Here is a 144,179-nt window from a genome sequence, read left to right on the forward strand (position 1 = left end):
AGAGAGAGAGAGAGGGGGGGGGGGAGAGAAAGAGAGAGAAAGAGAGAGAGAGAGAGAGAGAGAGAGAGAGAGAGAGATGGGGGGAGAGAGAGAGAGAGAGGGGGGGGGGGGAGAGAAAGAGAGAGAAAGAGAGAGAGAGAGAGAGAGAGAGAGAGAGAAAGAGCGAGAGAGAGCACCGGTGACAGGGTTTGTCATTATTGGCATCTGGTGGCCATCTACCTAATTCACCAAGGCAAGACTTGAAGGCTATAGATGAAGGCTAGACTTGAAGGCTAAAGCTTTTTCAAAAAGAGAAAGGATAGAGGCAACGAGGCGCAGGCAAGGCTAGAGGAGGTGGACGAGGAGTTATCTCATGTTGCTGATCATTTGGGCAAGAACAGAAGAGAATGAAGAACCATTTAGACTCAACCTTAATATCAGTTTTAAATCAATCTCCAGACAGCCGATTTATAGGCCTATCTAAACCTCTGTTTACCAAACAAAGGCTGGTGCTGTTTTTTGCTGTTCAAACAGTGTGATGCTGTACAAACGATGGGTTAATGTTCACGTGAGTCAGACCTGCGATGGGCCCTGCATGCCATGGGCTGTCTTTAGGCTTACTGTTTCAGTCTCAAACTGCGTGAAAGTGGTGCATTTAGCTGCCATAATGTATTTATTTTTCCCAGGTAGGATGTTCCCAGACCCCCCTTACAGGTCTGGGCTAAGCCCTGAATATTTTCAACTCCTGGCAACCAATTAACCTTATGTGTGCTTGTTTGTATGTGTGTAGGTGCATATCTGTGTGTATGTGTATGAAACAAGCAATGACACCAGCATTGCGTGTGTACATGCGTGCGTGTGTGTGTGTGTGTGTGTGTGTGTGTGTGTGTGTGTGAGAGAAACAGTATGTGAGAACAGATGTGTTTGACTCAGAGTGCATCTCTGTATGTATAATGTGTGTGTGTGAGTATGAAGCACCGTGTTTGACCACGTGTCCATGCATCTGTGTGTGTGCTTGTGTGCAAACAGCAGTAGTGTTATGCAAGGTGTGAGCTGTTTGGTTGGAGCAGAGTGGCTCTGAGATACAGGCAGGTGGCATGAGCTGAGGTGAGGAGTGAGAGGTGAGGTGAGGGTCACAGGGCAAAGGATGCCGCACAGCTGGATCGCCAAGGATACGGATGCTGCCACCTGGCTCCTAAGGATACGGATGCGGATTCCCCTCCATCTCTGAGCTTCCCCTCCATCTTGTGTGCACTCCACAGGATATTTCAGGTCCTGCTGAGGGGCTTAATTAAGGTAATATTGAGGATATTAAGGGTAATATATGTTTATTGCAAAATAGGTAAGTGGATATCAGTTTTACAAGCAAAATGAGGCAGAGCCAAATGACCTTGACTGGCACGAAGCCAACCCAGTGCAGTGAAGCAAAACTAAGATGGACTGATGCACCAAGATGGAGTAGAAACTAACACTTTTAAACAAAAGAGTTTAAATCAACAAGAGTTACAAACCAGATTGGTTTTGTATTGTCATCACCTATAACGCCTTTTCATATTCCAAGGTTATCAAAATTTGAATCTTTGCTAAATTCACTACTCCCATTCTTCACAATCTTATTTTTAAAAAGTGATCCAGCTTTACAGCTTAGAGAGCGTCTGTCATTGCTTTCATCCCCCCCAAAGTAATAGAGAACCCGGGAGCTTTTAAAGCTAATTCTCTCGGAATTTGGCAGCTAAGAATCTCTTTTTACTTCAGATGGAATTATTTTGCCTTCAGAAAGAGCCTGATTCAAGAGTGAAATAGAGATGGAGAAGGGAAGAAAGGGAACGAGAGGGGGGGGGGGGGGGGGGGGAATGGAGCAATTATGTAATAAGTGTTTTTGGGGTAAGAACAGTGGATTATAGAACATATTTGCACAGCATGAGGGGTAATCTACAGTTTTGTGTGAGAGTGGAAATAGCGTCTTTTGTCTTAATCTGGACATTGAACTGATCAGAGTTCTTGTCCACATTATAATGTCACAAAACAGGCATAACAAAACAGGCATAACCCCCCCCCCCCCCCAGGCTCTCAATATGAGACCGTGAGATTGGCAATTATACTGCAACAAGGCTTTGGGGACCTATGTTCTGTGTAAAACACTGCAATAATGTAAAATATAAGGTCTCATTCCTCCATATAACATAATGGGGTCCACATGCCTGCCAAACATTTCCGCAATTATGTTTCCTAATATACTAAAACCACTTCAGCAATCTGAACAATGTGTGCCTTCATATGCAGCTGAGTTAAGTGTGAGGACCGTATGTACAGCGAACATGGCCAGGGCGGTGAGAAGAGCGTGACTTATGGCCACTTTCAGCTTAAAACTGATGAGTCAGCGCCCTCACCATCATCCGCGCCATCTGTCTCCCAAAACATGGCCATCGCAGAGCAAAAGCACCTAAAAACGCGCTCTGTGTTTCTCACTCTCTCGGACACTTGGTTTTTGGCTCAGATCACATAATTACATAACCTAGTGATTAACCTGGGCAGCTAGTGGGAACGACAGGTGTGCTCTTCTGTCCTTCGCCTGACCATATGCCATCAATATTAATCTGAGGAATCTGATTTAAAAAGTAGCTACAAAAACAAAAGCTACTTAAAAAAATCTGGATGACGTGCCTTTGACAATAAACACAAGGTGATTAGCACATTAGCAAGTACGGTTACATAATGTAGTGGTGGTCACCTGTTACGGTCATTAACGGATTGTAGCTGGGCTGGAGTTCTTGACAGAGAGATGTAGAGGCCCACTGCTACACATATAATGTATGCATGGCCAGCAAGAGGTCAGCAGGCCAGTTAAGGATCACCTATATCTTTTGATTCAATAACAATTATACACTTGTTTTACTCTTCAAGTGGCTTTCCCAGTTCTTTGATGACCTTCACAAGACTGTGTACATCTCTTGACTTCCAGTAGCACACTTGAGGTTTGATCATGGTGATGCCTGATCGTTTGCTTTGGTCTACTCTCATGTTCCTCATCAAGCTGTTGGAACACCAGCCACTTCAGGGTTACCAACCATCCATTGATGTAGTGCGAGAAAAATGCACCAGACCATCTGGTTCAGACAGGTCCTTAAGTCAGAGGCAGGAAGCAAACTGGCTTCCTTTGGGCCAGGGCCGGCTTCAGGGTCCAGTGGCTGAGGGGGCATTTGAGATTTTCAAGGGGGGCTACATTTTCTACTGTTAGATTGGTCTGAGTTACCGTGATGCAGGCATGGACAGACAGAATACAGGAGAACCGGGTCAAAGGTAACACTTTTTAATTTGTAATTTACAAAGAGACAGAATGCCAATACGTCCGCTACCACAGGTCCATTTACAGGATAAACCCAAAGAGATCATACAAGACAGAATGCCAATATGTCCGCTACCACAGGTCCATTTACAGAATAAACCCAAATATAATGTAGGCCATAGGCCTAAATGTGCCTAGGCTATAGCCTACCTAGGTTGATGGAAGAATGATAATGTCCTCAAATCAGTTGGACTGTTACTGGGATGTCATCCTGGGCTGGACAGCTGGGTACGTAGGCTGGGCAACTACATTCAACATCAATAGAATCCAAAATAAATTATTCTAATTTGATGCAATCAAAAACTTTCAAACTGTCTTGTTTAGCAACCATAGACATGAAACTAAAGAAAGACGTGAAACTAAAGAAAGAATACAATTTAGCGGGGGTTAAAAATAACCGTTATAGCTTTTAGACAGAAAAGACCACAGAAATGCATTGTTTATTGTTGCCAGCTAGACACCATATGCTTTGCATACCATGTAGCAAACAACCCTATTTCTTTCATGGCCTATACTACACGTCAAAGCCTGCAACAAAACAAGATTATTAAAGCAATGGCTCTAAGAGAAGAGATGCATCCTATATATCGTTGATTTGTCCAACATCAGCAAAACATGGGTTGGCCAAACACAACTTCTCCAGTGCAGTGAACATCTCCCCTCATGTCAAACAAACACAGAGAAGTCTCTGGCTGATGATTCCAATGGACTACACCCTCATCGTAGACATAGAACACATTCTCACTGGTGCTCCCAGCAGGACGTACAGGAAAATTACAACTAACAATACATTTGTCAACGTTTATGTCCTTTATTATATTAAATTGGAATCAATCAGCTTTCAGCTCATTTGTGAAGCTACATTGGCAGTCCTTACTGATTCCATTTGTCCAAGCTTGTTTTGAAGGGGGAGGGCATATTGTGGCCTACATCTGGTAGGGCCTAGGCCTAGCGCACAAATCGGTGCAGAAAGTGGAAGAGATTGGGGAAAGGAGTTCCATCAGAGAAACAAAAAACAATGATGATTAAGAGTTTGAAAATATTAAATAAAAAATGGTGAGAGCAGAGTAACAGCCTAGAAAATGTGTGCTGTGTCAAAATCAGCCATAGGCTTATATTTATTTACTTATTTCACCACTATGTTCCTCGACCTCTTTCTCATCCTCAAATTCCTTCTTAAGGATACCCAAAAGCACTTTTGCTCTGGCAGCATACGACTCACTGTAGTAAACTTGCAATAGCAAAGAGCAGCTTATGTTAGATGTCTTGAGCAGGCCTAAAATGATGACAGGTCATGCAACAAACAAATCTGAATACGGTGTAATATTATAATTTTTTAATCATTAGCATTATTTGTGTGTGTGTGTGTGTGTGTGTGTGTGTGTGTTTGTCATAGGCCAACTCGGAGATGGTTTATACTTAAGTTAGATGTGCAGATGTTGAAGTTTATTTGCCTTTAAGTCAGTTAGCATGTAGGTCCTATGAAGTTAAAAAGGCAGCAGTGACGGCACCTGATGTCACCAAATTAGGTAATATTTCAGCACTGTTTACATGGACAGCATCCGTGTACTCTTCAGTTTAACTTTACATACTTGAAATGTATTAAAATAAACGGTTTCCTGTCATCCAGTGTATATGTTTTGTTTCCTCTGTATCACAGGACCTACCACTGATTTTTAAAGTAACATTCACAATACGTTTAGTTGCAGAACTAGCAGACTGCAAAGATGGTAGTGACCCATTTGTTCTGACCGATGTTTTAACAGTCATAGTCCATCATGACAGCCACACCAATCATTCTAAAAATACGCAGAGACACAGGTGTCTTCATGCATAAGCACACACAAAAACCACATTTAGTCTCACATTACTTGTATTCCTATTATGAGGAAGAAAGGCTGCTTTTGGTGCTGAAGCTCTTTTCTCAGGGCCTGCAGTAGCTGTCTTATAAACTGCAGCAGCGTCAGTGTAAGATAGACTAACTGCAAGACTGGGTCACACAGGGACAGCTGAATCATAAATGAAAATCCTTTTTACATTTCGAACGGCACTCCTTGTGAAGACTTCAGTGGTCCCACTCACTATCAGGGCAAATGCAATTGCCATTCGGCTCACAAAGGACAGTATGAAGATTACTGCAGGAGCAAGTTAAGGACAGACTAATTTTACACAAAGCTTCGAACAAATGAGTTTTTTTTTTCCTTTCTAGGCTTAACCACCCTGGCGTCAGGCTTGCTGTATGTGGGCATGGATTTACACATCAGACTTTAATCCATCCATTCTTCATTCTTTTCTGGGACCCAGTGAGCCATCTATAGATGGATAAAAACACCTGATGTTGACAAATGGCAGAAACTGAAAGTGCCACGTAAAGTGTGGTATGCACACGCCCCATTAGCTGGGTGTGTTTGTGTGTGTGTGTGTGTGTGTGTGTGTGTGTGTGTGTGTGTGTGTGTGCATGATACGGGTGTTTGGTTCCACCTGTCCAGTGACTTGAGAACAGGTGGCCTGCTCAATGTGAACTCGTTGAATTCGGTCCATGAAAAAGGAGGAGGCTGCCTGCACAGTGGGTGATGGTAACTGTGTGAGTGTGTGTGTGTGAGAGTGTGTGTGTCTGAGTCTGCGTATCCGTGCGTGGGTGTCTATGTGTGTGCGTGCTTGAACACCCACTCAACCAAGCAACCGCATTCAAAATCAAAACAAAAGAGGGCAGAAAAATCAAGCAGAAAAATCGTAAATCCACGTTTGGTCCACATTTGGTCCACAACAGAGTGTGCCCTTTTGTCTGGCCTCTCATGACTAGTGCCACTCGATGATTACCATGACCTTAAGCAGGGCCTGATGAGCCCACTCCCCCCTGTTTTCTCCAAGTGCACTACATCAACCACCATCTCCAACAAGCAAAGCATAACTGGCGCGATCAAAGGTGGTATTTGCACATCAGTGAGAGGGAGAGAATGAATAGAGGGAATGAATGCTACACCCTCAACATTCTCTCTCTTTTTATATTATATTCTCCCTTCCCCTCTCTCTCTCTCTCTCTCTCTCTCTCTCTGTCTGTCCTTCACCATCTTGTAAATAAGGGGGCTAGAAGATGAAAGGTAATGATCGGAGCGTCTGCTATTCCTGTAGCATTAAGTGTCGCTCTCTCTGAGGGACGTGCGTCATGAGTGTGTTTGTCTGATCGAGAGGAAAATGGCCTCCGCTGCCAATGTTCGGAGGAAGCAAGCAGCACATCCTTCGAGTCCAATTACCGACGAGCATGTTTATTTCTACCCTACGAGCAAATGGAATAAGCAACACCGCTGGGGTACCATGGTAACTCTAGCACTCTACAGTGCCAGCGGATACCGAGACAAGGCTCGAATAACAGCTGTATTTCGGGCACATAAAGAAGTATCAGCTTATCGATCCATCGATCGAGTACACGACGCATCTGGGCTTTTTAATGCATCGACCAGAATGGCATACAGCTCTAACATTCAGTTGTTTTCAAAGGATACTCTTCCATGCAAACATTGCAATGAGATTGTTTACTTTCATCTGCAAGCTTTAATAAGACTGCACAGAATTGCACAAAATATGCATAGTACTTGCATTGCTAATACCAATTGAGCTTACTGTCCATAAACCAACTACCCATCTCCTGACAGACATTAAACAGCTGATGAGGGGGGGTTATTTAGGAGGAAATGACAAAAGTGAAGTGTCATCTGGATCCTGTCTCCAACCATGGTTTTCGGTTCATGAACTTAATCCAAAGCTCTGGGGTGAAAGGGAAGCGAACAGATGTCAAAGCACAGTGATGAAATCCGGCTCCTGTAGATGGACTCCGGCAAATGCTAAGCCTTTTCAAAACCTAATCTTGAAAGCGATATCTCTAGAGGGTTATGGTTGAGAGTGGAGCTGACTAATACACGTTGGCCTCTGTGCGTTTGAGTTCATTTGAGATGAAGTAGAATTAAATGCATAATGTTCGTTCGAGTTCATTCAAGATTCAGAAGAATTTAATATATACATTTAATGAATGTACATTTATATCATGTCATCAATTTTGTTTCCATATATCATGTGTTCCCTGTGTCTTGATTCAAACTGACAGAAGCACTTAACGATGTACCATGTAGTGATCTAAATCAGCATGATCAAAGCAGCCAGCTTCAGCTGCAACCACACCCAAATCCACCAGAACGGAGAAACCTTATCAGTGCATGTCTTCAACATAGGAGCTCCACTACAAGTCAAGATGTCACCTAATAGTTTCAGCTTAATTATGACATAATGAGCAGCTCCATAACCATGTGGCCCAGGATGTACGGCTCGGTGCATTGCGTAAGGTGGCTTTAAAACACACTCTGTGTCAACAGGCGGGTGCCCTTTGTGTCTCCTCCATCTGTTTGTGTCACATGACCAGGGCCCACCTGTTCTCTCTCCCAGGCGCGATATCCTTATTATCGCATCGGGCAGAAAAACCAGTGCAGATACAGGCCTGTTTTTTACCCCACATTCCTGTCCCTTATCTGCTGCTTATTGCGGCTGTGTACCAGCACGAACCCTTTTGCTAATCATGATTAAAACACACCGAAAATAACAAGCACTGCCGTCCAGGGGGGTGTCGAAAGTGGGGAGACGAACAGCTGAAGGCAGTGACTGGAATATCTGCTGTTGGCTAATCTGCTGCCTGTGTAGGGATCGAAAAGAGAAATGACAACGCGTTTGAAGGAAGTGATGCAATGTATAGAAAGAACTTAGTTCACTTTATTTAAAAAAAAAAAAAGAATTTGTTTTACTTGTGACCTTGTTGTGCACAAGGCATTCTAAACTTGACTTGATGCAACAGGAAGTTAATGACTTACTAAGCCATGTGTAATATGATAAGGTAACTATTATTACTCAAATACATGAAAATAAAAGGCATGATAAGATGTTAGCTACTACTGTCTAACTTCCTGTGAATGACGGAAAGATCTGTGGCTCAACTGCATGATTATGTACAGAGAAAAAAAGGGAGAGAGAGAGAAAGAGAGAGAGGGAGAGAGAGAGAGAGAGAGAGAGAGAGAGAGAGACAGCAAGGTAAACATGTATGGTGAGAAGAGCAATGTCTGGCTGACAGTTTCAGGGACCTCCCCCACCAGCCTAGCACTTCACTTAATGTTGGTGTCTCTCAAGACACAAGATACATCACTGGGCAGATTTAATCTGCTTGCACTGTGTGTCTGCTGCTGCTGCTGCTGCTGCTGGTGCTGCTGCTGCTGCTGGTGGTGCTGCTGTTGCTGCTGTTGCTCCTGCTGGTGTTGTTGTGATGTAGTTGTGTCTCATCGTTCTGTCAGACAGTTACTAGCATACACACAATCACTCCCACTACACATCAATTAGCAGTCTCCACAGTGACTTGTTTTTAAAAACCAAGTTGCTCATGATCTCCATGAAAAAAGAAGTCATATCCAGTGGATTCAAACTCTTGACAAGGACAGAGCCCCAAGGCATACATACCAGACTCATTTTTTTTTTTTTACATATTGCTACTGGAAGAGAAAAACACACACAGACAGACAATCAGAAAGACAGCAGACAGCACATATGTGAGACACCTGCTGGACCTCAGCTGCTAGTGTCACGCTCAGGCATTTGTTTTTCCCTGACTACAGTTAGATGCTCTTTTTAATGCGCTAAAGCCTGTCGCTGGTATGAGGGCTAACCTTACACCGCCCGTTATTTCAGCGATGAAATTCTTGGTGAACTGTGCCAGAAGCTAAAAGCTAAATGGAGATATGAAATGGCTTACATAATGGCCACTGCCAAACAGATGTGCATATAGTTGGCGTACGCTGTAACAAAAAAAAAAAACTGTTGGCCCCCATTTTGGATTTGCCAAAAAGGTGTTGTGTCAAGCTGGGGTCTATTTTAATCTGTCCAGAAAGTTCTTATCAGATCCAGTTTTTCCACCCACTCGAGCACACGCTGATAATGTGTTTGCTCAGGCAGGGGCTGTTCTTCTAGTGAGTGGGGGTTTCTTTAACCAAACAGAGAGTCCCACGGCAAAGCGACACAGTGAACAACGAGGCTCCACAGCGCCTGAAATATTTATGCCCGGTCTTATGTAAGGAGCAGATATACAGCTCAGGCATTTGAGAGACAGCAGGTGTACACGATTGCAATTCTCTGTACCGGCAACACAAAGGTCAGCTGGATTGTCACACGGACCCTGAAGGGGAATTCAGAATGGAGGCAACATCGGTTCCCCAAATAGCTGAGCATTTATTGTGTCTGTAATGTTGTTCTTGTAAAAAAATGTCCTAATCTGATGACAAACTCCTGACGTTATATCAGTATTCAGGACAGTCTGTTACACAGAACCTCCAGTGGAAATGAACTGCATATGCTGTCATTCCTGAGGCATTCAAACAAGCCATTTCACTGTGTTCTGTGAGAGCTGTTGAGGCGAAGACAACTGTCAGATTGTCTATCACTCTATCAGTCTGTCTGTCAGTTACTGCTACTTCCCTTAGGCTTCATCTCAAACTACCTGCAGCCAGGTACCTCAGCTGCAGTGCACACACTTTCTCTCTCTCATACACACACACACACACACACACACACACACACACACACGCTCCCCGGCCCAGCCAAATAGACCAATCAGCTTCTTTCGCCTATTGCCTCCCTCGAGCGCTGACGCCTTCTCAGAGAAGTGCTGAGCCAACAGCCGTGCCAAGCGGCAGCAGCAGCAGGAGTCCTCTGTCAGGAGCCACATGCCCCATCTCAGTGAGTTACAGCCGCCACTTAAAAAGATACTGCCTCCGGCTCCGCTACCCTCCTCCGAGCCCCTACGAGCCCAACCTACACCTCCTCTCCACCTCCACCCACCCAATCTACTCCTCAACCTCCCCCTACCTCCCTGACGTTCCAAGCCTCTTACACGAGAACGGAGCTGACAGATTAGGTGTTGTCACCCGGGCCGTCCAAGTCACGTACTGGCTAAGAGCAGGCAAGGGTGGTTTCGGAGGGAGGAATGGGGGGGGGGGGGGGGGGGGGGACGTGGGGGGATGCAGGGCAGGGTTTCCTGTGGCATCCCGAATTGGCACTGCAGGCACTGTCAGGCGGGGGGACCCTAAAGGTCAAAGGTGATGCCCGTGGAAAGCAATCCCAACCGAGAGTGGGGTAGGGGAATTGGAGATGGTGGAGGTAGTGTGTTGAACAGCTGTGCATTATAAACAAGAGGAGTCAACACACTCCGGGTCACCCCCCTCCCCTCTCTGCCGATTGCCCCCATCTGTCAGACACTCCCTCCATGGGCAGCCCACGTAAACACAACCATGTTAACCCCAGAGAGGAACCTAGCCTCAGCAAATGACTCACAGCAAATCTTGCATTGACAGAATTTCTACCATTACGCCATGATACATTTCAGCGAGAAAATTAACCACGAGTCTTTAGGAACCTCATTTAGCCCCCAACAGGCCAGTCTGACGTAAGTGCTACAGGCGGACTAAAAACGGAACATTCAGCATCCTCATAGAAATACACTGCAGCGGTTTTTTTCAATGTCCAATGAGTTGCTAATCCTAAACAGATAAATAAATGTAGCTACAGTGAAGGGCATGGTGCGGGTTTTTTCATGTGCAATTCTGAGTCATCCTGTCATTTTTTTTAATAAACAGAGCTGCCTCAGTGCGTCAGTGCCTTGGTAATTTTTCCATATATGGAGCCAGCTGTCTCTATGCCTGTCAGATCACAATAAATGAGAAACACATATTTCTCAAACAGCATGCACGGAAGTCAAGATTTTGACTTAAGGTGTTAACAGTTTAGATGATGTTTAGTTTGGCCTACTTCATGGAAATTGTTGTTCTCAGACACTTAAGGTGTTAACAGTTTAAATTACGTTCACTTCATCCTACTTCATATAAATTGTTGATTGATTGATTGATTGATTATTGTCAGAGCATATCATGGCATATAGCTTTTATTGTACAAAATAGACGACTTTATTCACACCATGTTTCTCTTTATATACCATACTGACAAAACAAACCACAGATATAGATATAGAGAAACCTCTGGATTGCCTGTACACTGCGAGAGGTCTGAGGCCCACTGAATCACATGTACCAGTCTTTGGACAGCCCTCCAGTGGAAGGCTCCCGTCGATGCGCCAGATCAATGCAAACACGTTTATGTCTCACTCATGTGCTGAGTCCAGTGCCGTCCCACAGCCCTGCAGAGGCTGGAGGGGAGTTGGGGTGTGTGTGTGGGGGTGGGGGGGGTGTGGTGGGTGAAGGCGTGCTAGGAGCTCTTGAAGCCTCAGAGCAGATGGTGGGCATTGGACATCAATGAAACGACCCGACGCGGAAGTGTTACCGGAGGCAAACGTGAGTGACGGACTTCGACGATCTCCACGAGCCGGACCTCCTGGAGGAAGCTATTAGTCTATGCTGATCTGTTGTCTTCAGGGGTTCTCTACACACATATACAGACACACATACACACACACACTGACACATCTACCATACACAGACCTATACCACTGAGTGAAGGCTGCCTTCACACATGAGCCAGGTTTCACACAGAATTAACTCCACCACTTCAGCTGTTCATTAGATTAACATGTACTTATTGCATATGATTGGTGAACTATGATCCTTCAAACCACAATAATATTAGCCCATATAGAAGGAAGAAGGCACTTCAATGAAGAGCAAAGCAGCTCTAGAAGTACCTGGCAAGGTAGGTAAACAATGATAAGATCCAAAAACTAGTTGAGGCAAGTATGTGGGGGAAAATAGGGCATTTCCATGGAAACTTATTTTAATTTTCACATACATTTTTTTCCAACTGATAACTTGAGAAGAAAATGCTGAGAGACTTTATATTTAATCAACCAAAATACTGTTGAATCTGGTTTAGTGCGTTCTGTTGTGAGTTGTGACTATGAGCAAATCCAATAATGTCATTATGTCACACACCATTTCTCAATCTGAAGGACGTAGTGAACGGATTGGTCCAACGCTATGTTCAGTGCGCTTTACACACACAGTGGATTAAAAGTCCGAAGTAGTAGGAATATTCTATTTTTAGCCAGGCACATTCCCTGATTGTGGCTTTCTCCTTGAGGTTTCCTTTCTTGGAACATTCTGCCTTCTGTTCATTCACCAGGGAGATGTAGGCCAGTCTTAGCCCAGCTGCTAATCACATAACCTTGTAAGATGTTCCAAGCTATGGACAGCGAGAACAACTGACCCCAATCCCCCTTCACTGTGCTCCTGGGTCAGTATCCCTCAGCAGGGCTAAAGCTATAATTAGCGTTAGCGCCTGCGAACGCAAAGTGTAAACGCAGCGGTACACTTTGGCACACAACAAATCCATCTCACCTGAATCCAGACATAGCATTCCAGCTTTCCGTGTAGCCTAGCATTCACCATCTGCACAACTCAGAACAAACCCAGCTCATCGAATCTATAGTCACAGCCTGTCAAGAGACGGACAGCTACCCTAGTTGGTGGGAGCAATATTTCAAAGGGATGTCTTTAACAGTAACACACAGGCACATCCTCTATTGTATAGTACACAAGGATGTTAACACCTGTCAGTTGAGGAAGCGTCTCTTCATCTCTTCCTCTCCTTCTCTCTCTCTCCTTCTCTCTCTCTCTCTCTCTCTCTCTTCATATAGTTGTAGACAAAGCTCATTAGCAAGTGTCTGTGTGTATTCCAGGCCTCTTGGAACAGCTCTGCAGTTAATCTGAGGCAGAGTTTCGCCATGTCCCTCTTTCTCTCTCTCTCTCTCTCTCATAAAAGTTTAACTAGCTTGCTGGCATCAGGCCTCTGTGCTGGCTTGCCTATTGTGGCACGTGTCGTCAGTCAGGTGTCAGGTCTGCACAGAAGCTGTTGCCACCCAGCCGCAAAGGTCAGTGGGATACTGGAGGACAGAAAGTGCCGTTCTCGCCGGGGTCAATCTGTTTTGAGATGGTCTGGCTGGTCAATTGATGACGGGAGTATGATCTCTGCTCTCTGACTGACTCAGATGTACTGGAACATAATCAGCTAAATCCAGTTAAATACCAGGAAAAGACAAGACAGATGCATGCTCTCAGATAGAGAGCCAGGCTTTACCCAAATCCATTAAAGAGGAACTTGCTTACATGTTCTGGGGGACAATCTCTGCCTCATCCTAAAACCTCATTATTACCATGGTAATGACAAAAAGACAGAGAGGACAGACGAGAGGTCAGCCCGGGGTCAGCCCCAGAGCACAGAACAATGGCCGTCCGATGCTAAAGCCCCAGCATAGTGGCGACGGGTCGTAAAACAGCAAGCCGGCGCAGTAACAGACGCACAAAACATCTGCCATCTCCTCTCAAAAGGTAATTATAGTGTGTTCTTAACAACAAAGAGGCAAAGAGTAACTGGTCTGAAATTTGTACCCCAATTTTGTTGCCAGGGGAACGGGGGAACGCAGGGGGAGGTAGAGTTGTCATTTAATCATACATTAATTGTGACAACCAGACAATGCAGAGATCCCAAATGTAAATCAAATCTATGTGGAGGATTATCAGGACTAAAAATGTGTAATGTTGCTAATCTTAAATCTTAATCCTCTGTGATCAACACTGAAGAAAAGAAAACAAGGTCCACAACAACTCACAGGAATGGTGGTCATGCAGACCTGCAGGAGTTTCATGACCATTGGTGTAATGTAAAGGCTTTTAAAAGCATACAATCTGATATCCATTACCATATAAGTCCATGTTACTCACAAGCATGTCATACGCTTTACCGACAGCGGTTTGTTTTGATACGCGCAGCTGTGCGCAAGAGTAGTGGTTCCTCACTGTAAGCATTGGCTATTTTACCACCCAAGAATGTGGCGCTCGTGACCTTCCACAGACTAGGAAAAACTTTTTTTTTCTCCGGGCAGACAGATCTGGGCCAAGGGGGAAACCTGAGCCGGGGCACATCGCATTACCACACACACACACCAGCGACACATGGAGGTCAGCGGCCCTGAGAACACACCGGAGCCGAACGCCAGAGCGCCTGGACGAGATGTAAGCACAAACAATTCATCTCGCCTCCATGGCGGTCACGTGATGGCATGTGAAGAGGGAGGGTCGAAGAGCCATGATGAATGCTGACATGTGATGGTGATGTGTCTAATGTTGTGACATTAGCGGTTTCCGCTATCTCTTCACATCTTCATTTTACTGGAACACCTGAGGGTAACTATGATAACATGCTGTAGGTTTTGGAAAAGTATAGGTTTATCGTTCATTATGTATGTATTTCTCAGACTATCTTCTTGGTATGAGGTGTGAGGTATGTCATGTTTTATGTTTATTTTGTATGTCTGTGTCTACACATATGGACCCACTGCTGACAGATAAACAGCAGTGTAGTGTCTTCAGAATCTATTATTTGCAATACTGTTAGTCATCCTACGTGTTTTAATATATGAAATTCCACCAGGTTTCTACACTTCAAAAGTTATCTTTTCAAGTTTACAGAGAGCAAGCCATGGACCTGAATGAAAGCAAGAATGTGATCATTACACAGCCATGTTTCTTTCTTTCATTGACAAATCTATCTTTGGACCTTCTAGGGAGGTTGTACATTAACCGCAGTGAGCTAAGCTGCTTAAGTTTGTTCTAAGCACATACTTTAAGTTTGTTTGAGTGCACATACTGTTTTCTGAAAAGAGGAGGATTGTGACGTTAATGTTTTTGCCAATGTTCATGTGTACTCAGCAAGACCAAAGCGACTGGGCAAATCTCAGTGCACACTGGACAGTTTATTTAAGATGGTGCTGAGGGCTGCAGAAGTTTTGAAGCTGAAAGTATTTGTTATTTCCTAACATTCAATTCTATTTGATATTTCCTAACGTTTAATTCTATTTGTTATTTCCTAACGTTCAATTCTATTTGTTATTTCCTAACGTTCAATTCTATTTATTATTTCCTAACGTTTAATTCTATTTGTTATTTCCTAACATTCAATTCTATTTGTTATTTCCTAACATTCAATCCAACAGACCCTCATGACAGAAAGACAAGCTGAAGAAAATTTGATGTTGCTAACCTTAGCTTGCATCATGCCAGGGCGGAAATAGTCCATTTTCATTAATGCATACTTGTCAGTTTGGTATTCAATTTCAAGATCCAAGCAAAACCACAGTGCTTTGGCAAACCAAGTGAGTTTGAACAAGCAACAGTTTCCCGTGAAACTGAGAGGCTGCTGTGTGGACGAAATGTACTGAGGCAACTTAAAAGGCGGCTTACAGGGAAGATTTCTATCTTTCCATCCATCGCGTTACCAGCAGTGCCAACATTTTGGCCCCTGCTCCTTAGTCAGCAGTGTCTTTCAGGACAGAAAAAAAAAACAGAAAAAGAAAATGAATCGGGGTAATGAAGCGTGTGATGAGAATGATTGATGACTTCCATACAGGTGTTCAACAGTCTGCGTACAATGCCTGTAAATGCTCAAGAGCAATACCTGATTCCAGCTAAAACAGTCCCTGCAAAAGGAACGACTCCAGCACAACATGGATATGGATTTTTCATGAGCTGGAAGTTGGATTGATGAATTATCCACATCTGGAGTATGTGAGCTTTTAGTCATTTTTACTGCAGAGGATAATGGATCACACAACCCATCTTGGCCCAAATGGTGACTGAACACAAGATGGGGATTTGTTTGAAATACCGGTGACACTTGCAGGTCAGGTCATATCATATTCACCAGTATTTCTGTCAACATGTTCACCAGACAAAAGTGAAGGCTTCTGTACAGCATGTGGTTTTAAACTGGTGCCATGTTTGTGTGAATGTACGTATTTTGAGAGTCATTCTGAGGCCTGTGATGACCTGCTGTCCTTCCTCCATCTGGCTACATTGGGCAAATGCTTCTGTGGTTTTGTGTGTGTGTGTGTCTGTGTGTGTGTGTGTGTGTGTGTGTGAGTTGTACTTGTGTACATGTGTGTGTGCTGTGTGAGCGCGAGAGAGAGACAGACAGACAGAAAGAGAGAGAGATAAAAGGAAGATGAGGGTGAGTAATAAACCCCATCAGGAAGGTGGTAATTGTGCAGCACAGCCCTGACTCTGGGTGTCCTGGGCGATGGCAGGCCCTGTATTTACACCCTCACTCCATTCCCATCACCTCACTGCTCTCTGCAGGCCGTCGCCCCGCCTGACTGCATGACCGTGTCTGACCAGCTCTCCTCATCTCTCACCCTCCGCCCCCGTACAAACACAACAGTACAGCACTGCTTCTCCCTGCTCTGACTTTGATTTCTCTCTCTCTCTCTCTCTCTCTCTCTCTCTCTCTCTCTCTCTCTCTCTCTCTCTCTCTCTCGCCCACTGGCATACAGCCAAATGCAATGGCACAGCATCTCTCGAGCATCACACTCACACATGGCTAAAAGCAAACGCATTGCCATTGGCTTTCGTTCTCTTTCTCCTCGCCCGGTCTTTCTGTCTGTGTTTCATGCACAGTGCATTAGCATCTTTCCAAACACATAGCTACAGGCGCTCCTCCTCAAATAATCTGTCTCTCTCTCTTTCTCTCTCTCTATCTCTCTCTCTCACACACACACACACACACTGTAAATGCTGTGGAGAGCAGAGAACTTTCTCCTGTTTTGAACCCCAGCATAGTGCCATGCAGCTGCCTGTGAGCGAGCGAGGTGACTCTGGGGAGGCTCCATCCTTGTGAGTCCACAGCTGCTGAGAGGAGGCTCTCTTCTGATGTAACCACCCATCGCCCGCCCGCCCGCCCACTCAGAATAGCAGATGGGAGCCCTGCTTAATGTATGGCATGTATTAACCACACAGCAGTGGAGACAAGGCGTCCGCATGGCATTAGCCATTCACAGACTTTAGCCATAGCAGCTGTTTTTAAACTGTAAAGTAGACTTCTGTGAGTGAATGGGTGTGCTAGAATATTATATATTATACAGTTAGCTCTGTTTCTGTATTCTGCAGTCAAGGGCACTCACGTTACAGGATGTTTAGGATCTCTCTCTGTTCCAGCGTAGCTTGCTAGGCGCAGGAACTGATTCAGTCTTTGGTTAGCTAAATCAGATTTGGTCACCTTTCCCGGGTCCTGTAAAAGACTTAAATCAAAAAGATCCTCCAGACCGACTCGGAATCTGACTCCTGCCCTGACTTGCACCCGGTCAAGGTCAGATTTCCTCCACTGACAGCTTTCATCTAGGTCCTCTGAAGCAGCAGTGGAAGCAATAGTTGCCAATAGACATATCAGGAACAAGTGTTTGTTTACCCATTAGCAAATACATGTATTATGTACAATCAAATACAATATCAATCAATCAGAAGTTAAGTTTCACCTCCTGTTTCCACTATGAGGCGCTATTGCTATACAGTTTGTCCCCCCCCCATTTTCTCCATTCACTTCAGTGTAGTTGCTGTACTTTCTGAAATGAATGAGTCAGGCCACTCTGGCCAGAGATGACGTGATTCCTTTGGCTTTGGTCACACAATTGGTCGCTAATGGCTAATCGCTAATGGCTAATCGCTAATGGCTGAATATGAGATTTCTCCCTCCTCCCAGCCCTGCGGCTTCCTCAGGCCTGTGCTGCTCTCTGGGGACACTAACAGGGGGCAGGGGCATGTGAGGACCCCTCTCTAGGGGGCAGGGGCATGTGAGGACCCCTCTCTAGGGGGAAGAGGCTGTCCTGTGCAGGGCTGTCAGGGGTATATACACCCCCCTCTGGGCTTCCTCCCCTCCATCTCCCCCAGAAGAAATCTCTCCTCTCCTCAGAAAACCCTATCAAAACAACAGACTGGACAGAGAGTGATTGAGAGAGACCTCACTGGGCTGATAGGCACCCTCACGCTGACTGTAGTTCAGAGCCACATGTGTTTTCGGCGTCTGAATGTAGAACGGATGCGGGCCGGGTCTGGCATGGACTCTAGCCCGTTCGTCTGGGGAATCAGCGAGTGACTGTACCAGGCAGCCGTGCCGAGGCTAAGCCAGGTTATCAGGAGCCGGGAGCTTGCCAGCAGACATCACACATCACACAGCTGTTAGTTTATGAACGGGGGGGAGAGGAGGAGGCCATGACATGGGGACATTTTGTTCCCTTCCTAGAGGGGTGAGTTGAGTTGAGGGAGGGAGGGAGGGAAGGGGGGATGGATTGGGTTGTGGCTGGGGGAGTTTGAAAGGGGCTGATGGAAAAAGCGACGTGACATACTGTAGGGGCAGGTCGACAGAGACAGCGGAGAGGCCCCCGGAGTTTGACCCCGTGGACATTTCTGACCGATGAAGTGAGCGACCCCGACAGAGATCGTGACCCCCTCCTCCCTCCCCCACCCCCTCTACATGTGACACACAACTTGACGTCAATCACTTCCAATGAGAAGAGGTTGAGATCCCCCATCCCCGCGCCTTCTCTTATTGGTCAGACAAATGACTGCCAGAGAATGAACTGAATAGAGCCTCACCCCGCCACAGCCGTCAGATACAGATATAACCATCCGCCTGCAGCAACAGTAAGGAGTGATGTCACTGGCGCAGAGCCAAAATGGCGGCTGTAGTACATCCCAACATATCAGTCGCCTCATATCACAGGACAGGTGATGCGCTTTTTTTTGTTACTTGCCTGCTAACTCTCCATGAACGTGTCCTATTTATCTACTCCAGCTGCTTTCTCCCCCCCCCCAAACTAGCAGACTGTGCCAAGGAAACAAAGCTCCTGAGGACCTGATGGCCACAGTTAAAAGGGCAAATGGAGAAAGAGAGAGGGGGGGAGAAAAAAAAAAGAGAGACGGAAAGAGAAATGAGCTCTGAGCTTGATGCTGTCTGACAACTGCTTCCAGCGCAACACAGTAGGACTGAACATCTGAGGGACTCACTCACAGCCATGTTGCCGTGTCATATTTATATCCTGTGATTGCTTTTGAAATGGAGAAGGGGGGGGGGGGGGCAGGGGTGTTGCGATTCGAAATCAGTCACACTCCAGTCAAAGATGAAGATTTGAAGATAGCGAGGTCAGCAGGTTCTGTATGTGTGTACAGAGCGCAGATCATCAATCACAGACTTAAAATGTATAGGAATTTCTCGCCTTTCTGTTGTCTTTCTGACGCTCGCAGTATGCAAGCCCGAGGCGAACTCTGAGACTGATAAGATATGAAAACAGATTGTTTTTTTTAAAGGAACAGGAAACGAAAGTGACAGATGAAGACTTCTGCGAGAGAGATGAAAAACAGAGAAAAGTTGCCCTCGTGAGGTACTGCTATGACCTAGGGCTATTTAAGGTTTTTATCTATCTCGCTGTGAAATTATTAACTTGCAGCCTTTTTGTGTGCTCGTTTTAGACCAAGTGACAGAGGTCTCTTTTACATCTGACATTTTATACATCTCATATCCGAAGCTCCAAATAAACAAAGACAGTCAATTACACACTATGGCGTACACAAGGAGATATTTAATTGTTTAAAGAATGAATGTCTGCAAGCAACAGTGGCAGATACATTAAAGAAGACTTTAAATGCGGCCTTAATAGGATACAAAACCCTTCATCTCGGTAAGGAATCTCAAACAGTGGCACTTCTGATGTCAAGCTGATATCTCACGAAGTCAGTGCAAGTTAGAATGATTTCAGGGCACGCACAACTGATGAATAGTCCCAGAGGACTCAAGGTGCAGTGAAATGACTGCGATTGGAGTTTTACGCGAGACGTCTATTGTAGGCCAATCTTGACACAGCACTTTGAATTTCACTTTGAAATCATTCCCCCTCCCCCACCCAACAAATAGAGAGGTGCACTGCTGGCCCCTACAGCCCTGAGTGTCCTGAGCTCCAGGCACTTCAGTCTGTGCCACACCACCACACACACACACACACACGCACTTCAGTCTGTGCCACACACACACGCACTTCAGTCTGTGCCACACCACCACACACACACACGAACACACACACACACACACACACATGCGCACACAGGCACTTCAAGGCCTGCAGAGCTAAGCTAGCTGTATTACATAACAGCTGGGCATCAGAGAGCTGTTTGATGTGTATGTGTGTATGTGTGTGTGTGTGTGTGTGAGAGAGAGTATGACATAGGCTGGATGCCCATTCGGGATGCTGTGACGTGTTGAACAACCTGCCCAGGCTACAGGTTCTAGTCACCCCGGTTGACTTTGATTCTGTATGATCTGACAGTGGGATACGAGTGCCCATTTCTGCACACACTGCCTTTTTCAATCACACAAACACAGTAGCTGTGTACTGTCTGTGGTCACAAAGCTCTATGTATTTATCACCATCGGCTGTAGCTCTCTGTCCAAATCCAAGCATGGGTACAGTAAATGCTATTTCCTTTCTTGACCTTTGACAGAGATTAAAGTCTGCTGTTTCAAAGGACTGGACTATTTTCTTTTCTCAACAAACTCCTTCAGTGGGATGAAAGATGAATAGTCTCCTCTAGAGGGCAAACCGACTGGCTGTTCCCACAGTTAATTATTGTCCTGAGAGAGAGAGAGAGAGGTACATGGTTTATCTTGTTTTTTTTTGTAATCTATTTTTTGAACCCATTTGGCTGATTTATGAAGCCCCTGCAACCAGCTGTCACTTTCCTTTTGCGAGTTCTTATCTTTTCACCAAGCTGTTGCAGAACAGATGTATTCTTATGCGATACCTCATTTTATACCCCAGTGAAACTGCTCCAAAAAGACTGACATAAGTGCTTCAAAAATAGAACGTTATTGGAAATGTATACTCGTAGGCTACTTGGAAATGGAATAAAGAATTCTTCAGAGAGCACAATAAGTCTGACAGCTGTTCGTTTAAAGCTATTTAAGGCACTTAAGTTCTCCATATAAATCGATAAACAAAGCAGGTAAAGCCAATTTATTATCAGTTGTTAGTGCCGCAAGTAGCCTACGTTAGACGTTGACTTGTTTGGGTTATAAAGTTTAACTATCCTGATTCACCCACAGAAAGTGACAGAAGTGAGGAAAGGGGACACACTAACTCAGACAAGGGACTTCCAAGCCTCTGCTCATCATTTCAGAAGTCAATTCTTCCCCCTTTAAGTTAGACCGCGATGGCTTGTCTTCACAGAAAAATATATGGGGAACCCAGATAGCACCTGATTTTGGACCAGATGCGGCCCTCTGCGAACTGCTTCTGAGTTTGCTGCTGTCCATCAGTAGGTTTTCGGCAGTCTGTGAGATAAACCCACAGACAGCAACATGACCTAATCGTTTGCATGGTTCACACAGTGAGGAAGAGAACTTCATCTGATTGGAACAATGGGATAGAATCTCTCCACAAGCAGCCACGGCCCAATCAGAGAAGGGGGAGGACTTCTTTGTGTCCTTCTATGAATGTCATCACAAAGACAAGGGTGTATAGTGTGGCACAATGCTGCCCCCTAGTGATGACAAGGCAAAATCATTCACCTTTATAAAGAACAGTACATTCTGTACTAAACACAGCACAGGCTGACTCACTGATCAACTTTAGTATTACATCATATGAAAAACTGTTGAAAGTATTGAGTGACCCATTTCAAGAATATAGTCATATTCAAGGCACCGTGTTAAATCAACAGAAGACATCTGAACAAAGACATTTTACAAGCAAAACACACGTCCAAAATAAAGGGAATTAACTGACGTTATAGAAAAACAAGTGATTTCTTTCATAGATGGCACTTTTTAATCTAGCTCTCCATGAGGTAACATTGGTTCTCCAATTTCTGTCCTGTTCAGATTCTTCCAAGTATAAAGTACAGTCGACTGATCTAAGGCTACAAGCTCTGAGACTGAAATGCGGAGGAAGACAAGGAACGAAGAAGGGGAGTGTCGTACTAAATTTGCAGGAACCACTCCACAACTGCTATCTAATCTAATATAATCTTTTCCATTGCAGACTTGGCGGTCAGTATTTCCCGATTTTGAGATAGTCCCCGAGGTCTGTCTTTTAAAATGGAAACAAAATTTGGTACATACTGAACAAAATAGGCTACTGCCCCCCGCCCCCCAAAAAACTGTGTGCCCATATTGCAAGAGAGAGACATGTTGAAACTCTATCAGCATTTATGGGTACAACATGAAAACACAAGCATAAAGTTGCACAGGCCTTCTTCAGGAGGAAAATAGAGAGAAAGATGGTTATTTTAACACTTTTTTCATGTTCTAGGGGATCTGCATAACCTGCCATTGAATCTCAATCCTATCTTGCAAGTTGGGCTTCTGCTAGTCAATTTCAACACCATTTTGATCTCCACTCAACAGAGACTTGCAGACACACATTCCAATTAGGGCAGTTCTAGACTGCAATACAAAATTCATAAGATGGCACTGCCAGTGCAAGACTGATGCAAAACCTGGACACACAGAACCCCTCACTGCCGCTTGCTGAAGTGTTCACTTTGTTCTTCTGCATGTCCCTGTCCTATTTCTCATAACTGTAAACTAACCTTTCAGTTTAGTCCTCTGAAACTGGCCAGTTTATTGTGTCAAAACATGGGGGGGTGTCTTTTGAAACTAGGGGGTGGGGGTAAGCAATACCATCCAACTTATCAGTATCGGGGTACTGGAATAAGTAAGAATAAGTGATTAAGGATGCTGACAACTCCCCAAAAACATGAGTTTAATAGATTGTTAAAAAATGTAAGGCTAGGACACTGAGGGGGTAAACATAAACAGGTACATCCAGGACAACCGTCGTCATGGCAACACCATTGTGTGTATGTGGGTGTGTGGGATGGGGGCTCTACAGTGTTGACCTACATCCCACTGCACAGACTCTCACCTCTGAAGGAGCATAACGAACTGTGGGGGATCTATGTAACAGCAACCCCCCGTCCCTCAATCCACCCACCCTCCAATGGTGGCAAGGGTACACTCGTCTATCATGTGCGCTCACACTCACACTCACATACACACCTATCCCCCCCCACCTTTTATAAAATAGTGCATAGCTCAGGAAGATACACATCCAAAGACATTTGTTGAGCGTGGGATGCTTGAGAGGACTCTTATCCAAATGTCACTTGAACTGTAACAATCATTGTCCAGAAAAACAAACAAAACAGAAAAACAATCAAATCAAGCCATCTACATTTCATATACATATTTATAGTATTTATATATTCATATAATTTCATAACTCATAATAGTTTTTTTAATGTACAAAGTTACATTCTGAACTGCAAAGGCTCATTCATAGAAATAAATACTGAAATGGCTAAATCTTTCTCGATATGAAGTTTTCTTTGCCTCTCCTGGAGAAGAAGAAAAAAATTGCAAACCCACTGAACACAGAGCTTCAACCTGAACGGTTTTCGACCCAAACGCTCAAGACATCCGACGGCATGATCCTCCTGCGCGTGGCGCTTCCAGCGTGCGATGACACACGCAGTACGAAACGGGACATGTACAAAAGGTGTCATAAAAATAGGCATAAAAGTTGTAATTTCTTTCATTGCTTAAGTGACCAAAACAAAACAAAACAACATAAAACCCTACCTTGCACCCTACACTCGCCTGACGAGCAGACATTCTTGATTGACTTACGGTACAAACATCTGAATATTAAGTATTCATATATAACCCCTCTAGAGTCAAACACGACTCTAGACCATATTGACCACTTCAAAAAGGCAGCGTCATGTCGATTACTAGCAAAGCTTTGTTTTCTATCTTTTTTTCCTTTGGTAACATTTTTCTGTATAAATATAAATACTCTGCCACACCATTTCAATTGTTCTGAATAGAGTAGCTGTGCTAAAAAAACGAAAGGCTGTGCTTATTACTCTTTTTTTAAGTGTCTGTCGACAACACCTAGCTCCGGAAAGAAGGAAGACCTATAGTCAGCGCCAAAGCCAGTCTAGGAAAGATTAGCGCCATAGCTAAAGCTGCTCAAAGCCGCCATGGAGCTTCCTCGCCTCGTTCCTAACCTACGTCTGTTTGTAAGGTGTTCCTTGAGAAAGGTGCTTGCACGCACTGATGTCCAAATAACAGAACTAAGACAAAACAACTGTCTCCAGATATGGATAAACAAAGCAGAAAAAATAAAATAAAATATAATATGAAGTTTGGATAAGCAAAACAGCAACCACAGTAGATTCAAGATCCGGACAATGACAGCCAGTATTAAACCGTGTGGACAATTAACAGTCATCCGATTCAGAAATTACTCAAACTGAAGGAGAAAAAGTCTGTTAAATTAAAACATTGATTCTTTTTTTCTTCCTTCCTCTGTTCCACGTCATGCCAAAGGACCGTAGAGAAAGTGCAGGTTGATTCAGCAAGGATGCAAAACAGTGACCCATGCAGGGACCTGAGAGGATCAGGGAGTCTTGTTGGGTGACCACATGGGTGATGGTCATCTGCAAACATTCAGACAGTTCCCCAGCACAAAAATGACAGAGGGACTGTTACAGTAAGTGTGTGTGAGTTTCAGCAACAGCAACGGCAAATGCGGTGTAACTAAAAATATGAACACCAAGAGATTTGGTGAGGGAAAAAAAAAGAAAAGAAAAATTAATTGAATTAAAACGAATTAAAAGAAAATATCTAAAATGAAAGGCTAAAAGAGCATGAGAGAGAATGAAAAAAAAAAAAAACATGCATGTTGATATAAGGGTGGACTGTTGCTACGAGATGCACACACACTTCTCTGTGGTTGTGCGAGTGTCAGGTACAGTATATGTGTGTGAGGGAGGAGGAGCAGGAGGTGAGGGGGGGGTCAGTTAGTCCTCCGCAGCCATGACCTGCCAGACAATGAGGTGGCTCCGCTCAGCTTTGGCCAAGTGGGGCTGCAGCTTTAGTGCGGGCTCCACCTCCTCAGACTCCCCGGCTTCATCACCTTGAGAGAGTGGGGGAGGGAGAGAGAAAGAAAGAAAGAAAGAAAGAAAGAAAGAATGAGACAGAGGCAGCATCCTGAGTGTGTGTGTCTCCGCTCACCCATTCTGAGTGTGTGTGTGTGTGTGTGTGTGTGTGAGTGTGTGTGTGTGTGTGTGTCCACTCACCCATTCTGAAGTCGATGTAGCCCTCTCCTCCGCTCATGACCAGGACGGACTTGCCCAGCTCCTGATTCGCAACTTCTGACGAGGGCTTATCCCCGCCCCCCTCCCCACCTGCTGCTGCGGAGGGAATCACCTGACCTGTGACGGACACACAGAAACATCAGTCAGAAATGAGCAGCGCTCCAGGTGCTACATTGCAACCGCAAGCCCACTCTTCCTCCCCGCATATAATGATGGTAAGACAGTCGTCAGACAAAATACTACCACCCTATGAATTTTATCAAAGATACATTTCTCAGGACTTGACTAATGCAGCTCAGCACTCAAGTATATGAACAGGGACAAATGGTTTGTATTTGGCTCAGCACCCCAGTACAGGGACTTGTAATAAAGATTATAAAAAAAGCATCACTATCCAACATCTTCTTCAGTGTTTAGTATGTTCTGTGAATGGATGGGAACACACACACACACACACACACACACACACACACACACACACACACACACACACACACACACACACACACACACACACACACACACACACACACACACACACACAAAGTGACTCGCACTCTTATAGCTCTGCAGCTCTCCCCACAGCCCTCCTGAGTTACCAAAGGCATTCAGCCCTTTGGCGACTGATACAGTGAGATCTCTGTGCCGTGGGGCCTGGGCTCGGTGGTTACCTGGCACGGCGCAGAAGAACTTCACGGCATCCCGGTGGCCATGGAAACAGAGCTGGGCATGAGCCATGGAGCAGTAGGGGACGAAGGTCGCGGCCGTCACTTTGTCGCTGTTCTCATCGCCATAGACACGGATGACGCTGCCGGGCTGCTTCCCTGTTCCCGAGGAGAGTTTGTTGGCTGTTTTTAGGGGAAGAGAGAGAGAGGGGGGGTTCACAAGGGTTCCATTATATTGCGCTCCGTATGGGAAATACAAGCATTCCAGCATCCTTAAACCAAAATGCTTGAGAGTAATACAAATACACCTATGTATATTGTGATAATTCATATAAAATTGAGTTTAATGAATTCATCTCCACCGTTCTCATGACAAAGTTTGGCAATGCAAAAGTTAAACTGTATACACTATTGAACTTCTTTACAAATGCAGCTGCAGCAAAGCTCTGAACGTTATGGTATATTATCAGTAAGTTCAGTTCTGCATGGGATGGAGACTTACTCTCTGTCAGGGGGATGGAGATGATGACTCCGTTCCCCGTGCCGACCCACAGGCGTTTACAGGACACCATCAGCGCCGTGATCCGCACAAAGGAGAAGCCCAGCTTCCCAGTGCCTGTGGAACCCAATGTGGAAACAAACACACACAAACACACACGTCACAAACTTTTCAGCCACACCTACAGCTGTGAACGAGTAAAAGGTTAACTGGTCTTGCCCAACATGCCCTTGACTTTGAGAGAGTGAGTGGGCGAGAGAGAGTGAGAGGGAAAAGGGGAGAGAAATGGTGTGTGTGTGTGTGTGTGTGTGTGTACGTGCGTGTGTGTGTGTGTGTGTGTGTGTGTGTGTGTGTGTGTGTGTGTGTGTGTGTGTGTGTGTGTGCGGGTATGCACACGTTCACTCACCCAGCATCTTGCTGACGTAGGGCTCGATGTCCACGTCCTGCAGGTGCTGGTAGGTGTGGGCGTGGTAGAGGCGCAGCGTGGAGTCCAGCCGGATGGACACCCAGATGCCGTCACCCTCCCAGGCCAGCTCCCGCACCTGGCTCTCCTTCCGGGGGTGGGCATCGAACGATTTCTGTGAACGACCACTGCTGAGTTACATCATGCTGCAAAGTCAGGTCAAGCTGCGACTGACGTGTGTATATTTGCCAAATACTAACAGTCACTTGTTGCCAGACACTTCTCCTGACTGAGATAAAAAAATCTAGAAAGTGAACATTGAGCAAAATGCAAAATGCTGAAATGTCATCTTGCACATTGTCCTAACAACATCCAACGCAACAACTAAATCAGATCAATTCCATTGCTTTCAGTTAGAACATCCTAACTGGCTGCAAGCAACTTTGTGCAGCGTGATGTTTGAGCTCAAAAGTTGTTGAACGTCCTGTTGATGCTCGTGTTGGCATATGGATCTCAACACACAAATTCATGATGGATAGTTTTTTGGTTATAACGTGACGAAACAGACGTCAGTGCGGTCAGCTAGTCGGACAGTCGGATACGGTTAGGACATGGTGTTAGAGTGCGAATGATACTGTGTGATTGGCAGGAAGTCACAGTCAGTATTTGTCCTGTCTGAGGTAGAAATCTAGAGAGGGAACTTTGCTATGCAACAGATGCGTATATCCAGCTTGCCAGAGTCGTAAATCTAGGGCGACTCAAGAGTGGAAAACCAGAGGGAAGACCTGCGTGGTCTGAGGTAACTCATAACTCCTTTCAACAGATGGAGGCACCTCAGGCTAGAGCCCTAAAACCAGGCAATGCAACAACAGGTGTGCGCAGATATGTGTGTGCTATCTGACGTTTTTTTATGCAATAGGAAGCGGTGTCTCGTAAAAACATGTTTTGTTAACTTCACACGGCCAATCTCTACGGAGACTTTTCATAAGCTGGCAGGGGACAGGTAAGGAACCATCTGTTCATACAACACGGTATAGCGCGCTACCTCAAACATGAGAGGTCAAGTAAAGCAACTTACCCTTGCCTAACCCTCTTAGTGAGTGAGTGAGTCTGTGTGTGCGTGTGTGAGACTCTCACCTCGATTCTCATGGCCTTGGGCTGCACCACATAGATCTTGTTGCGGTAGCCGCACCACACCTTGTCGTGGACCACGGTCATGCAGCGGATGGAGTGATGTGGCCGGCCCAGGTCCAGCAGGTGGTAGTTGGTCAGGTCCCACTGCCCGTCTATGGACGAGGGAGACACAAGCAAAAGGCTACTGAGAGGTGGGCCTGGTGACAGTGTGTCTGGTCTTATAACGTTTTTTTTCCCCAGCCATATTGGAGTGACTACTCAGGCCTTGTGTTGTTGTTGTTGTTGTTGTTGTGAGCGTGTTGGCACTAACTACTGAGAGCATGCCTTTAAGGTTGTACGGGAGAAGCGCTTACCTTCCCCTCGGTGGAAGATGGCAAGAGTTCCATCGGCCAAGGCCACCAGGACACGACCTTTAACATGACTAGAGGAGAAAGGTCACACACAATAGACACCCAAAATAAGTGAGAGTAAACAGAGTAAAGATCTTACGATATTATCTGTTTTTACCATTTTAAATGCATTAACCCAACACGGATTACCAGTGTGTGTTTCTATGGGGTTCAAAAATGTTGCGGTGATTATCTTTGGACGTTCACAGAAAACATCGACAGATAAATTCATCTACATGATGATAAATACACTTCACTAAACGCGACCGATAAAAGCTCCGTGGGGAAAACAGAAGGATTCATGTTTCTCTACTCACACGATGCCCAAGACAGAATCTTTCAGCTTGATGGAGTGTAGACACTTCTTCCACTGAGCCACTGCCGAGTGGACATACACACTAGAACAGAACCGACAAAACCACAGTTAGAACCACCACACACAGTTGGAACTCGCTCACACAGCAATTATGGGTCACATCCCCCTGTGACCGATCGACTTTAACTGATCGACTGTGACCGATCGACTTTGACCGATCGACTTTAACTAATTAACTGTAACTGATCAACTGTAACCGACGGCCAGCCACTCACCAGCCGTTCTGGGCCCCTAACCACATGGTGGGCAGGACGCTGCTCATCTTGCTGGCCTCCTCCCTCATCAGGTCTTTCTCATCTGGGGACGAGCTCGTCCCGTCCTTCACCAGGTCATTCTCCCTACGGCCCAGACAGACCAAAGAGGACGCAGACCACTTAGATCAGATATCAAACACCATAAACAGTTAACTCCGACGATCAGATCTTGTGACCACGCTTTGAGATACTTCCTTTCTTTGGAACGACTATGCATCATGCGTTTTGGCGCGCTTCTTGAATTATTACCCACGTTTCTTCACCCTAACTGTTACAGGTTTAGAGTGTGTCTTCACACCCCCTTTCTGTGCTCTACTTCACACACACCTCTGAGTGTAGGAGGATGGCGTCTCCGGTGAAGTCTGCACGCCCAGTGGGTCGGTGAACACGTGTTCCGTGTACATGCCCGGGGTGAGGTCCAGCACGTGGCCGCCCTCTCCTAACGGCAGACCGCTCTCTGTGGCCTCAGTGGCCTCCTCAGGAGACACGATAACTGGAGGAGACAGACGGAGAGAATTAGAGTTATGTTTGTACAACACGATAACTGGTGGAGACGAACGGAGAGAAATAGTATGGAGTTATGTTTGTACTCTAGATCTCTAGGTGGCCTCTTCAGGAGACACTATAACTGGAGGAGACAGACGGAGAGAATTAGTATGGAGTTATGTTTGTACATCTCTACATCTCTGGATTGGTATACATTTTACAAGCATTACTTCTCGCCATCACATGCATACAAATGATTATGTGCTTACAAATGCTTTAAATGTCTTTCTTATGGCTTATCGTGTGTTTGTCTATTAGCATATTCTTTGCTTTGACAAAAAAAAAAAACACTGTTTGGGCGTAATAAAGACTTTTTGAGTTTTAACTCAGAGAAAATTGATGTAGAGAGCACTCAGACTTTCATTCAAAAACTATTTTTAATTCTTCTACGCATTTACTCAATCCAGCCATTTCACCAGCACTTAAAGGCTTGCCAAAAGAAGAAAAAAAAAAAAAAGACTAAAAGAAACTAAAATGTAGCAAGACAGTTTGCCATGTCTCTAATGTCACTTCTAAGCACTGTATGATTCTCATGAGAAACACTTCCTCCCCTTCTAAGAGACTTTGGCAGACGGAGCAGAGAAATGGGACTTGGGCAGGGAGAGACAGAGATGAGTGGGGAAAGTCCCTTAGAGCCACTTAAAAGATGTATCCATTTTTGTATGTAGGGCAACAAACTTGCATGTCTCTAAATACAAGATGTACATCCCTATATGCTCAACGTCCCCATCCATCCTCCTTACAAGCCTTTGATTACATCTCGCTCTGTCTCTCTCGCTCCTGTTCTCTCGCTCTTGCTCTCTCTCGCTCTGTGTGTGTGTGTGTCTGTGTGTGTGTGTGAGAAAGGAGAAGAGACTCAAATTCAGGCATTTTTAAAGACCATAAACAGTGTACTTTCACCTTCACTCTTACCGGTGTCCGTGTCCAGGACAGAGGTGCACACTGTCTGGGGGATGGCCACCGCTCCCTCCCCTGAGCCGCCCACCGCCAGCAGGCCATCCAGCGTGCCCTCCGAGGCCCCGGCGGAGCTGCCGTCACTGCCCGCTGCTGTGGCAGCTCCGGCCTGGCTGGCGCCGTCTCCCTGCTCCCCTTCCTGCTTGGGGATCTGCTCCCCCATAGGGTAGTCGGTCTCTCGCGCCCCTGTGGCCAAACACAGACACAGAAATATATGAAGGGATGACCGATGGCAAACGGGCAACTACAGCAATGTTCTTTAAACAAATGGGTCATCTCCGTGTGGGAACTCATTAGGGCATCATCTGCCACCCATGGATGAATGTTCGGATAGCTGAAAGAACACTAGGAACCAGAGATCACTGGCGACAGTGGTTGAAAAGGAAGTGGTAAAGGGCCTTTGCTTTTAGTTTGAGTTTATAGGGTCGTAATTTCTGGTAGGAAAAAAAAAATAAACTTTAAAAATGAAATTTAGTAAACAAAATAAAAAATGTTTAAAAAAAAAAAAAGTACGAATACAAATGAAAAGCATCTCTTTAGATATAGAACACCTCACAGTTAATTTATTCCACATCCATATGGCAGTGTACACAGCTTACCAAGGTCATCAGGCCAGAAGATAGATCAAGTATCTGCAAGCACTGCAGAGACTTGGGAGCGCACACACACACACACACACACACACACACACACACACACACACACACACACACACACACACACACACACACACACACACACACCATCCTCTTCAGTTTCCTGACCTGGCACGCTGGCGATGCAGATGACGTGTGAGTTGCAGACAAAGAGGTTCTCCAGGATGATGCCGGGCTGGTTGGCGTCGATGACGATGACTTTGGTGGTGCCCTGCGCGCTGGTGCAGATCCACACCAGGCTGGACAGCTCCTCCTGCTGCCGCAGCTCCTTCTCCTGCTCCTGAGGCCGGAAGGCACATGCATTAGGCCGGAAGCATACACACAAACACATATACACGTACAAACACACACATACATACGTACGTACAAACACACACACACACACACACACACACACACACACACGTGTAAAAAGTGTGAAATATGAGAAAAAACTGAAACAGGCATTGTTCACATTGTGCAAACACACCCCCCCCCCCCCCCCCCCAATTACTCGCTCAGTCCTAGATCGATATAGAGAGAAAGAGAACTGACTAGAGTGAGTGTATGCAAGTGTGTGCTTATGTGTGCATCAATGTAAATGTGTGCAACCTTTAGTTCCTGCTCCAGTCTGTCCAGGCTGTTCTGGGACCCTTTACTCGGCAGGGGGCTGAGACAGACGGCGTCTCCTGACACGTCCTTATAGAACACACTCGCCCCCACGATGGAGCCACCGTCTCGCGTCTTCCCAGCGGTCAGGTTCACTCCGGCCGCACACCAGAGCTACTCACACACACACACATAGATACATACAGACACATACACACACACACACATACACACAAATACACATGCGCACATGCAGTTATTTAGTTGCTCCTCAGAGATACATTTCCACTGCAATGGCCGTATAATTTTACATCCACTTTTAGTTCTGACACCTGAAAGCAGTCCCTGAAATGTTACCCAATCTGTTTAAAAATTATTCCGACACTTATATGTCACTGAATGTCACACATAATCTGCACCCAAACAAAGGTGCTTTCACTAATCTAAATCTAATCTAATCTGATCTAATCTAATCAGCGCTACACCCAAGATGGATGGGCTTTCCTGTTAATAATCCAGAGCCATACTTAGAATGAGAGGCCTGTCAGTGGTGCTCACCTTCATGGAGGCGTCTCTCTCGTCCAGCGGCCGCAGGTAGACGGGCACCGGCAGGTTCTTCATCTTGCCCTCCTTCTGCACGCCACCGTTAACCTGAGGAACCAGGAACAGAAGAGTGTGAGTGTGAGTGTGTGTGTGTGTGTGTGTGTGTGTGAGATCGAGCGAGAAAGAAAGATGACAATGGTTTTTGACACAAAACTCATGTATGATGAAAATCATCAAGAACTACTCTGACTAATTAGTGCCAGTAAAACACATTTAAGTTTTCATTTAATGAGGTGTGTTCAGGAACACCTGTAGCCCCCCCCCCCCTCACACCTCCCATGTGGAGATGAAAACCTTCTCATGTCATGTCATTGCATTATTACATTTGCACCCAGTAAGAATAGTATGTTTGGTCTGCTAGTTGTCCTTAACTTCTTCTTTACTATGGCGGTTACCCAGCCCTGAAGACTGATTTCAGATGAAGTGCAGAGCACATCCCTCTTCACAGCAGATCCCTAATCCTTGTATTTCTTCTAATCATCTCCTTTGTTGTTGGAACATTGAAATTTGCCTTGAAATATCTTCCACTTCAAGCGGCTCTACTTCTGCATTCTATGGATCCCGTATATCCCGTGTAAAGAAGTGGATATGGGTCTCTGTAACGATCCCATCACAGAGACGCGAGAGGGTGAGCACCTTGCATTTCTGGGGGAGGCTCCAGCCGTAGGCCTGCACACGGCCGTCCTCCTTCTGCACGTGGGCTTTCACCTGCTGGTACTGAGCCCTCTTCTGCTCACGGCGAGACGCCAGGTTACCCGTCTCCGGCCTGGCACAGAACACACACACACACACACACACACACACACACACACACACACACACACACACACACACACACACACACACACACACACACACACACACACACACACACACACACACACACACACACACACACACACACACACACACACACACACACACACACACACACACACACGGGTTAAGGCAGGGTTCTTGCACCATTTCAAAAGTAAAATGTAATGCTTTTTAAGACTTTTTAAAGACCTCAACAAATATAATTTAAGACCCAAAAATGTCACAATTTCTTTGGAATACTCAATTCAGGGGTGCAAACTCATCAGGGAAGAAAAAGGTGACAACGATGCGAACCCCCTAGGAGAGTCTGGGGCATGCTCCCCGGGGAATATATTTTATATATAAGAACATTTTGCACATTTTAAAGTTCAATGCATCAATCTGGTAGCCTGGATGCCAGACGAACTTAGCCACGCCCACACATTTTTTGGTCGGGAAGTTCGGTCTGGTGTCGCTCCGTTGGGGAGAAATTATCTCCTCACAAAAATCTGTGAGGAGATAGATAGACCAATCAAATTGTCAGGGCGGGCTTTATACGATGATGGACATATGATCAACCCTAACGTAATCAACCACGTCACCAAAGAGCTTTTGGGGTGAATTCGTTTTTCAACAAACATGGCTGCCGTTGGAGAGCTGAAATGTGGAAATTCGAGTCTGTTTTAGAAGACATTGACAGCACATTCATTTTGAAAGAGGAACAGAGAAACGCGATCAAGGCATTTGTCGATCGAAAAGATGTTTTTGCCGTCCTTCCTACGGGATCCGGTAAAAGTTTAATGTATCAGCTGGCCCCATGGTCTACGTTATGGTCATACTACGTTGCTCTGATTGGTTCTAGATATATCCAATTGAGCGAAGAGGCATTTTTTTTCCTGGTTCGGTTGAAACACGCCCCATAATCACAGTCCAACGGAGCGGTATCAGACTCATATTCTGACTAGAATTATGAGTATGTCATCGTCAGGCTATCAATCTGGTGCACTTTGACAACAAAATTATGAGGCTAGATCTATTTAGAACTTTGTGCTGTTGTAAACAATTTTGTGCTCTGGTAACAGTTTAATCATAAACATTCCTGTGTTGAATGTTGCACGGGCACAGGCCAACCCAACCTGCCTCTAGTTGAGCCACAGTAATGGCATCCTCCTCCTAAAATTCTCTCATTCTGAAAACACTGAAGTAGGAGAGTGGCAAGTTTGTTCAGTTGCAGTCAAGCGCCCGGCAGTAGAAAACGGGTCAGTGTTTCAGATTACAGATTACATAGGGACGTGTGGTCAGGGGAGGCAGAGCCTCATAAAAAGTAAAAAACTAAATAAATATTAATGTGTATCTACTGATCTGTGCTTTAAATAAAATGTTTGTATGATTCCGATAATTTTTATAATCAAAATCGCTGAATTTGACCATGTCCTGTTCAAACAGAGGCGACTCGCGAGGTGAGGCAGCAACGAGCTGCGCCTCATCTCAGATTGTGCAATCCCTCACACACTGGGTTGAGCACATGCCTTTTGCTTTCTCATTGTTTGTCATCACTGAAATATTTGTAGACACTGTTATTATATGTCGTTTGTATCCATAGAATAGGTAATGTAATGTATTTCACGTATGTGAAGAAGCTATTTAGTCTTGCTGATCTGTCATAAAACCACAGTGAAAAAGCACATATGGGAGGCAAACCTAACCTCTGCCTCAATGAAGGGGGCGTGCGAGAGCCTGGAAAATGGTCTTCCAATCCAGTGAAGTGATAAATACATAATGGGAGACCAATGCCAGAGCTAAAAGGTTTGCTTCAAACGACAGGACAGAAGATAACTTTAGCAGCTAAACTCCGGACCAAACTCGCCTGACGGCCATGTCTTTTATGTACATTTTTCGGCGTTTTCACGTTAAGATTTGTCAAAAGTTACCGAGAAAAGACACTGTACTATCCGATAACACCGTTGACACCGTCAACATATGAAACGAAACTGGGGAGAGACTTTTTGATCCTCCACCTCATCTGTTTTGTCCACTGTGACATCTTCTTTGTTTTTAAATAAATGGTCATGTTTTCAAAAAACTGGCTTTCGTCGCTTTTCTCCATGATTGAAAACGGATCTGTCGTTGTGACGCATGCGCGCGCGGCTTCGCTGTCGACAGCAGTCGACAGTGTCGCAAAATGACGCATGCGCAATGTGAGGGACTACGATCCCCCAAAGGACTACCATCGTGTAGCGACACTGACTTTAGCACGTTAGCCTACGTTAGATAGCATAACGTTATTGCAGCGTACCAACGTTACACGTTACCGTAAATGCCATCTTAAAAAGAAGAGATACCCAAGTGTGTGTGTGTGTCGAACCTCACATCGACCACCGCGTAATGGCGACACGCAGCCTGACGTCAGCGTCTGTAGCCGACGTACCGTAAACAGCTATTACATTGCGGAGACTCATTTCACACAATACTAAATGAATCAACTATTAGATGTTTTACGAAGCGCCACTGTGCTTTCTCATCGTCATTAAGCGCACCGGCAAAAAAATGAATACCTACAGCAACTTTACGTGAAATTTAAGACAATTTAAGACCTTAATTACCCGAATTTTAATTTAAGACATTTTAAGACTTTTTAAGGACCCGCGGGAACCCTGTAAGGGTCAAACCTGCCTTACATTCCACTCTTCCAGTTGGATGCAGGTGAGCTGTCTTCCACAACACTTGTTTTGTTCACTTACTGTACATACTGATGTGTTATACTACATAGTTGATGTTGATGACAAAGAAGATGTTTTCTTGCATGTGATGTTCAGAGGTCAGGCCGTCGTGGTAAGTCACCAATTAACGGCGCAAGGAATTTAACATCGGCCCTGTGTACTGCTGAAATTACGTCCAATATAGTGCTACTATGTAGGGTTTCACATTGATTACTCCATTACACATACTCTAAGTTGTGGTCTATGCTGGCGCACACAAGGACACTTAGCAGTAAATCAATCTCTGAAGTGACAGTGACATTAAGCAAGGCTTCTTCAGCAGCTTTAAGTCAATGGTGAGAGCCCATTAAACTTTATCCATCTCTACTTTACTCCTTTCACCCTCTCTCTCTACTCCACCATCCTGGTCTTTCACTCCGTGGCTCTGAGGCGATGGTGGTACTCACTCCTCGTTGAGGAAGTCGAAGGCCTTGGACTTGTCGCTGGGCAGCTGGGCCAGGGTGCTGCTCCTCTTCTTCACGGTGGGCACCACGTGTGAGGTCGGAGCGTTGTACTTCAAGTTCACCGGGGCTTCCGGCTTCTTGGCTGCCGCGCCCGAGGACGAACTGAAGAGCCGACTAAAACTAGAAATGAAGAGAGAGCGAGGGGAGGAAAGGGCGAGAGGGAGAGAGAGAGAGAGAAGAGGGATAGAGAGAAAGAGAGACACATACAGACAGACTGCTAGGGATGCGGACACAAGACACAGCAGTAGCAGTAGTAGTTAGAGGTCAAGGGTCAAATGTTAGGGATTGGGCAAGGGGTCAGGGCCCTCCAACACATACTGCACATTCCCCACACACACGCGTAGCACCAACACCCCACCCCACCTCACCTCACCTACACTTGTAGCAGCCCCCTCAGAACTAGAGCCATGCTTTCAGGATCCAGGGTCATTGCAGTATTATGCACTGGGCACGTCACCACTTCATTGTGACGGCATCTTCATCCAAACAATATGCTGCTGGCTGATGTGCCTTTACTGTCTCTTCTATAGTCCCTTTCACTCACTATTCCTAGGATGAACCAAGCCCATTCTTCTGAGCTGACATCTCAGTCTACAGCCTGAATTAAAATCACAACATGCCACTACCATTGTCTTGACTAAGAATAAAGTTTTCCTGAGTATAACCTCTACATCTCTACATCAGTAAAAAGACTAAAACCCTCATATCTTAAGAGGATGATCCCTCATCTTCTCTCAGTTTTCTGAAAAACAAGTTTTTCCCTCGCTCCCCCCCCCCTCCCCACACACCTTCTGCAGACGCACAGGACAACACATGGCAGGAGACAGAGAGGACACAGGAGAATACAGAGCAGGAGAGAAGGTAGCTTTTAAAACAAGGGCATTTCACCTCCATCGACAACAAACCAACCGCCAGCCCAAACCCAATTGAACCAACCAACCACGTCAAATCCATTCCATACCCACGTCAAACCAGGCCTAAACCCATTCCAAACCCACAGCAAAAACCCACAAACACCAAGACCTGAGAATGGCACCACAAGTTTAACATATTGTCCGTGGTGACCAAAATATAAGGAAAACAAAATTAAGAGTAAAGCCTTCCAAATTTGTTGGGGGGGGGGGGTTTAACTACCAGGTATTTGAACGTATTGCATGTAAACCACGAGATATGGGGATAATATTTTAAAATTCAGTCTCTAATATGTTTTAGGCTGGACAAAATATTAAATAAACAAATCAGCTATTCTTCACAGCAAATCCATTTCCAGGTCAAGGTTCATATCAGTCTTGTTTGTTTGGATCATGTAAAGTGCAAGGATCAATGCATTACAAGGCAACCAAAGATTTACCTACATCCTGGAGACAAAAAGTAAAAATCAAAAAAAGTGAAATCAAAAAAAGGGGAAGTAACAGATTCATTGATTAAATGCATCATCTAGGCACATCACTGTCAAATGTGACGCATTGCTATGATTTTGAGTGAAGGCCATTGCAACTTACAACTGCCAGATACTGGACTTCTTCTTCTCGGTCATGTTAGGGTTCTCCCGTGATGCTCTTTTGAGGAGAAAACAAAATGAAAGAGTTGAAAAAGTGAGAGCAGTAAATGTGCATTGTCAGTGGGGTACTACATGCTTATCTCGTGACTATCCCACATATCAGAAGCTGATAAAAAGCTGACATGAAGATGGTCGACCTCCCTTCCCCCCCTCCCCTCGTTCCTCCTCACACCCTCACCTGATCATCTCGGTCCACCGCACGGCCTCCTGCAGCTCCATGAGCCTCTCCTTGTACTGGTTCCTCTCCATGAGCACGCGGGCCATCTCCACCCGCGTGAAGCGCTTCCTCTGAGCCGTGGGCACGTCGCTCTGGGCAGACACACACTTCTTAGACCTTCTTAGACACTTCTTAGAGTCCATGCAAGAGCTGTACAGCCAAAATGCAGCTACGCTGACCATGGATCTATCAACATGACAGCGTGTAGGACTTTATGGGCACCTCACTCTACAAATCCCTATTCTGTTTACCATCAAAGGATGTCATATGGGGATCTTACTGACATAAGTCACAGTCATTTAAGTCTTGACAGGAAATTGTGAGTTCTGAGGTAAAGTTTAAAAGCTGCAGGGTGTCTGCTTGAAACTGAGGCTCAGGTTGATGCAATGCGGCATCTCTTTGCACACATCCAGCTGTGAGTGGTCTGTGACTGGTCTACTGATGCACTCAAGTCTGTTGGAGAATGAAGAAGGCTTACATCATCGTCCTCTTTGGTCTTCCCCTTGGCCTCTTCTACTTCGGCACGCACCCTGGATATATATAGAGAGAGAGAGCGAGAGAGACACTCAAGTCAGTTTGACTTATCACTTCTACATTATTATTTGTAGTAATTGAAGTATATATGTACATTTGTATGTATATATGTATATTTATTATACAGCTCCTCAGAACGTTGCAAAAAGTTCCATTGATTTCAATGGGCCACCCCAACTTTCAGAGGTCTTATTTATGTATGTGTGTGTGTGTGTGTGTGTGTGTGTGTGTGTGTGTGTGTGTGTGTGTGTGTGTGTGTGTGTGTGTGTGTGTGTGTGTGTGTGTGTGCGTGCGTGCGTATCATCAGAAGTCCACCTGACCTCTTCATCTCCTCCTCCAGCTCCTTATTCTTCTCCTCCAGTTTGTCTTTGGCCGTGCGAATCACCTCCAGCTCCCCCTGCAGCACGTCCTTCTCACACGCCAGCTCGTCCACGCGAGCAATCAGGTCGTTCTTCACCACGTTCAGGGCATTTCTGCGCAGAACATGAAATACTCAGAGATGCACTTCCTTAAGGTTTCCTTAACTTACATTATTGTTCATTTTATTACTTGTTTATTTTATAATAATCATATAAAAGCTGAAGACTGCTACCAGACTGCACTTCCCAAAACCCAAAATAACATGATGTCAGTCTGAGGCATCTTGGTGTGTTTGTTGTGTTGGTGTGCATGTCTAATAATTTGCTGTAGATGGCAGCAGAGAGCCACTCCATGGTATGGAGAACAGTACAGTACAGTTTGTTACATTCAAACGAGACATGCTTCATTAGCATGGTTCATTAGCAGGTCTCCAGTCATAATTGGTTTTATGCTTAAGTACGTTAACAAGAAGAGGTTCTATAGAAGAGAAAATGTTCACAAAGACTTGAACACTTCAGAACCATTCTGAAGGAGCAGTAGTGTGATGGAGTTGATGAAGGTTAGGTGGCATATCTTACTTTGTCTCCAGCAGCTGTGTATTCTCCTGGATGAGGTGTTCCACTTCACGACCCATACCTGAACCGAGAGAGAGAGAGATTCCCTGACAGGTTACTTGCATTCATCAGCTCAGTCAGCCACCATTTAATCAGAATCCATAATACCATCACTGGCACACCCGCAAGTTACACATTTAAAAAAAAGTTTCTGGGAAGACACAACAAAGAGAAGACGATTCCAGACGATCACAGGTCACAGGTCAGACAGACTGGACAGAAGACAGAAGAGTCGTACAATAAACAAGCAGAGGAAGACCGCCTTACCCAAGAAATTAAGGTCTGACAATGCTGTGCAAAACCAGGGGGAGGAAGAGAGAAGGATGAGCAAATGAGGTGAGACATGAGATGGTGATGAGCAGTAATGAAAGAGAACATCAAAGTCATGTGCTGTTATAAACTATCAAGGTAAAACAAACAAAAATGACACCTCAGAATACCAAGGACTAAAAGAAACTAAACGAAGGAGTTCCTGTCTCTGATCCTCGGGAAGGAAAGTAACAACGCAGATGAAAGATGAATACATCCTGTGCTCTTTGTTATTGTGAATAAAAGGCATCTAAATCTGTTGCGTGCCTTGTTTGATTAGGCCGAATTGACACAATGTAAACAAACACTGGTTAGTGGCACAGTAACGCTGTAGGTGTGGGATACTGGCCCTTAGAGGAATGTCCAGAACTACAGCAGAAACCCTAGCCTGGCCTACAACATGACTCAGCAAATTCCTGTCCAACAGTCTGCAGTGAGTAAACACCAGCTCATACACCTTAGCTCTTCGGGCTAGGACTCCCTGCATTTACTCTAGGCTCAGCATCAAAAGTGGTTTTCTTCTCTGGTTTGACTTTGGTCTGTTTGAGTTGGGTTTGTAGCCTCTGGGAGGACTAGGGCAGAGCCAATCACTACACTGGAGGAAGACGGGAGAAGTGGAGGAGATGAGAGAGAGCTGGAGGTGGAGCTGCACAGTGTGAGCGTGTAGAGACAGTGGCTTAGCGAGATCATACACACCAGAGTACTCCTCTGCGGGGAGGAGAGAAAGGCATGCAAAGAAAGAGTGGTTAGAATGAGAATGAATGAATGAATGAATGAATGAATGAATGAACGAACGAATGAATAAGGGATGAGTTCCCACACTGAGATGGTTAATAATTAAATTATTACTAAAGTAGGGCCCTATGATATCCATGATGCAGAAAAGGTGGAAGGAATCGTGGAATTCTGTTAGTAAAAGATAAATCACAGTTAAATGTGGAATTGCACAGAATTCTGCGGTTTCAAATAAGTTTGCCACATTGATGGTGAACTGACACATCCCTATGCATTGTGAACTGATCAAGAAATATGACCAGACCGGCCATTAGCGCAGCAGCATCTGAATAGTCTTACAATAACCATAAGCCTTACAATGTACATGTAGGCGATCATAACACAAGTGGCTTTGTAAGGCAATAAAATGGAATTTGGCAAACAATAAAACGGATTTCATTGGGCCCTACTGAAGGGGAATGTTCAATACTACAGGCTCTCTACTTTGGTTTCTTGTGAAGAACCAAATTGAATCAGTATTCTGGTTCTTATCTGAAAATGGATGCTAATGCAAATTGATTTGTAGCAAGGCAGTCGAATGTGCATTTTTCAGGCTGTCAATTTCAGACGGATGAAATTTCACACAAAACCACTGACTCAGCCCTGGTACCCAGAGACGGATGAGGTCTGCAACCCCAGTAGAAAGCCTGAAGCTGAACTCTATCCCCACGTCATAGTAACGAACGTTCACATATAGTCACACAAACACAAACTACACAAACACACATCAGGACGGTCTATAAAATGGGAGACTGGAGACGAAAGGCACACAGTGACAAAAGAAGGATCATAACTTCAACCTAATCCCAAAGACAAACAACCTGAAGACAACCTAAATACAACCTAAAGACAACCTAAAGACACTGGGCTAGGAACTCTCACTCAGCTGGATGCTAATAGTATGACATGCACAAATCCAAGTTGTTGTCGCTCTGTAGCTATGGAAATGTATAGAGAGACTACGTCACCCCAATCGCTCTCTTACCCAGCAGGTCTGCACCCTCGTCTACGTCTCCTATGAGGTCGGTACCGGCTGAGGAGAGCTCCTCGAACAGCGATTCTGTGTTGCGGTCAAACGCCAAGTTCTCAATCCCTTTGGTTGGAGTACTGAAGGAGGAAGAGAGAGACAAAGATGACCAAGATTAGGGCACACAGACAAGCAGAGGAAGCAGGGCAGGGTAAAACACTGAACATCAGCGGTGCTCATCTTCTTATGGTCAAGACCGCTTCTCCGCACACTACACTGGTTCGTTAGCTGAACAAACATTTTGACACAATTGAGACCCTCGAGGGGAACCACACTTTTAAAATGGATGTTGCTGGGTGGAAGAGTTCATACAGATGCAGGGGTTTTTGTTTTGACCTGGCTGGTGTTACCTGGATCCTTTGCAGCCACTCAGGTCCATGTCCAGCTCAGGGGTGGACTCGATTATCGCCTGCACTTCTGACTTCTGCTCAGCATTTTCTTCTGAAAAACAACATCGATGTCAACTAAAATAAAAAAGTAACAAATATGATTACAACTATATCCATGAATATGAATATTATAAAGATCTTAATTAAAACTTAATGCACATCTAAGAATTTTACACAGGCACAGGCTAACCCTAAATAACAGTGACTAGACCCATAATTGCAACACACCTTGAATCATAGTATGTTTTGAAATGTCCAACATTCTGCACCTTTACTTTGGACATCTAAACAGAAGTATCTGCCCTCACCTGATGAGGTTGTGTTGGTGCCCGTGCCTGTGCCAGGGACTGTGCCAGGGACTGTGCCAGGGACTGTGCCCGTTCCCGTTCCTGTGCCCATTCCTGTTCCCGTGCCCGTGCACGTTCCTGTTCCTGTGCCCGTTCCTGTGCCCATTCCTGCTCCCGTGCCCGTGCCCGTGCACGTTCCTGTTCCCGTTCCTGTGCCCATTCCTGTTCCTGTGCCCATTCCTGTTCCTGTGCCTGTTCCTGTGCCCGTGCCCATTCCTGTTCCTGTGCCCGTTCCTGTGCCCGTGCCCTCCTGCACCGTGAAGTTCCTGCTGTTGTCCGGCTTCCTGTCGCTGCCGTCCAGGGTCCGGTTTAGGCCATTTGCTTCCTCTGCCCGGGGCGTGTCTACCGATGCCATGGCGTTGGACATGGGCGTGGCCGACTTGGAGCCTCCCCGGCTTGCGTCCGAGAGCTCATCCTGCAAAGCCATGAAAAAATAGAGTAGAATAGAATAGAATACAATGAGAATAGAATAGAATACAGTGTAAGAAATCTACACCTCAAACGTGGACGCCACGTAAGAATCTCGCTCCAATTCAGATGTCGGAGACAGGAGCTAGGAGGTTAAGGACGCTATACGGAGGAGGCTTGACAGAAACAACTGAGATCAAGTTTGTTAATACTATAAGACGCCCGTCACCCAACCCTTTCACACAAACACATGGTAGCCTCACCACTCTGCTGAGGCACCATAGAGTTGGAACACAGCAGGCAGGTAGAGGTCCGCACTGGAAATCTATTATTAGTTAGGCCTGTGTGTTAGAAAGTTCTGGTGCCATGTCCTATATACACTCGCTGCCAGCCAGTCAAATTGACTAAAGTTTGAATGCAAGGAATGGTTCCTGGAGGTAGCGGTGAGAAGTTTGCTGCAGGAGAGATAAGTCACATCATTTGGCTCACCAGCAAGTGTTAATTCTTGGCTTTGTTGGGTTTCTTGGAAGGGTAACACTGCCAAGTGCAATCCATAGTTAGCCTTCAAAGAAATGGCTTTCACAAAGGCCAATGGCTTCACACTCTCTCTCTCTCTCTCTCTCTCACACTCGCTCTCTCACACTCGCTCTCTCACACACACACACACACACACACACACACACACACACACACACACACACACACACACACACACACACACACACACACACACACACACACACACACACACAAATGTCTGGTTAATACAGGGAAGAAAACCTTTTAACAAAATGCTGAAGTGCACTTCCAAGATAAATGTCACATAAGCAGCTACACCCACACCCCTTCACTTCATTACAACTCCTGAGGTCTTTCTTCCAAGACCGACAGAAACCACTGCTTGTTTACCTCCCTCGTCACCACTCTACTCTAACGCTCAACTGGCAGTTTGTCTTGTCGGTGCAGTGCAGCCAGTCAAATCTCATCAGTTCTCCGTATCCTTGTCACTTTAGAGTGTGCCACTGCAGGCTGACACATTGATCTGCCCTGACAAAGCCAAGGACACCTACACATCAATGCTTTTCCTTAAAATAGGCAAGTGCCTTAGCACTACATTTATATTATAGAATAACATTTCAATTGTCTATAATTCAACATGTTTTCATTTCGAACACATACAGATAAACAGTACAAACCCACTTTCTAAGAACAGGGCAGATGAATACACTATGAAATCAAAGCATCACTAATGCCAGCATAAAACTACCTGATTTTAGTTACTGCAGGTTAGGCTGAAATTAAAATGCAAATGGAGATTCTATCAGAGGCCGTCTACAGATTGAATGTGCACATCATTAATACAGACCCAACTACCCCAGTGAGTGGAATCTCATGCAGCATCAAAACACCACTACAGGAGCTGCAGGCAACCACACAACACGCTGATGACGACTTCGAGTCCGTCCGTTTGTTCACATCGTTAAACATGACCCATTAGAAAGAGAGGTCATCCCAGATCATTCACTTTGCAGAGATGGGCTTTTTTATCCATGCAAGGGCTCGATGTGCATTTCAATGGAGAGCTTACATTAACTTATCAGGAATTCTCTCCAGAATGTAATGATTAAAGTCTGACTTAATTATCCTACACTTCTGCACACATAATGGCTCTTCCCGGATAAGATCATCGCCCATCTCTGTATTGGAGTGGTTGCATGCAGCACAGTTCATGGCCTCTGATCTACACGCACACAGAAATGTAATGAAGATTTGTCGTGAGGTCGGGCAACAGGCAACTACAGGCCACAGGATTGTTTGGGCCGGGCTGCTGTTGCCGCGGGGATCAGTGTTTGTTTTAGGTTATTGTTTATTATTTGGCATTCGCTAGGATGAGGACCGGCTACCTGCGTCTCCTCCAGGGTATTCTCCCATGCTTCCAGCGGTACCTTACCCTCTCCGGGCCTGGGAGGCTCGTCCTCCTCCAGCTGCTCGGAGAGAAGGGGTTACAGTGAAGTGGGCTGTCGTCAATGATCACTACAATCCTGTCTGAAAATAATAATACTAATACAAATTTTTTTTTTTTTTTTTTAAACCCTTTGTTTTTACCCATGACCCTGAGTGCTTGTAGGACACTGTCCCGTGTCTGGGGCACAGCGTGTCATCCGAAAACAAGGGCAGATGGCTCTGGCCCTCAAACACACATTTCTGGTGTACTAAGACTACTCATAACACAGGGGAATAGGCTTGAGGGATCTCCATCTACTGCACTTGCCAAACAATTTGTGCTGGGGTATATTTATATATAGAAGGATATGTTTTAGGCCTATTACTGTAGACTGTAACCATTTTAGGTAAATCAAAAGGTTTGAATATGATGCATATAGACACACAAATAAACTCCATACATTTAAAGAAAAAAATAAATGTTTAGTAATAAAGAAGTTTGGTGTTATATATGAACTGTAATTTGATAGTTTTCTGTGAATCTAGTTATTTGCAGGTGACGGCCTTCTATAAAAAGAAACGGGTCACATTCAATTCAATTAATCATGAGACCAGCAATTAATCCACAGTGAGCTCCGAATGTCAACTTCAAACAAAGCGCCGAGACCTTTTAAACCCTTACCAAAAAATAAACCCATAAACAAGATGAAATATTCAACAGCATTTCACAAGTCATTAACAATGCTATACAGCTCAGCTTCCCATCACTCACTCTCTCACACACACACACACACACACACACACACACTAGGGGTGGGCGGTATAGCAGTATTATAGTTGTCTTTGGTGTTACCGCTTGAATTTTGCGACACCATCGATACCGGGATGGTTTTTAAAAGCATGAAATAAAGCATACAAATCTCCCAGAATTTCGGCTGTGATAGAATTCCACATCAGTTACCGGTAGCCTCTTGAAATCTCTTGCCTGCAATTACCAAATGAGATAACTACGTAGGTAACCAGCAAACTGTGAAATGTTTTAATAATCTGAAGAACAATGTCCGGTTTTGAAATGGAACGGCTGTAATATATTTTTGCCCACTGGTGGAAATCTTGGCACTGTTCAAAGTGTCTCTGGTTTGCCGTTGTAAACAGTGCAAAGCTCAATAAAATGCCAAGCAAACACGGTTAGGTGACAAACCCCTTCACAGTAGCCTAATCTCATTGCTTGTTGCCAGTTGCCCGTCAAAGTCTGAACTAAAGCTAATTTAATGACTTGGCAAAATCATTTTGCTTATTTAATACTATGAGCAAGGTCCTACAGTGCCCTCCACAATTATTGGCACCCTCTTGGTCTTTCACTCAAAATATTCACAAAAATCTTACCTTTTCATTGAAGTAAAATTATTGAAAGATTTCTTCTTTTTTGACATTACATAAAATATTTTTCTCCAAAACATGGGTGCCACAATTGTTGGCACCCCTAGAAAATCTTATAATTAAAATCTAACTGAAGTATATTACCAATCATGTTTTACATTTTTAAGTTCACCTGTTTGATTATGAACTCTTTAGTGGTCAACCGTGACTTCCTGCTTCACAGGGCTATAAATATGAGGTGAGACAGGCCAAATACCCTTAGTCATTCATCAAGATGGGAAAGACAAAAGAACACAGTGTCGAAGTGCGACAAAACGTTGTTGAGCTGCTGAAACCCGGATATAGGGATATAAGAAAATATCTAAATAGTTGTAAATACCCATTTCCACAATCAGGGCAATAGTTAAGAAGTTCAAATCGACAGGAGATGTAAGGAATCAGCCTGGAAGAGGACCTGTCTGTAAATTGACCCCACGCACCGCGAGGAGGATGGTTCGACTGGCAAAAGAATCTCCAAGGATCACAGCTGGAGAATTGCAGAGGTTAGTTGAGTCCTGGGGTCAGAAAGTCTCCAGAACTACCATCAGACGCCACCTACATCACCACAAGTTGTTTTGGAGGGTTGCCAAACTAAAGTGCCTACAGTTTGCCAAATGTAAGTCAGACTTTTATTATGGAGTTATATGGTCAGATGAGACCAAAATAAAGCTTTTTGGCAACAAACATCAAAGGTGGGTTTGGCGTCGACAGAAAGATAGCCATACAGAAAAGCACCAGAATACCCACTGTAAAGTATGATGGCGGATCTTTGATGTTTTCTTCCAAAGGCCCTCGACATCTTGTTAGGATACATGGCATCATGGACTCCATCAAATACCAGCAGATATTAAATGAAAACCTAACAGCCCCCTTTATGGAGCTTAAAATGGGCCATGGTTGGACCTTCCAGCAGGGCAATGATCCGAAGCAAACCTTAAAATCAACACAAAAATGGTTCACCGGCAGCAGAATAAAAGTTTTGCCATGGCCATCACAGTCCCCCGACCTAAACCCCATAGAAAATGGGGGAAGACCTGAAGCCGAATCTGCAAGTTCTTGACCTCAGAATCTGAAGGATCTGGAGAGATACTGTATGTAGGAATGGTCTCAGATCCCGTGCCATGTGTTCACCAACCTCATAACGCATTATAGGAGAAGACTCAGAGCTGTTATCTTGGCAAAGGGAGGCTGCTCAAAACATTTAATTAAGGGGTGCCAATAATTGTGGCACACCTGTTTAGGAGAAAAATATTTATTTAAATGTCAAAAAAAAAAATTTCTTTCAATAATAATTTTTATTAAGGTAAGAATTTTGTGAATATTTTGAGTGAAAGACCAAGAGGCTAAACAGCAAAGACATATTTTTTCATAGCCTGTTTTGGTCACATTCACTAAGGGTGCCAATAATTGTGGAGGGCACTGTAAGTGCAGACATGGCTGGGTCAGAGCAATGCTCCCACGCATAATCGCTTTAGTTCATGGGTGACTTTGCTCGTTGAATAAAATGGAATTAAATTTCGGGCCCTATGTCTTCTAAATCGTCTGTAAATTATGTTTCCAGAAGTAAATGTGCTTGTAGTTAGGGACCTCATCATGATACTGTTTTCTTTTAACTGTTCATTTAGAGAAACTCTCCAAACCATGTTGATAATGTTAAAAAATAATAATAATGGTTTTCATACCTCTCTTGATATTTGTATATTTTTTTTAAATACTTACAAATTCTTTTGAAATGCATAACTTTGGTGCTTTTGCTACGGGAAAGATAGAATAGTATTAAGTGTATGAACTTTAGATGATAAATACCGTGGTATAATACCGAATCCCGATACCATCAATACAGTTGAAAATACCATGATAAAAATGTTGGTCCATACCGTCCACCCCCAACACACACACACACACACACACAGACACACATACACTCACACACATGCGCTCTTTGTTTTCGTTTCCCTCTCAATCTTAAACAGCCGTGCCCGATGGGAGTGTACCCTTTCAACAAGCTGGTATCATTCACTTTCCTTGTTGCCATGGCAGCATTGACTCCACCAATCCCAGGCCTGACATTTTGGTCTTTGCTGGCCTCACCTGATAGGAGCCCTTACAACTAGGAGTCAGCCCCCGCTGACGTCGGTCTGGTCCACCTGATGCACTCATGCTGTTGCGTTATGTCGCTGGGGCATTGGGACTACAGAGGAAGAGATGTCAAACCCGATGGCTGGGGATAGCTCAGAAAATGTCGAGTCACAACAAGGCACAAAGGAGAGACTGTGTGTGTGTGTGTGTGTGTGTGTGTGTGTGGTCCACCGTGAAGAGGCTTTTGTGCCGCCAGTCCCCTGAGGTGGTGCCACCAGAGAGGGAGGGTATGGGACTCGGACCGACCAACCTGAATGCAGCTGGTTATCTGGTGACCAACCCCAAACATACCGAAGAAAAACACACCTCCCCCACAGTCCTACGTTTGCCTACATGAAATTGATGATTCAAACTATGCCCCAAAACTAGATGATTCAGTGTATATTGTGTATGTATTTATGCATGTAATGCATGCAATATCGTTCCGACCAAGGTTTCAAATTCCTTGCACTCTTTTTTGTCGAAGTAAATAATAGACCACTGCAAAAATGCTTCTTTTGCAATTAGGCAGAAAACAACACAGCTGATAACGAGGAGGACGTCAGCAGGAAAATGCAATGTAATCTTCAGAGACAAAAATAGGCTTTTCCTCCAGCCGTAGCAACTGCTCAAGTAGGTCAAACGTTGGCAGACTGAAAAATGCAGCAGATGAGGAGGAACTAATGCATTTAAATGAATGAAGCGCCATTATGGCATGTTCAACGATAGTAGTAAAATAAGAAGTAAAGTAATGTAATAGATGAGATTTTGACATCCACCATATTTTTCCACATACTAAGAACAGTCTGAAGACTAGTATTTTGATGATCTAGAGCCATTCTGAATTTATCTACAGCTCTTCACGGCTCCTCATGCAGTTCATCCCTAATCATGTACAAGACAGGAACTTCCTGTGTGCTGTCAAATGCTGCGAACACGAACTAGACAGCTGAACTAGTGTCTGTGTGTCTGTGTGTCTGTGTGTCTGTGTGTCTGTGTGTCTGTGTGTCTGTGTGTCTGTGTGTCTGTGTGTCTGTGTGTCTGTGTGTCTGTGTGTCTGTGTGTCTGTGTGTCTGTGTGTCTGTGTGTCGGTGTGTCGGTGTGTCGGTGTGTCGGTGTGTCTGTGTGTCGGTGTGTCGGTGTGGCAGACACAGGCTTGGTAATAGATCTTTAAGTGTGTGTGTGTGTGTGCTCCAGACTAGACGTCGCCCCGTCATTCTATGCTTAATATTTGAATACTCAACTGCCACGGAGTATCCAAATGTGTCCATGGGAGCAATTACTATAACAGTACAGGAATGATGAAGCATGTTCCACATGTGCATGGAGACCTGACATGAACCGAAGCGGAGATGAAGCGCTGCTGAAACGCTGAGCGCTCACATTCTTCTCACCACGTCCTGAATGGAGCTACGATGATGAGAGCGTGTGATTTCACAGCCACTTCACAGCAGAGAGGAACAGTTGGTCTGTCCATCTGGCCCACTGCTACGCCAACATGTTAAATACTTAATCTGACTTAATATTCATGAGGGAGCCTGGCGCCGTGGTTTCCACTGACAACACAGAGGTGGTCTCTACAGGAAAGGGGGCGCTCCAGACATGCATCGGCCTATACTTGACTTGACCTTGGCAACGCATCGGCCTATACTTGATTTGACCTTGGCAACGCATCGGCCTATACTTGATTTGACCTTGGCAACGCATCGGCCTATACTTGATTTGACCTTGCCGATCCCTCACCCCTCTGTAGTCCTACTCAACCACTTCTTCCTCTGGAAAACCCAACTCTTTCCTCTCTATGGGCTCTGTGCCTCCAACTGATTCATGTCTGCTAATTTCAGCAATTATCTGAAAACTAACAAAAGGAATGTCACCCATTGCAAGATAACTTTTTTTCCCCCCGGTATGAATGGTGTCTTTAAGCGTTTATGTTTGGTGGCACTAAAGTGCCGGTGACCTCAGAGGGCCTCTTCAGTGTAGGTAGGAAGGTTGCCACGTGAGATCATAATTGGCACCACATTTCCCTGGGCCCGAGTGGCCTTTTCAAACGGCGCTTTAAGGATGCTGAGCACGTCTCAGAGTGCCTCCCACACCAAAGAGGGCTTCCTCTGGCTTGGCACATCCTGGTCTGGAGGGGGGGGGGGGGGGGGGTCTTTGAAACATACGATGCCCACAGAAGGGGGCTTTGAGCAGGAGGGAACAAACTCAATGGGAGCAAAAACTGATGTCGTAATCCATTAGGAGCTTGTTGAGATCAGAGTGCATTTCCTGGAAGCGTGAAAGAGCCGGAATACAGACTGTCCTTTGCCTGTTTAGGGGAGTCTTCCTGGTTGCTATAGTTCAGGGGGACTACACTGAGGGGGTGAGCTGAGCTCTCGTTTCATACATACACATTCATACACAGCTATAGGTTTGTTCTCAATATGGGTCTTTCCGTATGGGGGGTGTTGCGCTATTCAGAATTGGAAATAGGACAGCGAGGCATAAAAGAACGAAAAAACCCATCAAATCAAATTATTTTCCAGACATCTATCATCTAAGAGGGTAGTGGACTAAGGGAGAAACATACAAGCCAGACAGCAGATGATGTAGCACCTACGGGTAGAGAGGCCCGGACTACCCACCTGGAGGCTGGTGTTGGAGCGCGGGTGGCTCACGTTATTGTGTCTCCAGGTGCCCGTCTCTGGAGTCTCCACAATGTCCCTCCGGAGGTCAGGGGTCAAGGTCTCGCCCCCTGGCAGGGGAAAGATGCCCAGGGAAACAGGACGTTCCTTTCTACAAGGGAGAGGACATGAGCAAATGAACATCCTATTAATACCAGGTAAACACTAACAACAAACCTTTGGTATTAACTTTATTGAGTGTGCCTTAGGGCCAACAACTGTGTGCAAATAATGATTAGGAAAATCAAAAAAGAGGTCATCAATATGGATCAATGAACATCATAATGGATCAATGGATCAATTAATCAATTACTTTCTACGCTGATATCTACAAACAATAAACAAATACGAATCTACAAAAATACAAATCTATAAACAAACTGGATTTTTTGAGTTAAAATGTTTTAACCAATATGTAATTCACTAATTCTTCGCTCAGGTCAAGATGTTCTGTTTACTTTGATGTCCCTCGGGGCTTCTCCATGACAACCTGAGTTAATGTGCTTTTAGCTCCAGGCTGCCCCTCTCCCTCTTGAATTAATGTTGAGGAGAGGCAGCGGCCACCTCACTTCAAAGCCCTCGCTGTTGCCTGGAGCTGGCAGACAGAGAAACGTAGATGGCTGATTTGCTTTCTCCTCCATCACTTGCTCCCCCTGGACTGTCTCTCTCTGTCTGTCTCTCTCTCTCAGTCTTTCTTTCTCTCCGACTCTCTCTTTCTTTATAACCTCTGGTGGTGTGAATGTGGTGAGGGTTCAGCTCTATTCACTGCTGCGTAGCTGAACTTGCTGACTGTACATTCTGTTGGGAACGCTGGGCAGAGGCGAGGTCACTACAAGGCCAGTGGTGTGTGTGTTTGTGTGTGTGTTTGTGTGTGTGTGTGTGTGTGTAAGATCACATGGCCCACCACCAAAGAGTAGGGATTGGATTATCCCAGTCAGAGGTTAGGTGAGAATTAGCACACTGCAACTGCAACATCATAAATGGAGATTCACAGCACCAGTCACATCACTGATTCCCTGTGTCCTGACACATCCATCAGAAGCTCAGCATCACCAGTACCCTGACGGCAGTGGCTGAGAGTTACTAAAACAACACCGGTGATTGCAAACAATTTTTCACATCAAATATTTAGGCCATGGTGCAAAGGTAGTTAAAACGGTTTGTGAACTACAGAACATTTTATCCACTAAGGAATTTGGATGGGCCATCAAATTCTACTTCCCACTCAGCGGGTGGAGGTAATAAATTATAAATGAAGTGTCAATCCTTGCATACGTGTTATAAAAGCTAATGAATGGAAATACATTTCTCGCACAGCAAGCACTATAACCTGAGGTCTGTCACATCACAGGAAAACATTGTTTGATATGCAAAATCCTGCCAGAGTAAGGCAGTCCAAGATTGCAATGGTAGAAGGTCAGACAGACATGTCATACACTTTAGAATAGAAACTTTTCAATTACACCTTTCCCATAACGTACCAAAGATTGATCTGAAACAGGATAATCTCTACATAGTAATAGTGCTGTTTTTTTAATTGATGTATTTCAAATCACAGTTGGACTGCAACCTATTAGTGCCTTTCGAGAACTCAAGATACAGTGTATCGACTCCAATGGCAAGTCTAAAGCATCTTATCTTTGACTGTTAACAAGGGAAAAGTCTACATGAAGCAAACTGGTGAATGTGACAAGCTGTCTCAAATCACATGAGCGATAAGAAAGAACTTGTTCTCTTGCATGAGAACAAACTAAATTTGAGGTAAAACTGGGCTTCTACTGACTGGCTCCAACTGGATGCTACTGTGGAGAATTCTGTTCCCTGCCTGAAGACCTCCGAGAGCAGTTCGCTAAAGGAGACTAATCTTCTCCGGTTCTCCAGTTCTCACCTCGGGTGTCTGAGTAATTGTCTTGGCTGGATGTGTCAGCCTTAAAGCCAAGTCCCTTGGTGGCTCTCCGTTTTAAACTCTTTGCTGTCACCCTGTTTGAATGGGTGTGAAAGACAAATAGTATTACTATAGAGACAACACCAAACTCTTTGCCCAAATACACATACAGCCCAAGACCCTATTATCTGAAGTTGAAACAGCCCCTGACTAGGAGAGGACCCCAATCAATCATACCTTGATTGTTATTCATTGCACATACTACACATAAAAATGTCATCCTTAAGACTGGCAGCTCACAAAACCAATGTTAAACGTCCCCGAAATAAAGCCAAGGACAGTCTGCACCTAGTTGCCTGGCCCCTGAAACAGTAATTCACAGGACAGAGGTGAAAGGGAAGAGCTGGATGTCAAATGCAGAGGCCAGCATTCTGCTGCGTGCATGAGACAGCCCATAATAATAAGCCCACAACAATGGGGAGCCCATCCCCATGGAGACCAGCTCTTGGACGCTAGGGAACAGAACAGTCAGCCATCACCCACCGGTGTGCCTGTCCAGCTGAACAACAGCAGCAGTACCTACTGTGCCTGAGAAGGCCCTGGACTGATACAGAGGGCTCTCATTAAAACAGCCTTATACCCAAAAACATCTTCCCATAAATACACAGTCTGCCATTACAACACTGATTAAGGCTGATCAAACAGCAAAGGCATCGAAACTTTCTCACACACACACACACACACACACACACACACACACACACACACACACACACACACACACACACACACACACACACACACACACACACACACACACACACACACACACACACACACACGTGTTTAGCATGCTGCTGTGACAGTGGGAAAAGAGTGATGTCTGTCCTCACTTTCTCCGGTTAACCTTTTGTATTTACCGTACAGACATAGAGAAAGAGAGATAGACAGAGACAGAGAGAGAGAGAGAGAGAGAATGCTCACACTGGCAAGATGGTAAACAAAACAAATAGAAAAGGGGAGTGGAGGGAAGACAACAAACAAGAAACAGAAGCGAGGGAGGGGGCGGGTGCATCGCCAGAGGAACAGAGCGGAGTGGCGCAGAGGTAGAGAGAGAAGTGGGACAGAGACTGAGACAGGAGGGAGGCAAAACAGAAGCACACACACAGTAACACAGTCACTCCAAACACACAGTCCCCCCCCTCTCCCTCACACACTCTCTCCCTCCTTTCCACCACACCTTTCTCACTCACTTACTTCTCTCTCTCTTTCAACTCTAGTTAAGACTTTCTTGCTATTTTCTCTACCCCTCTTCCATTCAGTTATCCACCCCCTCCCCTCCCCTCCTCTCCACACATTCCTCTCGTTCTCTACCTCGTTCCTCTCCTGCATTCCTTCCCCTCCACTCCCTCTCCTGACGTACCTGCTGATCCCGGGCAGGGAGTGTGTGATGGCGGGCAGACGGCCCGAGACGGAGTAGTGCACGAGCAGCAGCACCGAGAGCGACACCAGCACGGCCGAGTTGACCACCACCGCTCCGCCCACGAAGCCAAACACCAGCAGCAGCATGCAGCCGGGGCTCATGGTCCCCGTGCCACCACCACTGCCGCGGCAGGACGTCCCCGAGCCGACGACGCCACCGCCGCTAACGCTGCCGTCACAACCGTGTGTCGCTAGAATCGGCCGCCCAGTGTCCACTGCTGTCGCGCTCCCGTGCACAATCCCATCAGCCTTGTGTAAACCTCCACAGCAGCAGCAGCAGCAGGAGCAGGAGCACTAGCAGCGGGAGTCGAGGTACGGAGAGGAGAGGAGGAGAGTCCACCGCGTGGAGCAGTGTCTGACTCTGTGCCAAGTGTTGTGTGTGTGCGTGAGAGAGATGGTGAGCAAGTGTGTGTGAGAGCGAGAGAGGGGGGGTGGGGGGTACTGATGAATGTATATGAGAGAAAGAGAGGGAGGCAGAGAGGGAAAGAGTGCCGGTGAGCGTGCGAGAGAGAGTGTGTGTATGTGTGTGTGTGAGGCTGCAGTTGCGCTCAGAGTGGTGACGTCGTGCCTCCCTCCTGCCTGAGGGAGGGGAGTGAGGGAGAGAGAGTGATGAGAAAACTAGGGGACCAGCGATGCAGCAGCTGTCTCCTGCTGCTTTGTGATCCCTCTCTCTCTTTCTCTTCCTCTCTCTCTCCCTCTTTTCTTCACAGAGGAGCTGCTCTTTCTCTTTTGAGCCAGGCAGAATAATGAATAGGGCTGATGCCACCTCACTGCTATGCGGCTGGCTCCCCCCTTGCCCTCCTCTGTTGTTTTCCTTTTCTCACTCTCTTTCTCTCACTCTCACTCTCGCTCTCTCTCTCCATCTCTTACGCTGCAGCATCACCCAAACAGCTCATTCCAAACTACCCCCCCGCCCCTAGCCCTGCTCACTGGAGAAGACGCTCTTAAACCACCGTGGGAGCGGGAGACGGGGCTACTGTAGTGAATTGATTCTTTATCCTCCTCTCACTCCAGTCAGTCCAAAAAAGGAAGGCAATTCCTAAATCTCTTGCCCAGACGAGATTCAAGGATAAAAACACTATTGCAGGATAAAAAAATTGACCACTGACAAGGTCATTTATTTGATATTAGGGCTACAATTATTCAGTTACAAGTGTAATAAAATAACAATAACAAAAATGGTAAGTTTATGCAAGTGCAGGTTCATGCAAATTCACACAAATATAACATTGAGGCCCATGTTGTGAACTGTATGCGTGCCTTTAGGGCTGCTGTCATTACATTAAATGGCCATACAATGAAGGCTGAAGCCTCAGATGCATGCGGAGACATGTGTATCTACAGTCCATGTCTATGCCACAGGTTTACTTTCATGCTGCTACCTAGCTTAGCTTGAGTCAGTCAGTCAGTGAGTCACAATTTCAAAAGTAATCCACTAATCCCCTAATCCAGCAGATGGACAGTCAGCTTCTATCCACTCCACAAACACACAGACTATTTTCAGCCGGCAGCAGCCATTGCGTTATCAATAAACCACACAGTTCACGCACACATCAGGAACACAAACAAAAACCTAAAGCAGCCTTTACACATCAAAAGTGGAAGGAAAAGTCCTTTATGGCTTCACTTTTGGGACAGACACCCTAGGTGTTGGGGGACACAAACAGTAGAGCAAAGATACTTTGTCTCTCTGGAATTCTCATGGGAGTGTCCTTACTCCATAAAGCGCGCCCCTGGACAAAAACAACCAGACTCCGTCATTCACACCAGTGATGCCAGCGGGGCAAGGTTCTGTTCTCAGCACCTTCCTCACCACTCCTTTTCCTCCTGCGCCCATCACACTACCATGTCTGGGCATCACTCTGCCACTCAGATGGCAGAGTCCCCCCTGCAGGAAGCTGCACCACTACCACTCTCCACTTCATTAACAGCGCCAAGCGGATTTTCTCAAACTGAGCTCTGCCAGACTCTTTTTTTTCCCTTCTCTCCCCTCATCATCTCTGACCACCCCCACTCACTCTATCCCCGTCTCTCTTTTACATAGGCTGACTCCCTCTCCCTGCCTTAACCCGCTCTCACATCCTCTCTCTGTCTCCCTCATCCCTCTCTCTCTCTCTACTTTACACCATTCCGGCTCGGTTCATCATCCGCTTCCCTGCGCTGTGGGGAGCAGAAGATGCTCCCTGACCTACATTCTGCTCAGCATCCAGTGGAGACGGAGCCGTGGGCAAGATGTGGGCACACAGACGCATCTGAATGAGAGCACGCAATACACACACACACACACACACACACACACACACACACACACACACACACACACACACACACACAGGTGTCCTCATGCACACACACACAGGCGTCCTCATGCATACACACACACACACACACACACACACAGGCGTCCTCATGCATACACACACACACACACACACACACACAAACAGGTGCCCTAAAGCATTCACATACACATACACAAACACAGACACCCATGTGGTATGAATGGGCAAAGGTCCAGATGCTGAAACACCAGCAGTGGCGTAAGGTAACTCATTGGGTGCATCTCGCTGCATAAACTGTAGTAGGCTTGAATGCACTTTACAATAAGCACTTGTTCAGTATGCAAGTGTAAACAAGACAGGATGTGTCACTTTAGTCAAGAAACTTTTATTTCATTCTTAGGTCGTGTATATATATATATATATATGTCATTGCCTATAATCTGATATTTAATGAATGTACATGCAAATGAACAGCAGTTCCTTACCTGTAGTATCACCTACAGCCAGCCGATGTGTTATCATTTCAATGTTAGAGGCGCAGGCTTCAATTATACTCCAATACACTTTTTGTTCTAGCTCTGGAATTGAGGCACAACCATAGAGGCTTGAACTGAGCAATACACTTTTACTGTCAATCAACAACATTACTTCAGGAGCACTGAAGAGAGGGGTGTATTTAATTGGCTGTTGAGTTCAAATATCAACAACTTTTAACAGACACCTTTAAATACTTAACTTAGAAGCTGAAACAAAAACAACTCATTAATGAGTTCATTGTGAGGTCTAATAACTCAATTCCACTTAGCGCCACACAGCTGAGAGACCCAACACTGGACCGCCAACCAACATATGAAAAGTATGACACACATCTCGCTACTGTGCAGGGCTGGCTGGTGATTCAACACTTAGATGTGGCAAATGAGGGGTAAGTGTGGAGACGGCCATCTTTAATTTGAGACTACTATTTCCATCTGCGCTGATGTCATCATTGGGTGAACGACAGAAGAGCGCAGAAGCCAAACACATCAATTAAAAGACAAAAATAACAAACTAATCACACATGCTATGGGTCTCTGTAGCAAACACACAGTCACGATCTGCCATGTAGAGACGATGAGAGATGGAGACGTCCCAAAGCAGGGTTTTCTGAGCAACATGCCATGTGTACCCCTGCAGAGAGGAAGACACACGTCGGCCTCTATAATCATAGTCTCTACTTACCGCACTCTGCCTACAGGGCCTGATTCTGCTGGCTCCACCCCCATCTGTTGAATTTTGGTACGTTCCAAATGCTCCATGTAGCTATGGATCATCTGAAGGAGACATGCAGCACAACCTGATCAGCATTGATCAGCATCAGATCAACACCCAAGTCACCCCTTCATCCCAAATCACATATTAATTACTGATTGCCAACTACAGTGACCATTTTAACCCACAAGTTCGTCCATAAACACATTTTGTATGTTCCGTTTTCGGCAGAGCATTTCTTTATGTAAACACATACACGCCATATGACCTGATCAAACAGGTCATATGCAAAACAAACAAACAAACAAACAAACAAACAAACAAACAAACACATTTCCCACAGTGCATTCCTCACCTCCGTGTGTCTCTGGTGGAGAGCATTGTATTCCTTCTTAAGTTCCGCCTCTCTCTCCTCCAATCTTGAAACTGCAAGACAGAAAGAAGTTTTGCGTAAGACACATATAGCAATAAGTGTTAAGTATTGCAAGTGATTACGGACTGTGTGAACTGGTGCAGTGCCAGTATTGCAAGGCATGGTTATTTGCACAAGGGATATTACAGTACATGTTACATCGATCTGCTTAAGTAACAATGGCTTTGCTGTGCACCACCTCAAACTCCTTTCCAAGGATGTATAATTGACAGCAGAAGCACAGAAAACTGCTTGAACACGTGATCTGCATGCACTGATAGTTGCACTGCTGCACAGTGGCCACTAGGTGTCCCCAGTGCCACGCACAGAGCTCTTGGGAGACTGAGGGCACTGGCAGAGTGATGAGTGGGACAGGGATAACCACTGGAGACAGCAGCAGAGGGTGAAACATGACCTTAAACATGACCTCAGAGGGTGCTGTCAGCTTTCATCTAGTAATCATGTACACGGCCACTGGAATTCATGTCATTTCACCCATATTGACTGGCACCCAAAAAAAATGCTGTTTTAAACAGACATGACTCTGAAGCTCCCTGGTGTTCAGTGCTACAGAGAAGCTTGTTGGAAGGACCGGTTTTCTTTGGATTATGCTGATGTCTGATAAGAGACCGAAACAGAAAGAGAGCGACAGGCGACAGAGAGAGAGAGGGTGAAGTGAAACTTTATCAGAGAGCTGCACAGGCCTCACCACAATCCCTGGGACACTACCAGTGCTGTGATTCTGAGGTTTATTTATAGGCCGAGGGATTTCCAGCCTCCCACTCACATGACTGGAGCATGAACTGCATTATCGATCGCTCTGAACTATTGAGTTATGGATTGTGTGCAACAGACCATAGGAGGAGTTCCAGCGCACAAAGTGAGGCAGCCAGCAAATGCTATTTATACTTAACTTACTCATTTTACAGATATTTTTACCCAGACCATCTTACAATGTAGACAGCCTACACTGTATGCATGCAGTATGTGTGCTCTGTAGGATATGAACCCATGACCTCGGTGGTGTGAGCAGCCTGCTCTATTAGCTTAACTACACATACGGTTGGAAAACAGAGGGCTCAGACAGTGTGGGAGAGTGTATGTGTGGGCGCGAATGTATGTGTGTGTGTGTGCGTATGTATGTGTGTGTGTGTGCACGTATGTATGTGTGTGTGTGTGTGTACGTATGTATGTGTATGTGTGCACGTATGTACAGTATGTGTGTGTGTACGTATGTATGTGTGTGTGTGTGTGTGTGTGGGAGTGTGTGTGCGCGTATGTATGTGTGTGTGTGTGTGTGAGAGAGTGAGACACTGGAAAATACAGTATGACTAAGCAGTACATCATAAAAAAAAAATGGAAAGGGAACTAGCACGGGGAAGTGGTATAAATATATCGAAAGATCACAGAGCAGGAACAGAAGCGAGCAGCGGTCAGAGAAAGAACCGCCGTGGCAACAAGATTAAACAGCCAGCGTGGAGCCAGATATAGGCTCGGCCTCAGACGCGAGTGAAAATAGGCTCGCCCCAGTGAAAACGGAATCCGGCATGAAAGGGCCAAGTCAGACCGCCGGCGTGAAACACCAGGTGGCATGCATACAAAGTAAGCGTGCAAAAGCTCTCGTGCGAGACCGCGCCTCCAGACGGACACAAAAGAGAGAGAGAGAGAGCACAGAGTCTGCCAAATGAGCCAAAATTAGTCAAATTAAAAGTTAGAGGATAATAAATATCCTGGAGGAGAACAAGACAACAGGAGACAATTCGAGCAGTATGGTCTGGAATCTCTCATCTTGCTCGGGGCATGGTGAGAATGTAAACGGGCTGCGTGATGCCTGCTGAAGAGGGGCAGGGGTTGGCGCGGGCTTACGTAAGACGTGCCCTACCTACGGCTCCGCTTGGCACAGAGAACGCAGTCATCCACTCATCATGTGGAGAGAGATCAACAGGCCTGCAGGTGGAAGCCCACTCAGGCTCTATGCTCCTCAGTGCTGCACTGAATTCCAAAGGCAATGCTATCTTTTTCTCTCCCCTGTGTTGAACAAGCTCAGTGTGCTCAGATATTTACTGAGCGTATCGACTCAATGATATCTGTCTGTTTCACTTTATCTGCGTGCATGTGTTTGTCTTTGTGTCTGTGTGTGTGTGCGTGTGTGCTTTGTAGCACATAGTTAGGCCAACACTGAAGTTGTGCAATGCATTTTTCATAACCACACGGTCTACATTATCATTCCTGGTCCAGAAGGTCAACCTGAGCTCATGCTTTAACACTCACGAGTGTCATCATAGGAGTTCAATCTGTATGGAGCCAGGCAAGGTGAGTGCGGTTCGCTGATTGGCAAACTGGTTAAGAGCCCCACTAGTTTTCCAACTCACTGTAGCCAGGAGGTCAGGCGAAAGCATGCCAAGAACCCAAAACATTCATGTAAACCTGGAGTAACCATAACAACAGACCACAGCATTAACGTAAAGCTATAGAAACCATGCCAACACCCCAAAGCATTCTGTTAAAGCTACATAAATAAAGTCTTGCCCAACTGTGCTTCTGTGAGTAAGAACACATTAATATCGATTCATTTAGAACACAAACCTGTAAGTGAGACTCATTTCAAACCGATTAATGATCATGACTTGGGCCAGTGGTTGCTTTGACTTCTGACCTGAGCTTTGCAGCATTATTATACTTCACAGGGAATAAAGGGCTTATGCTGCATTTGGGTTCTGAAATGGAGGCTTGTGGTAAACCTCAGGCGGTTCATCCCGATCTGTACGCCTGAAAGCTGCCATCAGGTTCCCCTCCTCGTTTCGACCGTCATTAGACACAGGTCAGCAACACGCTAATGATGAACATATGGCAGGATGGCCAGCAGGCAGGAATGATAAAAATCCATGGTGGCGAGTCTGGTGTGTATGCACATATGTGTTTGTCTGTGTGTGTCAGAGAGGGAGAGAGGGAGTGTGTGTGTGTCAGAGTTTGTTTGTGTGTGTGTGTGTATCAGAGTGTGTATCAGAGTGTGTGTGTGTGTATCAGAGAGTGTGAGTGTGTATCAGAGTGTGTGTGTGTGTGAGAGTGTGTATCAGAGTGTGTGTGTGTGTGTGTGTGTGTGTGAGTGTGTGTGTGTATCAGAGAGTGTGTGTCTGTGACTGTATGAGAGAGAGTGTGTATCAGAGTGTGTGTGTGTGTGTGTGAGTGTTTTTGAGAGACAGAAAGAGTGTAGGCGTCAGCAGCACTCACTCTGGTAGGCGTAGTTCTTGAACTTGAGCTCGCTCTGTCTGCGCTGGGCCTCCAGCAGCAGCACGCGGCTCTGCAGATCCTTCCTCTCCTGCTCCTGAAGGTCCTCATACTCAATGTACCTCTGCAACGACACAAACAGCAGACACACATGACAATACATAATACACCATCACCTCTTTTAAAAAGCACAAGGCAACATACAGTAGTTATGCCTGAAGGTCCTCATACTCAATGTACCTCTGCAACGACACCACACAGCAGACACACATCACAATACATAATACTACATCACCCCTTTGATAAAACACCAGAGAACATACAGTAGTTATGCCTATACTACAAATATACTGTGCTGTCATAATGCACACATCCCTAAAACAACTGGAAACACAAACAAAGAGTACATGTAAATCACATGACGCAAAAAGAAGAAATTAATAATACCACACAAAATCATTGCATTTTTGGAAACAACCTGACAATTGCATACGTTATTCAACACAAATGCATGTTTTTTCCACATGTGCATTAAATGGGGGAGAATGAATAAATGCGGTGCAAAAAGACTTATTAGACGGGTATTGTTTACTGTTTGCATTTCATGTTGTGTGATTAGCGAATTACGACGGATTAGCGTTTGTGTGGAATGAATAATTCGGCCAGCAAACACCCTAGATGCAATTAAAGCACAAAGGGATAAATGTGCTTAGGCCCTTGAGGGGTCAGGGCTGTTACAAAGTACGTCAAATATGGGGGAAACTACACCGTCACATTAATGGGCCCAGTCTCTTCACTCTGCCAGTGCAGTTCCCCAGCCCAGAGAAGTCTGTGGTGTTGAGATGACTGCGGTTTAGATGCATGATGACTTCAGCCACGTGTGTGTGTGTGTGTGTGTGTGTGTGTGTGTGTGTGTGTGTGTGACTTAGTGACTTAGTGACTCAGGCCCTCAGAGATTCAGCATCCAGTGTGGACCTCGCCCTACTCACACCTCGCCCACAGTCAAATCCAGAGGCTTTCTGGGATAGAGACCTTTCATAGAGGGAGAGCCGGCAGATGGGGCGGATCTTTAAGGCTGACATCACCGCAGACCAGTCTGTGGTCCTGCAACACAGCCTCACACGCCGCCACTGAGTAAGAGATCAGCTGAGCTCACTGCTCGGCCAGCTGACCTTACACCACACCCAATGGGCTGGGTGCTGGGTGAGTTTTCACCTCCAAATGTGTAAATGAGAATATAGGCCCATTTGTGTGTGTAACTTTGTGTGTGTGAAATTTCCCCCTTCTCACCGCTTCGCCCTGGAGTGGAATTGGACACACATTGCCCTGCAAAAGCGGGAGAGGGGCATTTCACTAGCCACCTGTCCTTATAGCCTTCTTAATCTAGTGTTGGCATGAGGGGTGGTTGATGTGAAGTGTGTTATGCATGTATGTTTGTAATGTGTGTTTTACGACCATGTTATCCAGGGTACTAATGTGGGGAGGGCTCCCCCACTACAATGGTTGGCTCCAAAGGGTGTCGATTTAGCCCAAAGTGGCCGGCTTATTTAAAGGGTTCTCATTCCTTGAGAAGGGAGGGCTTGAGAGAGGGAGCACTTACCTGCTGAGAGGATAAGTGACCACTGTGTTTAGACGCATAGTGAGCCTAGTTTGTGAGAGTACTGTTTGCATTTTTCATTTGTTTGTTTTGTGTAAATGTTTTGGGGTTGCTGGAGAGAGTCCACTGTCAAATAAATAAGTATATATTTTTTTTATAGGAAAGCCACCATCTCCTGCAGTTTTTTTCCGACTTTACGACCGACTCTAGTCAGCCCACATCCCACAACGTGGGGTGGCCGCCTCGGTCCCTCACAGCATGTGTGTGTGCGTATATATCTATGTGTGTGTGTGTGTGTGTGTGTGTGTGTGTGTGTGTTCCGTCTACGTCCTCTCTGAGGAGCGCTAAGAGCTACTTCTCATAAAGCTTGTGGCCCACATTCATTAATAACCCACTGGAGGAGCATTAGAGTGGCCCAGCGAACAGCTACATTATCAAAGCACCAACCTGATGCGGGATAACGATGCATTGCCAGCCTATCTTTAAATATATCAAATTTAATAACTGCCCAGGGGTTCAAACATTCCTCAGTAACTGTCAATCTGTGCAAACTGCAAAGGGCTCTGATCTCCTCAGGTGTTGTATGAATCTGTGTTGTGACTTTGCAAACCTGTTTGCTGTGTACACACCTGCAGTCAGATTCAAAATGGCTTGAGGCAGTTGTGAGTTTAATCTTCTTAAGTATAATTAAGTCCCATGTTAACGTGCAGCATTACACAGGCCTCACCCACACTGACGCACTCCACCAACGTTACGGGAAAAAGAAGCTTAAAAAACGGTTTCGACCTCAATCATGATATTGCATCATACAAACTTTTTACGTTGTGGCTTTGCATTTAGAATCCATTACCACCAGGCTGTGTGTGTGTGTGTGTGTGTGTGTGTGTGTGTGTGTGTGTGTGTGTGTGTGTGTGTGTGTGGTGTGGGAGAGAGAGAAGTCACATCCACATCTACGTGCATCTTCTCACATGATGTTGCCATCTGGTCTTTCACAGGACCTACAGACCCGTCTGCCCAAACTCGACAGAGATAAAGATAAAACTCGACAGAGATAAAGATAAAACAAAAACAGGCTTTGTGGGTCTGCTCAGGAGGACGGTCTGATGACGGGAGGCTCCTGCGAGGCAGCAGTGCCTTGGAGAATTCTGACGCAAAGATCCACATCAAACATCCACATGACTACAGACCTCCAGCCCCCAACAGGGGTACACTCAGGTCATCGTGTTTGCTTGGCTCGGAACAGATGCTCTTCTTACTGCGGGCGTACCCCTACCTCCCAACAGCATCAAGAACTCACAGAAAGGCCGCACTGTTTGCATTTGTTTTTCACTCCTTAGTTTGAACTGTTCTAGCGCTGTGAACACTATATGCATTGTTCATACCGCCACCGCAAAGCTCTAGCAATAACTCCTGCAGTCGGTCACAAAAGTGTCATGTAAATTTCCAATAGGTTACCGGTACATCAGTTTCAGTGACAAGGCTGGGAGCACACACACTACAGTAATAGGCCTCATCATTAGGGTTTTAATCCTCTGCCATGACATGGTTATATTCCTCTCCTGTCATAACACTCTCCTGCTGTTTATAAACTTGGAAGACATTCACATGACTTTTCTGAAGCCTTGATCTGCAGAGAAGACCTCTCTCATCTCAGTATCCCGACTGACAATGACTGACACATCACCTTGAAGGACAATGCCAGACAAAACCAAAACCCTGCACTACACACAACTACTCATGTGTGCTTTTCAAGATTGTATTCCCCACGACTCACAAGTAACAGTCAATCACTCAGAGGTTATCTAGGCTCATTCATCTCCGTCACTGATGGACTCTCTGGTTGAAGTGGGCTTCGTTCTTCCAGGTTGACTTGTTAGAACTCAGTCTGCACTGTGATCTCAGAGGGTGTATATTAGCCCCTTTGTCCACATCCAGCTTTCAAAGGATGACCTACCCTACATCCTATTATGCACCTCACGTGCCCTCATTTATTTGGAGGAAGTCAGGGGCAACAAACTCATTGGTCAACACTTGAAGTCCAAGCCAGGAGTGGTGCGATCAAACAGATTCAGTGAAGGGTGCTTCCCCTTGTACATGGTACAAAATCTATCCACCACGAGCCCCTTCGTGTCCCTCAAGGGGGAAAGCATAAGCCTGTGTTTGTGTGAGTTCACAGCAGGAGAAGACTAGACTGCGGGATTAAGGGGGGCAGACAATCGGCAATTAGTGAGCTCAGCACGTCTGCAGAAGGCACAGACTTTCTACTGTACAAGGTAGGTGCATGGGCAAAAATCTAATAAGAGCATTAGCATGGTGAGGCCAAGGGCCTGGAGACCTACAGTCATTTCCAAGCCCCTAAATAGGTAAGGAGGGATAAGAAAAAGAGAGAGAAAAAAACTAAAAAAAAGAGACGGACTGGGAAGAAATCAGGCTGATGTCTCATGACAGAAACCAGGGTTTTCTTTCACTTTTGCTGGTCAAACATCAGGTGATGGCAAATTGGTGGCAATAAAGAGGGTTAAAACCAACAAACAAATTACCCAGGCAAGGATCAGAGTAAAGAGCCCTGTTGCCTTATATCCACAGCAATGAATCAAAGCGTTTCGTTAAGGAGTATCTTTACCTGTTGATCAAGACACTGAAGATCTCAGATGTCTTTGGTGTTATGATGTGCCTGCATAAGCCCTAGAGATATGCAACTAGTCTATACCCTTCTCTTCTCATTGTATTCCATCCCACTGTCCATCCCCTTTACTGGCTATACTAGCCCCTTGCACAGGCTTTACTATTTATATCTCTTTGCACTATCCACAAACACACAAGCACAAGAACTCTATGTTTGCACTATCCACACAAGCACATGAACACTATCTACTTTCCTTGTGGACATCAACACTGTCACAATCAATGCACACTGTACTATAGGGTCAGATCTATCCTGTATCTGTAAACACCCCACTCACTGTGAACATGTTCTCCCTATGTGTATGTGATTTATGTATATATGTTTGTGAGTTGCACAAGTGCATAAGTGTATAAGCTACTGGATGACCTAAATTTCCCTTGGGATTAATAAAGTATCCATCTATCTATCTATCTATCTATCTCTTTCCCCAATCATCTTCCCTCACAGTTCCCACCATCATATGACCCTGACAACTGGGCTCATATGACAGGACGAGAGAGAGAGAGAGCGAGAGAGTGAGAGAGAGAGAGCAAGAGAGAGAGAGAGAGAGAGAGAGAGGGGAACATCTCACAGCCGCCAGGCTCCCACTCTCCCAATCACACATAATGCCTCCATTGTGCCCCGACCACCACACAGAAGCCACACTGTATAGGCACTCTATTGGCGGGCCTCTCTAAGTGAACTGCTGCGTCTTCAGTTGACCCGTTGTTTCTTGTCCAACGTTTCTTTAGCTCTCTGCTGTCCAGTAGGAGAATTGGCCCAGCAGAGGAGACGAGCCGACTGCTGTTTCATGTGGGGACCCACATTCAGCCACTGATTTTTTTTTTCTATGGAGAGGACACTCTGGCAACTCTCCCGCAAAGTAACATCCATTAAAAATCCATTTGGCACGGTGGGGTTTATTTCTGGGACTTTCAGAGGCATCTGGAGTTGATAAGGTCAGATAGGGTTGGGATCAATGGGCGGTTGGGTCTAAAAGCTTCCTGTGCATACCTTAATTAAAGCAACCAGCTTATGGCACTGAGGGACCACAAACACACTTCAGCGTGAAAAGCTATTATGTCATTACAAAATCTTCAAAGTAATATCAACACATTACGTAGAAACTAACCAATGATACTGGCCACAAGGAGAGGGTGGACGTAGATGGACTCCTGAGACCTGAGACTCCTGAGACTCCTGAGTGCAGAGATGGCTTTGCACATAGTCAGACAAGGATTAGTCAACAGGCCAGGGCATAATAATAACACGGTGAAGTCAGGAAATACAAAGCCCGGACATGACTGTCAAAGTGACGAAAGTACCACTAGCCATACCAAACTACCTTATGCGATTTCCATCTTTGTAGTTGTGTGACACTACTACCATTAAGTCTAGACTGGGTAAATATTCCCTTCTTCTCTCCCGGTGCACTGGCAGATGATACTAAAGCAGCGAGCGATGAAAACAGTTGAAACTGGGGTTGTGTAGTTTGGGGGGTATAATTTGTTCTTACATAAATTTGGGGTTGTGTAACAACAGACATTACATTTTATGACACTAATACCAGATTTTCACATTTGGGGACTGGTTTCACCTTAACGACCTCTAAGAAGGATTACAGTCGTGACACTGAAGATTTTTTTTAAACGAAAGTCAGTCAGTCCTTTAAAAGGTCAACAGTACGTTTAGTCTGACGCCACAGAGAGCTTTTTAAGTGGCACAAAAATGAGTCAACCACGGGGCTGAATGTGCTCTTTACCTCGATACAAGTTCATGAACAACTGATTGCATCTGCCAGTGCCTGCTACTATTGTCACTCATTGAGCTCCACTGGCTGCCGGTAGCTGCTCGCATTAAGTTCAAGTCACTTATGCTTGCCTACAGAGTGCTTGCTGGTTCTGCTCTTGTAAGGGCAAATGTTACACCCTAGTGCTTAACTTGCACTTCAGCAGTTACATTCCTGCACTTCTTTTTCCTTTCTAGGTCGTTTTTGTATTTCTTATGTAAAGTAGTATTTATTGTTACACCAGGTATTTTATTGCTCTTAGCTTGACTGTTCTCTCCCTTGTACGTCGCTTTGGACAAAAGCTCCTGCTAAATGACTAAATGTAATGTAAATGTAAATGTACCAGTTCTTCATGGTCTATTCGAAAGGCTCATTTTCATCTCTTCTCGATGATTTCTATTCATTTCACAAAAGAATATTTCTACCCAATATACTACTGTGGTTTTTGCATTCATTCACTTAAGTGCCTGTGTGTATGTGTAAATCAGATGTAAGTAAAAGGTTTCCTTAGAAAGAGCCATTTCAGTTTCAGGAATGTATAAAGCTAGCAAAGTGTGTTAATTGGGACTAAGCTTAACATAAAGGTACTGGATGTATGTTCTCAGCTGACTTGAGATGTAGGTTACATGACTATTGAATGTAGGTTATATGACTATATGCATTGGAATGTTTCCAGTTAAAAGAGGAGAGTTCTCTATTATATAGAGGGGCAGCAGTCGCTGATCTGCTCAAGAACTGTTGCTTTCTAGGATGACAAAGCTAACAGGACAACCAGCTAAGTCTAAATTGGGAAGCACATGGTGATGTTGTCACACAACTTCATTAGGATACCATGCTACTGTTGTGATTTCGTTTGTGTTTGTGTTTGAAGGTGGTCATGACGATTAATTGTTTTCCCAACACTCCTGGTGTGAGTTTCACACCAATCCAAATGTCAAGCCGAAGATCAGCACAGGTCATAACTTTTCAGGCAGAAAAGGCAAATGTATTAACCTCACAGGCCTATACATTAACATTAATCATTTTGGTTTACATGTTTCACTGCTTCAAAGAAATCTCCGGAACTCTTGTGTTCATCCTATGGTTGGCACCACAGACCCTGTTGCTCTCTGTCCAGCATCTGAAACTGACTGCAAATTCCTCTAATGGAATTGACAGACTCCATTTCAGGGTATTTATGTCATTCTCCCCCACCCATCTCCAGAACCCTCACAAATACACACGAGTTTCTGTAGTTCATTCAGTAGTCTCCAAAATAACGATAAAACAAATTGACCTTCGTTTATTACTGCCGTGCGCCTGACAAGCGCTGACCAGAAGATTTGTGAATTGTTGGTCCCATAAACACGCCCGCTTCATGCTCACAAGAATGAACATGTATACCAAGCCACTGTTACTTGGGTATGAATTTGGGTGTGAATGCAGGCACTTTATGTGGGCTTTGTTTGGCATTAATCACGAGACTGGCAACACATGCTGGTGTTGACAACTCGCTGCAAAGATAAACCGGAAGCTATGTCTTTAATCAAGCACAGATTGAGCTGAGCTGATCGAACTAGATTGGATTGGGGACCAAGGACACAAAGTTTACAGCATTCTTACATGTCTTTAAGTACAATGTTTAGAGACTAGACACTGGATAAACAGCCTAGTAAGGACTTGACTGAATTGAAGAAATACGTTCTGACATAGCTGATCATAATATGTCTCGAACAGTTCAACTACACAACCATTAACAGCAACTCTTATTTCAGAGCTGATACTTTAGTGTCACCGTTACTGAATCACTCCTAAACAGAACTGAAGGGAACGACTTAATTGATCCAAATCTTCTCTACGAGTCTCTGCAGTGAGACTCACAATGAGAATGGGAGTCCGCTCCTTCCAGACAAGTCTCTGGTGCAAGAACACAGGATGCTGGAGGAAGTAAAGAGGGAGTCTGGGAAATAGTCTGACCCTTGAAGGGAACTCAGGAAGCTTTCCTTTCCGGTACATTCCTGGCCCTTCCCTAGTCCTTCCTCTGAATGTCTAGGAAGGGACTCCAGTTTGTAACCCCTTAACCTGGAACAATCATATCGTAGACCTGGTCTTGCTGTATCCCTTCACCATGAAACCATATTACTCTGTCTGTGTCTGTCTGTGTCTGTCTGTGTCTGTCTGTGTCTGTCTGTGTCTGTCTGTGTCTGTCTGTGTCTGTCTGTGTCTGTCTGTACACTAAATCACAGTCTTCTTCCAACTCTCTCCATGTTGGTCTGAATCACAGCCTGCCTCTGTCTGTTTCTCTGACTCAGTCTCATTCCCACTCTGCTCTCCTAAGATCTCTAGAACACGTATTTCTCTTGTACCCGCTCCTCTGCTGGTTTGTCTGAAGCACCAGACTCTCCCACAGCAGCGTGCAGGACCATGGCTTGTTTAACCTCCCTCGAGGAGTCTCCCCTGGAGGCACGAGTGAGTGTCATGGGACATTCTTTACATCCGCACAACAGCGAGCCTGTTTGACAGCCCGGTGCTAACTCGCCCGCTAACGCAGCCGGCTTGTTGTCACATTAACACGCCGTGATGGGCCTCACATGCGGGAGGTCATGAGAGAGGAACGAGGAGCTCTTAAATCACACCGACATGCCAGAATGGTAATAGGTCTTCTTGACGCCGGTGTGTGTGTGTGTGTGCTTTCTTTGTCCTCAACAATTACAGAAGTTTAAGCCGACAGCTCTGCTTGAGGAGACCCAAAGCAACACAAAGACGAAACGGGACGAGGGTTTGGTTTTATGGGGCTGGAAGCTCTAACTCTTGAGAGGAGGCTGAGTGGAGTTTGTTAAACAGCTCAAACAGGCATCTGCAAGTCAAGGGAATTCTGCCTACACAGCAAAATATTTCTCTGACATCACAAAGACTTTTTCCTCGTGGAGTCTGGAAGTTCAATGAATTTAAATGAATATGCTTACATTAGTCTAGGGCATTGCATTCTTTTAGTGACATTCAGTATGAATTTAGAATGGATTCTTCGTAGAATTATGGTAGAATTACAGCAGCAACATCAAAAGCATACTACAGAACTCTAGTATTACTTCAGTAGCCAGTCAAAAACAATATCATTTCAATCTACGACACAAAAACAACTCCACGGTGGAAAGATGATACTGACGTGCTAATCTGTTCGTCGGGCTCCTTACGAGCCATATGCCATGGCTACACTCCCCTGGTTATGTGTCCCAATGGAAAGCCTCATTGTCTTACATACAAAGCACAAACAACTGCCACACATACCGACAGTCATGACAACCCCTGGGCATACGCATCTCAGGCTGAAGAGAACCACAAGGCACCAAATTAAACCACAACAAGAGTCACATGGCAATCTCACATTTGGGTCAAACCTCTGCAAAATGTTCTCTTAATTACATATTTCACTGAATGATGTTGTCTCTGTTGTCTGCATTTTCTGCTTGTTTTAAAGTTGAGTCAGAGTGCTTGAATCAATTTTACACCCCACTTCATTACAACATGTTAAGCATTTCAGGTATTTGAAAACATTAAGCCAGTACCGAATGCACCTGCAGAACACGTACGTTAAAATCTATTCTGCCAAGCCACACCCACATCAATCTTCACCTGTGACAGCAGGTGAGCCACACAAAGAGCTAAGACAAAGACAGCGTGGAGGGCCTCGAGGCGTGCCAACAATTAACACCTCTCTTAGACAAGGACAGCACTTTCACTAGGGCACCTACACTAAGCTACAGAGACCCAAAAAGTACAGTGCACCAATGGGGAAAGAGAGGGCAAGTCATACTGAGGTCCAATACAATGGTTCCTCCTAGGTGTGCCTCTGTGGGTCATGGCAGCTGTCCTGTGTCACTAAACCAAGCCAAGCGCTAGCCCTGAATAGGTGACGCCTCTCAGCCGGTCACTCGCCATTCAAGGTGAGGCCTCCCACCTGTGCTGCGGTGAGTGATTCCATCCTCACTGCTTCAGTCACAGTTGCTCCCAGAGTACAGTGTGGTTTAGTGAACTGATGCTTGTAAGGTCTTTTCTGGCGGATAATGTTATCTGACTGATTGGAACAAAGTGACTGAACGGTCAGTGTGGCTCCCATCTCTCACAGTACAATCAGGTTGTGAATGGTGAGAGAGAGACCAAGAGAGAAAGAGAAAAGAAAGAAAGAAAGAAAGAAAGTAACATCTGCTAAGCACACTCTCTTCTATATCAACTTTTATAGGCCTAACAAAGGTTAGGCCTATAAAACTAAATAAGGTTAAGTGATCCAAAAATGCTGGCACTGGTGACGTAAGTACTTCGCATATGTCTCCAATAGACGAGTTAACGAAAAAAAAAGTACAGAAAAAAAGACAGCATGAAAGAAAAGAGAGTGAGAAAGAGGTAACTGATTGGTACATTTTTTTTCAGATTCAACACGAAATCCCTTGGTCCATCTGGGATACAGAGAAGACCAGCCTGATGAGCTACGGACAGACACCCTAGGATGTCCCATTTCATCCTTGTCTGTGAAAGCGAACAAGCAAATACTGGTCCCACTCTTGCAGCCCTGCCTGCCAACCCTGAAATAATCTTTGGCTGAGTGATGTGAAGGAAATCTGGCAGTGGCAATGGAGAATAATACCGCAGGAGGCTCTGAAGCCTGGGAAAGCTATTCCACATTCTGTGAGAATAACTTGACTTGTAAAAATGTGTTGGCAAATCAATTTTGATTTCATTCGGAAAAGCATTAAGAGTGAAAACAGGAAGCCCCTTTCACACTGCTACCGTTCACTGTCCAGCAGCTTTTAAAAGGAGCATCCCAATGAGGGTGAAGTTGAACTATGGTTCATCAAGGTTGGCTCACTGCGTCAGCAAGTGTAGTTCTCTTTATATGAGAATTACAGCGCTCTCAGGCAACACAGATCCCAGATGGTCAAAGTCGCCACAATAGTAGTCTGTCATCTGGTCACCCTTCTTGTGGTTTGGAGTTTTTCCCGGGGTTGAATGTGATCCACTTGAGTCTGTGCAGAGCAAAAGTGTGGAACTGGTGTCTGCAGCCACACAGCTGCACTTCAAGAATGGCTGGCCTCAATATTCTTCACCGGCAGGGATGGAAGCAAACTGACTTCAAGAATTCTGATAGCTGCAGTCACGAGTGGTACTGTAAATCCCCTTACACTAGAAATAAATGACTATGCACAGGGTGCTCTAGCCAATCTGTAAATGTTTGATATGTTCTCTTCATCTGAGAGATGTTTGCCTACAAACACTTCCTCATCATAAAACAGGAGCATTTTAAAATCACGATGACAAGGACAATATGTCTATATTTTAAATTATTATTTTACCAATAAGAGATGTACACGTCAGGCGTGAAACCTGCTGGACACGCACCCACACAAAATGCATCCTAATTAGTATTACTGGGCATTTATGGCCACATTATCGCTGACCATGGTGCTAGACTGTTACTGCCAATGCTTGTTTATCTAACCAATTAAAACTCAATCTCAACAGTGAAATCAGCACCGTTTGTCAGTGACCTGATAGTTAAAGATTGAGGTGCAGAATTCTTCATATGGCCTATTGATTACAGTCTTGCTGATATATGTTTCAATCTGATACCACTGGAAGAACCGACCAAAATTAGAGAGTAAACAATTTGGTTGAGCGATACTAATAATCCCACTATCTGCTCTAAACCGTATAGCCAAGTCTGTAACAGCTTTTTAATAAAAAAAGACTAAAAGGACAGAAACATTTCTCAAAACATGGCAGTCTATATGCAGAAATGTAAAAAAAGAATGTGGCTTTAGCATAATGTCCGTGTAATATATGTATTTTTGAACACTGTTGGTGAAATCGAAATCACCTGGCCAATACAACAACTAGCGGCACGTAAATAATAAGACTGATGCGTCGGAGACAGGAAGTATGGTATTTTCAGTTTTGGCAATGCGCGCGAACAGAATAAATGTAGATGAACAGTTGTGTGACGGGACCGTCAGGCTAGTAATTGACAGCCTGACGTTCCACAAACCATTTACAGCCGCGCGACTAGCCCGCGAGCCCCCAGAGAAGCATCCCGTGCCTGCGTGCTGCATTACCCACAAATTACAACAGAATTCGTTTGGCATACCATATACCGGATTTGTGAGAATGTAACTCTGGAAATGTCATTCATGATCTTATCTTAATGATTTTAATAAACACCGAACTCAAAACGAGTACAAATATAAGTGACTTTGAATGCGTTAGGATCTTTAATGTGTGAAATCAGTATAAAGTGACTGACCACAATAAACTGTGGTAGCCCACCTGTTGATCCAACTTTGCAAACTGCATTCTCCAGCTGTATGCAGACGTCTCTAAGCGGTGTGGCCACATTAAACAAACCCTGCTTACGTTATGTGCGACCAATTTAAACTAAGTAAATTTGACAGTTCACACTTGGCTGAGTGGGTGAGACGCCATAGCAGCCAATTGTTGTGGAGTGAGTAACGTTCCATTTTGCGCACTGAATGAGAAGGACGGCATGGGCAGTCTGCCACCCAATTTGCAAAACGTCAGTAGCTACTTCGTAAATTTGCCCAGATATCAGCATTCACACATGTATTACCAATAGTGTAAGATGCATTGTAAGGCAAGGGCGCTGCAGTCAACAGGTTAACTGCACAAGTAGAGACAGATTACCGAACACCAAGGGTGGAGAAGACAGTAGAACACACCTAAGCATCGTTGCTTTAACTTGTTCTAACTTGTCTTATGTAGCTAACGCGAACTTATAAGTGACGAGCTGAGACTCCAGAACACCTTTCCTCCATGCAAGATGACTTAAGGCTCACCTTGCAAACGTGCAATCGGTAGCCTCGCTTAATAATTGGCTTCATGTCAGTCTAACAATATTTACGACATCTCAACAGTTTAGAAACTGCCAAACCCACCTCTTCAACGCCTTTTCTCAAAGCTTTCTCGCGTTCATACTGGGTCACAAGTTGCTCGTTGTCTTCTTTCAGCAGTTCTAGCTCGACTTCGTGCTCCTGGTTCTCAGCGAACACCGCGTCCAAGTTTTCCAGGACGGCGACAACGAGAGGCATTAGTTCCTTCACAACGTCCTCATCGTACTTTCCTATCAGATGTTCGAATTCTCGATAGATTGAACTGGCCAGACCAGAGACCCGCTCGGACATCATAGCGGAGGAGCCAGAGTCATCCTGGTAAAGGGCTCCGTCTTCCAACTCCATATCTCCCCTTCACTCTGCCAGCTAGCTATGAAAATATAGCTAGCTGCGCTAGCTACTTAAGATAGCTAGCTAGCTCGCCCGCTAACTTACACACCTTATGATTACTGGGCGAACAGCTTCGACATGAAACGCTTAAACGTGTGTACATCAACTTAGATATAAAGAATATAAAAAGTAACACAAAGTTTAAGAACTCGCAGTCTGTGCCGTGCAGGAACAGTTGCCTGGCACAGAGTAGTATTTCCTTTCCTATGCAACTCCAGTTGTTCCAAGTAGTCCCAACATAAGAGTTGTTGACTGAGCCGTCACATGGTGACGTCACACTCTAAAAGCGGGATGGGAGGGAACGAATGGAGCAAAATGTAATCCTCGATTATGTATCAAAAATCATCACGTGGTGTTTTATTCACTTTATGAAATTGTTTTAGGAATACATTGTATTTTTTAACAAGTTTTCCGAGAATAAAGCAAAGATACCCTATTTTAATGCAAGTTTTGATCCAGTAAGTTAGCTAGTTAATTCACTGAAATATTCATGTTAAAAAGTTTCTTGTCATTTAAGTTTATGACTGCCAATGAGCAGGATTTATAAATGCTAAATCCAGCTCTTGTTCTAAATACATATTCTGTAATAATTATAAGAACTAAGTACATGATAATCAGTCAATCTGACCTCACGTATTTCAGTCTGTTAATATCAAAACTGCCACTGTCTTGTTCACTTGCCAAACATCAGTACCACAAAATTCTTCAAACGTCAAGACCTATTTGTACTGCCAATAGTAGAAACCCTGTCACTGGGCACCTACAAAAGGACTGAAGCTAATGCCAACATTAAAATCCATTTCACGCAGTTAACCTACTTATTAAGGAGCAAATGACAGAGAAAGCGCTGACATGTCTGTTACTTGCTCCTCCTTAAAGAAGTACACAAAAGAGAGGGCTGAAGTGTTTTCTTTGATTCCAGTCTCTCTACAGTGGCCCAGAGAACCTATTGTTCCCAAAGCTGAGTTCTGATAAATGAAACTGACATGAAAAGACATCTTCCTCTCACAGCATTACTATTGACTGCATACCACAGCTGCATACCACAACACGTCGCCATATGACCTCACCACAAGACTAGTGCATAACAGGTGCTTCTGGCCAATGTTCCTTGCTACAGTACTAAAAGTCACAACCACTTGTTACTTTTTTAAACCAAATGATGAAGTCAGATGCCTGATGCCTCCACTGAACGTTTTGTGGAGTGCAACCCACAGCAGTCCCTGGGTCATTTTACAAATGCTAACACTATAGGGTTATATAAAAACAACAGGTATACATTTCCACAGTGTATTTAATGGTTCAAAAATAAATACAACATTAAGGGCACAATATGTCAGCATACGGATGAGTTAATACACAAATGGCATGGTTATGGGCTGTCCTCTCGAAAGCACTGCACTGTTTTCATGCTAAATAAATGCTTCGATATCATGCACTCACTGCAGAGAAAACAAAGTTTGAAATGGAGTGACATTGCTCCTTCAGATCACAACGTGATTCCTGGTGACTTGTTTTTGACGTTTATGCATAGGCACTGATCACCCTGATTCTTTAAAAGTCCCAGACAAAGATCAAAACACAGACAATTAGGAGCTCTGAAGTGTTCCATTCACTTACAAGTTTCTTCCACACTTTTTTTTTTTCTTGTTGAAACATTCCCCAAAACATCAAAATTGATGATATATATATATACGCACACTTCGTTTCCAGCAAAAACTGCAATTCTCTCTGAATCATTTACAATTCTATCCACTTACACTAAAATGTCCAAGGGATGAATAAATCAATAAATAAGCACGCGACAGACATACAGCGAAACAAAAAAAAACAGCATTGCACAGCTCCCAGACATGTCCTTCTGAATGTACATCCGCTTATAAAGTTCGAGGTGGTGATTTGGCAGAGGGAAGCGGAGGCGTCTCATATGACGTTGAGGTGGCTGTTACTCATGGAGGAGGGGCAGAATGAGAACCCCCGCGCGCTTCCCAGACTCTGGAGCGCCCGCAGCACCGCGTCTGGCATGTGATCGACCAGCATCCGTGGGCTGATCAGGACACTTCGGAACGCCGCGTCGCTGGACGCCCATTCCGCCCGGTACCTCGGCTGCGAGAAGCAGGATCTGCGTGGGGGGGGGGGGAGACGAGACACGAAGAGAGGCACTTCAGTCAAACCTTTTGTCCAAAACCTGAGCACTGGTTCTCACTTAAACTATGAGCATCTGTCAATCCATACGGTATTTATGGCTTCATTTGTAGAACATGTTGTTCATGAATATGGGGTCAGTCAATATGCTTTTGGTGCATCAATGTGCCTGTGAGTGCAGTATTGTATGACTCACGTGCACATGCATGTGTGTGTGCGCATGTTTGCATGAAATACATGTGCATGTGGCTCTACATGTGCTTGTCTAGATCAATCTGTGTGTGTGTGTGTGTGTGTGTGTGTGTGTGTGTGTGTGTGTGTGTGTGTGTAACAGTGTGTGTGTGTGTAAGAGTGTGGCTGACCTGCGTGTGGGCCCTTCCTCAATGACGTGCAGGATCCGGCCGGGCAGGTAGAGGGGTAGGTGCGTGGTGTTGGTGGGCGAGTCGTCCGACGCCAGGCTCTGGTAAGAGGCGGAGCTGCGCACCAGGAGGCTCTCCTCGCCCAGCAGCGGAGCGTTCAGCTCCTCCTCGCGGTTCTCCAGCTCCGTGGGGAAGTCGTCCGGCTCGCCGCCAAACACCTCGTACCAGCAGCCGTGGAGCAGGATGCGGTACTGAGAGGGAGGATGGATGGGAATGTGTGGGAGGAAATACAGTAGATGAATACAGTAGATGTCAGGAAACAAGTCTTTTTTATAATATACTGAGCTATACTGCGTACTGCATTATGGCTGTTACACCTGGGGGTGGGGAAATAGGTTAAACTTTAAAAATAAATGTAAAGGAGTTTATATTTTCCTAATGGTAGGAGAAATATAAGTTTGTGAAAATCGAATTACCTTGGGTTTGTTGCAATTAGAGACCATTTTTAGTATCCTCTTCTTCAAGTCCTCCATGTTGGGCAAACTTAACCTATGAGACAGGACAGCAAGAGCAGACACAGATGGATGAAGCTCATAACAGACAGGCGACACCACCCACCACCGTGGATAATAGGACTAAGCCTGCAGAGGGCAGCCCTCATTACCTGACTTCAACATAATAGAGAAGTGCTATATATAGCTCCTCCATTACACCCACGGTTAAGAATAGCAGCTTCTGTTCAGTGCATTTAGCTTCCTTTTCAAATTTAAATCCCTCTCAGGGTCATTCTTCCACTGGAGTCCCCCCCGTCCTAATTCCACACCCCACTGATCTGCCCCTCCCATAGTAACGGTCCTTACCGAGGGACCAGATCCTTCCCCAGCACCACCGACACCACAAACTCCTTAGAGTAATCAGCCAGAGCTTTGCTGTAAAAAGTGAGAGAAAAAATAGACCAGCAACTTTAATGTCATGAGCAAAACAGTTACCATAATTGTACCATCTCTTACTCTTATGACTGATTAAAATAAAAAAATATATAAAGGTAGGACATATTTAACCACGTATACACTGGCGTATATAATTTTACCACAACAAAAAGCCTGAGCATAATAAATATTGATTGAGCCTGGCATGGTTTCCCCATTCAGCAACAAGTGTATAAAAGTCGCTTTAATTCCTCTTAGTAGCATTCTTCACAAACTTGAAGTGACACGTTACCTCATGAGGCCCCCTGGTGGTGAGAAGGCGTAGCACTGCAGTGTGGGATACATGTTGCGCAGTAGGACAGCCAGGATGGCGGCAGTGCCAGCACCCAGACTGTGACCTGTGATGACCAGCCTGTACTCCTACACCAGACACACACACACACACACACACACACACACACACACACACACACACACACACACACACACACACACACACACACACACACACACACTCTGAGTGACCATAACCAAACCACATCTCAGCTAAAAATATCACACTGCAAATAGACAACTACTACAATGCAAACAAATGTGAAGTAAATCAATTACAGACTACAAGTCAAAGCTCTTACTGGTGCAATAGAGAAGGCCTGCCTCAGAATCCCATCGTTGACAAGCTTCTTATAGATGTAGTGGGATGCCTGAGAAATTCCCTACAAGATGGACAAGACTTTCAACCTTACACATTTTCACACCAATGTCTTCCCAACAGATTTTCCTTATATAGGGTGCAAATTCACAGATTATCTTTGTGTAGTGTGGTCAAACACAGAGTGTTTACCATGTTTCAAAGACACCCACCTTGTGTGCATAACTAGCTCCTGAGACACCCTCGATAGGAAGGTTCTCACATACCGCTGAGAGGTCAGTCAACACATCCTGCACACAAGAATTTGAGTAAAAAAATAATAATAAATGAGGTAAAAACCAAAAAGAGTAGTGTTTTTACAAATAATTCAACACTGACAGGCCATGCGACTGAACTTACTTTTAGTGACAGCGTTCCCCTCACAGCCACCAAAATGGATTCCTTTTTGTGATCAAGAGCAACAAAGAAAGGGATCTCGTAGATCTGTAAAACAGCACGGCACATTCTCTTCAAAAACAATGCCTCCTTACAACAACAGACAATAGTTACTGAACAAAACACACATGCAAATTCAATTATATTTCTGGAGAGTCAAGACCGGGTATGTTGTTGTGGTAAGATCAATAAGGGCAAGGGGCTTCAGTGCTACTGCTGAAAGAACAGCTGTATTGTTGGTCCTTGTGTGTGTCTGCATGTGTGTGTGGATTAAGCTGTTGCCTGTGCAGGAAAGCAGAAGACTCGTCAATCGGTGAGTGACCTGGTTGTGGAAGCTGACGTGGATGAAGTCTCTGTACTGCAGGCCCGTGGACTGGAGGATCGAGGTGAAGTGGCAGCCCAGGTTGTCGCCCCCGACGATGTCATACTGAGTGCTGCGGCTCCGACAGCTGAAACACAACACCGGCCCATCCTCACTCAGCAGAACCATACAGGAAGCTGTGCTGTTACTGAGTGTCACTGCATAGGATGCTGCGTGAGCATGTTGGCTGGTCGCCACTGTTTCTTATCATGAAACTCGCCAATACATGGCAGTAAACATTTGTAAGGGTGGCACGCATCTATATATTATATATACATATACACATACACATAATTGAATGGCAATTCACTCTCACTAGAATACAGTGGATTTGTCCAAGTCGAAGAGACTAAAAGGTGAATATCACAGGCAACAACGGAGGAAAGTGTGTGTGTGTGTGTGTGTGTGTGTGTGTGTGTATATACAGTATATACACACACACACACACACACACACACACACACACACACACGAGTCAGTCAGTAAAATGAACGACCCTCAACTTCAGTAAGGCTTTCAGCAAAGAGTGGAATCCATCTGCTACCTTTTTGAACTTCTGCATCGTTGCACTTATAATATTGTCTCAAACAGGTGGTACACAATGCAAAACATGTATTAGTTAGTTTGGTGCTGTGGCTGACTTACCAGTCTCCACTGAGTTTGCAGAGGCCAGTTAGCGGGTTGGAGTAGACATACATGGGCCACCCATATGCAGCCGCAGCAAACTGCATGCAGTGAGTGGCTCTTTCCAGCTCGATCTCTAGATCTTCCCTCTGAGAGAGTACAGAGAGCAATACAGAGACCATTTTGTGACTTTTATGGGCAAAGTAAACATGCTCTCAGACGTCAAAGAGGAGGGTCAGCAGTGCCGACGGCCCATTCAACGGCTGCCTAAATTGGGTCAGTGATCTCACAAATCACAGCAAATTCAATCAAAGGAATGTTTTCTGGAACATTCCAGGCACTTTGATATCAGTCTTTTTGCCCTCAGCTGCCCTGTGTGGACAGCACCCACTTCACACAAACACTGGCATTATACATAGCATCACAGTCGTAACAAATACTCATAGCCAAATAGTAAGTTCAGTCTTCTTTCTAAAGAACTAAAGGACTCAACCATAAATGCTACTTAATAGGGGTTTGCACAAAGAATCAATAGACAGTTTTATACATATAAAAAAAAAATATATATATATATATATATATATATATATATATTCTTAGATACTAAGTGAATATACTCACTATTGGAGAGGAGGGGCTGTGAGACACCACATCATCCGGGTCCCTGCACTGCTCCATCTTATCCTGCTCCTGGTGCAGCAGGGCCAGTCCCGCAGCGATGTCACTGGCCACCAGGTCTGTGTCCTGCAGAGACGTTCAGAAACATTACAGACACCACAGAATCAGAATCACGTTTATTGGCCAAATATGTTTACACAAACAAGGAATTTGACTCCGGGTTAAGTGGCTCTCATTGTACTTACACAGACAACAGGTTATTCCTTATTTATAGTATACTTATCTTTCCACTAGGTATTTGTGCTCCTTGTGTAAACAAGAGGAGTCACATTCACCAAACTAACAGGATCGGCAGCCTGATTCTTCAGGAAGATTAAATATTTCCGTTCATTTTGTTTATATAACAGGTCAGTAAAGTCGGTGTGCAACCATGAGGACCCCCTCATGTACACAGATACTATGTCAGCCCAAACAGAGAGGTTTCCCTTTGTATCATCAATCGTATTTTGCAGTTTAAAAAGACATAGGAAATTCATTCTAGAGGAGAACAAGGTTAACTTTATTATAATTCTATTAATGTGCACATCAGCAATAGAAAACCGATCGCACCAATGCCTCAATTACAATGTATTTTGTGCGGGCACCCTGCACAGCCCCTCGACGGCTGCCCTTGTCGCCCCTACCCAGATCCGCCCCTGTGCACCAGGTCACTACACCACCACATACCGAGAAGAAGCCACTGACGAGCTGGGCGATGCCGCTGAAGGCAGCGCGGTGCGAGTCATCCTGGGGCAGGCAGCAGCAGAGCAGACGCAGGCGGCTCTCCCACACGCGCACCGCCAGCGAGCGCGCTGTCGACAGGAACTGGGCCCCCTCGCTGCTCTCCAGGTCCCGCAGGCCCTGCTGCTCAGCTAGCGCTGTGCGTCGCTGGCTGCCCAACGGGTCGAACACCACCAGCACGCCGACCACCGTAAAGAAGATGAGGATCCAGCTGCGCAGACAGACGGAAAAGAAGAAGTTTAGGGGAAGAGTGGAACACACAAGGTCTATACATTAACCAATAAATATTTAACCCGCAACTTCAGTTTTATGGACTAACTAACTAGTGCCACTTGCAACATGTCTTGCATTATGAATGTTCAGACTAGAGGGCTAAATGGGGTGAGAGTGTTGGTTCTGTTGTTCCCAATGAGACGCAATGCACAGTAATATTCAGCATCCTAATATTCAAAATGTTATCCTTCACGTCAGCCGAGATCACAGATCTACTTGACAGCTATGTAGAGCTGATTCCAGTCCCCATCCAGACCATTTCATTCATGGAATACATCAATGTGCAAAAGGCACAGCAGCAAACGCTAACAAACCCTCCCCCACGTACCTGGAGATAACTGCACCAATGACGCCCCCTACAGCGGCAGGGTCACATCCTCCACTGTCATCGTTCACCCAAATAGCTCCAAGACAGGCCCAGATGAACTCGGGAATATACAGAAGAGCCCGAAAGTACACCAAAGCGGTCATGGAGCGTCGAGGACCCGGATTCATTATGGTGCCTTATAAAGGGTTATGAATTAAAGAAAAGGCAACGGAGTTAGCGCAATTTCGAATTTTATAAGACAAAATCATTAAGCTATGTAATTAAACTACCAGATAAGCAGTGGTACCTACCTTGTGCGCTAACATAAACAATCGCGCAAAGTGAAAAGATGATGACGGCTAGGAGCACAAGCAGAACGACGAGGTAACTATGAAGGACTGTGCCTCCATCACAATCAAAATGACCCTTGTGGATGGAGTACAGAACTAACGAGCCAATCCACCTGAAATAAAGCGTAATGTTGGAATTTAACGATTGGATTAAATGATTGAGAAGTTATCAGAGTATCAGAGTTTAGAGTCAGAAACAGTGGTTGATGATCACTTCCGCTGTTACAAAAGAATACCACCAACAAGAATTACCCACGGCAGCATCCACATTCTGGATCATATAAATAACTGTATTAGACAGATAATTAAAAGCGTTCGTGTTTGAGGCTTCCATAAGAAACAGAAACGAACAATGTGGACGATAAACTCACCATATTACTCGGATGAACAATTCGAAAGCACCAGGGAAAACAAGATCATCACTGGCGATACCCCATCGCCGACCAAACGCTACCATTCCAGGCATGTTGACAACGTTTTCTATCAAATGCTCCAAGTGACAGTGAGGACAATTGCGAAATCTAGCCACCACCCATCCAAATGTGGATATGGTCACCAGCCAATGTCCTGCTAATTTGTTTAGCTAACTTAGCTATCCCTATCTAACACGCAAGCAGCCCTGACATTCTGCCACGTTAACATTAACAAGCTAGTTCGCTATATTCGCTTTCAGTAGATATTTCTTGACAGACATAAATTCAAAAACGTAAGTGAAATTCAAAAACGTAAGTAAGAGACTTCCGCGAAGGTACACAGCTACATCACAACACAGTATATATTGCCAGCTAACGCTAACTAGCTAGCTGTGTTTTGTTAGGTTTCGTTAGCCCGCCGCTAGGTGAGTCGATGTGGCCGCCTGTCAGCTGTCAGGCATTTCATTGTTATCGGTCTGTGGTCTACTTTCGATCATCCCGAGTTCAAAGGATATTACAAGCTATATATATTCTAAGCAGAGCAATTGTGGTTAGTTCAAAGAGTATATTAAATTACGATCTACCTGACGCGACTCGTTTGATATCACGACTGTTTTGCCTGTCTTTGTGCACCTCTTCAGAGTTCCGTCACAGTGACATGCACATTCGTTCCGTCTAGTCTGTCTGAGAATCATTTGTAAATAAAACGATACAAGTCCCCAAAATACAATGTAATACAGAGAAAATGGGGGGGGGGGGGAGTTGTACAGTAAATTCAATGCCACAAATCAGAGTGTTTCCCATAAAATCTTTATTCAAGATGGTAACATCATGCAAAAGCTCCATTTAAAAAATAAAATAAAAAACAGAAAGAAAAGGGAAAAAAGTTATAGAGAACAGAGGAATGGTTGGGGTGTGAAAATAAAAAGATGAGAGGATTGTTGGGAGAATGTGAAACAATGCCCATAATAAATCAAACTGGTTAAAGTCAAGAAAGCAAAACTTTCATGAGCTCATCAATATGCACATCGTGTTTATATTTCTCTGGGCATTGCTGTTTATTTAAGACAAAATGACATATCTATATTCAAATAATAGGAAAGATAGGAAAAATTCTCTTCCATAAGCTTCAAAATCTTACACACCATGTTACTGGATTTAATCAGTTTGCTTCCTGTCGGCAAAACTACTTTGAAATGAAAGACCCATCTAAAAAGTCAAGTTGATACTTTACTGATACAACAATGGGTTGCGTATTAAAAAAAAAAAAAAAAGGATATTTGCCAGTTACATGAACAAGGCCATTTACAGCGATGAAGATAAGGCAGTGTTTCTATACCTTTTAGACGACATCATCATGACACTACATGACATGAACTTTAGTGAACAGATGCAGAAATTCAACTTCTTAACAGGTGTAAGGTTAAACCGTACTGTTGGATTTTGGGGCAGGGGTATTCATTTTTGTAATGTAGCCAACAGTAATAGAGAATGAATGGTCTGTACTGATTTAAAAAAAAAAAAAAAAAAACAAAGAAGAGGAGCATGGCGCTTGAACCATCCTTCCATAACTGGCATTCTTTAGTGGAGGAATGTACATGGGCTGACAACGGAGTAATAGGAAAAACAACAGCCATTCAATAACTGCCATGGGGCTGGAAAGGGGGGAGCACACCGTCCGACAGATACTTCCATCATCTCAGGAAACAACGCACATTTATTTTTTGATTTCAAATCCTCTTACAAACAGTCAATGTTCACCATAAGAACAAGTCCCCTTGAGTATCACACAATGCCAATTTCAAGGCGTTTTAGAGTTTTTTTTGTTTGCTTTTTGTCGGTTTTAAACATTGATGTTTGTCAAATTTTGGAGAGAACACCTTTGATGTAGAAAAAACACTTTTGTTTTTTGTTTTTTTTAGGTTTTTTTTCCTTTATACAGAATAATAAAAAGGTTAAGGCAAGATGCGTAAAACAGAAATCCGAAGGCTTGTACGGGACTGGGGGTGGGCGGGGTGGGGTGGGGGGGTGGAGTTGGAGTTGGTTGAAGCCACGGGATGGCCTCGGCTTTGTTCTGGAGCTGCTGACAAATTGGATCAGAAGACGGCAGAAGAAGCAGTGGCAGATCCCTTGTTTTCTTTTTTGTGTGTTTTTGTTGTTCGAACTCCGTCTCAGGCATCTTACACTGGGCGCGGTGGCAGCGATGTCCTGTGCCCCCACGCGATTCTGCTGAGGTGCTGGGTTTGGCACTTATGCTGGCAGGCTCAGCTTCTTTCCTTTCAGTACTGAAAAAAAGCACGAGAGGGGACATGGCACATGTATTAAACCGTTCTAGCTGCAAAGCAAAACCTTTTGGGGCAAGTCGCAAGTAGGAAGCTTACAGTTAGGGAAACACTGAAAATAAATGATAGGATGAAAGACACTTTACAAAACAAAACATTTCTACTGCAGAAAGGACATTTTCACTGATATCTTACCATACTACTAGCACATTATCAATACTCCATACTAATACCATGCTACCAAAACTAACCACATATTTTAAATATTAAAGAGCACAGCATTTCAATATCAGAAACAGTGGCGAAACCACACCCTCACTCACCTTTTGTGACGTATAAGTAGAAGAAGTCGCAGTAAAGGATGGTCTGCACTACGCCGGCCACGATGGCGATCATGTCAAAGAAGCCCTCGAAGTAGAAGCGCCAGATCCAGTTGATGAGATAGAGGGCGCGGTAGAGGCCCAGGAAGAACAGATAGTGGGTGGTGATGGTCTCAGCCTCGCCCGTCTTGCTGATCATGAAGAGCTGGGGCAGGATGGCCACGGACTCCAGGTAGATGGAGAAGGTCCACAGGATCTGGAGGAAAAGACAGAAAACAGAAGATTTAGAGAGTGTCATAACTTAATCAGCAGATGAAATATAAAAGGTGGTCACAACCTGCTAGAATCAGTTGAGCATTATCAGCAGGGCTTTTTTATGTCCATTTGTTTATTCTTTAAATAAGATCTCACAATTAGGCTCAAATGGAGTGAGTTTTATCTGATGAATTCAGCGAGAAGGAATTTGAATGGAGACTCTTTATTGTAAGCCAAATTTAGACTCAATCCCTGTTTGGGAAACTAGCCAATTATGGAGGGATGTTATCCATCAATTGTGATGGTCCAGGAGAAGGAGAAGCTCCTTGAGATAGTTTATTCATGCCTGTGTGATGTTCACCCCTAAACTCAGGTGAAACACAAGGAAAACCACACACATACAGTATATACACGAACATTGCTACAGGTAAAGACTTTACAAACGAAGTACTACAAACTCCATTACACACAGATGGCCAACAACACTTAAAGAGGACCTATTAAGCTAATGTTCAATGTTCCAAAAACACATTACTTTTCTCAGTCTCTATTCACCCTCTTTCTGAAACACTCTGTTAGAGCTCTTGTGTCTTTAAGCCCCTCCCCAGGGGTGGTCGGACTGGTCAGCTAGGCGGGCAGTAAGGATCGTGTTGCAAGATTGCATCATCTTGTAACAAATGAAAAGGGCTGGAATTCCGACTAGGTTTAAGGTAGCTGAGAAAAGTGGTTTCTGTGGGAAGGAGTGTTACTCCCTCAGGCATGTACTTTGGACTTTGTAACTTTGCATACACAAAGCTATTCAACACACTTAAGAAAAAGGAAAAAACAGAAAAGCATCATAGGTCCTCTTTAAGTATACCACCTAATGGACTTGTCCACAGTTATACTGGTATGAATATGTTAATAACATCCAGTATCCAAAGCAATGAACAAAATAACAAATCAGACATATTTTCATAAAACTACATCAAGTAGTTTCCAACCGGTTGTGTTCAGTTCTATACTACAAGTAACACTTCTCTAGTGGAACTAAAGTTTATACTTTCGGCCTGGGTATGAAAACCATTTGAACTTTTATAAATGTTATGAAGGGAGTTGCTATCAATTGCTACTGCATGCCAATGGTGGAGTTTAAGACAGTAGAATAACTTGAACACAAGGAAGTTTGATTAAATAAATAAATCCAAGTGCAATAAACCGGTGGACAGTAAAATTGGCATGTACTTCAAACACGCACAGCCAAAAGGAACAGCCACAATTAATCATCAAATCATAGTAGACAAGATTAATCTTTCCACCAACTGACACATATTTAGAACCGAAGGCCGACAAGACAGCCCACCGTGACAGAAGCAGCTAGTGAGTGACTACGCCAGGAATTTCATACTGCGACATCTTGTGTGTGAGAACACTTATGGTCTCTGGCAAAGGCTGGCACCACTGATAGATGCTCAAGACATGCAGTGCCGTGTAACCTTATGCTATTCCTGATATGCACGTTTTACCACCATTATGCCAACACTCACTGAACTGAGTCACTTCATACTGCTTAGGGCTGGGTGGAATATAGACTTAAGGTATTTAGATATATTTCCAAACGTGATGTAGGATGAGACAATACCATTTATATCGGTATAGTTTGATGTTGCGTTACATAACCTGTTTCTTCCGTGCAAGTGTCTGCATCTCTCCTCTCACTCTCTAGACCCCATAGTGGCCAGCGATGGCCGTTCACTGTAGCGGCCGCTGACAGCTGGCATGTTTTTCATAAATATAGAGTTGTAAATGGTGTTCAGGACTTATATCTATACAAAATACACACACGCACATACATAAACACACACACGTGTATTGCCACCACAAAAAAGCTCAGATTCTATACTGTAGCCATCTCCCTCATAACGTCAACAATTGTTAAATATCATCACGGAAGTAGTTGTCTGATGATGTGCACTCAATCGATTTTGGAAACTGAACTTGCATTTTCTGTGTTGGATGATGGAAACTGAAGGAGCATTCTCATAGTTAAGCCTATTTTTATTTAATATTGGCTATTTATTTTATATAATTTTTCATTTACATGTTTTGCAGCTGTATATTTTCAAAGCATTTTATTTTGATCACAGTCTGTTTTAATATAAGTGCTTTTAACATCTCACATGTGGCTTTGACTTAGAACTGAACATTTAGCCCACTTCATAGATAGATAGATAGATAGATAGATAGAGAGAGAGAGAGATAGATAGAGAGAGAGAGAGAGAGTGTGTGTGTGTGTGCGTGTCGTGGCATTCAGCCCACTGGTCCATATTACCAAGTGCAAACTGATCAGATCAAGAAAATTGTTTTACTTCAGCAAATCTGAAGCTGACTGCAATACACATTCTTGTCCATCCTAAGGATCAGGAATTACATGGCACATACACTTGCAGCTAGCTGAGGAAGAAAATCACATTGTGTCCAAGAGTCAGAAGAGCAGGGTTTTACCTCCAGAGGAGAGAAGTCATGGTTCACCAGGAAAGCCAGGCCACCAACAGGAACCACCAGGAATTCCACTCTAAAGGTGTCATGGTTGCCATCGTAGGTGGCTTTGAACTTAGCGTAGATCATGTACACCGTGGCATACGCGCAGCCGATGTAGATGATCTGTGGGACAACACATATTGTAAACATGTAAAATAAAACATATGAAGGGATCAACTTGTGTGCAAGTACTACAGGAAAAAACAGTATCTGAGACATTGGAACGCACCACGGTTTAACTATTTAACTATTCAGTTTAAGTATTCAAAAAAAATCAGCTGGACCTCTCCATCAGCTGAATAGAAAGCTACTGGAGAAGATGGGGTGTAATAATTACAACAGTGAAGGAACCAGTGCTTCAACACATGGACTCTTTTTTTCCCAGCCCTGTTATTTGGGGAAGGGGGGGGGGGTGATGGAAGCTCCAGTCATAAAGAAACTTTTGCTAAAGAGCTGACCCTGTGTTTCTTACCTTCATGGAGGTGTTGTAGAGGGAGATGAAGGAGGTGAGTAGGTCTAGGTAGCGAGTGGTAAATACCAAGGCGAACAAAATCTGGCTTTTCCCAGAGATACCTGAAAGACAGGGTTGTTAGCTGTAGGTGGACCAAAACAAGAGTCATTGAAAAGGGGTGCCATCAGTGCCATCGCAATACTTCCTCATCTCGAACACCTTAGATATAACTTATGCAGGGTTTGTGATTGAGCGGTAACAAATGTGTTTACCTGACATCCACCTGAATCGCCCCTCTGCAGAGGAATGCTTATATTGCCTTGTTACTCATTAGGAGTCAAGGCCCTATAGCAACTACACCTGGTGTCCTGATAAGGCCACAAACTAAGACAAAGAGCAAAACTTTCATGTATCCACCAATTATGAGTCGAGCAGCCATCTGTCTCAGAGGTCTCAGGGATAACGTTTGCACCCAGGGCTTGTTCTAGAATTACTTAGAGGGGTAGGGGGGCAGGGGGGTGGAGCATTGGCTGTGCCTGTCAGTAAGGACACAAGTGTAAACATGCCCTCAGTGAGTGTCAAACTAATGTTACTCCCTTTGGAATTCAAATTCCCCACCCAAAAAAAAACACCTAGGTCTGAGATGCATTACATCATAAAACATCAATCCCGTATCGATCATTCTGCCATGAGTACGTTACACAGGAGTAACAGTATGGCGCATTTGCAATCACCAATGATAACAGAGCGTCCTGAAGGTTTGTTATCAATCCTAAAGACCGACGTGGTTGCTCAAAGGGCATGACTGTGACAAGGAGTTCAAAAAGGAAAATCGACAGTAAACAGCATTCAAAATTAAAATAAAGCATAGTCGGACGGCGTTGCAAAGTTCAACAACAGTCTGAAATAAGGGAGCATGCATTTCATTATTCTACTTCCTTGCAGAATTATAATATCCGCCTTCTCCTACCGGGCTGCCACGTCAGAGGTCAGGCTGGAAAAGCATTCGAAGAATTTGATAGCGAATGAATGAATTCAAATGAAAGCTCTCTAATTAATCAATTCCCTTTACCCAAACTACACACGGATCGAGCTAAATCGAGTATTTGATAAGCATTGTTCACTTTCAAATCACCTCAGTTTAAATCAACAGTAATGCCCCAACCCTAACTTCAGCTAGTGAATGGAAGCTCCCTGTTAACGTTAGTGGATACATTTTTGAAGGCGCAGTGTGCACACTGGAAAGTGTTGGTAAAAGTTATTTTAAATGCCAATGGAAATGACGAATACAACACTTGTATCTTTCCTATGGCCTTCTGCCTTATACCTTGAGCTCAGGTATTATGACACGGTTGAAAGCCATTATGCTAAGACAGCTAACGTTAGCTTGCGAGATAGCTAGCATTAATAAGTTCAATGGTAACGTTTACTTCTGATGGGCTGTGTATTATAATGGGCTTCTCCTATTGTGCATTTCATCTTTTTAGCTTGTCAAATACCCCACCTGAGAATCCATCAAGACAGATGCTCGTCAAAAAATCATGCTAGCCAGGTACATTTACTCATGACAATTAACTGTGATAAGTTAACTAGATGAGAGGCTAGCATTAGCCAGCTAGCTACAGAACACAGGCTACCAGTCAGCTGAGTGCAATGCAAGGCCTCGCTGGCACAGCGGATTCTTTAGCTAACATTAGCCTATCAGCTAAGATGTCACCGACTATGAAAGCGTACTGCAACTTCTGCGATGTAACCCAAGATTGCTCTCTGTGCACTTGTGTGGCACGTATGAAGAGGTGCAAGGTTATAGTTTTAATTTAGAAAATGATAGATTTAGCTCGCTGACTTACCGGCACATGATCTGGTTTTCCATATTTTAAGCAGTAGGATGATGATAGCTGCTAAATGGGAAAGATCCCCGGTGAGTCTGAAAACGTTCATTTTGCCGCAGAACACTGGTAGGTCTTATCTCAGTAAAATGAGACTATATGTATTTAGAATGCAGGTGTCAGACTAGACTTCCTGATAAAGTCAGACAGTCAGTGATGTGCTTGTCCGACAGCTTTATCGGTGCTATTCTATGACCGGGTGAAAAAATGGCGAGTACTGCGCGACGTGGCCCGGGGACGTGGCCAACGATACGCCCGCCCAATGCAAACTGGGAATGGGTTGGCGCTTGCAGACTGAGGGTCGTGCAGACACGCCTGCGAAGGCCTTATGAGTGAGTCCCAGAGATTTTCTAGAGTTTTCACTGAAGGGTTTTCCTCTTCCACCAAGGAGGGATAGACTAAATTATGTAAAGTTACTACATGGCATAAATTCGCTAAGGCTACTCCTTTTTTGTGGACTTTCTGCAGTGCACTCTGACTGACTTAAGAACTGTCAGCATGCCAGGTGTTGGTATCAAGTACATTTAAACCTGGTAATCATCCAAATTGTAGAACGTTATTACTGTCATGTGAATCCACCATATATGTCTACATTCAGTTTAAGCTCAGATGAATATAACTAAAGTGAATGCTACTGTGAGTGTCCCTCCTTTAATCAATAGTGACTTAAGAGCGAGTCTAAACTCCAAATCCAAAAACTGTTCCTCAAATCCTTATCACCAACACCCATGTCTTGTCTATCAACTCAGTTAACCCTAATCAACTCTCAGACTTACCATAAACAATAAAACAAACATTTTATTGAATACAAATGTTTTTATTGAATGATGTGTTGACGGTGCTTACTGGAGTCAACTTGCCCATAAGTGTACAGGACAAGTCTTCCCATTGGTCCTTGCATATTTGTATTGATTTTCTTTTGTTCACCAACAACAACCTCAAATACATCATCTTTTTTTCAACAACGTGACAGTATTAAAGTAAAAATGTATTCTATTTGCTATACAAAAGAAAAACTTAATTCAAAGGCACTACTTCAAGAATGTGATTTTAACTGAAAACCAGGCTTGAGATTAACCTTTATGGACAGGTGATCCATTTACAGTACAAGAATACTACAGTGTTTGTTTTTTAAAGACAAATGCAGAACTTGTGGATGGCACAATGAAACAGCCTCTGTATATCATAGAGACCACTTCATCAACACATAAATTAAATCATGGGAAAATCTTTAGATCCGTTAAACCAAATCACTTCACAGAGATTTGTTTACAGTATAATCCTGTTACCAACAGCAACCCTTCTCCCACACACAGAAAGGTAAACCAGCATTCTTGTTTGGCCTTGCAAAACCCCATGATACCAGATATGACACCAACCGCTGAAGTGAGGGCAAGTTAGACTTCATTCCTGAGCTCTTAGTACAAATACTGCATCATTCAGCAGATAGTAGTCTTTGTACATATCTCCTTCGCACAGATATGGCAACCGAGTCACTGCCTCCACTTCCAACCCAACCTTTGAGAAGACTTCACTGGATAAGTTGGTCACTTGTTCCTCCCAGGTCTTCCCCTTGATTTTCAAATGATTTTTGGGGCGTACCCACCTCCCACCTGAGGAGACAAATGGGAGAGATTGATTGATTGATTTTTTTTTTTTTTACAGCTGGATGTTTGGTTGCTTCTACCATGTTCTTAGAGTAACGCTCAAAGATTAAGAGTACATTAGCATCTGAGAGGACACCCTTTCTGGTAATAGCTAAACCTTTATTACAAAATATGCTAAAACTCCTGGCAAATAGTTAAAGACTAATTCTGGATTCTTCATCGTCTATGTATACAGCATGCAGTTGTTTTTCAATGGCCTTCTTAAATCCTAAAACTACCTGCCCCCCGTTCACCTACATCTTTAGGACATATGTGACAGAGGGTCTGAACACTTTTAATTTTTTTTGCATTTGTACAATACTTTTTCCAATGCAGCCAATTCCAATGACTAATGCATTGTAAACATGCATTGTTTACATTGACCGTGTGTAAAATCTGAATACCAAACTATCATGACATGATCACACGTATAAAACTGAAAAAAAGGCACATCAAATAAATAAATGTACAGAACAGATTACAGGGGTTAAAGCAAAAAAAAATCCTGAGCCTGAACTTTTTTGGGTGTGTGGGTGGTGGGGGGGGGGGGGGGGGGGGCGTGTCCCGTGGCATGGACACATTCGCAGGGTCAAAAAAACAAACAAACAAACATTTAGTAATGAATGATTGCAGATTATGGTGAGACTTTTGAAACTGCAATCCCAAGAAAGGTCAGCAATAGTACTCCACCTCACTACAATATGTATAACACATGTAGCATTCACGATTTCTTTTAATATCAAGTTTTGCTGCTAAGCTTTGTCCTTGAAAGGTTACAAGATGACCTACAATCACAAGGTGACATGTTATAAGGGTATGTCAGTGGAAGAAGATTTGATTTGCAACCATTTCATTGAGGATATATGAAAAAGGACAGCGATTTACTTAAAGTGCAACAGTGAACTGTAGATAATAATGTAGTTTTATATTGCAACATTTCCATAATTACTTTGTTAATAGAGAATATATCAATAAAATAAATAACAAACAAAACATTAAAATGTTACAAGTAGTAGGCCTAACTGGTAACTTTATTGTTGGGAAATAAATACAAAACAGGACTTTGTCCATGTACTTGTTGGTGGCTTCGTCGACATTTAAGGAAAACATGCCGTTTTTTTAGCTTTTCCGAAATACCTTACGTCTTTTAAACTCTGGTGTTATGCCATGTGTGTTAAAATAGCGGCATGCCGATTGGATATTGACAGTTTAGTCAAACACACGTCACACACACGGTCAGTTATTGATGCCGGTACATCAGCTGTGGATGTTGCTCCCGGTAAAGGCGTTGTGTGTTGGAGAGCTAGTTGCATATATTAGCTTTCTCGAGCACAAAGTGCAGAAGCAAGCACCTGCTTCTCTTAACTTCTTACACCAGCTACCAAAAGGCTTACTGTCCTTCCCTTCCCATCTCTTCTATCCATGCCCAACGCCATTTATTTTCATGAACTTACTTTCCATCCTACTCTCCTTTGGTGTGATGTCTCTCTACTCGGGCATCTACCCTAGGCAGAGCGATAGAGAAAAGTCGGTGTTTGAAGCACATTTTCCCAAGACCCGCCCCAATCTACTTCTGATTGGCTAATAATGTTATTTTGAGAGCGGGAGAGTTGTGCTCCTTTCATTTCATTGGCAGACGAACTCATAAACTCGAAAGTGATGGTGATGATATCGAGACGTGTTTAAAAAAAAAAAGAAATTAATACAATATTTTTTTTCGCAGCCAAAATCCGGCACGGTGCCGGAATACTTTAATCCCTGAGATTAATGTGCAGAACAAAGATAAATGTACAAAAAACGAAGATCACTGGCCAACTCTAAGGCTGAAAGCATTCGTCCAACTCCACTCACCTATTTCCACATAGGGCTGGAAGGGGACTACTGCCGCCAGGATGATCCTGCCTGTCTTTGGCACCAGGGACTGCTTCATGTCCCTCAGCAGCTCAAGAGGCTCGTCCAGACGGTCCAACAGGTTAAGACAGCTGATGATATCATACTGGAAGCCGGTTTTCTGCCACTCGTCTATTCCTAGCAGTCTGACAAGAGAGAGACACCAATTACTGGACTGGGGGTGCATTGCTTCATAAAATCACAAGACGGTTGACAAATCCAACACCCCACTAGATATAATAGGAGAAGCTGAACATCTGCTCAACTAGAGGAATCAGCTCAACTATACCCACTGTAACACAAGTACATCAAGTAATACTGGGCATATAGCATACAGAGTAGAGGATAGCAGATGTCAGCTTGACACTGACACGTACTTATAGTTTTTTCTCTGGAGGTGCCATTTCATTGGGCTGGACACCTCTGTGGCATAGATCTCTCTGAAATGTGAGCCCATGACATTGGTGACCCCCCCGTCCCCAGCCCCCAGATCCAGCAGCCTGTCTGTTTTCCAGTCTGGTCCGATGCCGAGGAGCCTGCGAAACTGATCCGCCGAGAACACGAACATGGAACCTCGGCCAAGGAACCTAGCAATTGTGTGTGAGGAAAGAGGAACAGAGGATTATCTAGAGATGCCTCTGACCGAAATAAATACATTATTATATACACAACCATGTTGTACTGGATTGTATATTGATTTTAAAAAAGGACGACATATTAGTGGGCATTGTGGGTGGTTTAAGATCCACATATGCAACATTATTTATTTGACAATTTGCCGTTGATTTCATTCATTCATTGCCAAAATGATAAAATGTCAAATTGGGATTTTTCTTTTTGTTAATGATATACAAGGAAGACAGACAAGAGAGAATAAAACAAAAAAAGACCAATCAATAGCACAAGTATTATGTGTGAGCAGTGTAACTGTCCCAGCTCCATTCTCACCCGTTAATGGAGGTTCGCGACATGATTGGACTGAAGACGGTGGAAAAGAAGGAGTGATAGAGCTGAGTGAACATCCAGCCAGACTTCTCCTCGCTTTTCCTGAGAAAAGCCTGTGTGTCTGCATCCATCACGCTCTGCACGAATAGGGGTTTCATCTCATCCCCCAATAAGTCAGGACTGCAGCGGTACCACTGAAGAAAAGGACACGTTCAGAGTTCTGCGAGCTTAACCTCCTATCCTAACCTCGGAAGATAACTTTTAACGACTGGTGTGCACAATACCAATTTTGGCACACCTGATTCAAATTCAGCGCTGTTATGCTTATTGTTTTTATGTTCTACAGTCAGACTAAACTAGCTAGCTAGCTTACTTGTTTTAGTGAGACTCCATTACCTGTCAATTACATATGCACACCAACTTCGCTCAGCCAAGCACCTCAACTGTTCTGTCTCGCTCAATTTTCCTGGAGCACACCCTCGTAGCCTTTTAACTATTTACATATATGCTATGACTGACGTTTACAGTAATAGTTACACAGACAGCTTACCTCTTGAATTTCAGAACCCGATTCGCTCTCTGACACCATGTTGACTAAAAGTGCTCGAGCGAGAGGACTGCGGACGTACTTCCCTGTCCACATTCTTCGCATAAGAAGCAGAAAAGAGATGTAAAACACCACCCACGCTCCAAAAATCAATGTCCTCATCTGTGGATGACACATATGGGGCAAATGGAACTGACTGTGTTGAGACTCGTTGCTCTCCTCGGTTGATTGCCGAATGAGATTTGAAAGACTAAACCTTCATAGAAAAGTAAGACATCAACAAACAAACCTGAGGGTGTGGTGACATTTGGCAGGACCCATGATTGTTACTAGAGAACGGCGATCCTTTACGCAAACACTCTAAAAGTACACAAATTCATCGGCACTGTTAGCTGATGTGTACCTCACATGACTCTTCATTGAAGATTAACAGCAGGGAACAGCTATATTCAAACTGTGTGCAGCCACCAAGTGGACTGGAGTATGATGGTAGCAAACAATTGACAGCAGCCTCACCGTCTAACCCAGGTACACTTCACTTGCCAACAAAGAATATGCGGGAAGGTCAATCTGTGTATGTGTATAGATGGAGGCAACACTGAAGACAGTTTTTTTCCGTGAAGACGTTGGAGTACACTATGAGTAATTTGCCGGTCTGCAACCCACGTCTAGAACCTTGTCAATTATAACTTATTATTCTTCAGACATGAATGCAATGTACGTCCACCCCCCAAAAAAACACCCACACCCACAGCTGTGAATTGATTGTATTAATTTGACTTCAGTCTCTCTAACCAGCAGGCGGCGCTCTTGACCATCTATACAACTTTGTGTCATGGGCAGTTATTCCTTGTCTTGGATTCTTTGAGACCAATGACTGTAAAACGACTGAGCTTTTTACAGTCATTGTTTGAGACTGTCACTACAATTTGTCAGAGCTATCTCAGTCCAGGCATGCTAATATGAATGTGAAAATGTCACAACACTCCCTGCCGTTTGTTTTGTCCAGTCCCACTCTTCCCTTGTTTCAAGAGCTCTCACCATCCTCTGCTGTCCTTCTGCCTTCTCTTCATCCATCCATCGCCTCTTCAGTCCTACTCACGACTTCATTGACTCCTTCATCTTCAAATTCCCTGAGATCGTTCAACTCATTAAAAACTTATAATCATAGTCAAAGTCATAGATGGTCAGGTCATAGAAAACAAAATGTATATACAAAATATTTTATTTTGTAATAATCTCTTGTGACAACTTTCATACTGCAAAGAACAAATGTGACAATGGTGATCTTATTTTTCATTTAGAAAACTGTGAGAACAAAAAATTCAATTAAAATCAAAACATCATTTAAGAACAAGCACCAAATGCAACCACTGGATTTTTCTCTCTCCCTTTTTGTATCTGATGATTCAAACACAAATAATGGCAACAGGCACCATAAAGCCCTCTGTCTGTTAGACACTTGTGTGTGTGTCTGTGTGTGTGTGTGTGTGTGTGTGTGTGTGTGTGTGTGTGTGTGTGTGTGTGTGTGTGTGTGTGTGTGTGTGTGTGTGTGCGTGTGCGTGTTTGTGTGTGTCTTCAACAGTGACACCTGTCATTAAATTCCCAGTGTGTTGCGGTTCAGTCTGTGTGCAGTCGTCTAATTTTCAGAACATGTAATTAGTAACGACGGGTCACAATAAATACAGTAGATGAAGCGGCCGATGGAGTTCTGTAACATGTTCTGGCAAAGGTAACCAGCTGACTTTACAACTTACATAAACCTCACTATAGAAAGACAAAATAAATAAGACTCCAAATTGCAATTGGAATTTAAAGACACAGTCCGCAATTCTAATCCCATACACTTTTTGTAAAATTCAGCAAATTGCTCCTCATGGTCCTTTAGCTGTCCATTCAGTGTCTGTGGTCAAATAACTTCAGTGTGTTTAAACACAGTCCTGGCTCTCTAAATGGGAAGCAAACATTGTGGCTCGGACCGAGCCATAAACAATCCCAGCCAATCAACACACATGCATCAGGAGCTCAGAAGGGAAGAGTGTAATTTGATAGGCTGTTCAAGCGCAAATATCATTAACCTTTCACAAAACTGAATAACAGACTGCATCTTTAATGTTAAAATCAATGGTCATTAACTGCTTTAACTTGAAGAACGCATACCGTGATGAGAGCAAAAACAGTCAACTTGTGTAACTTTACAGCTGATGAGGCCACCAATACTACCATATCTTGACAAGCTCTGTGAAAAGGGGGCAACAGCTCCAGCTATAACTGTCATCCCAAGTGCTTTTATCCTAAGAGGCTCGTACTCAAACAAGATGACGGGGGTGACGGTTGGAGGAAGGAAGGAGGAAGTCTCATGCTGTGTCAGCCGAGTGTGATTAGCTATCTCCCCAGGCGTTCAAACTAAACAAAAAAAGACAGACAAAAAAAAAAGAAAAAGAAGCCTGTTCACAAGGCAGTTCCCTCCATCCATTGGTTTTATGTGGACGACAATGTCTCCAGATGAAATTGTTTGGCTTTTTCAATTAACAAAAAAGGTTTGTTAGGGTGTTTTTGCAGGCATTGTTTGAGATGGGGACACATACAAATAAAGAGAAAAAGAGTTTCGATTTAGTCTCAAACCATCAGTCACATACTGTACAAGCTCTTGTATTTCCAGCGGTGACACACACACATAAAAGAATAATCATGTTACATCCTCATTCTACAACAGTAGGGCCTGCACAGGTAGAAAGGTCTAAGGGGAAGACACTCCACACTGCCTGTGGATTGAAGCCTTTTTAGCAAAGCCTGTCCTCCCAGCTGGTGTCAATCATTTCCTGACTGGGACTGGGTAAGGTCAGTCCTTATTGCCCCGGTAGGTGATGTTTGTGAAGGTGGAGGTGGCTCCTTTGTAAAGAGGGTTGTGGCCCTGGAAACGAGACAGAGGGTGAGGGAAGGGATTAGTGATGTTTTTGTTCTTTCCACTGTAGTGGATGATCATTGCAGAATCACATGATTCTATACATCTAAAGGGAAAAACTAAATCTGCACAGTCTAGACTCCCTGAGTCACAAAAAGCAGACAAGTCACATAATGTCAGTCACACAAGCAAGCACACATACACATACACACACACACACACAAACACACACATGTGTACGCAAAGAGCACTGCCCTGAAATACAAATAGAACACCTAGTTGAACACTTCATTGTTCTTGGGGACAAGCTGTTGTATTCCGGTAGTAATATCCCAAAGTGGTTCTTGACTAGCCTCCTTTTTCTGTACTGCTGAATTATTAATAGTGCCTCATAAAACAAATATAATATTTACAGATGAAATCAACTTGAATTCAAATTGCACTTCACTTTGAAATCAAAGTCAAGGGGTGGCCTTGTTCCTCACAGTGAATGACCTGTTCAGTGGGATTAAAGTTGGTATGGAAAGCCAGTGAGGGATCAGACAGACCAGCAATGGCTGCTCTGTGACTAGAGAGGCTGGCAGAGAAGGCTAATTAGCGTTGCCTAATTTAAAACCAAACACAACCCCCGGGAGTGGGTGGCATTCTTTTGTTTGCTTTGGGAAAGAACAGCATACCGCTAAAAGTAAACAAAACAAACAAGAGAAACAATCCCTCTGCCAGCTTTCTTGACTGTATGTGATTCATTGTATGTAGACACATCTCCTGTTCAACTTAAAACCCTTCACACAATTTGATACTATATACAGTGACAACACAGGTAAACATTAGAACTAAGGGAGTGGTCTCTGTCAATATACCACAGACACACCTCTCTGTCTAAGCTGTGTGTGTGTGTGTGTGTGTGTGTGTGTGTGTGTGTGTGTGTGTGTGTGTGTGTGTGTGTGTGTGTGTGTGTGTGTGTGTGTGTGTCTGTGTGTGTGTGTGTGTGTGTGTGTGTGTGTGTGTGTGTGTGTGTGTGTGTGTGTGTGTGTGTGTGTGTGTCTGTGTGTGTGTGTGTGTGTGTGTGTGTCACAGCCATGCAGTTTATGTGACTCAGCTCAGCTCACCGTGTCCCATTTAGCGCGTGCCCGCTCCTCCTCAAACCTGGCAAACTCGCGTCGGTCGTGGATGGTGACCAGCAGCTTCCAGATGAGCAGAGTGGCCAGGCCCAGGAAGAGGATGGCCCCCGCCACCGACAGCAGCACCACCAGGATGTCGGGGCCCTTAGGACAGTCTAGCAGGGAGGGATATGGTAAGATGATAAGATAAGATAAGGAGAGGATGTCTCTCGGTTGGAGTAACTGAGGGCACTAATTGTAAGTGTGGAAATAACTGTACATCTATGACATTTAAATGAAAGAACAACCAACAGTCGACCACAGAAGACTATATGTGGCTCTGTGACAAAACAATTAATATCTCTTTTTAGAGGAATATCTCCAGATAATCCAGATTTTGCTTTATATATGTGTAAAAAATACTGGGTTAAAGTGTATTTATTTGTATTATTTCTGGCAACATTCCTCTCTCGTGCTCTCCCTTTCGGATTTCAAACGACCGATTGTGCCATGTCAGCATGTTCGGTAGCAGTGATGCCATTTATGGTGTGGTGTGTTTACGAGGTTGGGTTGCTTTTTTTATGTAGACAGGACCCTCTTGCTCCTTCCCTCCCTGTTCCCTGTTCCCTGTTCCCTCGCTCCCAGGCCCGGTTCAGCCTGCGTTACACATGTGGATCCATTAAAGGGTAGGGGGGATGGACGACCCCTCACTGCGTGCCTCCACCATTGAAGTCTCCCCTCGCTACCGTCTGTGCTACTGCTTCAGTCTCCACATCTCTTTAACGAGCAGGAGTGGATGGGATCAAAGGCAGCAAAGGCGCAGGAGTGTGTGCTATTTGGGAATGACTGTATAGCTATTGTGGCCACCATCTGATGTATTTATTTGCATTATCGGTACAAATTCAAACGCATCACTTTATTAAGGGGGGCAGGGCTTTCCTTCGTCATCCCAGTCCTCAAACCTGTGCAAATAAGCAAATAAATGTGTCCATTCTGCCACCATTATTATTTCAGTCCATTTTAAACTGAATACCAATTCTTCATCCTTGCGGTTGCAGCATTTAGCATTTAGTCATAGCATGACACAGGAATTTGAGTGAAAGAGTGAGGGAATGTGTGTATGAACACCCTTTTAATTGTGAGTGAAAGAGTGAGGGAATGTGTGTATGAACACCCTTTAAAGCGTGAGTGAGAGAGTGAGTGAATGTGTGTATGTTGGGAGAGCATCCTTTTAAGCGTGAGTGAGAGAGTGAGTGAATGTGTGTATGAGCACCCTTTTAAGCATGAGTGAGAGAGTGAGTGAATATGTGTATGTTGTGTGTGTATGTTGGGAGAGCACCCTTTTAAGCTTGAGTGAGAGAGTGAGTGAATGTGTGTATGTTGTGTGTGTATGTTGGGAGAGCACCCTTTTAAGCGTGAGTGAGAGAGTGAGTGAATGTGTGTATGTTGTGTGTGTATGTTGGGAGAGCACCCTTTTAAGCGTGAGTGAGAGATCACAGGCAGTAGGCCCTTACCTGGCTCTTCGACCACAAAGAGGACAGACTGACCACTGGCCTCTTCATAGTACTGGAAGCGCTCCACACAGTCGTTCTCATCCTTGTAGGTGCAGTTGACCGCGTTGTTATCATGGAAGACTATAGAGGGCAGGTGTGAGAGGAGTGAGAGTTTTAAACACACATGTCTGCATGTACAAATCCCATCTGGGCGAAATGGGTGGGGTATACAGTACATACAGGATAGGAGACACATAATGTGTGTTTGTGTGGGCTGACATCATCGAAAGGCCTGCCAATGCTACGATGGCTCAGAGCCTGTTATAATGACCTTTATGACCTTATATGTAACATGATATTCGTCATGCAAGTAATGCCATTTCAACAGACATTCATCACTGACAATATGATACAATAACAACTCTTTTAAATAAACTGTGTGTTTGCCACCAAATCCATTAAAAGACTGTTAAGACTGATTTATGTCTGTCTGTCTGACCGGGTGGCTTGTCTCACCTATATCATCCACTAGCCGGATCTCATCTCTGCAGATACGAGCGCAAGTTTTGTCCTCAAAGAGCTTCCCTCTTTGAAAGTGTTTGCATTCAACACACTCCCTGGGAAAAAGAATTGCAGAAAACTATTAGCATGAGTGACAGAAGCACTTCTGAAATCTCTTAACTCTTAACCCTCTAGGGACTGAGGCCTGTTAGACTTTTTTTAGGGAGTCTGACATGCCTTGATGATTTTGTATATTTCCTCTAACTAAAAACATTCATGCACAAGTCGCATATATGTAGAAGATTCAAGGTTCCTGTGGGTGTTGTTTTTATTCAAGAAAATGTTAGCACGATGTTTGACATTTGGGCTCCTTCCATATCTGGAAGAATACGCCATTCTGAGGATGGTGATGATGATTCATTTTGCCGTTTAAATTCCTTATAAGGCAATGCAATGCAATCCAGCCAATATTGTCTATATTCCTGCTATTCTTTGCAGTGTAACAACAGTACTTCATATGCAACCACAATGGAAGACAAAGAAAATGTGAATAGTTTGCCTATTCTATTTCTTCCCTTGTTGTTTTTCAAACAAGCTAAATAATAGGGTGTATTTTCAGTTGCTGAAAAGGCTCTTGGAAAACTCAAGACCAGTTTAGTATACACATTTTGTTGTGATAAGATAATTTAATTACAGACTGTTATGACTTTAGTTTGACTTTAGATCATAGGTGTGGTGGCTTTAGCAATTGTGGTGAGATTTTAGTAACTAAAAACCGTTTTGTGACTCACTTCTTCATGGTGCAGGCGTCGGGGCAGGTGGGGCACTTCTCACAGGTGGTGCCGTAGGCCCCGGGCTGGGTGCACTCACAGCTGCCACACACACACTGGCCCCGCCCGCTGCACAGCAGACCCAAGCTGGACATGCAGGTGTCCGTGCGGGTGGAGCAGTTACAGTTCTCCCCCTTCCAGTCGGGGTCACACTGACACGAACCGCAATAGCATTTGCCATGACCTAAGAGTGGGTTCAGAGGAAAAAAAGATGGAGGGAGAGATAGAGAGAGAGAGAGAGAGAGAGAGAGAGAGAGAGAGAGCGAGAGAGAGAGAGATGTGTTCTGTAATTCTGTGCAATTAGTTTTAAAAGACTAATGAAAAGAATTCTAAATTATTTAAATTGCTTGTTTAAATGACATATGATCAACCGATACTATAATTACAATTTTGGTTAAGATCAGAATTTGTGAGGGAACACCACTAAATAACTCTCTCCCACTGGCCATCTATGACATTTACTGGATATAAGCTGGATTCAACCACTTGGCTTCATTTTCTGGCTCCCATCTGGCTAACTTTTCATTCGGTCGCATGTTTTTAAAGTTTTTATAAGAACAAGTTATGACCACTTCTGTGGATTGTAGGTACATTATGTGCTGTTGCTCACAGCAGCACCATGTTCCATAGTATGCTTATCCCTTTTTGTATTTGCTCTAATAGCCTAACGTCCAGTGCCTGGAGAACTTTCACAGAAAAACATGAATCTGTTCCGTGTCACATCGTTTTCTAAAAAAGGGATTCTGGTGGTAAAATATTCACAGAATTTGTCCACGGCCCTGAGGGGTAGGTCAGAAAAGCCTTAGCCTGTCAATGAGACACATTTGTCATACAGCTAGATTCCTTTCCTTGATTCCATTAAATGTGCGTATTACACTCTGCCAGTACCCGTATCACTCTCTTACCCCTCCAGTGAAAGAGAGCTAAATGCAGAAAACTTCTGCCATCTGTGGTAATTACCACAAAGCAAAAAAAAAACTACACCAACAATGAAACACAAAAAGGAAGACCGGCTTTGAGGGGAAAAACAACAACCCTTCCCCCATACTCACAGTCTCACCACTACACCGCTTCACTTGTAATCATCATTCTTTAACCAACTGTACCAAGACTCCTCATACCACAGAAAAGAACAATAATAATTCCTGCCCAGACGTCCCCTCATCCCCCCTCCCCTTTCATCCACTAGGGATGTCTATTTTCAGACCTGTGACATCATTTCCAAACTGCATGAGAGCCATCTGCTGGATAATTGTTGAGTATTTTTGAGAATGTGGAGTGATTGATGCGAGTGTGATAGCTCACATGAAGCCATTGGTGGTTTCGGATGTACATACGCCCACACACACACATAAATACACACAAATGTGTACACACACATAAACACACACAAACACATACTTGCACAAACACAGCAAGATTCTGGGAAATTACATACAGACTTGAAATAGCATACATGCTGTGTTGGTGGATACAAGGAGAAGGTTGTGTCCTCATCCAAAATAGTCAAATATGGATAAATATTAGGGAAATTGACCAAAAACATCAGTCCGTGTGGTTTTAGCTTTTAGCTTTAGCTATTGTAGAAGTCAAACCTAACATAAACTATGAACCAGTCCGTTCTCACCTCAAGGTCCAGGGCTGGTAACATCAGCACTTCTACTTTAAACATAAACACCAAGGACTCACTCGCGTCGAGATGCATGAGCAGCAAGAAAACACAGCATGTTATCAGTGGCAATTCCTCCAACATGAAGTCACGCTGGAGGTGAACCATTTAAAAATACTGAAAACATCTGAGGGAGGACAGATATGTGCACTCTTCAAATAAATAAAACAACTCCGCTGAACAATCACGGCAGTTTGGCAAGCACAAAAGGGAGCAAAAGACAGAAAACTAACTGAGAACTTCCACTACCTGAGGGAGACGGTTAACTGTCTCACCAAAGGAGAGGAGGCAGCGACTATACAGAAAAAGAAAGAAGACAGACAACTAACCAAAAGAAGGGAGGTGGTGATCTAATCGGGGCCAGATGAAAAACAGAGAGAGAGAGAGTATGGGCACACAAGAGAAGTCAGAGGGCCGAATCGAGCGAACTCATGACCACAAGCCACAGGACAGAACATCCCACCAACTCATTCAACAAACAAGAATTCAGGACTTGCTCCACTGTTGTCGAGAGCAGAGAGTGGGAGATCTGAATATTTTGTTGGGAGGATGAGAGCTGTTGTAGCAACATGATTCTTTGGAAAATAATAAGGAGCTAACTTGGGGGAAATTAAAACAAATGAAAGAAGAAGGGTGCTGAGCTGGTTCACTCAAGGAGATTTACCAGAGTGAGTCATGACAGCACTCAACAGAGCTCAACATCCCACATTAAACAGCTGACAATCCCACAAAAAACTGATGAGACTGAAGAGTACAGTTTGCTCTGCCGATAAACTAGACGTTGGCAGGTACGCCAGATGTTCTGCTAAGTCTACAAGCAACAGCATTCATTAGAGATGACACTGAAACCATCTGAGGACTTGAGTAAAAACCTGAAACCCAGGTCGTAAGGTCCAATAACTGCTCCTTTTAAACAACTAGAGCAGACTTAACATAGCAACTGATGTCGGAACAGATCTGACCGAGACTTTGAAAAGATCTGAATCCCAGGTCCATTCCAAGAGTCAGTTCATGTATAGAAGGTTCCTTAGAAGGTAACTTATTCACAACCCTACTAACCGGATGTGCCCCCCACCTCCCAACCCCAATCCATCTCCCACAAGCATCTCACCTGAGCACAGCTCCCCCTTGTAGCGCAGGCAGTTGAAGTCATCACACTCGCACATCGTGCCCCACACCTTGCCAAAGTCGCTGGCATGACACACGCACTGGCCACACACGCAGTCGCCCCGCCCGCTGCACACCGCCTTGTCTGGGCTTCCGCTGCACTTGTCCTGCTCCTCGGGGCTGTAGTCGCCCTCCGCACACTCGCAGCGCGGGCCCAGACGCCCTGGGTGGCACAGGCAGACACCACACTCGTATGTTCCGTTGCCCCCATGGCAAATAGGGCTGTCAGGCTCCACCTTAGCCTGGCACTTGCACTCGCACTCGAAGGTGACGGTGATCTGCAGTGTGTCCTTGAAGCCCACTGGCTTCAGGGTGAAGGTCTTCTTCTTCTTCTTGGGGCAGCCCCGCATACGCACATCCACGCTAAAGGACACCTAACAGTCGGATAAAGACAGACACAGACGTGTGAAAAACCACAGCTCAAATAAGAACCAATGACTACCATGGCATGCACAGTTCCTCATCTCACTCTCATGTATGAGGCTCATGTAAAGTTGTGTGTTCAGGCCATTTCAGTTTTCCCAGATAAATACTCAACAATACACACCACACGTGCTACTATAAATGCATTACAAATAAACAAATCTGCTCATCAACCTGTCGCCAAAGAAAATGCCAAAGGCCTCAAATAAAAGCAGAATGAGGTAAAGCACTGTTGTTTGTGTTTGCTGCTGAACTTGGAGCCAGTTCTCTCTAGTGGTGCAACCAATATCGATATTTGCATGAGTCCTCTGTCCTCAGAATTCGTGTGAAGTGTGACGTCATGAGGTATGTCTCATTTCTCTAATTGCTGCCAGGGAAGATGAGGAATGAGGAGAGAGGAGGACAGAGGACCGATGAGCGAGTCTATGCGGGAGTCTTATGGTTGTGGTTACAAGGCATGACGTGTTCTTTTGGAGCCTATAGGCAAAGATTTTGGAATGCCCGAGGTTTCCCCTCCCCTTAATTCCTATGCTTTCTTCACATCTGTCAGACTACAATTTAAAATAAGATGTAGCGGTTTATGAACGAAAATAAGTTATTATCAGCCTAACCAAGAAAAGATCTTTATGGCTTGAATTATCATCAAATGTGCCATTTTTAACAAAACATTGATGATTGTGTTGCCTAAAGGATTATGTTTATGTAATGAGAACAGCAAATCATCACAACTTAACAGGATTGGTAAATGGAGAATTCTAACGTATTTTAACAGCTGCAGTATGGTAGGTCTTCTCAATATTGTCTACAATTTCCACAGAAGGCCTAATTCAATTCGGAGCTTCTTAAATGGGCTTAAATCCTTCTTAACATGCTGTTTTTAAAAAAGTACAATTTTACTTAAGTATAGTACTTGAGTAAATGTTACTTTCAACCACTGCAAGAGGGCAGGGATTGTAAACGCAGACACAACACAGTGGGCAATGGTGGGCAAAGACGCTAATACACAAAGAATTAGCTCCTTGTCCTTGATTCCTCCATCCTCGCTGCATTCCTTTCTTGTTTCCTTCACGGTTTTATTACACAGGAAGGGGCTAGGACGATAGATAGGAGGGAAGGGAGGATTAACAAATAAAGGAAATGCGAATCCCTGCATAATTAGCTCAACTCTCTGAGTAGCCTCTGTCAATGTTAACAGTTGAGCAGTTCATTATTGCTTAGAGGATGTTACTGTCTCCAAATCTGTGTAGAGCCAATGAAAAGAGCCAACGCCTGGGATGCACGGAGCCTGTAGCAAAGCATTCAGGCCGTCACACAATGCAAGCCTGCACCAAGCAGCAGTGACTGGGATGCCTCGCTACGTGAGGAACTGACGCTACTGTTTGATGCACTAAACACAAAGAATGTGGCTGGCTGATATCTTCACAGACATCTTCAACACATCACTAGGCCGGATAACCATCATAGCATGCTTCAAATTCCCCACCTTTATACCAGTGCCAACAAAGCCATCAGTTAGGATGTTGTTCATAGACTTCAGCTCAACATTCAATGAGCTGGGTCTGAGCACTCCTTTCTGTAACTGGATCCTGGACTTCCTGTTAGAGAGGCCACAGACTGTTCAGGTCAGCAGCAACATCTCTAACGCCATCAGAGTGAGCACAGGTGTTCCTCCGGGCTGCATTCTGAGTCCACTGCTGTTCGCCCTGTTGACCCATGACTGCACTGCTACACATGGCTAGAACTACCTCATCAAATTTGCTGACGACACAACTGCGGAGGGGCTCATCAGTCCCAATGACAAGCCAGCTTACAGAGAGGGAGTGAAGCTGCTGGCAGTCTGGTGCAGTGAGAACTATCTGTCTCTGAATGTGGACCAAACTAAAGAAATGATCATTGAAAAATCGCTCTGCCCTTATTCCCCTCAGCATCAACAGCTCCACAGTAGAGACAGTTAAAAGCACCAAGTTTCTGGGTGTAAACATCTCAGTCGACCTCACCTGGACCATCTGCAGGCCCTACTGCATTGTGCAGCACTAAACCGTGGTCACATTAACAACCCAAGAGCTTTTTACTGTAGCTGTAATCTAAATGGATTCCATTCCATGTGATACAAAGAAAGTTCCCTTGATTTTCAAAGAGGAAGCTAAATGGCAGTAGTTGGCTTAAACAAAGAGGAATGTCCTTTGAAGGTGTATTAACTAGTTCAGACCATGCACTGTAGGAGAGCACATCACTTATTGTTCTTAAAGCCTTTGGTAGGGTTGGCGACCTCCCCTGAACACATTTACTGGCTCAACTGAGAAAAAAGTGTATTATGAAGTCAGGTACACTTCCTGGAATTATCGCATCTTATTATCTCATGTACGACACGAGTGCCACATTGACATTGGCCTTGACATTGACCACAAACTTGACCTTTTAACTGAACAAATTGGAGTCAAGCTTTTACAGAATTAGTGAGGATAGATCTGTGGCAATCTGTCGTCATGGAAACACGACGGGTATGTAAATACGGAATGACAAATAGGAATTCTGGACACCTTTCAGAATGCATTGCCTTGAAGTTATAAGCCGGGACCTGAAAGACCAGAACACTTTTAGCCCTGGCAATAATTTTAGCATCACACACGGAGAAACATGGACATGGAAATGACTGTACAGTCTAGAGTTCATACAGGCTGTCTGGCCTGTCCTGTCTCTGCCAAATGTGAATGTGACAGGGCGGCACCAATGACTCAGAAGTTCTGGCTGCTCAGCAGGAAATGGACAGACGCGCTGGGCAGAATGAGCAAGAGCAAGGGACTGTACATGTGCATCTGAGATAGTGCTTTCCAAACCGAGGCATCTCTTTTCACTCTATACAACACGGACCTTGACACTGCGGTTAGCCATTGTACTGATAACAGGGACTGAGTGACGGACGTGTCTCTGAAAAAGCGTGTCATTTCCTGTTCTTTGAATCATTCCTTATTTGGAGAATGGCAAGATCCGTGTTACCAACTGGAATGTAAAAGAAAAGTTAGAATAAAATGGGAGAGGTTACTAACAGTGTCTCCTATCTTGAGGCCAGAGCAGGATTTTTGACCGGGAATGACCTCCCCATTCAGGCAGGTGGCGTTGAAGGACAAACTCAGCTCCTCTGGAATTCCCTGGAGCTCCAGCTCCACCTTGGAACGGATTTTCTGTCCCCAACGAAAAAGAATAACAACAGCAAAGAACAAATTAACAATGCCGTGCCTCCGTAGGGACTCGAGTAGCCTCTGGAACATTCTTTTCAACTAAGACATTGGTTGTAGAGTAATTTAGAGGAACATTACAACATAATTCTTTGGAAAATGAGAGAACCACAGACATGCACTTTCCTGTCAACCTCAGCATATTGAGAAAGAAAAAAAGCTGAAAGGACTTAAAGGCTTAATCACTTACAGCGTAAGCAGCAAGGATGAGCTGAATCACATTGCTTGAGTTACTAGACAAGATCCCAACTGTTGTTCCAGGGATGAGTTCACTGTAGTTCTGAACGGGAAAGATGCAGAGAGAGAGAGGGGAAAGAGTTAAAAACACTGAATTACAAAGTGAGAGTAAATGAGTTAAAACCAGTGCAATCTGAAATCCCAGGGAACATAGGAGACTCTTACCTTATACAGAGGTTGCACAGGGCTAGTGACCGCAAAGATGAGATTAATGTTATTCTCCGACATTTTTTCTGTTATCAAAGCTAGAGAGGGGTAGTCCTGTAGGACAAAAGACCAGTGTCATCAACACATCATGTCAGACACAATCTAAAACAATCTGAAAAAGTATTCAGATAGTCGGTAGGGTAGTGTGAAGTATTCAGATAGTGGGTAGGGTAGTGTGACTTAAGCATGTAACTATAATATTTGCTGTCTTACATATCTGCCTCGGAAAAGAATATGAAAATGGTCTCTGAGAGAAAAAAAGTGCAGAGGGATTAAGGCTAACTTGTGCGTACCAGTATAGTGGACATGGAGTACATGTTGTCTGAACCCATGTGGCATTTTCCATCGTTGGGCTGCACAATGCCAGCCAGTCGCCCGTCCAGAGCGATGTGGGTCTTGGCATCGGTGGTGAACACCAGCAGGTGAGATGCACCTGGTCTCCAGCCAATTCTCTCCTAAGGCAAAAGGCACAGGAAACAAGAGGAGATCTTTTTATTTAGCGTTGGTGTATGAGTGAAATTTGTGTGACACTTTGACAATTACACCTATGCAAATGTTTACATTTCTGTGTGTTGTTCTGCACCTCTAAATAAAATGAATTATGTCTTTATTTGCTGCCCTCAAGGCTTTGGAGTGAGTATCGCCCATTCATGCCCACCTTGCAAACAGCCGCTTGTATGATCGCGTCGAAGCCACCCTCGGGGGCGTCCCTGTTCCGCGACACAATCTGCTTCTTGACCTCCTCTGTGAACCGGCCCACCTTCTCTGTCAGGGACAGAACGTGCTTGTACCCAAACTGAGGCTCACACACGCTTGGGTTCCGGTTCAAGCTGTGGGAGAAGCAGAGACGTCTCTGAGATCCATAAAATCAGAAGCAGTTTAATTACATTCCATTCTGTAATTGTATGTTCGGATCCATAGAAGTAGAAACAGTTTAATTCCATTCCATTCTGTGATTGTATGATGGGATCATTTCTATTCAGGACAGGGATGCCGAACGGGAAATTATTAATTTGCTACGAACAGGAACAATCAGAAATGCATGATCTAACGTAGTCTAATTGCTTAAGCATATGTTCCTTACGGTTAAGTGAGGTCGAACTGGTAATGGCTGATGTAATTGACCAAAGTGACACAGTATAGTAGTCATCATCCGTAGGTTTTCATCACACGTTTCTGTGCGGCTTCTTAATTGAAGTATTTGTGTCTGTGGTGAGGTGGTTTAGCAGATTAGCAGGGTCTGGCGTTAATCTCTACCTCTTAGGACTGACTCATAATATTGTTGTGCTTTTTTTTTCCTTGACTGGAACCAGGACTCAGTTTTGAACTGATCCTTTTGACACCACTCTTAAAAACACTGTAAGCTCTTGTTTCTGTCACAAGTCTAAAACCATAACCACGGGTCATGAAATACATAACAAATCAGTATAGTATTTCAATGCCTTCCTCTGATGGAGACATCATGTTATGAGTCTACCTGACACTTGCAACACACAACTTGGGTGTGGCACCACCATAAACCATAATTGACAGTCCCCTTCAAAACACCCAACAGCATCTCTAACTCTAATAGGTGGCCATGGGGAAGGTGTCATTACATGATGCTTACGCATGCAGAAAAAAGTCACTTCTGGCTCTCTTGTGAAGTCACAGCTACCGCCAAGGCACCCCTGGAGTGTCTTACCCGAAGCAGGGGTTCTGCACAGCCTCCGGCGGAGATATGTACATGTAGGGCGAGACTGGCTTGTCCACGAAAGCGCCGAATCCCATGCGCAGGTTGCTGGTGGTCTGGTTGATGGCTTTGGCGAGGTCGTTGCCCAGCATCCGCAAGCTGCGCAGGTCGTCGTTCATGGAGTAGGAGAGGTCCATCAGGTAGTACAGATCTACAGGGTAGTCCTCCACCTGTCGCACCTTCACCGTGAAGCGCTTGGAATCGCCTATAGAAAGATTATGTACACAGGGCCATTTTAAACAAGCAGAGTGTGAGGTCATGGGAGACACAGTGTTGTTGTTAGTATTGGACACATGGCTACACACATCGTCAGGTGGAGGCCATCAGGAAATCAACTCCGTAAGGCCTCATAAGAAAATATGGTGCCAAGTTTTGGAGGAAATGGCTCCCCACCCAAGCTACAAGAGGACTTATGCTTTTGTACATTTATGTAATCTAACTGAGCAGCATATAAACCACTGTAAGGAAAAAGATGTGTTTCCAACATGGTTCTACTATTAAGAGAGTTAAGATGTTAGGTCCATATTAACCAGACCTGAGCTAGCATGTGATCCACTCTGGCTTTCTGACCTGGTCTCAGAGTGATGTGGAGTTTCTGGGGCTGAATTTGTGTGACGTCCATGGTGGACCCTGAAGCCTTGTTGCTGAGTGGCCTGTCCTCCTCGACGGTCATACCACTTTTAGGGTTCTCCAGTGAGCGGTCTGAACATCCTGCTGCTTTGAGGCTCTTCTTTAGGTCACAACGAGACACCCCCGTCTTGCCCTGCCCAAAGTCCTAAAGGAAAACACCACCGTGTACGACCATGTTAGTTGATGGCAAGCCTTACTGGACTTTACAGGATCAGACCATTTTATCTTATCTACATGGACATGTTTATGATCTTGATAAGGTTCTGTCGAATGAGACTGAAGGCAGATTGACGGCTCAGGTTAAATGATCCAACTAACACCAGGCAGCCCTGACGGTCAGAAAATGCCAAGGCCACTGTAATGTAACAGTATAATAGTTAGTAGACATCATATGAAAACAAACAAATGCAAACTTTTGTGAAGTGTGAAGGAAGTGAGAAAAACACCCTTTTCAACTTCTCCATTAACCTGCCAGTATTCTAAGTATTTAGAAATGCATTTACGTCTGATTGACAGCTACATAACCACATTACAGTTTTGACTGCTCACACACATTTTCTGAAACTAGATCGCATTTTTTCAAAACTCTACACAGCTCTGTGTCAAATGGCAAACACAATTATTCAAACGGTTTGACGTTTTCAATCAGTAAGTACACACTAGTGAGATAAATCTAAAACACTACTGTCTTTGTTTGGCTGAAGCCTTTTGCAGTCCGACAAAACTGGTAACATTAGACTGAATGTATAAACACCCAAATAGAGTACTTTCACCTATTTCAGTATTTCTATCAGTCTTTCAAAGTGTAGCACACACACAGTATACTTTTTGCTTTTTTCAGTGCTAGAATGTAGTTTGTGCTGAAAAGAGTTTGCAAAAAAAAAGGTAATTACGACAAACTGAAAAATAATTAGTCAAAACTAAAATGCTAGGTCATTTTTAGACCATACCCAGCTTCCTATGGGGTTTTATTGGGTCAAAGGAACTCATCAACATCACAACCAATGTCTTCCTTTGGAACTGGTTCATATGTCTTGCATTTTGAGGAACTGTTCAATGTCTGTTTGTTGTGTCTAAGAGAGTGAACCAACTTGAGAATTGAGTTAAAATAATTAATTTACGGTTTTGCAGATTTGGTGTCAGGTTTTGCTGTTTGAGTGACAGGCTTTCAGAAATTGAGAGACATGTAAAACCTTTGTGTGTAAGCAGTTTAAAAAAAACTGTAAGATTGTGGTAAAGCTATGCTTTATACCCACATGGGAACTTTGAGTGGTATATGGAAAATCTAACAGGAATAACTACCTTATGAGTTTTTTCCACATCTCTCTTAAACATTTACAAATTCACGCCATTGGATATTTTCTTACTTTTGTAGGTGCTGAGAGTTTTCACAAATCAAAATGGCGTGCAAGAACCAGAAGCTGTCTCTGTTTATGCAGTGCCGTTCTGTGGTGAACTCCAAGGGAGGATCGAACAGAGTGAAATAAATGAAGGGAGCTCACCTCTTGGAAGCACCAGGCACAGCTTGGGTGCACAGCGAGGCACTGTTGGCACGTGCTCACGCCTCGAGACGTGCAGATATTGGACCCTGCAACCAGGTGTGTTGGAAGGAGTAGTCAAAGCTTAATCATACAAACAGTTATCTCACATACAAACACATCATACTTTCGTTGTAGTTAGGTACATTTTACCTCGAGTGGGCATTACTCATTTCTGTGTAACCAGTGTGTAATGGCTACTCTGTTGTGTATGTGTATTTGATGGCTTTTGTGTGATGTCGGAAGGCAATGTTTGGTTTAGATATAAGATCACATGGTTTTGAGTGGAGAGTTTGGTTTTGACATGGAAGTTTGTGAAGTTAAGTGTGCAGTACTGCATTTGTGTTTTGGGGAATGGAGCATAACTTCAACAAACATGTCCAGGCAATCAAGATAAAAAACGCGAATGGTAAAACTACAACACTCCGAATGCCCAATCCAATTCAATTTTATTTACATAAAAAATATATATATATATTTTACATACACCAATAATAACTGAAATTGTCTCCTGTCGCTTCACAGAGCCTGAACCCCCTCGGGCAAGTACTAAGGTGACTGGGGCCAGGGAACAAACCCTTCCCTTCAAACATCTCTCTCACTCAGTGCACCTGTATCCGCCCAACACAGCATGATAACCAGATAGTGCATGCAACGCATGGCCACTGACAGCTTTGAATATACTGCAAGCTACCCCACATCCACCTCAGACTCAGTTTCCCTTAGAAGTCCTCAACCGATAGCTCAGCTTGTACAGTTCTAAGGTAACCAAAACATATTCTCTTTTCGAACTTTGGAGGAGCATAATTTAGCCAAGTGTCTGTTAATAGTGCTGCAATACCACGTCAGTGTGCCGATAGACAAACTACATGGTTTGAGTAGGCTTAATGTTGATGGATAAGATCAGTGTTGTGGCATAGTAAGCACTTTCATCAGAGATTCAGAGATTAACACAGGCGTGCAGGTTTACATAACTTTTCTCAGGGACCACACATTAGTGCCTGTAATAGCCTAGGTAATATAGTATAATATAATATAATAAAATATAATACAATACAATACAATCGTATTTTATTTAATATAATACAATATAATATAATTTACTATGAAAAATGTCATGTTCACTTTTTAGAAAAATGTTTCTTAGTATGTAAAAACTTACCCAAAGCCTTTGATACAATAAATAACACCAAAACATATATGCTTAATCCCCGCGGTCGCTCCATGATCATGTCCACCCAAAGTGCACTGATGTCAAGTACCCAGTGAGCACAGCATGCCTCAAGACTTGAACAACTCTAACTTTCCCCACCCCCTTTTTTTCCCCTTCAGACGGCCAGCAGCAGCTCACACCAAATACAGTAAATTGTGGAGATGTTTTTTTTTTTTTTTGCAGAAATTCATTACTTAAGAGGTAAGAGAGGGGAGGGCTTTTCGTGATGTCTAGGGGAAACATAATGAGGAATGTGCCAAACGTTTACAAATACTCCCCTCTCAACCCACCCCCCCCCCCCTCCCCTCTCAACCCACCACCCCCACTCCCACACACACACACACACACACACACACATACACACGCACATATGCTATAAACACACACTAAACGGCCAAGAAAAATGAAACACTTGTACATTAAAAGGTTTTTCTAAAAAAAAGTGTCGGTTTGATGCGTAGCCTGGGGAATGGACATAAGACGAAGAACGTTAACCCCTGAAGAATTGTCTTAAAAGAATATTTGTAATAACGGGTCATATACCCATCGATACGGTCGTGACTAGGAAACATATCTTCGATAACAGCTATCTGAGAATAAGTGTCTAGCTTCAGACACAAACAGACCCCATATTCACACATCCCACCTGATATTCGTGGTGCTTGAGGTTTTGTCGCCATCTAGTGTAGATGGTTTGAAGTTACGAAATGAAATAGCATCATTTCAGGGGCTTCTGCCAAACCAGGCACCGTTTGTGGTTCTGTTAGTTTCCATTTAGTTGCATAACCGTTTAACACTGAATTCCTTTTCTCCCCTCATTTCCAGCATGTATCCCAGTTGTAATCTGTCTGGGTATGGGACTTTGCAAGCCTTTAATGGCCCATAAGGACTGAATGGTAATGGGACCTTAACATCAATCATCTCCATCAATCCAAATTGTTTCCTGTAGGTAAATATATTATATTGCAAGACAATATAATGAATTAAGTCGGCAATAAAAGTTAGTACCTTGCCATTACAGCAAAACGAGATATTTAACGTTTGGGAACCACACAAGTCCAAGGAGTTTAATATCATTCAGTCTAAAAAAGGGACCAAAAATGCGAGAAAAGTCTAGAATGTTTCAAGATAAAAACATGGCACTGCTAAAAATCATAATCACTACGCCAATGACCACTTCAGTCAGACAGAAACTTTTCAACGTTGAAAAGGATTAAGACATTTCCACCCCATAGGGCAACAGAGGTTTAATGCACTTACTATCAATTGAAAATCAATTTGAATTAATTCAAGGATTGGTGGACTTTGCCCAGATGAAAGCTCGTCGTGCATCATTTATTTTAAAGCAATGAACGCCACTGGTTGCACTATTGCATTGTGCCTTATTTTGGCTGTGGGTTAAGGCACGGAAAGCATTGGGTTTCCCTGCAGTGAAATGTTGCTTTGGACATGTTATTACAGTTGCAGACCACTATAATTGTATACTGGTTGGTGCTACTGGTTGGTGGTACTGTGCCGCATTACGTTAATGTGTGAATTTATGATTTAATTGATGAGGCGTTTGTGCTTGGATTCATTATGCAAGGTCGGTGTGTAGTTTCATTTAATTGAGTTGGCTACCGCCTGTGGGTTTATTGTGTCCTGTTTCCGTGTCAGAGACGCCACTGTTGGGGAATGTCACTTTTCTGGATAGCAAGTCTTTTTTTGTGGTCAGTTTTGCCACGTATGTCTGTTAGTTTCAATCGAACCATTCTTTTTTTCTACTAATTTAATCACTCCCCACGGAAGCATTTCAACTCGCAAGTATATGCATCTACACAAGCTTGTCGCCAGAGGGAGCACTAACACAGAGAACATTACCTTCTGACCACTTCTGCGACAAATCGGTGAAAATGATAGCCTTCAATACAAATCAGTGTGCCTTTCCAATGTTTTTAGGTGAACTGAAGGATATAAGTAATTGTATCATTCAAAGTAGCTTTAAACCCAGTATTTACATGCTTCCATCTCATTCTGATATTTTTCCTGTAGGTTCTGTTTTTCTCTCTCTCTCCGTCTCTCTATGTCTTTGTCTCACTCACTCTGTCTCTCTCCCACACACACTTGTCATACTTGTCCTACATCTGTTAGTGTATGGTAACATGCATGACCTGCCATTACTGAAATATCCGTATCAAAGTGTCTGATCAAAGTGCAGTGCTATCAACAACGTCAGCAGGCAAAACAAGATAAGAGGGCCCCACTCTCTGTACTCATCTAACAGAGCTGACCGAGTGAACTCATTTGTGTGTGTGTGTGTGTGTGTGTGTGTGTGTGTGTGTGTGTGTGTGTGTGTGTGTGTGTGTGTGTGTGTGTGTGTGTGTCTGTCCTATTCGTAAATGCATTTATGAGTGTGTGTGTTTGTGTGTGTGTAAAAGAGAGAGAGCCTGCCTGCCTGTGACTTAAGAGCACAGGAAGGTGGGCCATGGTTGACTAGGAATGATGTCATTAATAGATTTCCCTGATTTAGTTGGACTCATTCTTTGTGTGCGTGTGTGTGTGTCTGTGTGTGTGTGTGTGGGTGTGTGTGTGTGTGTGTGCGTGTATTTGTTTGCAACTTGAGGGGTGACAAACCGTCCCAGGTGGTGTGATCAGTAGCCTAGCCCCTCCCCCTCCTTGGGACCCACCTGCCCCCTCCCTTTCCCAGTCAGCTTTGAGTGACAACAGCTCCTGGTAAAGTAAAGTATGGTAAAGTATGGGGAGTGTGTGTGTTTGTGTGTGTGTGAGGGGGGGGGGGCTTGCCAGGAATCATAGCTCCCCCCCCCCACCCCTCTCTCTTTTTCGCTTTCACTCTTTTTCCTGAGAACCTTTGGTCCCTACAGGCTGACTTCACAGAGGGTTGTGGAGAAACTCTAACCTCTGGGGTTCCTCTTGTGTTTACACCGCAGATAACACATGAGCCTCTGTGTGTGTGTGTGTGTGTGTGTGTGTGTGTGTGTGTGTGTGTGTGTGTGTGTGTGTGTGTGTGTGTGTGTGTGTGTGTGTGTGTGTGTGTGTGTGTGTGTGTGTGACTGAGAGGAATCAAACCAGATGTAACATTAAAACAAAGACCTCCTCCATAGGTGATGAAATCACAGCTAAAATCTCCAACCCCTTTCAAATGTTTTTTTTGTTCAACCCACGTTAACCCAAGTCATTTTTATATTCATGCTATTCATTTCACTTCAACAGCTGCCAGGAAATTCGGGGGTGGGTAGGGGGTAGGGGTGGGGTGGGGTGGGGGTAAAATAAGGGAAAGTGAAAGAGATGGCCAGTGGGGAAGGCAAAGACAGAAATACACCCAAGCAGACAAACCCCTGTTATTAGAATGTAACATTAGGACACATTTGTCCTGCCAATAAAGCAACTAGCACTTCCAGGGAATGACACAATGTATGTGTGTGTGTGTGTGTGTGTGGAAGAGGGGGAGAGAGAGACTGACAGAGAAACAAAGAGTGTGGATTGACAGAGGGAGAGGAAGAGAGAAAGAGGGGGCTGTCCTTACTTGCTCTCCTGTGAGTGTGGAGTGTGTGTGTCTGCCAGTGTGTGAGTGTGTGTGTGTGTGTTTGCGTGTCTGTGTGTGTGTTTGTGTGTGTGTGTGCGCAAGTGTGAGGAGGTCTAGAGGGAGGAGACAGGTCTGCAGAAGGGCAGGCAGGAGGCAGAGGGGGAGAGGAAAGAGAGAGAGTGTCTGTGTGTGTGTGTGTGTGTGTGTGTGTCTGCGTGTGTGTGTGACACGAGAGAGGGTGGGAGACAGAAACAAATAGAGAGCGTGTGTGAGTGAGCAGAGGCAGTCACAGAAAGACAAGGGAAGGGAGAGAGAGAGAAAGAGTGAGGAGAGAGTAGAGAGAGAGGAGAGAGGGGAGAGAGAGAGAGAGAGAAAGAGTGAGGAGAGAGTAGAGAGTGAGTGCGTGAGTGAGTGAGTGAGGGAAAGAGAGCGGAGGCTCCGAGAGAGAGGGAAAGAGACTAAGTGACTTTTGTGTGTCGGTGGAGCAGTCGAGGAACACCATGACCCGGATCCCAGCCCTGCTGCTGCCCCTGCTGCTGCCCCTGCTGCTGCTGTCCTGTCCGGGGACGCTGGCGGCGCGCACGGCCGACTTCCAGCACCACCGCTACGAGGAGATGGTGCGGGCGCTGTTCGCCGTGCAGAGCGAGTGTCCCTACGTCACGCGCATCTACAGCATCGGCCGCAGCGCGCAGGGACGCCACCTCTATGTGCTGGAGATCAGTGACAACCCGGGCATCCATGAAGCACGTAAGTCCTCACCAATGCCAGGTCCCTCCTGGAGCTCCGTACAGTCGGTTATTCTACCGCTGTGTGGGATTCACTGGAACTCCTCAAATGTATCTCATGCTTTGGAATGTGGCACGCAGCAAAGCATCTGTACTAAAAGAAAGATTTATAATATATAGTTTATATTGATATTGATAGGATATCAATGAGATCACATGCATTATTTGCTGTCCATAGCCTGCTGTTGTGGTTCCTGTGTAACTATAGTGCCACTATGGAGAGATAATATCTTACAAGATTACTATTATAAGTAATCTACATGTGTCGATTCAGCTTTCAGTTATGAGAACCTATTAGCTATTAGTCATGGCAGTTCCTTACATACTATTTTAAAAGACGTTCACAGTACAGCAAATGCTATTTGTTAGTCTCTCATTGTGCTGTTTGTGCATGTAGGCTAATGCAGACACAGAGTATACTAGGCAAAGTACACTAGCTAGAGTATACTAGGTGACATGGCTGTAAGAATGATTTTCTCAGAGGGTTTTTCCCCCTACTTTAACCTGGCAGATGAATTCATACAGGCTATGACACCCAGTAATGAAGGATATGAAGCGCAGAAAAGCATTTCCTCGCTGTTTCCACACACGTCTTTTCATAGTACACAAGGTGTTTGATAGTGTCTGTGAAAAAGTAGGCTAGTGTAAGTGTGCACCTTCGAAGACCATTGCTCCCACTAACAAACAATTCAGTAAGTTGCATATAATGTGTGTGTGTGTGTGTTAGAGAGAGAGATAGAGAGAGAGTGACTACTGGTTGCCCAAGCCCAACATTGCGTAGGATGGCGGTAAAGTATTTCTCTGAGGATGCTTGTCTGTTTTTTTTTCCGGGGGAACTGGGAGTTGTTGGCTGGCTAGGCTGTGTGATGGGTTAAACCGTAGGGGTTTGGCAAGCGATGTGAGGTTTTCTCCTGGTTGGGCCCCGGCAAGGTTGCGAGTCTGTTGCGTGTCAGCGTGATTTATCAGGCAGAGATGGCTCTACGCTGGCTTACATAAAGGTGATTCATGCCGGGGAACGGAGTATGAGGGTTTTTCAGTGCTGCAGACCCAGAGTATAAACACCTCCCCCAGAATCTGGTACTTAGAGGCACGGAGAAATTAAGGAAGAGAGAGAGCATGAGAAGTCTGTTAGGAAGAGAAAGTAATTGTGAGAGGTAGGGGGAGGGAGGGGAGAAGAGAGAAAGAAAGTGAGAAAGGACGAGAGGGGGAGAGAGAGAGGGAGGAAAAGAGACTGAGAAAGAAGGAGAAAAGGAGAGAGAGAGTGAGGGAGAGAGAAAGAGACTGAGATAGAACGAGAGAAGAAAAGGCAGGCAGTCTGAGAGAGAGAGAGAGAGACAAGAGAGAGTGCCAGAGAGAAAAGTGAGGAAAACCGAGTGATGGAAAGAGAAATAACCGTCTAGCCCTGGGCTTATTTTTCTCACCCGTTCGCCTAAGCTCCTAACCTCCGCCTGACAGATGCGCATCAGTGCGAGGCAATTACCGCCGCTGGACCTCCACCAACGCACTCCTCCGCTGACTCGGCCCCGGCGCCTCCGATCTTCGCTGCTCGGAGGTGCCGTCTGCCATGGCGGCGGTGTTGCGTGCCAGCGGCCAAGGCAAGCATGCAGAGGGATCGCTACTCTGTCGCGGTGTGTGCCCATATAAACAACTGCATCATGTCTGCATCAGGCAGCGAAGCAGCTTCCACCGAGGGCTGTTAAGCCCTGCTGATTTATGTGTCGCTCTGTGCGTGTCAGTTCACACTTCGGCAGGACAACCTCTGTTCCATCTCCCCCGTCTCCCCCAGACACACACACACATTGCAAAAACACACAGCTGAAAAAATATCAGGGGTAGATCAAAGCAGTTAATTTCTCTATAAGACACCAAAACAATGGAGCGTGATGGAGGGTAAGGACAGATGGAGTTTCTACTCGGAACCAAATGCACAATTGATTTTCATCTTCCAAGTGGGGACTGGAAACTTGGTCCTCTGACAGCATGGTGTCCCGTTCTGCCTCCTACATAATAACAGTGTGTGTCACTGGAAAGGTCTCTCCCTTTAGCAAACTTAATTGAGCTCATCAGCTGAGATGAATAGGTGTGTACCTGATGTGCAGTACATGGTGGTGTGGGTCCCATGGAAACACAGTCTTGTAGGGACATTGGCATTCCCAATTGCTGAGACATCTGCTGAATTGCTGAAACAATTCACCATTTCGTCAAAACTACACTCACATCTGAACAACATTTTAAAACACTTCTACCACACCCCCCGGTTTGGAATTGGTTTGGGATAGTACAACACACATATTTGCAATTACAGCAATGCAAATTCCACTGAAAATGAATGCACTTAGAAAGTTTGGCTGCACTCATTGTCCAGCTTCATCATAGTCATATGAGCACATGATGAACGATGATGATGAATTTAATCTGAACCAATTTCTCTTCCTCGTCCTCCTGGTCTTCCTCTTCATTCTCATCCTCATCCTCTTGGTGCTTGTCCCCCTCATCCACCCCTCTGGTGTTTATATTGTAGGTTTAATTGTTTAATTGTTCCATAGCATATTGGCACACCAATGTCTCTTATTTATTAATTCTGCAATTCTGATCGATGTGTTTATAGTCTTGTGTCTTAGTGTTTCGACCATGAAAAAGGTGTGCTCTTTGAGCTCAGATGGTGATGCCTTGAGACTACTGTATTGATTTCATGTGTTTACTGGAGAGAGAGAGGGAAAGAGAGTGAGAGGGAAAGAGAGAGAGAAAGAAAGAGAGAGAGAATGAGAAAGAGAGAGAGAGAGAAAAAAAAACATGAGCATTCTCTGCAGGGTAGTGTGCCTTGACAGCTTAGAAACCTCATGTTCCGTCCAGACAGTATTGTTAATATGCCCGTGTGCACGCATATGTTAGTCAGTGTCTGCATGTTCATGCTTATTTAAACATGTGGGTGTTTTTCAAGTGTGTGTATGCAGACACGGTAAATGGGCATACCCTGCTGTGTGTGTGTGTGTGTTTTTGTACATGTGACACATGTGCGAGTGTGTGTGTGTGTGTGTGTGTGTGTGTGTGTGTGTGTGTGTGTGCAGCTGAAGTCTGGTCTCAGCTGTGGTATACAGTATCTGGTGTGTGCAGATAAGATGACAGCTGCCTTACATTATCTCATTAGCGGCATCAGTGCACCATGAGCCAATCACAGCCATTATGCGGCAACGTGTAATTCAATCAATCTGTGACAAACAACCACCAGGATCAAACAGCATCCTTTAAACGAGGCCTTTAATGTATTCTAATCCTCTCTGGTCTCTCATGTGTTGCCCTGTGTCTTTCACAAACCTCAAGGTGCTAAACAGTCATTACCGTTAGGAATTCATTCATCAGGAAGCACTTGGGATTGTTTTGAAGCGTAGATCGGTTTCACATTTGGCATGTTTACACTGACTCTGTTTTTCTGGGAATTATGGGTCATAAGTGATATTACACACACTGTCACATGACACCAGCCACTTGGGGGGGCTTACAGGTCTAGTACTGATAGTGAGAGTCAAGACTTTGCGCAAGGGTCATCGGAGAGGGGGAGAAAGAAAACAACGTTAAAATGAGATTCTCAGAAGGGCCTGGAAAAGGTCGTGTCAGCAGAAGAAGTGAAGAAGGCGAACGGGGGCGGAAGGGGGGGGGGCGGGGGGGTATTCCGTTTGGGCTAAAAGAGGATGTGACCCCAGTGCGGTGTCTTCTTGACCTGGGCCTTCCTGACTGTACCCCACCTAGTGTGTGTGTGTGTCGGGGAAAACATCTTTCTAAAGCACTGCTATAATTAGACCTACTGCTGGAATACGCTGATTTTTATACCTAACAGTTCTGCAGACTCTTTAACACTATGTCTTTGTTAAGTCTAATTATAGTTAAACCACACGATTGCATGTATCATAGTTTGTGTGTGTGTGTGTGTGTGTGTGTGTGTGTGTGTGTGTGTGTGTTGTAGTGGAGCCTGAGTTCAAGTACGTGGGCAACATGCACGGAAACGAGGTTCTGGGGCGAGAGCTGCTCATCCAGCTGGCTAAGTTCCTGTGTGAGGAGTACCGCGCCGGCAACGAGCGAGTCACGCGCCTCATCCACGACACGCGCATCCACATCCTGCCTTCCATGAACCCCGATGGCTACGAGGTCGCCGCCCAGCAGGTACGCTGGCCAATCAGTGAAGACGTCTCTAGTCTAAATGACAATTACACATCACAAGCAATGTTAATTTCATCTCATTTTATCTAAAAAAACTATTTGTCATCACAGGCCTATACCCAACCCTTTCTGAGTTGCTCATATATATGCATATAGGATGTCCTTGTTGTCCTTGAATCATCGTAACAACTTCACAGCTGACAATCAAAACATGAAATAGATTATACATTTTTGTATAAATTAATTTTAGCATTGTATTTTCAATTAATTACATAGACTAAAAATGGTATCCGATAGTTGCAAAAAACACCCCTCTGTGCTCAAATTGATATATTAAAGCAAGCATTTTTATAAATTCAAACTTTATTATCAAAGCTTTTAAAGTCATGAATGGATGTAATCTTCACAGAGCATGTGACTGGCCTTGTAAGCCCACTTTAAGCACTCCCTGCTTCTCATCCCTTCAAAGCTATCATGAAGAGCCAGAAAACTGCCTTTGTTTTTTTTTTATCTCAAAGCAACGTGTGTGAGTGTGTGCATGTGTCTGTGGGGGGGCAAAGCCAAATGGCTCACAAAGCCAAACCATGCTTAAAAACCCACACTGGACGCCAGTATTGGCTTCAAATAAAACCAATTTGGCTTTAAAGAGCCCATCTGGTATTCTCAATTCCACCCTTCCCCCAGCCACCCAGCACTGTTACACACACACACACACACAGACACACAGGCACAGACACACAGACACACAGGCACAGACACACACACACTAACTCACACTTCACTAGCTCATAGCACACAACTCCTTTATGCATGCACTGACAGAACAATGAAGAGATCTGATACCTTCACAGACAAAATCCATTAACATTAAATATTTGAACTAAGACCACAAAATGGAGAACAACAGCAGTGATGATCCTGTGCTGGATCTTTCCCTGATCTCCTTCACTGTGCACACTGAACATGGCCCTCCACTGTGTGTTGTGTTTTGGACAGTCGCATGGTGTCCACCACAACCTCATTTCTGTCTTCCTGTCCGGTTTCTGCCATGTGTTATCTTTCCCCTCCATCACTGTCTACTATCATCACTATTCATTATGCCCAGTCGTCTGACCAACTCTATAACTGTCTGCTCCTTCATCTCCTCCTCCATTGTTTCCCTTCTCCACGCTTTTACTTTGTGTATTCTTATCACTCCATTTATTCCACTCCGTCTTCGTCTCCGTCTCCGTCTCCGTCTCCGTCTCTGTCTTTGTCTCTGTCAGGTCTTCTCTTCCCTTGTTTCAACTCTCAGCTTTAATCCTTTCTTCTTCCCTTCTCACCTTACCCTGCTCTGTTCCTGCGTCTGTGAGGCTGTTGGAACGTCAGCTCTCTGTAGTTATACTACTCCCTGCTTTCTCTCCTTCACTCCCACCTCGTCAGTTACACTGTGTACACTCCCACTACCTCAGTTAGGGTGTGTACACTCCCACCACCTCAGTTAGGGTGTGTACACTCCCACCTCCTCAGTTAGGGTGTGTGAACTCCCACCTCCTCAGTTAGGGTGTGTGAACTCCCACCTCCTCAGTTAGGGTGTGTGAACTCCCACCTCCTCAGTTACGGTGTGTGAACGTGCATTTACACATACATGAAAGCCTTGGCACACACACACACACACACACACACACACACACACACACACACACACACACACACACACACACACACACACACACTCACACATGCAAACACATATGTTTGCAATAAAACACATAAAAACACATAAAACTACACACTAAAAACACATAAAAACACAGTACATTACATTCCTACAGATGTAGGCCTACGGTAAACAGCCACCAGGTCATTCATACTGACAGTTATTTCCCTTGCATAAATGGACACGCACACACACACACACACACACACACACACACACACACGCACACACACACACACACACACACACACACATATGCACACACACAACCACCCCCCTCCCCCCTTCGACACACACACACACACACACATCCACAAACTCCTCTCCTCTCTCCCCTAGACTAATTATACATGCTGAGGTCCTCACTAACACATGGTGGTTTTGATTCATCCTCACGTACACCCCCCTCCAGACGCCTACAGTGACCAGCGCCGGCCCCTAAGGTAGGAGTGTGGTCAGGCTTCCAGTATGCATCCAGGCCTCTGCAGACAAACAGCAGCTCAGCTTGGCACTCAACCTCCTCCTTCTCCTCCTCTTCCTCCTCCTCCTGCTCCTGCTCCTGCTCCTGCTCTTGCGGATGGGTTTTAATATAACATGTGTTTTCCATATCCAATCCAGGCACAAACAACCTACCCCTCACAGACAGAGAGATCACACCTACAAGTCACTCCTGAATTTGCTTGGACGTCTTATTCTAATGTGCCCTCACTTAATTACATTTATGTGAAAAAAAAAAATATATATATATATATATATAGCAAAGAGTGTGATTTTGTATTTTTTGTAGTATGTTTGTGAATATTTGCATTGCGTTTGCCAACCACTTCCATTTATAACTTTGCTGTGATGTTCTGTGATCACCAGGGTCCTGAGTTTAACGGCTACCTGGTGGGCCGAGGCAACTCCAGAGAAGTAGACCTGAACCGGAACTTTCCGGATCTGAACGCCCTTTTGTACTACTACGAGAAGAGCAACGGACGGAACCACCACCTGCCACTTCCCGACAACTGGGAAGAACAGGTGAGCAGCGAGACAAACAGACATTTACATTAACCTTTACATTTAGTCATTTAGCAGACGCTTTTATCCAAAGCGACGTACAAAGAAGAGAACAATCAAGCTACGAGCAATAGAGACCTAGACATCCACACAATCTGACTACTGTGCTGTTTCCAGACAGAGGTTAGTCTGGGTACAGTCATAGGAATGGGATACGTCACAGAGACCTGTGGAGAGATGCTGCTGACAGCAAACCTCTTACTGCACTATAATACATTCTTAAGTCCATGGCCCACTCAATGGGTGTCATCCTAGAAGCATTTGTTCCTTGGATACTGATAGGTGAAAATTCACCCTAGTTACCTCAGGACTCCGGAGCTGCATATAAGTATATTTATTAGACAAACAACAACAATTGCAATCGGGCTCACTCCCAGCACAAGGCTGAAAGTGAATAAATATTAAACACATTGCACAAGGTTTATATAGACAGAAGTTTAGCGTTCAGCAGAGATAACCACGTGGTGGATCTCTGACGTCCGAGGCAAGGATGGAAGTTTTGCACAAGGTCGTAAGAAGCACAGTTCGTCCCTTTTTATCACTTCTGGACTTCTTCGTTCGTGACTTCTATCACAGGAGCCGTCTTTGTTGATCTGTCTGCCGCATATGACACTGTGAACCATCGCCTCCTCCTAAAAAAGATCTTGGAGCTGACAAAAGACCTGGCACTCACAGACCTCATTGGAGCCCTCCTTAAAGACAGGCGCTTCTTTGTTGTCCTGAATAACAAGCAGAGTCGTTGGCGACAACAACGAAATGGCCTACCTCAAGGTAGCGTGCTGGCCCCACTACTATATAACATCTACACCAACGACCAGCCAATGGACCAGAACACTGAGCGTTTCATCTATGCCGACGATCTCTGTGTAACATCCCAAGAGAACTCGTTTGAAGCAGTAGAAGCAAACCTCTCCACAGCCCTATATGAGCTACTCCTCTATTACGAGCGCAACCACCTACATGCCAACCCTGCAAAGACCCAGGTCTGCTCCTTCCATCTCAGGAACTGTGAAGCCAACCGACCACTTAACATCAAATGGTCTGGAACACCACTTGAGCACTGTACCCACCCTGTCTACCTTGGAGTAACCCTGGATTGTACTCTCACCTTTAAGGAACACATCAAAAACACAAAATGCTGAAACAACATCCTACGGAAACTGACCAACTCCAAATGGGGAGCCACAGCACACACATTAAAATCTACTGCTCTGGCCCTGTGCTATTCCTCTGCAGAATATGCATGCCCTGTTTGGGAGAGGTCAACCCATGCCCAGAAACTTGACCCAGCCTTGAACAACACCTGCCGTCTGATCACTGGCTGCTTGAAACCCACCAACACAAGCAACCTGCACCTCCTCGCTTGCATTGCACCTGCTGATATTAGACGGAAAGTTGCCAGCCGAGTCGAGAAAACAAAAGCTACTAGCGATGAACGCCATCTCCTCCATGGATGTCACCCTCCAGCCCAACGGCTAAAGTCAAGAAAAAGTTTTCTCAGCCAGTTCCAGCCCCTAACAAAGTCTCGGGAAGAAACCAGAATACAACTCTGGATGGAAAAACTTGAGAATGACCCACCTCCAACTGACTTGGGAATACCCCCCACTGAAAACCTACCCCCTGGCCAAGAAGCATCATGGGCTCAATGGAAAACACTCAACCGCCTTAGAACAAGAACGGGACGATCCAAAGATGCTCTGGTCAGATGGGGCTACAAGACTGGCCCAACCACCTGTGAATGTGGACAAGCAGACCATACAATGGAGCACTGCCTTGTCTGCCCTCTACTACCTAACCCTTGCAGCCCAAAAGACCTTGCAGTATTCAACAAAAATGCAAAGGACTGTGTAAAGAAATGGGAAACTGCCATATAACTATCACGCTTCAGTGAAACGAAAAGAAGACTTCTGGTCTAAACTTGCTCTTGTACATATGCAGACCAAGTGGCACCTAATATTCTAAGTTACACACACACCGAAAAGCCATGTTCCTGCTTTCATAAGCACATGATTCATACAAGGAATATATTAATACAAGGCACTTGATTCATATATTCTTAAGTCATTAACAGTGTTTGGAAATTATCTCCATCAGATACTGATCTTGGGATGGTCATGGTCAACTAGTCGTAGAAGAAAGAAGCCCTTCTGTCGATTGTAGACGTCTAAACTGTGGGCAGAATCAGGCTAAGGCTCTTTCTTTGGCCCAGACCTGGAGTGTAGACAGAGGTCCAAAAATAGGCTCGAGAGAAAGAATGAACAGAAAGCATTTCACTAACCACGTTTGTCTTCGTGTCAAAGGGAAAAGGCTCGTGCAGCCATTGTCTGCATATTCATTTAGTCTTGTTATTTTCCACAAATCCAGACGGCCCGCTTTGGAAGCAAGGCCTAGCGTGTTTTCATGGGCAGATAGTGATCTGTTGTTAGTTTGAGATAACTAGATCCGGGGTTCATACGGTTAAGATAACAAGAGAACATTTACCCAAGCTCTTAGACGCTCAATGTGTGTGTGTGTGTGTGTGTGTGTGTGTGTGTGTGTGTGTGTGTGTGTGTGTGTGTGTGTGTGTGTGTGTGTGTGTGTGTGTGTGGGTGTGTGGGTGTGTATGGGTGTGTGTGTACGTTTGCACATGTGGGAGTTGCCTGTGTATGTTTGTTCTGTACATCCAACATGTGCACATGTACATCCATAGTGTATCTTTACTGAGTCTGTTATCAGTGCTAACCTGTGCTAACTATAAGGACAGTCTTGAGGACTGAGGTAATCAAGTGATCTTTCGTGCCGTCCCATCCCTGAGTTAAGTCTTTGTTTCGACAAGCCAACGCTGTCCAGAGTTAGCCAATCTTTTGGCAGGAGCAGTGTTCCACATGTGTGTGATAGCATATAGAACAAGCCGTGGACACAGTTTGAAGTTCAGCTCAAGGTCTGTTTGCTATTTCATCAGGAGTAACGTAAGTAGGCAGGGGTGCGTTTATTCGACTGCCAAAAGCGAACTTGCGCAATGATGCACAGAAGACGGAGATGTTATGCTGTCGTTGCTATAGAGCAATGCCACGAAACCGCTTGACATCCCTGGTATCTAATTTCTGGGGGAAAATGAACAATAATAGAAAAATGCACAGAGCATAAAACAGCTTGACCCCCCAAGAAACCATTTTGTGGAACTATCAACCACTTCCAGACTTGCTCCCTCTCTCTCTCTCTCTCTCTCTCTCTCTCTCTCTCTCTCTCGCTCTCTCTCTCTCTCGCTCTCTTTCTTTCTTTCTTTCTTTCTTTCCTTCTTTCTCTCTCTCTCTCTCTCTCTCTCTCTCTCTCTCTCTCTCTCGCTCCCTCTCTCTTGTGCCCTGAGTTAAGCAGATTGCTTTCAGACGCACTGTGATGGTCTGGCTCGTATTTTCACCCTACTCCTTATCAGGGCCTCTGTGAAAAAAAAAAAAAAACGGGGGCCGTCGGCTGCCATCGGAGTTTCCCCCGGGGCCGCCACGCAAAAGCAGTGCAGCTGGAGGGCCAGTACTCACGCTTCAAATTTCAACACACTCACACACACACACACACACACACACACACACACACACACACACACACTCACGCTTCACATTTCAACACACACACACACACACACACACACACACACACTCACGCTTCACATTTCAACACACTCACACACACACACTCACTCACTCTTCACATTTCAACACACTCCCAGAGCCTCAGTGTTCACTCACTCCCTCTCTCTCTCTCTCTCTCTCTCGCTCTCTCTCTCTCTCTCTCTCTCTCTAACAGCAGCATGGAGAGAGAGTGGAGGGGAGTGGGACAAAGGGAAAGAGGGGGAGAGAGAGAGAAATAAAGGGCAAGAGAGATAGAGAGGAAGAGAGAGAGCAAGGGGAAAGAGAGAGAGAGAAAGAGCAAGGGGAGAGAGGGAGAGAGAGAGAGATCCGCAGGCCAACATTGGCAGCACAGTGAGTAGGGGAAAAGTGATAAGGAGGAGGTTTATTCTTTTCCTGCAGGTGACTGTGAGGGAGAGAAAGAGACAGAAACAGAGAAACAGAGGAAAGACAGAGAAAGAGAGGGGGGTTGCATTTGATTGCATGGAACAATGAAAAAAGACAGTTCCTGACAGACAGACAGACAGACAGACAGACAGACAGACAGACAGACACACACACACTGTGATGCTGCTGTGTAACAGTGTGAGAGAGACAGAAAGAGAGTCGTGGAGAGAAGAGGCAGAGGGAGGCACAGCCAATCCAGGCTTCTCTTGGGCTGGGCTGGGCTGGGCTGGGCTGGGCTGGGCTGGGCTGGGCTGGGCTGGGCTGGGCTGGGCTGGGGTGGGCTGGTCGGTGGGCCGGCACATCTGCGTGAGGCTTGAAACCTGAAGCTCCAGATGAGAGAGAGGAAGCCTGGCCGTACACACAGAGCAATGCATAATAAATATCCCCACCTAGAGCACCTCCTGAACACACACAGACGCCCGTCTGTGGCGTCATCTAAGCTGGGCTTCTGAATGGATAGTGGCTGACTGCGAGTGATTTGTGTTGGCGCGCTGAAGCAAAAAGTTAAAGGGTTTGTTTTTCCCTCACAAGCTTTTTGACAGAACGTCTGACGTCACTGCTCTGATTAACACACACACACACACACACACACTTACACACACAAACACTTATGCACACGTGCACACGTGCACACATACACACACACACACACACACACACACACACACACACACACACACACACACACACACTCACAGATACAGAGCAGCCCCTTTTTCCTTTTGAAGAAGCAAATGTTGGATACAGAAGGAGAGGACAGAGGAGGGGTGGAAATGGGTGCATAGACAGAAGAGACAGACAGGGAAAGAGAGAGGGATGAGAGAGAGAGAGAGAGAGGGGGTGAGAGAGACAGAGAGAGAGAGAGAGAGAGAGAGAGAAGGAGAGAGAGGGAGAGAGTGAGAGGTACAAGTTTATGGATAGAAACTCACAACGATGCTAAAACTTCACAACTATGTGAGAATTCATAAACTCCCAAAAGTGAGAACTTCATCTTACAGACCACATACGCACAGGAGTCAACAACACACTCCAAACTTTACTCAGGAAAATCTGCCCATGGTTCAGCTCGGCTTAAAATGCCCTTTTAACCCTAGGATTTTGATGCAAATATAATGCATTGTTGAGCTGAATGCATACATGACTAATTGTTGCATAAATACAGAATTTTGATAATAGACACCAGTGTTCCATTTGCGCTTTCCCTTGAGGTGGAGCCAGAGACTATGTCGGTGATCAAGTGGATGCAGAACTACAACTTCATTCTGTCGGCGAACCTCCACGGGGGCGCTGTGGTGGCCAACTACCCCTTCGACAAATCCCGGGAGGCCCGTATCAGGGGCAAGACCACATACTCCGCCACCCCAGACGACAAGATCTTCAAAAAGGTGCTGCGTGTGAACGAAAATAAACTCTACACTATAATGACATATGGCTTTGTGAATGTTTGGGTAACGTGATCTCATGTGCATTTATTTGTCCGTCTGTCTGTGTGTGTGTGTGCGCACGCACACATGAATGTGCATGTGTGTGTCTGTGTGTGTGTGGGTGTGTAGCTGGCAAGAACCTACTCCTATGCCCACAGCTGGATGCACAAAGGCTGGAACTGTGGGGACTACTTTGATGAAGGGATTACCAACGGGGCACGCTGGTACTCCCTCTCCAAAGGTGAGAGCCCATCTGTGCTTATAGGGCTCTATAGATGGACACATAGGTATTAATCACAGACAAATAGGGTTAAATTAAACAGCATCTATTTACTCTCACCATGCCCCCAGTCACATAAACTCACATTCATTTAAGTCTGTAATAAACTATTTGAAAAATAAAACTATTGTAGCTAAATATCAAACCCTAACACTGTTTTTGCAAAGCAAACGCCTTCATTGGTGTAACATCTCATTGGGACATCTTGTATCTTCATAATGGTTGTAATCCAGCAACTGTGAAGTATAGATCAAATATTTGCTATGTTGTGAAGTCATTCCGGGGAAAAAAATACCCCCCCAATGTTGATGATTGACACAAACTGTGCGTGTTTCAACAGGAATGCAGGACTTTAACTACCTCTATAGTAACTGCTTTGAGATCACACTGGAGCTGAGCTGTGATAAGTTCCCCCCGGCGTCCGCTCTGCACAGGGAGTGGATCGGCAACAGGGAGGCCCTAATCTCCTACCTGGAGCAGGTAACAGCTCCCCCTACTGTCTTTCATGTACAATAACAGCAGCGCTGGGAGGTTATTCCCAACCGCAAAAAGCAAGCAGCTAAGAATTGATGGTGACTTTTGAACGTGATGTATCAAGTGTCTGAGACTTTCAGTGTCACACAAAGGGTACAGTACAATCTTTGATCATCTTAAAAGGTGATCCTCAAGTGTGGGCTTCATGTTCAAACAGCCTTGTCTGTTCTGCCTTTACTTCTAAAACATAACCAGACCAAGGTGATAACCAAACTACTGTGCCTGCATCAAACAGAGCCCTGCGTTCTTATGGCAGGAGGCAAGAAAAGGCCCAGTATTCTGTATGTAATCGGTAAGGCTTTGGTGAACATGTAACACCATGCCACCAAGTAAACAGATCCATACCTCCTTTGTTTTCTTGAAGCCCGATGCAAGGGCCTTTGTGTTCAGACTGGACGCTTTGAAAAAGAACAGAATTGTATGTCTACTATGTACAGACCTACTTGTGCTTTCTTAGAGGAGGAAAAAAAATACCAGTAGACCTTGATTTTGTAGCTGTGTAATTTTGTTCAGTCATACTCTACAATTTCTTTAATCAAGCTCTCGGTCAGTGCCTCAGCCAGGTCTATTGTTTGCACTCCAAAAGAGAGAGACTGATGAAAAGCCATATTTGTATATCGACTTGATATTTAAAGGATTTCTTCCTTGTTTGTGTTGGACTCCAGGTGCATCATGGGGTCAAAGGCATGGTCTATGATGAGAACAACAACCCCATCAGAGATGCGGAGGTTGCCGTGGCGGGCATAAACCATGACATGACTAGTGGTGCGTTTCCTAAATGTGTTATGAGTGAGAAAAACAAAAGCATTAGACCTCAATAGAAGAGTATAAAATCAAGTATTTCAAGCAAATCTGTTGTCTGCTACTGAGCTCTTTATTTGGTTGTTTTCCCGGATAAAACGTATTTCACCTCTCACTCCTCCTTCTCCTTTCTTTCTCAACCCTCCTCTCTATCTTTCTCTCCCTCTGTCTATCTCTCTCTCTGTCTCTGTCTCTTCTACACCTCTTATATTTGTCTGTCTTTGTCAGGTGCGGATGGGGACTACTTCCGACTGCTGTTGCCGGGCACGTACACGTTGACGGTGTCCGCCCCCGGCCACCAGGCCTCCACCAAGCAAGTGACAGTGGGTCCAGCCGAGGCCATAGTGGTAAGCCAGCACAGATGGGTCTCACCAGGAGGCCTGGGAGCTCATTAGACACTTCTCACACTTCACACGTCTCCCTCTTGGCACCCGCCTCTCTTTATCTCTCTCCCATTGTGTGCGTGTGTGTGTGTGTGTGTGTGCATGTGTGTTTGTGCGTGTGTGTGTGCGCATGTGTGTGTGTGTGTGTGTGTATTAGCATGTGTGTGTATGTAATGGTGGATAGTTCGGTGGGTGAGTGTGTGTGTGTGTGTGTGTGTGTATGTAAGGGTGGATAGTTAGGTGGCCGAGTGTGTGTGTGTACGTATGCATGTGTGTGTATTTGCGTGTCTGCGTATGTGTGTGTAAGGGTGGATAGCTGGGTGTGTGTGTGTGTGTCTTTGTATTTCTTTGTGTGTCTTTTGATTAAAGATGAGGGGTGAGTGTGTGTGTGTGTGTGTGTGTGTGTGTGTGTGTGTGTGTGTGTGTGTGTGTGTGTGTGTGTAATTGTGTCTCTGACTGCCATCGCTAATACACTAACCCGTCTCTGTCTCTCTCCCATATTTCTCTCTCTGTTGTTACAGTTGAACTTCTCTCTGAAAGCAGCACCCAAAGCGATCAACCAGAATCTGAAGAGCCAACACAGCAACAAAAAAGCTCCATCTACAACCAAAGTGTCCCTATCCAATCCTGGCCCTCGATGAGTTAGGGAAAAAAAGACATGGACTTAAAAGACATGGACTCTGTTTTTTCTCATAAACTCACACTCTTTATATGCCCACAATTTTGGGGGGTTGATTATTTTATATATTTTATTGTTTTATTCCAAACCTCAGTTTATTTGTGTAAGTATGGCAGGTCTTTTTATCAGTGTATTTTGTTAAATCTTTCGATATTTATGTGTTACTCATGAGTGTATGTGCCATGCAGTTTGGGTGGAAACAAATAAGGAAGAAAGGGAAGAGAGAGAAAGAGGAAATTCGAGCTATGGTCAGGAAAACAAACTGTTCTTTTGTAAATGTGCCACACAGACAGCCCTGTGTCTTAAAACTCAAACTAAAACTCTTTTTCTTTTAATTATTTGACATCTTACTGTACTGAAGTGGATTCATTTAGCCTGGACTGACGAACAAAACAGGAAACATTTTCCTCAAAGCTATTTCACTTACATTTTCCTTTAGAATGTGTAATTAAAATGTAGCTGGGTGTATTTCAGTTCAATCTTAGCAAACTTTCCAGACCTTTCCTCAGTTTTAGTGGAACATTGTGGTGAGTAGAGCTGGAGACATCCAACCCAGGGGTCCTCGGCGGCCATCACTCAGTTAATCTGAGCAGTACTTGAAGTCTCATCAAAGTTGAGCACTTAATGTGAATGTAAAAACCTTCATCGCATGCCTCAACCTTTTTGAGTTTTTTTTTTTTTTTAACCCCCATACATTCTCAAATGGTGCTGTTCTTCTGTGCATTAGCGATCGATCAACAAAATGTTCCTAGTGATGGCATTTTCAACATTTTGAAATTGTTTTGTCTGTGTAAGTAAAGAAAATATATATTACATACAGTTACTGCTGTCAGTGTTTACATATGCATCCAATCTTCTGAACAGTGGATATTACAGCTGCAAGAAATAATTACATGACGGCTCGGTTACCATAAATGCATTATCTAACATGAACTATCCCTGACCTTTGCTATTCATGAACCCAAAAGTAATTCCAAATGCTACATTTCATGGTTTATTGACAATGGTATCGTCCTTATCATTGTTCATCACATTAAGATTCATGAACGAACCATGACCTTTGGTATTAGTATTTAGAAACATTAATCATTAAGAGGTAATGCTTTACTTGTGTTTTATCCAGCCTTTCAGTAATGCTAAGTAAGGTCACCTCACAGCTGCCTCTCAGCGACAGTACAGTCCCAAATGTCCGTGTGTCATCATAAAATGTATGCTGAGGTTGGCTGAGCTTTGCAATAATCTTTTCCTTAAAACAATAGGTCTTCCTCAGGGCAGAGTATCCACCACTGAGCTTCACAACAGCATTACACTACTGTGACGATGACAGATCGGAGACCAACAGTAATCTAAATCTGTTCCACTTTAAGTCTGTTGGACTGTTAACCATGAACAATGTTTCAAGGCGCTTTGCAGACACTTGAGGCTTAAACACCCAAGTAACAGACTCGAGCGAAAACCTCCCATTTTAACAAGAAGTCATTTGGGGCCAATTTTGGCTCGAAGGGGGACATCGGCTTCAGGCAAGCCGGGGAAAGACGTAGAATTAGGAGACAGGGAAGATGGGAGGAGGACAAAGAACAACAGGAGCAGGTATCAGATAGAGGGGAAGAAGAAAAGAAAGAAGAAAAAGAAGACAAAAATCAACTCATCAACCTGATACAATACTCCACTCCTCAGCTGCACAGTAGTACAGATGCTCTTATGAATTTTCTGCTTACATAACATAACCGTGCACATCTATTTCCAGTCTCCGCTGTATTGTTTGGATATCACAGGAGAACGGAAGTAAGAGGAGGAAGTCGGATGTTATATTAAGACACGTCTCAGTAAATACACGCAGGAAAATGTCCTGCTGACTGGTCTATTTTAGTACATGCTGGTATCAGGCCACTTAGGCAGCAGTTAGTTGTGGAACCTAAATGTCGGAGTCCTGGCGGCTTTCAAACGGTGTATCGATATGTATTTGGCAAATATTTTGAATCATATCTGTTGTGTTTACACAGCATTTAAGTGTTTTGGTCTATTCTCATTCTGTCCACTTGTGCTAACATATCCGGACTGTGCAATCAATTAAGTAGATCAACCAGTCATGATTTATCAAAGAGAGAGGTTCCCCTCAGCTCTCACACGAAGTTTGACTACAAATCTAAACTAGCTGTAATTAATGTGTTTAATTTCTCTTTTTTTTATACAAACATATGTCACACATGAATAACAAATATGGTTGGGGCAGTATTATGCTGTACCTTAACAAATCTGTCTTTGCTTGAAGATATCTAGTGCCACCAACTGGTCAGTTGCATGTACGTATTTCCAGTCATGAAAGGTTATTGGAAGATCCATGTTAGGCACCTCCATGTGTCAGGATTGGATGAATAGTACTACTGGATCAAGTTAATTTTTTTGCCCCACCGACAGGGCTTGGATTTTCCTTAAACCACATCCTGCATAGCTTGTGGAATATCAGGAGAAGCAAACCAAATATTACACTAATGTTTTCATTTAACCTCATCTGTGAAGGTTCAGTGTGTAGGATTTAGTGGCATCTAGTGGTGAGGTTGCAAATTGCAAATACCCCTCCCTCACCCTTTCCTTTCCAAGCATGCAGGAGAATGTTCAGCGTCACTCTGGAAACAGTTGCCCCTCATCAGCGATTTCCATCTATGAAAGGTCACACCAATGTTTACCCTTGTTTTCTGCTGTTGCCTGTCCCGATTTCACTTCTTTGACAATGAGGGTTCACAATCCTTTGCTTTTTCTTGTGCTAAAAAATAAGTACGATCCTCCATTTGGGTTCTCAAACTTCTCTCAACACAAAACGGTTAACCAGCACCAGCAACCACTGATTCTTCTTTCTTGTTCTTCGTCTTCCAAATGGCGCCACCAAATTTAAGCTTGCTCTCTCTAAAGCCATGGTTTGTCTGTTCTTGGCTACTGTAGAATCATGGCAAACACCGTGGAAGAGGACCCGTAGATATGAAGGGCTCATTCTAAGCTAACCGAAGCACAAAGATAGGCTACACAGTTACAGGTGATTTTACACACACACAAAAACGAATAAAATATTATGAAAACTATATTCCATTTCTGTTAATAGATTCCACTAAATCCTGCACACTGCACCTGAAAATACAAATTATTTGTTAACAACTACCATATGCCTGCATTTACAATGAAGTTCAATAGGCGTATGAGCAGTGGTGTGATGGGAAATAAAAGGTGTAAAATGGCAAATGTCCTGAAGCCCCGGTGGTGATTATTTGCCACTCAATCACTCATTGTTGTCTCTCTCATAACCTCTCTATGAACACTAGATGTCGCTATCGTCCTTCTTAAAAATACCACCTGGACCCCCTACCTCACCCCACCAGAAAGGCTTTGATGAGTAAGCTGTTTAATTTAAGTCTGACCTACAAAGAATGCTCAAAGGGAACATTCACAATTCATTTTTCATTTAGTTTCTATCCCCACAACATGCAGTTCCCCCGGCAATATTCTTTTTCTTCTTACTTAACTGACTAAGATTGCTTATCTTGTGGGAATTGTACTCATTATTACACACACAAGTTTTATTTTGCTAACATTATTTATTCCTAGTTGTGTGAGTGAGATCTTATGTGGTGCATGTAAATTATAGTCTTGCATGCTTGAGCTCTGTGTCTGTCTATTCCTCTCAGTGGCTTTACTGAACGTCCTCCAGTATCAAACCCATTGTGCTAAGAGTAAGCCTTGTGAGGAAATGCTTGCCGGTGATATATGGCTTCCTTGACAGCTTACTGTATTTTTCTCTTGTTTCCCTTCAAGCCATGAATCACAAGCACAGTTAAATAGAATGCAAAGAAAACAACTACCCTCAGTGACAAACAGGAAAGGAAAAGCCATGCCTCGGAAAGGCCATGACCCAGGGTGAACACACTCTCAGAAGCTGAAGGTTAGTCGTTGACCCTGTGTCATGTGGTAGCATCCTTCTGGTCTTTAAAAAAAGGTTCCAAGTGCTATTCCAGTTCCGGAGTTCTTGCAGGATCTCTCTTGCTTACTATGTAGTTCTGATTCCAAATGGAAACTGATATGCTTCATTTCTGCAATAGGATTTCATTATTATAGGCAATCATACTCATTTTTGAATGACTATATTAATTGGCAACATAATGATCTTTAGATGAAAAAAAATGTTGCTGGTTGCTGTATGAGCAAATGTACAATTCAATAATTATTTTATTCACTCTTAATATTTCAGTGAGGCACATCATGTAAGTGCTATCTTTTTATGTTGTTTTTTCAAGTTCCTATATTTAGCAACTAGTAATGGATTCATATCCTGATCTGTCACCATTAAAGACGCTGACAGTGATAAAACTGATGCATTAGGATGCTGAAAGAATCACCACAATCCTCTTCAAATACTTAAACAATATCCAATGTCTGATTAAACATGAGTTTCAACAACTGTGTTAATGCCCCTTCTTGTCAGAGCAGAACAGTGTACTTTTCCAGCAGCCTCTCCGTGTCTAAACCGCATTATTTATCCTCCATTGATACACCCGAATAATGCCACTGGTGCCTAAAAACCCAGACAAAGCTCTCAACTTCAAACAGTGGATGAGAATGGACCCGGTGGCCACACAACCCCGGCGATGATGACAAAAGAGGGTCCAGCGCTCACATGCCTTCTTTGTTGTACAAAAATGGCAGCGTAGGAGCGCACAACACGGGCCATTCATCACTTGTGTGACCTGGAGAGTTCTCAACGAATGCGCCGTGGGCAGAGGGGCGAGTAGCGTAGAGAGAGTAGAGTGACATGACGAGGCCTGTGGGGGCATTCTACAAACAACAAATACAGGCTGTATTATCCAAGCTAGTACGATAACCCCTGCCCCCACACGAACAGGATATTGACTCAGCTTAGCGTTTATTGCCAGGCACTGACAGAGGAGGGCTTTCAGAAAACATGTGGGCAAGGAGGGGACAGGGTCTGACTGACCAGTGATTGTGACTTCAGTGTTATCACGCAGAAGTCATGCTGCTCATTTACAGTATATGACGACAGTGCTGAGATGTGAGCAAGAGAGAGAGAGAGGAGAGAAAGAGAGACAGAGAGAGAGAGAGAGAGAGAAGACTTTCAATAGTATATAAACAGATGTGTGATTGATTGATAATGACAGGGAGGAGATATATGTTTTTTTTTTTTTTTTTTGTTTTTTTTTTTTAATTTTCCGTTGCTTTGGTATATTTTGTTGAATCATCCTTAACATTTCCAAACAGCAAAAGCCTGTAACTTGCTCAAAAACCTTAGTTTATGCCACAAACGTAAAAAAATGAAATCAATGAATATGTCAGTGCAACCAGTATGAAAAGTCTTTGTGTCATTGTTTACGAACAGGATAGTCAACTCTCAGGTGCAAGATATGGCAAAGGCATTCTAAGCATCCCCTCCCAAACACACACACACACATGTACACACACGCACACACACACACGCACACACACACATAGGCACCTTTCTGTTTTCTGTCTTTCTAGCTTTAAAGCCAAATGATGAAAATATGACTGAACACACTGGTGTCTGATATAGTGCCATACACTGTTACTGCATTGCCTGGCACATCCACTCAGGCTTTCCACACATTTCCTGCCTTTTACAAAATTAAATCAAGCCTCATCATCAATAGTAAAGCAATGAAGGTTCAAATGAGATGTAATTTAGCAGATATTCCAAAAATACTGAAATATATGCTCAGCTAATAATAATTGGTTTGACCATTTGTGTATAGATACCTAGATGTTTTGAAGGTACACTATTTTACATACTCCTGTGCATGTCTGTACTAAATAAATAGCAAATTGTTTAAAAGAATGAGAAATTGCTGTTATGATGTGCACAAGTGACTAGATGGTGTTGAGAGTGAACATGTAGTTTTAAGAGTTTTGAGAAATATGCCCCCCAAAAAAAGAAAAACGAATAAAAGAATGTTCAGTTGAAAAGGTGACTTTTTCTTTGCTGTCATCTCATCCCTAAAAAAAGAGCCTTCCTCACGGTTTCCTTCTATTGTTGTCCAGCACGAGGAAGTCCAGATTAATGCAGACACAGCATAAACAGGCCCTCATACCTTTCAGTATCAGTTTCAGCCTCACATCGCCCTGCTGGACTGGAAAGGAATAGATTCCAGCTCAGTTTCATCAAAAGAAGCTAACAACTATGAAAGCATGTCCCAAATTTCTCAAGTCTCTCTCTCTCTTTGTCGAACAGTGGAGAAGGTTTCCACATATTTCTGCCCAGTTTCTGCATTTGAAATGAACTTTCAGGGTAGTTTGATTAATTTCCCCTGGTTCATCTTTGGCACAAACACACAGGAAGAATATGAATAGAAATCCCCTGTAATTGGGAACAGACTTAACCCCGCAGCTACAGTGGAGTGGCTCTCCCATTAGCATTGTAATTCATAGTGACTAAAAGAACGGATCTATGCTTGAAAATAAATGAAAAAAGGGTTCCTTCTATTTGTTCCTCTGGAAGAACACAAGCATGAAGAATGGGTTTGGGTCTGTATTGAATCTCCCCACTGGAAAGAAATGGATTGTAGCCCAACCCCTCTCCAGAAGCCGCAGAGCATGGCCACTCTATGACACATAGTAAACACCAACAGAGGACATCAGTTTCGCTCTATTTGAGAAGCCATTATAATGGTCTGAAAGGTAGAGTTCTCTGTGTTGTATATGCGACTAAAGCATTTGTACCAAGAGCGGATTACATTTAGCGCATAATATTGCACTCATCATTGCGCTATTTTTCCACAGACTAATGCACTGCACTGCACTTTCCCAAAACCTCAAAAAATGGGGCACAATATATATTAGTGATCATGTGTCATGTTTTAGTTCAGTCAAACTGCACTTGCCAGGACATTACCTGTACACATTTACAGACTAAGCTGCCTGCATCCTTTAACTAGGCCTACAGCTTAACTACAGTTGGTGCTTTTTTTTAATTGCCAGTTCCGATTCAGGAAAAATCACAAAAGATCAGAGATGAAGCAATGTCCAAAAACAATGGATAAACTTTAACAGCAGGCTAAACTGCTTCCCTGTTGATAGAAATGTGCAACCTTTTTATTTATTCCAAAGTTTGAAACATTTTAACTGTATTTATTTATTGTTTGTTTCCTTTGTAAGAGGTTTAGGCTGATTAATTTACACACTGAAACCCTATTAGCTTAGCCATGCATTTGAGGCTGATTCATTTATACACTGACACCCAATTAGCTTAGCCATGCATTTTAGGCTGATTAATTTACACACTGACACCCAATTAGCATTTATAACATGCTGTAGTACAATTTAACAAGTCAGGGCACGCTTTACATTGCCTCTGTGACAATGTGCCACCATTCCTATGACAGCCTTTGCTTTCACCATGGCTAGCAGTGACCTATTTGCCATTAAGGTTGCCATAGACCATAACAGCTAACATCGTATCCTTTTCTCGCAGTTGGTTCTCTCAATTGAAATCTAAAAAAGTACACCTAATCCTTCTCATGCTGATTCTATAACTTAATGCACAAACACTGTCTGCTGTCGGCTGACAACAAAACGTTAATAAACGCGTTATAAACACCGAAGTACTGTGGCTAAGCACTCCCTTCCCTGCTCTCCTCAGACACTGTTGTCAGTGAGCGCGGTTATTTTCCATCAGGCAGGGAAAGGCCAGCCCCTTGGTGAGGTTAAGGTCCCTGTCAGGAAGGGGTGGTGGTGTTGATGTCAGCATGGATGGAGCGCAGTCGAGAATCAGCCTTCTGAATCTTCTATCGGTATGACAGCTGATCCCACCGAGGGTGACAACTGATGAACAGCGTGTGAGTGCACTAACAAGAAGGAAAGAGAAACCTATTATTCGACTGTAGAAGAGACAAGCGAACACCCTGAATAATGACAGAGATTTTTAAGGACGTGAAATTGCTCAGTTGGGAAAACTGACGCCCAAACATCAACAAGGTAGCGAAAGTTCTAGCCTAAACGGCAGAACCTCGTCGAAGACCTTTCCTGTTGCAAACACAGGTAAGATAGCTTGTGCATTTCAATGAAGAAAGTCAAACCTCCTGTTTACTTTCACTTAGCCTAAATTATTAGCATTAATCTTTCCATGTTCGAAGACGGAGGCAGATCTCTTACCCAACTTAAAAGAGGATGTATAGAATACAGTCTCACATAAAAACAAACAGTGTATAGTCCTTGGATACTTTGTGTATCGTGACCATGTAGGCATTCGTGAAAGTGATTGCTACGTCTTCAAAGGTGCATTTAGGCTTCGATCTCCTTATTTGATTGGGGCTCGTCATTTCAATATCAGTGTTATAAATCACAGTTTATCTGTACTGTTTGAAAACACCACCTCTTTCGATAATATGACCATTTAGCACATTCATAGCAATGAAGTTCTATCGTAGTAAGCAACTAGCACAGACTGCTTTTGGTGGCTCATTGGACACCCTTCATGTATTGCTTGTATCCTGTAGCCGTGTAGCGTGAATAATGTATGGTAGACCTTGTGTCATACAGAGTCACTGGGGAAGCTGAGTAACGTTCGGCTGCTTGGAGCAGGAGGGTTGTCACGGGACCGCTGTGCTCATAGCCTGTCACCTGTCCGCAGCAATTGTTGTCAGTTGTCTCGCAGCATGAAGCCACATGCAAAGAAAACAGCGACAGAATTCACGCCCCCGGGATGCAAGCTTGTGAATACTTTTGCGGCGGCAACCTTTCAGCCTATTATTCGTCAGTAACAGCCAGGGCTGTTTTCTTGTTGTATTTAACTTAGGCTACCTAACATGCGGTTTCATCTAAATCCATTTTGTTATCAAGAGCTAACCCTTGATAATCCTGTTTACAAATCTGAGATAAGTAAACCTACTGTTGGTTTTGGATTAAATGTTTGCTCTCTCTGTTTGTCAAGATTTGAAGACTACAAGCAACTTGACTTTGCCAAGTCTGTCTTGACCCATTTCCTTGAGTCATATATCAGAGGCACAAAACGATCTCAGATCTTAGATGCACACAAAGCCCCCACTGAGCCAGCTGTCCTGCCTTAATTACTGCCCACCATCTCTTCTTCGCTCAGGCCCCATTAGTAAATTAAGCACACCCAGGCTCATTCGGTTCTGCCGAAAGAGACTGAATCCTGTGTACCAGACTGGGCACTCACGTTGGGGACAATCAAGGAAGATTCTGGGATGGGTTTGCAGAGGGTTTAAATTATAGATGGGTCACTCTGGTGTCTTGTAACAGCACAGGTTGACACTGAAGGCGTATGTGTGTGTGTGTGTGTGTGTGTGTGTGTGTGTGTGTGTGTGTACATGTACATCTATGTGTGTGTATGTGAGTTGGTGTGTTCAGAACTCGTAAAATGAAGAATATGGAAAACTGAGGCCTCCATTTGAGCCTAGTAGTTACTCTACCTCCTACACTGCATGAGGCATGGTGCTGACTTAAACTGCACTCAAATTACACCGTACCTCAGTTCCCATTCACTTAAAAAAGAACACCATCCATTTGCAGCTGGTTATCATAGGGCTTATCACCTAATACTGTCATTTGAGAGAAGTCATTGTCCAGAAAGCCATCTATTTTACTCCGATGATTGTTACTTCCACTTCCAGTGTGGTAGTTTAGCCACCCATCGTACAGCCCCCTTAATTATCACTCACTGGGCTCACACAGTGATCAGGACATGAAGAGGGTGTAGAGGATAGCGGTCGGGTTGGTGATATTTTGCATTGTGTGTCCATGTGTGCAGTCAGGCTGGAAATTATGTCCAGAGGCAGATGTGAAGGAATGCTTGTACAGTGCAGGCTGGGTTCATGTAATGTGAAGAAGAAGAAGGGAAAAAAAACATGGTGGGTCACTCAGGTCTCTGAGAGAGAGAAAAAAGAGGTTAAGGAACATTCCATGCATTCTTCTGACCCAAGCACTG

The 144,179-nt window shown here is 44.3% G+C and overlaps 7 protein-coding genes across 9 annotated transcripts in view; 2 read left to right on the forward strand and 5 right to left on the reverse strand.

Moving 5' to 3' along the window:
- Positions 1-22,923: 22,923 nt before the first annotated feature.
- spag9b (sperm associated antigen 9b) lies at positions 22,924-75,237 on the reverse strand. The gene is made up of 30 exons (XM_042703199.1): positions 74,631-75,237; positions 61,660-61,780; positions 58,372-58,442; positions 57,987-58,078; positions 51,078-51,228; positions 44,874-44,954; positions 42,523-42,976; positions 42,176-42,266; positions 41,767-41,905; positions 39,680-39,762; positions 39,062-39,214; positions 38,686-38,737; positions 38,169-38,299; positions 37,932-37,988; positions 36,373-36,549; positions 33,045-33,174; positions 32,364-32,456; positions 31,809-31,979; positions 31,326-31,497; positions 30,508-30,747; positions 29,389-29,554; positions 29,023-29,145; positions 28,749-28,829; positions 28,396-28,463; positions 28,046-28,194; positions 26,912-27,083; positions 26,509-26,622; positions 26,013-26,189; positions 25,324-25,458; positions 22,924-25,160 (listed from the first exon to the last, which is right to left on the reverse strand). The coding sequence occupies exons 1-30, from the start codon at positions 74,928-74,930 to the stop codon at positions 25,045-25,047; spliced, it is 4,260 nt and encodes a 1,419-aa protein (XP_042559133.1). The 5' UTR covers positions 74,931-75,237; the 3' UTR covers positions 22,924-25,044.
- A 1,014-nt stretch (positions 75,238-76,251) lies between these two features.
- daglb (diacylglycerol lipase, beta) lies at positions 76,252-83,940 on the reverse strand. Its single transcript, XM_012814658.3, has 15 exons — positions 83,180-83,940; positions 82,770-82,921; positions 82,480-82,654; positions 81,825-82,089; positions 81,102-81,224; positions 80,502-80,629; positions 79,818-79,944; positions 79,460-79,543; positions 79,273-79,350; positions 79,044-79,124; positions 78,701-78,828; positions 78,340-78,408; positions 77,956-78,028; positions 77,483-77,730; positions 76,252-77,097 (listed from the first exon to the last, which is right to left on the reverse strand). The coding sequence occupies exons 1-15, from the start codon at positions 83,272-83,274 to the stop codon at positions 76,899-76,901; spliced, it is 2,025 nt and encodes a 674-aa protein (XP_012670112.2). The 5' UTR covers positions 83,275-83,940; the 3' UTR covers positions 76,252-76,898.
- A 74-nt stretch (positions 83,941-84,014) lies between these two features.
- kdelr2b (KDEL endoplasmic reticulum protein retention receptor 2b) lies at positions 84,015-91,221 on the reverse strand. Its single transcript, XM_012814669.3, has 5 exons — positions 90,900-91,221; positions 89,071-89,171; positions 88,563-88,721; positions 85,827-86,079; positions 84,015-85,506 (listed from the first exon to the last, which is right to left on the reverse strand). The coding sequence occupies exons 1-5, from the start codon at positions 90,988-90,990 to the stop codon at positions 85,472-85,474; spliced, it is 639 nt and encodes a 212-aa protein (XP_012670123.1). The 5' UTR covers positions 90,991-91,221; the 3' UTR covers positions 84,015-85,471.
- Positions 91,222-91,734: 513 nt separating this feature from the next.
- On the reverse strand, positions 91,735-96,449 carry mettl9 (methyltransferase like 9). 2 transcript variants are annotated; one of them, XM_031561074.2, is made up of 6 exons: positions 96,256-96,449; positions 95,970-96,063; positions 95,423-95,613; positions 94,852-95,061; positions 94,436-94,620; positions 91,735-92,551 (listed from the first exon to the last, which is right to left on the reverse strand). In XM_031561074.2, the coding sequence occupies exons 1-6, from the start codon at positions 96,285-96,287 to the stop codon at positions 92,343-92,345; spliced, it is 921 nt and encodes a 306-aa protein (XP_031416934.1). In that variant the 5' UTR covers positions 96,288-96,449; the 3' UTR covers positions 91,735-92,342. The 2 variants fall into 2 exon arrangements, with proteins under 2 accessions (XP_031416934.1, XP_012670013.1); XM_012814559.3 differs by having other exon boundaries at positions 95,970-96,128; positions 96,256-96,448.
- Positions 96,450-97,175: 726 nt separating this feature from the next.
- On the reverse strand, positions 97,176-115,050 carry LOC105888812 (integrin beta-3-like). Its single transcript, XM_012814555.3, has 15 exons — positions 114,797-115,050; positions 113,599-113,684; positions 112,037-112,241; positions 111,419-111,671; positions 110,393-110,564; positions 110,028-110,189; positions 109,693-109,788; positions 109,481-109,570; positions 109,102-109,236; positions 105,576-106,005; positions 102,757-102,979; positions 101,981-102,081; positions 101,486-101,605; positions 99,981-100,147; positions 97,176-98,880 (listed from the first exon to the last, which is right to left on the reverse strand). Exons 1-15 carry the CDS (start codon positions 114,864-114,866, stop codon positions 98,809-98,811), a joined length of 2,382 nt encoding a protein of 793 aa, XP_012670009.2. The 5' UTR covers positions 114,867-115,050; the 3' UTR covers positions 97,176-98,808.
- A 3,676-nt stretch (positions 115,051-118,726) lies between these two features.
- cpn1 (carboxypeptidase N, polypeptide 1) lies at positions 118,727-135,041 on the forward strand. The gene is made up of 9 exons (XM_012814676.3): positions 118,727-119,117; positions 123,117-123,313; positions 125,874-126,029; positions 131,326-131,502; positions 131,671-131,782; positions 132,162-132,301; positions 133,021-133,120; positions 133,385-133,503; positions 134,061-135,041. The coding sequence occupies exons 1-9, from the start codon at positions 118,871-118,873 to the stop codon at positions 134,178-134,180; spliced, it is 1,368 nt and encodes a 455-aa protein (XP_012670130.1). The 5' UTR covers positions 118,727-118,870; the 3' UTR covers positions 134,181-135,041.
- A 6,859-nt stretch (positions 135,042-141,900) lies between these two features.
- Positions 141,901-144,179, forward strand: part of LOC105888767 (dynamin binding protein) — a 52,297-nt gene continuing 50,018 nt past the window's right edge. The window contains exon 1 of one of the 2 annotated variants that reach the window (XM_042703342.1): positions 141,901-142,270. The gene's annotated coding sequence lies outside the window, so the exon portion shown is untranslated. The remainder of the gene's footprint in view (positions 142,271-144,179) is intronic. The other variant, XM_031561706.2, reaches the window with a different exon arrangement.

This window comes from Clupea harengus, chromosome 23 (genome assembly GCF_900700415.2).
Source record: "Clupea harengus chromosome 23, Ch_v2.0.2, whole genome shotgun sequence".
Classification (NCBI taxonomy): Eukaryota; Metazoa; Chordata; class Actinopteri; order Clupeiformes; family Clupeidae; genus Clupea; species Clupea harengus.

Excerpts from the sequence above, each read along its gene's own strand:
- kdelr2b (XM_012814669.3), bottom strand. The coding sequence starts at position 90,990 with ATGAACGTTTTCAGACTCACCGGGGATCTTTCCCATTTAGCAGCTATC. Across the intron at positions 86,080-88,562 it reads ATGACTTCTCTCCTCTGGAG|ATCCTGTGGACCTTCTCCAT; the intron begins GTAAAACCCTGC and ends CTTTTCCTCCAG. Across the intron at positions 85,507-85,826 it reads CTACTTATACGTCACAAAAG|TACTGAAAGGAAAGAAGCTG; the intron begins GTGAGTGAGGGT and ends GCTTTTTTTCAG.
- LOC105888812 (XM_012814555.3), bottom strand. The coding sequence starts at position 114,866 with ATGATCATGGAGCGACCGCGGGGATTAAGCATATATGTTTTGGTGTTA. Across the intron at positions 113,685-114,796 it reads TATTGTATCAAAGGCTTTGG|GGTCCAATATCTGCACGTCT; the intron begins GTAAGTTTTTAC and ends ACCTGGTTGCAG. Across the intron at positions 110,190-110,392 it reads TACAAGCGGCTGTTTGCAAG|GAGAGAATTGGCTGGAGACC; the intron begins GTGGGCATGAAT and ends CTTTTGCCTTAG.
- spag9b (XM_042703199.1), bottom strand. The coding sequence starts at position 74,930 with ATGGAGTTGGAAGACGGAGCCCTTTACCAGGATGACTCTGGCTCCTCC. Across the intron at positions 58,079-58,371 it reads TCCACCAGAGACACACGGAG|ATGATCCATAGCTACATGGA; the intron begins GTGAGGAATGCA and ends TGTCTCCTTCAG. Across the intron at positions 27,084-28,045 it reads CCAAGGCCATGAGAATCGAG|AAATCGTTCGATGCCCACCC; the intron begins GTGAGAGTCTCA and ends GGTCGTTCACAG.
- cpn1 (XM_012814676.3), top strand. The coding sequence starts at position 118,871 with ATGACCCGGATCCCAGCCCTGCTGCTGCCCCTGCTGCTGCCCCTGCTG. Across the intron at positions 119,118-123,116 it reads CCCGGGCATCCATGAAGCAC|TGGAGCCTGAGTTCAAGTAC; the intron begins GTAAGTCCTCAC and ends TGTGTGTTGTAG. Across the intron at positions 131,503-131,670 it reads ACGACAAGATCTTCAAAAAG|CTGGCAAGAACCTACTCCTA; the intron begins GTGCTGCGTGTG and ends GTGGGTGTGTAG.
- daglb (XM_012814658.3), bottom strand. The coding sequence starts at position 83,274 with ATGCCTGGAATGGTAGCGTTTGGTCGGCGATGGGGTATCGCCAGTGAT. Across the intron at positions 79,125-79,272 it reads GAGCTAGTTATGCACACAAG|GGAATTTCTCAGGCATCCCA; the intron begins GTGGGTGTCTTT and ends TCCATCTTGTAG. Across the intron at positions 77,731-77,955 it reads CTAATTGCAACAAACCCAAG|TACCGCATCCTGCTCCACGG; the intron begins GTAATTCGATTT and ends CCTCCCTCTCAG.
- mettl9 (XM_012814559.3), bottom strand. Across the intron at positions 95,614-95,969 it reads CGGGTTCTGAAATTCAAGAG|TGGTACCGCTGCAGTCCTGA; the intron begins GTAAGCTGTCTG and ends CCTTTTCTTCAG. Across the intron at positions 92,552-94,435 it reads CCAGCCCTATGTGGAAATAG|GTGGGAGGTGGGTACGCCCC; the intron begins GTGAGTGGAGTT and ends TTGTCTCCTCAG.